Source organism: Melanotaenia boesemani, chromosome 6 (genome assembly GCF_017639745.1).
Source record: "Melanotaenia boesemani isolate fMelBoe1 chromosome 6, fMelBoe1.pri, whole genome shotgun sequence".
In the NCBI taxonomy this organism is placed as follows: domain Eukaryota; kingdom Metazoa; phylum Chordata; class Actinopteri; order Atheriniformes; family Melanotaeniidae; genus Melanotaenia; species Melanotaenia boesemani.
In genome coordinates this window covers 17,878,680-18,000,575 of record NC_055687.1, presented here as the reverse complement: position 1 = coordinate 18,000,575, position 121,896 = coordinate 17,878,680, and the positions used below count along the sequence as shown (strand labels likewise).

Sequence of the window (121,896 nt, the reverse complement as noted above, 5' to 3'; positions counted from 1 at the left end):
AATGGAAATAAAAGACAGCAAGAGCTACTGCTGGCTTTCCTGCAGCTGACTTTGTGTGTTTGTTTGGCAGGGAAAATTGCAAGATGAGCAGATCCACATGAATCGGTCTGGAATAACGAGGGCGTGTTGCACAGAGACGATTGACGTCGACAGAGGGAGGGATGGCAAGATAGAAAAACTGAGAAGGGAGCGAGAGATCCTGAAAGGGAGGGGACAAACAAGTTATTCTAGTTGCAGACAGCTGACAGAAATCCCAAAATAAGATGGAGCCATCTAATGCTTACACATTCTGCAGCTACACTCACAAACCATAAAACACAGGCACTGTTATAAATGCTTTTCTGCTCTTAATGGTTTTCAGCACAAGAGAGCCAAGAGTCGAAATCAAGCTGAGTTAATTACGTGGTTTAATGTTTTTCCCATAGAAAGTGTTATTTTCCTATGATCATATTTAATATAAAAGAGACACAATGTAAAAATCAAGTCTAGTGTAGTAATAAATATAAAATGACATCATGAGATAGAAAAAGTTGGTGGGCAGAGTTACAGAAACAGAGAGGTCATACGGACATGTCAAAACTGACCTGATACTGGAAGAGCTCATACGGTTTACACACCTACAAATATAGTCTCACACCTCATCTGCTGTCAAACAGCACTTGCACACACTCACACACACACACACACACACACACACACACACACACACACACACACACACACCCACACACATACAGACAACACAAATACGTGAGCTGTCATAGAGCAAATCAAGCTAACAACGCAACACGTACATTCATGTTTAAAACTCCAGCTGGTTAAGTTTGATGAGACAGATGGAAAACACAGGAGCTCAGACTATAGTGTATACATTACATGCTAGATACAATAACCACACTTATTACATGGTGAAGCTAACAGGGGAACTGGAATTAAACTATAGGTTGTTATCTCCCAGCATTGAGAAAGTAGTGTTGTGACAGACATGGTGATGCAGCAGAGGGAAGAGAAGCTGGGAGGATGAAACGTGAGAAGTGCTCTTGTTCATTGTCGTTCGTAGACCCTGGTACACACCACATCATCTGCTCTCATGGTCTGAAAAGAAAGAGAGGGGCATTTAATGTGGATACTCACATTGACAGGGCTAAAATATTCCTAAAAGTGCAACATTCCATACAACAGCAATTAATGCTGATCTATTTAAAAACTCTTTTTTAACTCCGACAACATAATTTCAACTACACCATGCTGTTTCAACCAAACTTTTTTGAGGGGGTGTTTAGAACCCAGAAATAAGCATCTGCCTCTCACACATGAACTTTAACTACTGCTGGCTTCTTAGTGCCAACCCTCAAGCAAGCATCTCGTAAATTCTTGTTCTATTTTACAGGTTACTCAATCAAAAAACCATTTACTGCAAGTAAGGCGGTGGTAGCTGCCTGTGTGCATCACCTTCAGTTTAATTAGTTCACAGGTAGATCTGCGCGTGTCAGGTAGTTATACTGACAGAAGTTAAAAATTCACTCCTTTTGCTTACATTATGATTTGCAAGTACACTGTGCATGCATCCACAGCGCCTTTTCTGTAGGAACCCATTTGTGATATTGCTTGTTTTGCAAGTAGACAAAGTTTTGGGGTCAATTTGCAACAGAGTCCCTGTAGATTAACTTACTGTAGATGTACAATAATGGGATGATTGACATCCATTTGTCTAGCTATATTTCCACTCCTCTTCCAGTCTCAAACAGACCAACTGTGGTTTGGTCAGTCACAGCATTATGAAGGCACACAAGATAATAAATAATATAATATAATATAATATAATATAATATAATATAATATAATATAATATAATATAATATAATATAATATAATATAATATAATATAATATAATATAATAGTGTTCTGAACTTTAATATCTCTGAACTTTACATTTATTTCAGAAGTGGTTAAAGAGTTAGTCAAGACACTAGGAGGGAGAACTCCATGACTTGGGGACAAATTGTTTTATGCTGCAATTAAGTGAAGCAAGAAAAGGAGATATTACTGTACCCCATCTCTTTATACAGTTGCTATTTATTTAAATATACTGGGTTGCAGTAATGTAGATACAGCTAAACGTAAAATAGCATACCCATCTGACAAACATGTTTATGCCTTAACCTGTGTGTAGTTGTGCTCAGTGTGTTACCACACCACACCATAACTATTTTCCCTGCCACAAACTACTGCAAAATACTTTAAGATTCAACAAGCACATTTTAACTGAAGGTCTGCAAATTTTTTACTCTGCATCTTCATCAGAAGAGTGTATGCTCAGCTGACAGCTGTTGGCATGTATATTAATGTGACCCAAACTTATTGAGCTGTAATAGTTCACATGAAATCCTAAAATCTATTAAACTTTATGATTCATTGTAGTCAAATTGTTTTGTACATACCATTTAGGTGTAGATACAGAAAAGTATTTGGGAAACCCAGTGCATGGGCTACAACACAGCTGCACTTTAATTAGTAATATGTAATCAACAATTAAGTGATTTTTAAACTAATTTTCTGCCTTTAGTGGAACGTCTGTGTAGATTTACCAGGATCAGTTTGCTATCACTGGTGATCTCTCGGGTCCAGGACGTCTTGGGTCCCTCTCCTTTCTGCAGAGTCTGCTCACAGCTGATCTTGCTGTCTGTCTCCCAATGTGGAAAACTCTGAGTTCATGAAGGAGAAAAAACATCAAACACCCTATCTGGATGCTTAGACGTATGGGTGAATGGATGCGCAGATTAATAAAATGTTATTCATGGGTAAATGGAATTAATGAGGGAGTGTCTAATGGAGAGGGAAAGCTCCAGCAGGGTGATCACTGAGAGGTGATAACTTGTGATGTGCTCATCGTAAGTAGAGTGAAGCCCTGGCTGGTTGCATGTGTTTGCTTTGGAGACGGCCAAACAGAGGCCATCAATGATAAAAGGGGGAAAGTAATGGGTAGAATTAGGGAGGGACGGAGGGCAAGAAAGGGCAAGAGCGGGGGACTGGAGAGTTGAAAGGGCTGTAAAGAGTGTGAAGGAGTGTCGTGTAGCATGATATGCCATCAGAAAGCAAGGGAGGGATAAAGCTGTGCTATTAGCTAATAAAGCTGTGCTATCAAGCCAAATTAAAACAGACTGATGTCATTTGGACAGCTCCCTACCCACACAAGCACATTTCTTCTGCTGATTTATAGGTTTGTGTGGGCATATAAAGTAGAACAGAAGTTCATTTAGGAAAAGTTTATGTCCATGTGTTGTGTACCGTGCAGGCACGTCCATCCACTGTGGTCTCGTTGAACTCTTGCCCCACGGTGAAGGTGATGTGGGTGGTGCGGACTGTGGTGGAAGTTTTGATAGAGAGGGTCTCTCCATCTTGCGTGATCTCCACCAGTGGCTTGGAGGCTGCTTTTACTGCAATCATGCGCAGCATAACATTCACACCTGAAAAACATGCACAACAAAAAAAGAAGTGGGAGAACAGAAAGTAAATATCACTTTTGCATTGCTGGTCTGAATATGAAGCGCTTCTATCAGAATAATTCATATCAAAACGCTGATCATCTTGGGACATTTGTAGAGTAGAGCTCAAGTTCTAAAGCTGTAAGGAACAGTGCAAACAAGACTTTAGGTCTTCTGCGTATTTTACACCCGGTGTTCTCCTGCACGTTTAGGGTATAGGAAGCAGACTTGCATTGCACAGCTCTGTCTAATAATGATGGCAGAGGAAACAATGAGGTCAGTAGACAAAGCATGTCTGCACATCTGCGTTCCCACCAGACTTAATCATCTTTGCACACACATAAACACACACACACTCAGACTCGAACACAAGAACTAATGTGGGGATTCCTTCTGCAATCTAGATTATTTTTATTCTTCTTTTTCCAGTTTCCAGCAACCACAAGAAGAGAAGACACTCATGAATCAAAATAAGGAGGATGATGCTAATTTTATATAAGCTTGGATAAAAGACATGTTTCTTTGAATGTGAGGTATTTGTGATTTATTGCTCACAAATATTTATATAAGCAAGCTTTTAACAATGTTTCTATCCTGTTCACACACACACAAACACAAACACACACACACACACAGATACATTTTTAAGCTACAATTCTGTTTTGTTTGTTTGTTTTTATATGAGTTGCTTGGTTATTAATTTCCCTGTACTTATTCTAAACTCTGAATAAAGGAGGAAAAGAATGGACGTGGAAGCTTTTACGGGAAAATGAAAGAGAAAGGAGGAAAACTGACGTTACAGAGTGGGAAGAGACGGGAGCGAGGTGCAGACCGCTGTTGAGGTGGAGTAGGGGTCGGGTGGGTGGGGTGGGGGTTCTCAGACGCTCGAGGGTCAGTGGTCTGTGTGTGGTGTGTGAAGATTTCAGTCCAAGTGTGAGGGGAAGTGTGTATGCACTGCTGCGTTAGGTTTCACACCTCTTACCTCACACACATCCCCACCTGTCACCAAGTGTAAATATATATGCAGAGAAATGCACAGTCATTGAGCATGCATCAAGATGTTCAGCCTATACACTGTATGACACTCAGTACTGCATGTGCATTGTCACTGTGTCACATGTCTATTACCTTGTGTGAACCTGGGTTTCCCTGTTATCATGTTATTAGGAAGGAAATACAGCAGCAGGTAACTACTGGTACTTTGTTGAAGACTCTTAATCTGATACTTATTATAAAGGGAAATCTTGTACTTTTTGATAGATGTATAGATGATGTATTTCTTACAATATTATAGCAACTTATATAACGCTTTAACTGCCAGAATCATTTAAATGATTGTAATCAAACATTCCTTATTGTCAATATGAGCCATGTATGTAGCTCATATGGTGTGTCCTCCGTCTCCACATGGACTTCGAAACAAGGGTTGTGTCTTCATTTGTAAACCATTTGGAACCCACAGAGGAGCCTCAAACTTCTTAGGCAACTGTAAGATCCTAAAAGTTTAAGATGACCCTCAAATTCACACGGTTCTGACCACTGGGGACACACACACAGTCGCAGCTAGACAGACAGTCAGGGTCACAGGTCAAAGAGCAGAGGAAGGATTTGGGGCAGGGAGACAAGAAAGCGGGAGGAGAGCAGGAGTGAGGAAAGAAAGAGAGGATGGATGGAGAGAGAAGGTAGTGGGTGCTGACAGGTTGTATCCAGCTGCAATGTGCCCCCAATGAAATGAGGGATCAGGGGCCACTCCTCTCTGTCAGTCATACCAATGCAATGGTATGTTATAGGAAACATGTGTGTGGTGTGCGTGTGTGTGTGTGTGTGTGGGGGGGGGGGCGTAGGTAATAGATAAATAAGGTAAAAACCTCAAATGAACAATACATGAAATATTATATTGTCTTCATTTAATAAAACTAATCTAAATACACCAATGTTTCAACAGCTTTTAGTCACATTTACCAACAATATCTTGAAGTAATAGTGGTATCAGGCTCTTGCATTGTTGCAGAGGAATTTTGTCTCACTTTTTGTTACTACATTGCTCAGTTCATTGAGGTTTGTGGGTATTTGATTATGCTCCTATTACAGCATTTTAATCAATTTTATGGACTTTAACAGGGTCATTGCAACACTTTTGCTGTGCTGTTTGTGTGTTTGGGATTATTGTTCTGCTGTATGACTATCAGACAGGTGGCCTCACATTTGACTCTAGAATATCCTGGTATACAATAGAGGTTAGGATCCACTCAATGACTGCATGGTGTCCAGGACCTGTTGGTGCAAAACAAACCCAAATTTTACCCCCTCCATCACCATGATTAACAGTTGATATGAGGAGCTTGTGTTGATATGATGTGTTTGACTTTCACCGGACATGGTGCTGACATCTCCACTTTGGTCTCTGCCATAAGAGCATTGTTCCAGAAGTCTTGTAATTTGTTCATATGCGGCTATGCTGCCATGTTCTTTTTAGAAAAAGAGTCTTTCTCTTGGCAGCTCTTCCAAACAAGCAAAACCTATATAGTATTTTCCTAATTGTGCTGTCATGAACTTTTGAACATTTACTTGAACATGAACATTTACTTACCTGTAGAGTCTGAGATGTGGCTTTTGTGTTTTTCTGTTATGTTTTTTGCAGATTCTCTAATTATAAAGCAATTTGGCCTTGGAGGCTACTTGCAGGGATGCCCAATACTGAGAAGATAGACAGTTGTCTTTTTTAATTTTCCCTTGTTAATAATCTTTCTCACTGTAGAGTGGTGGACTCTTGATTGTTTGGAAATGACATATAAGCCATCTGAGATGATGGGTAACTGCTGGTTTGAACATAGACATAAATGTTCCAGACCAGTAAACTGAGAAAACTGCTTTCATAGAGAGTGTGAGAGTTTGGTTGCGTTATCACATTGCCTTTTTTTTTTTTTTTTTTTTTTTTTTTTTTTTTTTAGAGTTTAACAAGCATTCCTTAATTATTACATAAGCCTCTAAAGCACCTCATGGAAACACACACACATATGTCGAAGGTACAAATTCATACAGAAACCCTGACCTCTCATTAATTTGCAGGGTGCCATCTAATCATATCGCCATCGTATCCTTTGTTATAATCGCCCTCCCTCCTCCCATTTTGCCGCCTCGAACACATACAGCTACAAAGAGGGATGGAGACAAATAGACGGGCTTACTGGACCGAAGTTGCACGCTAATTGGTACGTCAGGAATGGGCGCTTCCTCACTGTTGTGGTGTGTCTGCGCTCTGGACAGTAGCGCCATTTGTCACCTCTTTCATTGACCTCCGCATGCTGTGGACTAACTGAGTGTGTCCGAGAGAGAGCGAGATAAAGAGCAGCCTTGTTTGGCGCAATCATATCTCTCCCTGTGCGCTACGTGATGACATGAACTCCAGGTGTGCGCTGGAAACTCATAATGAGAAACGACTATGATAGACTGTTCATAATCTGTGCACGCGCGCCCATGCACGCTCTTACACTGCGACGCCTTGCAGACTCCAAGCTTAAAGTGATGAGGCAGAAAAAACTGTGAATGTCAGCAGCAGGTGTTTGTCCCTCTCCCTGTCTGACACTTCAGATAATAATGCTACTGTCCTGCACTGTATTGTGTCATAACGGTCCTCTTCAAAACCCACACACGCACACACACTCTGGGGTTGTGACACAGACAGATGTGCCGCCGTTTGTCTCTATTGTGTTAGTAGGACAGGCCAAAAGGGGAGATGAGAGAAAAAGGGTGAAGCTGGCTGGGGGCCAAGCACTGAGGTTTGGGTTCTGCAGAATGACAAAAGACCCCCCACCCACGCGGTACAGAGTGATCCAGGCATGGTGCACGGATGCAAGGGAAGATTTGACCTACAATGTGCTGAGAAAGCTTGGGCACAGTTTGAGCTGACACGTCTGATCTGTGTCATCAGGCAGAGATGTCAAAATCTCCATGCAACAGAAAAATCAAAGATAGAAGGCAATTATTTGAACCCTTTTCTATCACTTACCCAAAGCTTTTAAGAGTTCCTCGAAGTTTTCAGAGCTTTTCATCTCCCAAGTGCCAGAGAAATCAGGAATTTTGCGCTCCATGTTCAGCTGCAGGTAGGTAAACTGTCAGGTCCAAGTCTGGTGGGACAGTTTTGTCTGTGAGTCAAAACTGCTTCAATTATCACCCCTAAATCTCAACCAGACGGCGCTGGATCCTATTGGTTTAAGTCTTCCTGAGCAGTTGTTTCTGCACTCTTCCGGGGATGAGTGACCGACAATCAGAGGTCTTATCTTGCGCTGGTGCGCGTTATAAGCGGCTGCGCTTCAATAGAATGATTCGGAAAGAAATTATACTTGCATGAAGTTGCACACGCCTCTTTCTTTACGGGCACGCCCCAGAGGCCAACAGAGTACAGGCAAACGGTCCACGGTGCTCCATCTTGACCACGCCCCTGAGGGCAACATGTGCATTTCAGAGCTGCATTTGGAAACGCCTCTGATCCGCGCGCAACCCGGAGACAGCTAAATTGGCCGTGCGCTCTGCTGAAGCCTCAGTAAAATAATACAATAAAGCTAAATATCAAGATGTTATACGTTTTGTCTTTTGCCACACATCATAAAATCACATGATTGAATGAACTGCTTGGATTCAGTCAACGTTTTTTTTTTTGTTTTTTTTTTTTCTTTTTTAAGAAAAGGGAGGATATAGCCAGGCCAGTCTGTTGACAGAACATGTCGTCTTGGCAGGGCGGTGCGAAGGAAGAACTAGTCAACTGCCAGACTGGCAGACTGAGTGGATGGCAGAGCCGTTGTATGTGTGTGTGTTTGTTGAGGGAAGAGAGTGCGCGCGAGGGAAGAAAGTGTGTGTGTGAGAGAGAGAGGCCAAGTTTACCCCAGTCTCCTGTGCGCCGTGGCGCTGTGTCATAAAAATAAAAACGGTGGTAATGGGATACAGCTACTGGCTGCGACCTTTGGGCTCTCAATTTAACTGGGCCTGTGTCAGAGGAAAGAATACTCATGAGGGAAGGATACAGGGAGAGGCAGGGATTAAAATAAAAGGTGGGATTGGCGCAGGTCTCCCTTAAAGCTTGTTCCCCCCCGCTGTTAGGACGGAAGAAAGGGGCTAGAGGAGGAGGAGATTTGTCAGACGGGGCAGGGTCAGGGGCCCGCGGGGTCGGAGGTAGCCTAATAAAGAACACACTCACTCACAAACGCACACAATCTACGTATGCACACACAACCACGCATGCATGCATGAGCTGATGATGGATGGAAACTGCACAAAGCCGACGTTAACTATTGACTCTTGATGGATGATCCCATCAGCTACACTGCACGGCGAAATAGTGTGAGGTAACCCGGGCGATTACAGGGAGGGGGAGTATCATCAGGATTTGATCCCCTTGAGAATCATTTAGGTTGCATGCACACACCCGCATATACAACGACTCAGTGCCAGACTTATAACAATGGCCTACTGACTCACAAAGGTGAACAACTTCAGAGTGATATTTGGTAAAACGATATGCGCTTTTACGCACCGACCTGCGTTCAAATAAATCTACAGCTCTGTCTGATAAGCTTTCTCACATTCTCCTTTCGTACACAAGTCATTGGCCACACACCATGCTACAGTCACGGCATGTCCTCACATGAAGGCCATATCACAATCTCCAAAGTTCTTCTTTTCTTTTTGAGCTTTAACTCTTTGACTTGATAGAGAGGGTGTAGTTTACAAACAAGATGGGTTCAAATTAGTGTAAAAATAATATGTGAAAGTTTGACAGCAGTCTGCCACACTGCTGCCATGGTGGTCTGTTAAATAACGTTTGTTTAGAAAAGGTGGGAATCCATCATGTCACCAAATTCAAATTGGCAAAGGATACAAGAGAGTGCAGGGCGAATTCATCTTTACTCTAAGGGTTATTAGCATATTACCATGGCATAAGAGATGAATCAAAGGCCAGTGAATCCATGTAGTGCAGTGACAGCCTCACCCATCTTGTGTGTGAGCAGTTCAGAGAGGGGCTTGATAAAGAGCTCCAAAATGTGTGTGATGCTGCATGTCAGCACGTGATGACAAAGCAGGGCTCAGCATTCAGGTCCAATCAACCGTGCTCTGCTCCTCTCAAACTCATTCTCTCCACTCATTCCTTCCCTCAATTCCTCTTTCCTCCATGTCTCTCTTCTACCTCACCCAACTGTCTCCCCCTTTTCTCCTCTCTTTCTTTCTCCATGCTCCTACTGACAAGCTTTTGTTCTTTTGTGCAGCTTTGACACATTCCTCAAGCATGTTGAGGAGGAGAAGGGGTGAAGAGAAGGATGAAAAGCATAAGAAAGAGAAGAGAAGTTAGTGAGAAAGTTAGAGACTGGAGTGGAGGTAATTTTTTATCTCATTGTTGTGGAGAAAGGGATAGGGAGTGAGTCAGCAAAGATAGGCAGGGACAAAGAGACCTAGAAGATCAAAAGCTGACAAAGATGGAAAAGTTGAGAAGCAATGAAAGACGAGAGACTCCTCTGTCTATAGAGGTGTAAGAAGTATTAGTTTGCTCTTCTAGTGCCAGCTTTACTTCAATCACCTTTATTTCCTTATGCTGCCACTATTATCCTTCTGTAGCCTATATTGTTCACTTCATTTTTTCTTACTGTGTTCTTTCTCACACTGAGTTTATTGTTGTTAACTGATATCACCTGACATCACAGGGACTGACAGGCCATGGAAGATAAACAAAGTAGTGTGACTAATTTAAGATCAGCCTAAGTTCAAGACAGAATCGCACTCAGCATTACAAGAAAAAATATAAAACTGAAACAGTGTAACTAATATGGACAAAATGCCAAAAAGAAAAAAAAGAAAGAACAAAAGATACCTTAGGGTTTCTTTTATCAAAATCCTACTTTTCTTTCATGCAAAATTGTTTTAAAGTAAAAGCTTAGAATTGGATTCCCATCGAGTTACAAATATGGGCTATGCTTTTCCTTGAATTAGCTGTTTTTGTTTTATGGCATTTTACATTATATAACTAATCTGTATCAGTTAGAAAAAAGATATTTTTAATTACATAATACACCAAACAAAGAAGAAGATATTTAAAGGTGCAATATGTAATGTCTTTAGCTTATACAAACTCTTTAAAGCTTATAAAAAGGTAAGTCAAAAACAGCAGAAAGAAAGTGCATATTTATATCAGATATTTATTTATTTATTTATAAGTTGAACTGCTAACCAACTATGGCCTGTACACTCATGTGATGGATTAATCATGTTTATTTGTGACATAAACCAGCACCTGAGGGCCTGCAGTTTTCATGCTACAGTGTCACTACTGAGAAAATGATACAGTAACAGCAACACCCTCCTTCATTTTTTTTTCTTTTTCCATGTTTTATTTATGGTTTTTCAAATTTGAAATAATTTTAAATTCTTTACATTTCACACCCCACACATATCCTTACAGAGATGAACCAGCATGACTGGGTGTGCCACGCATTATTATGTCAATTGTGGTGCACATCACTGTTTGCAAGCTCATGGACTGCAAGCATCAACAATAGTTAATGTCACTTTGTCTGAGATGAGAAGGAGAATAAGCAGTGCAGCCCACAGAGGAAGAAGCTGTGCTGTGCAGTGTGTGGTTTCCTTTTGAAGATTTTAACAGTTTGTCAATCAATTTGAAAAAAAAGTCTAATACTGCTCTGAGATTGTGAGCTTTATTCACAATGAAAATAATTACCAGATTTGTGCAATTTAAACAGGTTGCTACAAGTTGATTCTTAAAGGAAAACAAAAACAAACTTGCGTGTGGCAGAGAGCAGAAACAAATCTCTGCTTCTCCGTTGGTTTATGGAATCTGTCTTTTATTCAAATCAGACTGAGCCCTGTATCAACACTCTCACCAGAATGACCTGTGCCATATCTCCATTCTTACTTCCTCTTACGCTGCTTATTGTTTCCTATTTCCGCTCCTCATTCAAATGACACAGATTTTAACCATATCAGTAGAACATCCAGACTATTTATTGTTCCAAAGAACCCTGACCAGGATGTAGGATTAAAAACTTGCTCAGAGTAATTATTCTTTGGAAATGGTGGTGTACTGTTTCAGATGTGGCTCTTATGCAAAATGTTGTTGCAATCACTACTTTTTAGTGGCAGCAACATGTCTGCACAAGTTACAGTTTGTGTGTGTGTGTGTGTGAATGTAAAAGTGATCAACCCACAGAAAAATTACACTTCAGTGCCTTTTTCCACTTTATCATCCAGCTGACTTCCAGTAAAAATTCTCACCCTGGTATCCTTAGTAATTCCAGATGTGAACTTGACCCTGGCCTTCCAAACCACCAAGTCCTGGCTGGAGTCATTATTACTGGCCTTTACCCTAGAAGGAAGCAACCGGGCAAGAAGTGCTTATGCAGCCACATAAAAGTCCCATGAATTACTGTATCTTTCTCACATTATTTATTCCTTCACCAACATGAGCATAAGACCTCCACATGGGGCTGTGAGATGATTAACAGAACAGGGAAGAAAACAAAACATTCATATGACACAAATTGGAGTTATTGTCCGCATCCTTACTTTTTAAGCATGAAATATTTGACAACTGAACCTCCCCCTGGCTCTAAACATTACATTCTGAGATGCAAAAGCCATTATTATTATTTTTTAGTTTAATGGGCCACAAACCAAGACATCTGTTAACCACTTCTCTGTTGCACAACAAACAGCAAGAGTGACACATTCATATTTACAGCCAAAAAGTGTGTGCACTGTAGGTTCCTGGCATGCTGACCCAGCAAACCACATGGGTTTGATTAGAGGGGTAAGGATGGCAGCATTTAATGTGGAAATGGGAGGCAGAGAACGTAGGAGGCTGACAAGCAGAGAGGAAGAGATAAGAACTCAGTGCCTGAAAACAAACTTCCACTCGTGTGTGTAAATCTGCTAAAATGCCAAAATCTTAATAACTGTGCTCAAAAGTTACTTATAAGGCAAGATAAGACCGGATTTATGTGGCTGTTGCTTATTTATAATTACTCTTATTACTAATTATTACTTGTCCTAGTTCAAGTCTATTTTATAGGAATGAAACCTATAAAGACAAAAGTATGACTTAATAACAAAACCACACACATAGCATCACCCTGACTTGGAATTTTTTTAGATATAAAGTCCTGGTGGACAGTGTATTGGTGAGTATGACTCAAGCTGAATCTTTGTGGACAAGAGACTGAATCTGGTTATTGATGCATTTGAACCCAGACGCCTGTATTACTCACACGCTGTTCCTTTTGGCCATCAGAGCCTCCTCCTTCCCCCTCCAACTCATAAAATCCCTCCTTCCTCCCCCTCATGCCTTTGTGGTTCTAATTATCGTGCTCCTTTGTTACGAGTTGTTCTGGTCTGGACAGCAGGAGAGCAAGAGCCAGAGAGTAATTAGTAAGGAGGAGAGGTGAAGGTGTATATTGAGACAGAAAGTTCATCCTGTCACAATGATCTTAAATCTAGACTTGTTCACACATGCAATTTTTATCAAAGTTAACCCCCTTTGTTTTTGTTTTGTTTTTATTGTCCATGTCACTGCCACCTACAGTTTTAATGAGCTCATGGGTCCCTCTGAGGTGCTACATGACCACAGCACTGTTAAACCACTTTGTATGGCCTGAATGACGCTGAATTACTCAACAGCAGGCAGGAAGCAAAGGACAACAGAAGGGAGGAGAAGAAGCAGGTCAACATACAAAGAAGGAAATGGAGGAGATAGAGGAAGGTTGAGTAAAGTACAGTGAGATGAAGTGGGTGAGAAAGCTGAGAAGAAAAACAAAAGCTTGTTCCCATACCTTCCCTGCTTTTCTCCTAACTTTATGTCAGTGGGGTTTTGTTCCTAAAAACCTAACAAGTTCAATAAAGTGCAGCCATCTTTGGGTTGTATCACCCCCCCTTCTACTTGCATCCTCGCCCTCCACCCTCATGCTGCCTCTCACTCTGCGCTCATTCTTTTATTCTCCTGCAGCCTTTCCTTCTCGACCCGAGTCAACGATTGTTGTGCGTTTTTGCTTTTTCCTCAGCCATGATTGTGTCAGCAGTCTGCGTGTGTTCAGAAACTCTGTGCATACAAGCATTCATCTCATTAGACTAGAAGCACAGCTGAGTGTGATGTCAGGGATCTGGAAATACTAAGGTTGAATAATTTGAATGGAGGTCAACCTCTGGTCATTGCTGTTAGATGTAGGCAGAATGTGTCCCTGAAGTCTGCAGCATTACCTGACAATGTGGTATCAAATTTATGTGTTCTATTGTTTTTCTTTAGCAGGAGGCTCTCATATGGTTCTGCTGTGCCTCAGGGAAGAAAGCAGAAATATGGCATTAAGTTTAAGTGGTCCTGTGATTTCTTCATGATCTTATGACTTTGCCTAAGGCCTATGAGAAACTGAAAGGATAACAGATACATTAGGGGGCTGAGTTATAAACTAAAAATCACTTGTATTCCTTTTCCTCCTCAACTAAATCATGGGGCAGGAAATTAAAAAAAGCTATGCTTAAGAGGGCTGAAGCTCAGGGATGCATGTTTCTATAAAGGTATGGTTTGGCTAACTAACAAGTGCTAAGGCTTGTTAATATTTTATTTTATTTTATTTTATTTTATTTTATTTTATTTTATTTTATTTTATTTTATTTTATTTTATTTTATTTTTCGTCTAGTTTTTGTCCATGTTTCAACTACCTACAAAGTTCCGATAATTTCTGCTTGGTCATTTTTGTCCAGATTCACTAAAAACCGTGTCTCTGCCACCTACAAGTGGAGACATCTGTTCTTCCATCTTGGTTTTCAGCAGCACCAACATCACTCAGATATTTAATCTGTGATCGGGACTGATCACACATACTCATCCCGACATTAACTCCATTATTCATTTCATAACCTAGAATTACAACAGCTGTTTTCACTTGATGTCAACATGTTCCCTGTTTATTCTTGCTTGTTTATTTTTTCCTTTATTTTGTTTTTTGTTTTATATGTTCTTGATTGTAACATGTTCCTTGTCTCTTCATCTTAATGTTGCCCTTGATTTTGGATTTTCATGCTTGTTTAATTTATTATGTAATAGGGTTTCCATGTAAAGCACTTTGTGGTGTAACACTTGATTTCTTGAGTATTCGATTCAGTTTAGTCAGCTATATTATTTATAATGTTCTGCTTATATGTTTCATCATATGACCCTTTTCCAGAAATCCAGGCTCTTTAGTTCTGTTTTCATCCTTGCATCATTGTATTAGTTTGAATATTTTCTGTTTTATTTCCAACCCTTTGCTATTTAGGTTGAATTTGAATGATCTTGAATTGAAATACCTTTCTTTTTTGTTAAGTTAATCAAAGTTCATAATGAAAGTTTTATTCTTCACCTCCCTACTGGTCCCAGATTTGGGTTTTTCACTGCAACCAACTGCAACAATTTTTAGGTTTTATGCTCAGATTTTTTTGGGCTTTGTCCGCATGATTTTGAGGTCTTAAAGATTTAGATACTTGGAATCCTGGTTTGATGCTTTAAAGATTGTATTAACATTCTTTTAAATTAAATAGTCCTGTCAGAACTTTTTTTTAAATATTCTGTTAAATTTCAGACTCAAGAGTCAGAGTTAAGCAAAATATTTTTTGTCAATTGTTTTTGTACATTTATCAAGAAATTATGATGATAATGTTCCTTTCACTGAAGCATTCAGACCTTGCTACACCCCTATGTCCTGGCAGAAACCTTCAAGCTTCTTCAGGCTGGATGATTTTCCAGAGGAACTCCACAATGCTCTGGTTAAGACCCTTTAGTTGCTCTGAAGTCCTTCTTGTGTTTTGATGATTCTTAGATTATTGTTAATCCTGGGATCTTGAGCATTCTGGGACAGGATCTCTAACAGGATAGCTGTAAATTGTTCTGCAATCACCGTTTCAGCTTTCGTGATTGGAAACCATCCCCACAGAACAAGGATGGTGCCTTCACTGTGTTTGTCTGCAGGGATGGCAGTAACATGGTGATGTTTAGTGCCTGGCTTCCTCCACACGTTGTTGGGAATTTCAGCTAAACAATTTAGTCTTTGTTTCATCAAAACAGATTATGTTGGTGTCAACAGTCTGAGAGTTGTATAGTGTCCTTTTAGCAAATTCTCAGTAGTCTGTCATGTGTCTTTTAGTGAAGGATAGCTTTTATCTGCCATAAAAACCTGACTGGTGTGTTGCTACACTGATTCTTCTGCAATGTCATCCGATTTCCACGAAGGAACTCCAGGTCTCATGGTGGCTTTTATGCCTGATTGCTCAGTTTGACTAGGTGGTTTAAACTTTAGGGGGCAAAATACTGTAAAATGGCTTATAAATTTTCTTTGCCAGATTCTTTTCCAGGTCTGTCAGTGCACCTACGAACATTTATTTTTTCCTCATGACTTAGTTTCACTATAACAAGAACTACCAACTATAAAATCTGACAGACAAGTATACCCGTCTTTGATTATAAGTCTTTTATTTAACATAGTATAAAGTGAACGATGCAGCATTTTTTAATGGAGGGTCTTAATAGTAATTTAAAAGTGATATTTGAATAATTTATTCCAAGGAATTCACACACATCGTGTAAAGATTATCAGGAAAAATAAATTTACAAATTATATTAAAATTTAAATAAATACACAGGACAATGGTGCAGTGCTGAAGCTTTGCTCTGGTCTGTGTTTACAAACAGCTCTTGTGCCATCTAGTGATGGCAGGCAGATGGTGCATGCCTCTCCTCTCCATCTCCTCTCCTCTCCTCTCCTCTCCTCTCCTCTCCATCTCCTCTCCTCTCCTCTCCTCTCCGCACATGCTTACTTCATATAAAACTGTTGTTAGTGTTTTCTTCTGTTTAGTGCACTCAGCTTTGTGTGACTGCAGGCCCGCTCAGATCCCTGCGGGGACAGGTGAGGTCAGAATATCTGGAAGTTTGTTCAAAAAAGTGTTTATGTTCGAGTCTCCACAAGAACCAGTTTTACTGTGAGACCTGCTGAGTGGCAGCAGTTTTCAGTGTTGTAATCTACACAAGACTAGATGGGCTTTTCTGGTAAACTGGCTTTCAAGTTTAGACATTTTTAAAGGTTATATTTCTGAGGTGTAGTCAGAAAGACTTCAGATTTACTAAGTGGCAAGTAGTTTGTCAGGATAGTGTTTGTTTATAAAACTACACATGAAGATACAAAGAGTATACCCTGTGAAATAAAGTGTAGCTTATACGTGTTACATTTTGTGATGCTTCTTAGTGGATAAATCTGTTTAAATAAGGGCTGCACACGTTAACACGTTGTCTTTTTTTTAAATAAGTTTTTGTTTACAAAGTTCTTGCTCACTGGCTCTGAACACACAGAAACCACATGCAGAAGCACCACTTACCAACAGTCAAATGTTTAGTTCCCCGAGTCCATGGGTCTGCAACCTGCAGCTCCGGAGCTGCAACAGCTCTCTGGACCTTCCACAATGGCTCTTAATACATGGCTAAAAATGCTAAAGAATTGACTAATATTTTTAAATAAAGGTATAATAACAAATGCAGGTTTTTGGAATTTTTTCAGTTTTTTTTCATGGAATAATTGCATTGACTTTCCACATGACGACACTGAAAGTACCAAGGAATTTTTTAAATCTATTTTTTTTTTTTTTGTTATTAGGTTTATATTTATAGGCTTTATTATTTATTTATTTTTGCATAATTTTCCACAAACATCTACATCCCATAGAAGAAAGTCTGTCTGTCTTTGCAAAAGTTTAATGTTTTACTTTATTCTTAAAAACTAAAAATAGAAATAAAAATGTGGTTCTTCAGAAACAACAAATTTCCTATAGCAGATATTTATCAAAAATTATAAGCAGTCTTTTTTTAAAAGGTCTTGTAACATTTGAAGCTCTAAATGAGTTTTATGTAGCTGGGCTGAGGGAAAAATGGCTCTTTGGATTTGTAAAGGTTTCGGACCCCTGCCCATGTCAGATAGGATTCTCCAAGGGTGATTTCATAAAAAATGCTCACGAGACAAAAAATCCCAAAACTGAAAAGAAAAAGATACCAACACTCACAAATTGTTTTAATTCCATATTTACAAAAAAAAAATGCTAAAAAACAGTTATGCAAAGCTTTGACCACTTTATAGATGAGTTGCTCAGAATATAAACACCTACAGAGTTGTTAGAGCAGTTCTGGTTACTTTGTGTGTTGTGTGTTCTGGTATATGGTGAGCTAAGACTTGTGTCCATATATAAGAGTGCCAGGAATGACAGGTAGTCAGTCACACTGATAACTACCTTTAAGATCACCATTTCAGTTGTCAGGGAGATGTGATGCCTCTCACATCCTTAGGCTTGTGTGTTATATCTTATGTGATATAAAACATAATGCTCAGTTGATTTAATTTTTAAAAATGGGAAAAAAAGATTGTAAAACAATTTGTGAGCATTGACTCTTTCAGTTGGTATTGTGAGCATTTGTCTGCACATACCAAGGGCCAACCTTAGACTCTCAGAGCAGTGGAGAGTTTGCAATGACAGTGGTCATTGCAAACTCTCCACAAAGAAAGAAAGAAGCTAATTCAGCTCAGTCTGTCCTCCTGTTGAGTTCCTGGTTGTCACGAGGCTGAAAATAAAAACAGATAACTTGGACAATAAGTCATCAAATTGAAGCTGTGTCCAGTTAAGCTAAACACTCGAGCTAAGAATGCAAAGTTAGAGAATTTATAAGCAAGAAATCTGGATCAAGTACCATTAAAGGTGCGTGGATGGAAGTTATTGTGTAATTTGTGAAGATTTATCTCACATCACCATCTAGAAGCTGTGAGATTCTAATCCTGCTTTCTGTTTGTTCACCTGATGGAAGGGAATTTTCTGATATGGTTCCCTCTGTGTTCAGAAGGAAGACAGTTTCACAGCTTTGAAATTCATTCTGATGAATTGTTACTGTTAAGTAGTAAATCCTAAAATTTCCATCCTTTTTCATAAATATTTGATTTTATTTCATTAACATTGTAGGCAAGGCAGTTTATTTGTGTAGCACATTTCATGTACAGGATAATTCAAAGTGCTTTACATAAAACAAAAGCATTACAGATATTAAGAAATACTAAAATGCAGCAACAAAAAGCAAGAATCACAATAAAATCATAAATTACGTTAAAATTATTAAAAGCAAGATAAATTAAAAAGTTACCGTGCAGAATTCATACATAGGCGCATGAGGAATATTTTTAGCCTGGATTTAAAAATGTCTACATTTGGTGAAAGTTTAATCTCCACTGGCAGTTTGTTCCATTTGTTTGCAGTATAACAGCTAAAAGCTGCTTCTCCATGTTTAGTCTGGACTCCGGTCTGGACTAGCTGACCAGAGTCTTTGGACCTAAGAGCTCTGCTAGGTTTATATTCTCTGAACATATCACAGATGTATTCTGGGCCTAAACCATTCTGGGATTTGTAAACGATCAGAAGGGTTTTAAAATCTATTCTTTGACTGACTGGAAGCCAGTGTAAAGATTTCAAAACTGGTGTGATGTGTTCAGATCTCTTAGTCCTGGTTAAAACTCTAGCAGCAGTGTTCTGGATGAGCTGAAGATGTTTAATGCTATTTTTAGGAAGTCCTGTTGAAAGACCATTACAGTAATCCAGCCTACTGGAGATGAATGCATGGATGAGTTTCTCTTGGTCTTTCTGGGACACTAAACTTTTAATTCTGTTGATGTTTCTGAGCTGGTAAAAAGCCGTCTTAGTGACAGCTTTGATGTGGCTCCACTCCAAGGTTACAAACTTGGTCAGTGATTTTAAGAGCCCGAGTCTCCAGGTGTTTACCAATGTTGACCCTCTTCTCTTTGCTACCAAACAAAATAATCTCAGTTCTGTTTTCATTTAATTGTAGTAAATTCTCTCTCATCCAGGTGTTTATTTGCTCCAGACACTGACACAATAAGTCTATTGGACTGCAGTCATCTGGTGACAGAGACACATAAAGTTGTGTATCATCTGCATAACTCAAGATACAATTTACAAGAACGGCTACTGTGTGAATAGAAAATTGCTGCTAAATGCTGTTTGTTTGTTTAATGTTTGAAAACCAAGTTACATTTTCTTTATATAGCAGTACTTTCTCCCACATATAATACACTGATAGAGCTTTTCTAGCAGATGGAGACAACATGTGAAGCAGCATGTGAAAGTAATTGTGATTTCAGGCTTGTTTTGAAATACAAACTTTTGCAATGCACATTAAAAGGGTCTGAAATGGCCATCGACCTCCCTGGTGCTAAAACCCAGCAGTTTACAACTTTGATTTCTGGCCTAGCACAACACAGTTTTGCTTTACAATAATCCATCAACACCAACAACTGGAATAAAATGTTTTTTACAACACAGTTGGGTCTATTACATTTTATCTGCACTGTTATTTTAAGGCAAAACAAACATGCAATAAGCAAAAACTAACTAATTAAACTAATTAAGTAGTGAAACATAAATCAGTGACTCTTTTCATGTTATGGATACTTGAATTCTTTGAGAAAGAAGTAGAGGAAATTTTCTGATTGGCCAGAAGGGTCTCATAAAAGTTTACACTGGATGCTTGTACAAAATATTAAGTCTTGTTTATTTTGCCAAAAACATTCTTTATGGTCAAACTTATCAAACCACTTATCTTGCAGAGATCTGTAACACTTTATAAAGTTTATATAAGAGGAAATTCAAGTCAAGTAAATTCCTTTTTGTATGAACACTGTACTTATTCAAATTTAAAAGTCGGCCACTCATCAAAAGATATGAATATTTCTGTAAACGACTGGTGCACATAAAAGCTGGAACTTCAGTAACAAAAATAAATCTTTTAAATACAGAATCTTCTTCAAGATGTGGCTGATATGTTGTGAATGAGATTCAGATTTAATACTGTTTTAAAAACAAATGAAATATCAGGAAAAAAAAAAGGGGTGTAAAACTGTCCTCAGATAAAAACTGTAGTCTCTTTTAGTTCCTCAAATAATGATTAAAAACAGTCAAAAGCTATAAACAACAATAAGAAGAAGAAACAACCAGATCCATGACATTTTGAAGCTGGGAGCATGACTTTTGCTTCTTGGGTCCTGGCACCCTCTGGCATTGTTGCTTGGCTTTATATCTGTCGGGTTTCCTTCAAAGTGGACTGGCAAGCACTGATTTTCCAACACTTCACAGGCCAAAATCAGATGTTTAGTCTCCCTGGTGACCCTTTTGATCCCACAGGTTCCTGGTTCACTCCTCACCGTGACAAAGGTAAAAGGCTGCTGGCTGATGCACAGGTTATCCTTATACACCTTGCCTCCTCCGCTTGTGCACACAGCTTTCACCTCGTCTAGGTCATCTGGATTGAGGAACGACTGAGTAGGTCTGCTGCAGCCTCCAGAATTCTTAATGAACTTCTCCCATTCGTTGTGATCCAGAGAATGTGGAGATCCAGAAGGGACATGGCGTCTGAGGAATGTTTTGTATCCATTGTTCCATGTGGAGGGCTTGCAGGGAGCATCGTTTTTAGCACATGTTTGTTGACCCAATAGGACACAGACGGCAAGAGAGAGAAAAGCTCTGTAAGTGGCCATTATCCAGAAGTCCTGCAGTGTAATAACAACTATAAAATCAAGACAATCTTAACAGGCAACACACTTGACAGCTTTTTAGTGCCCTGTACTCTAAGTTATATGAAACACAATCCAGTAACTAGTAGAGGTTGACAGAACAACAGCTGTGTTCATGTGCAGTTAAGCAGAAGAAATGCAAACAGCTGGGAGAACTTCCTTATCTTGTTTTGAGCACAGCAGCTGCTCCTCACAGCCACAATATGGACCACAAAGTTTCAGATGTACGTCCTTTCTCCTGCCCTTCAGTTGCAGTTCCACGTGTCACTTCCTCTGTGAAACATGGGAGTGGCCTGTGTACTGAATAACTACACATGGTTGTGCTCTAGAGCTGTATTCATGGTGTGACGGGATTCGTTTCTTTAAATATGTAGCCAATGGAAGTCCAGTCAGAAGTTTTTTTTTTATGACCACTGTATGTGTTCAAAGTCTCTAATAAGCCGACCGCGGAAACAGAACCTGTCCAACATGGACCCGGACCTATGTGTGCAGACCCTGAATTGGGACGCACCTATAGAGCCTGAGTGGGTCCTTTGGTTTTAACTGGCGCAAAGTTTCTTGTCTTTACGGTGGTGGTTAGGAAACACCCAGACCAATTAAACGTGAGTTTAGCTATCCCACGTGATACATACAGCCAATTAAGTGTGTGAGGCTCCCAGCAGTAAACTTTGAAGCACTTCAGTGCTGTAGAGAGAGAGAGGGAGAGACAACAGGGCAGTGCAGGGAGAAAGAAAGCCAGCTAGATAAAAAAGAAAGACAACAGTGTTGTAAAGTCCGCTTGTTATAAGCGGCTTTGGGCTTGTTTTCCCCGTAAAGTCGCTTGCAAATATCATCAGTGCGGGTTGCGGGTTTTTGTGCTTGTGCAGTTACTTTTTGGGGCTTGTCCTGCGCCTGTTATTAAACCCCCTGATTCTCTCACAGCTGTCCACCATAAACCAGTAACAACCCACTTGTTTTTTGTGATGAGTCATGTATGTGTTATTTTAATTAAAGTTTAAAAGTTAAGTTAAGTTATTCAAGGTCTTTACTGTACATGCAGTATACATATATATATATATATATATATATATACAATTTAATATTTAATTTATTTATTTTTGTTCTGTCCAGCATTGTAGCCAGCAGAATGATGATGGTTGCTGTGTTATTGTTATGCTGAACAAATTTGTTTTGCCAAGGGGAGCTTTATGGGTATAAGACTCCTCTTGATATTATTATTATTATTATTATTATAATTCTTGTTAATTTATTCATTTTTAATGACATAATATTGCTGGACCTGAATGGAGGGGACAGGAAGCAAATGAAAAGAGGGAAGAGAATTGAAAAAGAAAGTAAAGAAAAGCATAAGGGAAACAGATATACGACAGACAGAAGGCAACGACCCTTCAATCCAAGCAAACAACAGATAACCAACTGCTGCATCTGTACAGAAACACAACAGAGAATTTCCTACGGTTTTTCAAGAAAGCAAAGCTGACATTCATCCGGAGCAGCCGTAATGGACAAAAAGCTGAAATTGCAAATAAAAATAGATAAGATGGTGACAAAAGCAATAAAACAGGTGCTTGGTTCCCATATTAATAAACTTGACCAGCTACTAATCAGTATTGGGGTGGCCACAGGGGTTGCACTGTGGTGCTCCTGGTTTCAGTATTACAACATAACCTGGATGTTTCTTTTGTATAACTGCAAATCAAATATTAAGTGTTTCCTGGTTTTTGCTTTGCTGCAACAAAGGAGTGAAACTTTACAAATGACGACATTGGCTCTCAAGGAAAAGAGCTGAAGCAGCAGGTGTGAAAGGAAAAGAGGGAGAAAAGAGAGCAGAGGTTCCATGCTGCTTCATGGAGAAAAGTGATGAAGGAGTTGTTAAGTGGGAATTAAAGTATGAGTGATCTTGTGTACAATGATAGTTGGATACATTTCCTTGATGGAAGGAAGAAATCAAAACATGTTTGACATTCAAGTGCTTTAATGTGGTGCTTATGTTGAGAAGTTAGATACAAAATAATAATAATAAAATCAGATAAAGATTATATGTAGCACCCAAAAATCCTCTTTTCAACTAAATAAAAGGCATGTACATAAATATAGCTCATCCATTTACAACATAATCTGTTGATTTAAATTCAGATCCAAGAATTTGGACAGCATCTGTATATACAACTCAAACATGCTATACCTGTTGTGTGCTTTCATACCAAATTGTCTGTTTTCTTTCAATGTTCTTAGTGAATAATGAAATAAAAGTTACTCTAATTAATTCACAAATAAACATATTACATTTAATGTTGTGCAGTGTGCTTGTGCCTCAAAATACAGTGAAGACAATACCCAAATAAAAAACAACAAAAACAATCAGTTATATATTCCATTGAGTAATTACATGAATCCTTCATGTATCTGAGGCGTGTAGCAGCCATGCCTGAACATAAACCAGCAGAATGACATGTTTCACATGCAAAGAAGATGACATGTTTACGATGACTGATAACAGCACGGAATTTAGGTGGGAATTCACTTTTGACACAGTTTTCATACATTAGTGACTTCTTGTAAAATATTTTCTTTTATTTTTGCCTTTTGGAACAGATAGAGGGAAAACATGTTTGCTTTTTGTCCCATAAGGAGACATGAATCAGTAAAAACATCACTGACTAGAAAGTAGACAACGATGTTTGCCTGGCCTGAATTGAACAGTCAGCTAGGGCTCCGTCTGAGGGGACGGTGAAGACTCCTCCTTCCTTTCAGCCTCCGAGGTCGAGTTCAGAGCCAGGTCTTGTTTTTTCTCATTTGTTTTCTCTGGCTCATTTATCCTGGAACATAAAAGAGAAAAAGTTATCCCTACTAAGTCATGCTTTTTGCCGAAAACCTGCCTAGAGAGTAGTTGTTTGTATTGCAGTTCTCAAATAATCCAGAAGAGGTTCCCCTTTGTTCAACAAATAGATAAATAAATAAATAATAAGGACACAGCTTAGTCCCGTTTTAAGGACTTAAATTGACAAGCTGACATGTTAGTGATAATCTAAAGGTGTAATTAGTTCAATCAGGAAGGTTGATTTAAACTAGTACAGCAGGGAGAAGTGTGTTAACAGGGATGCCCTCTGCATTACTTCAGCTTTCTGAGTTCCAAAAAACATAACATTTTTACTTCAAGTAATGATAATTTGAAATCTGACATTTTACAGGCATATAAACATGTCAACAACATTTAGATGAGTTAACACTTGTTTTGTGCTGCATGTGTTGTGTGATCTGCAGTCTCTTCGGTTGCTCATGTCAGGTTCAGCAACATTATGTGCTCCTAGAAATGACCTGAATACACTAAATGAGCAGCTTTATTCATTAACAGATTTATTCTTCCCTGAACGCATGTGGTGTGATGAAAGATTTAATCAACTTAACGCTACAAGATCTTTGTCATAAGTTAACGAAACTTCACGTAAGTGAATCGTACACTACATGAACTTCTTAAAATAATGAAAATCATGACAACAAGGTTTCAGGTCATACTGTTTATCACCATTTTGCTTTATATAGAAACCCTTAATGGACATTATGGTGTTATTTGATTTAGTTTTGTCATGTGTCACTACCCTTCAAGTTCCCATCAACATTATTAATTCATATTATTCACCACTGATTTACTACTTAATGTCAGCTAAACGTCCTACCCCCAGCTGCTGCTTGTCTTTGGTCCAAATTAGTAAGCTTGCTGAAATGTAAAATAACAAAATACATGCTTGCCTGGAAAGGTTGATTGAAGTTTACACATTTTCAGTATTATGAACAAGGTGTTAAAGTCTAGCCAAAGAGATTACGTGACTGTGAAACAGTGGTTAAATCATAGAGATTTGGGCAGGAATTTAGGTTAGAGGTCATGATTTTGAACAGTAACCTTGGCATGGGAGCCGGTCGGTTGTTGTGCAGGATGTCCCAGCTAGAGGTAGAGCTGTTACGAGATCAAAAGACATAATCACATGACCAAAACAGAAAGAAAAATCTTGGATTTAACAATTCAAAAGGGAGACTTTGTGCAAATACTTCAAAACTTCACTCCTGCCACCTCCTCCTCTCTCATTAGACAGAGGGGCTGGAGATGACATTTTAAAATGAATGCACAGGAATGATTGATGTTATGAAAGCCATCAGTTCCCAAAGCATGATCAGTCACACTCAGAAAATGATCATAATTTAACTTACATTAACATAAAATTAGCAGTGTGAGAAAGCAGTGATGGCTGAGATCAAATGTCTTCATAATATTGATTCAGCTCGATGCAAAATTATGAGTCAAGACGAAGATAAGCGCGAAGGGGTTGAATCAAACACATATACACTGATCAGCCACAACATTAAAACCACTGACAGGTGGGTTGGATCTGAGTGACTCTGACAAAGGTCAAACCATGAAAGTTAGACGACTGGGTCAGAGAACCTTCTAAGTCAGCAAGCCTTGTGGAGTTTTTCTGTTATACTGTGGATTGTCCAAGGTAGCATAACAGGTGAGGACAACAAATCTATGAGCCACCAAAGCTCATTCTGTTTGCATCAAAAGCTAAACCATTTGGTCCAGTGCTACAGTAGGACATCTGCAGCGCAAATGGCTGTAAATCATATCAGTGGCAATGATAGTGTTTTGTATTTTTCTGAATATGTGGCTGTGTAGATGCAAACTGGTCAGTTACTCAAAGTTCATTGCCTACAAAAACAACAACCATCACATGACAGAAGTGGACCATGAAGGAATGCAAGGTGGCCGAATCATGGTGCCCTTTACATCATGCAGGTAACCAGATGAGTGTGCATCATTTACTTGGAGAAAAGTGGGAAGCAGAAAGCATCAGAGAATGAAAAAAAAGCCACTGGAGGCAGTTTGATGTTTGATAACCTACTGGAAAACCTTGGATTCTTGTTGATGTTTGTTCCACTTACCTAAACGATTTTGCAGACAACATTCACTTGTTAATGGCCTCTTTCAGCTGGATAATGCTACACAGCAAAAAAGAAGTCAAAATGCTGACTTGATCTACAAATTACTCCCATTTAAATCCAATTGCATATCAAAAGGTTGATTTAGGGGGGGAAACAGATTCATGGAGGCCACAACACACAGCTTACAGCATGCCTTCAGAGTTCATGCACCACTGGGTCAGAGTTGTTTTTGGGCAAAGGAGGGGGCTGTGCAATATAAAGTAAGTAGTTTTAATGTTGTGGTCAATTGTTGCATGAGATTATCTATGAAAACTTTGGGAACTGTTGACTGAATCAGAGGAAATGTAAAATCACTGAGGGGAAATGGGAGAAACCCACCACTTCCATTTATCAGTAAACATGAGAGAAACAACAAAAGCAAACTGGGAAACGGTGGTTAACGCAGAAGAGGCCAGAAGTCCAGATTATCCCCAGAGTTGATCTTTTAGCTTTTCAAAGTGAAAATAACAAAGAGGATTATGCTCTGAGTGTAATTTCTATTGGAGGCCAATCAGCAATGTTTCCAGACTTGTTTGGTGTTGTCACACGGTGTAGAAGGTGCAAGTGTTTTGTATCTAAGGTCAAAACCTGTTACTGTGCTTCATTTGAATGTCTGACTTCTGTGTGGAATATATTGACTAAAATAAATAGTGTTAACATGTTAACTCAGCAATTATATAATACAGCATGTGATACTTTACAAATTTACAAAAATACAGATGCAAGTAAATCAGAAATGCAGTTGAGTTTGAGTGCTGCTAAATTGGTCTGTATCACATTTAAAGGCATTTTCTAATATTTAACTCTTTCAGTGATACTAGATTGATAATAAAAACAAAGGTTTAATAGGCATAGCTGATGGACACTGTTTCATATCACCTCACATGTAAAAAAAAGTACACACCCTCAGACAAATATTACATTTTATGTATCAGGACCAAATTTAGAAAAAAAAAAATCTGATTCTTACTCAGTCCTAAATTAGTAAATACAACCTCAGATAAACCTCAGGTGCTGCTCATCAAATGCAACTGATTAATTGATTATCAGCAGGTGTGAGTACCTCTATACAAGCAGATGTTTGCTGGTCTGTAGCATGCAGGTGTGTGTTTGTTAACACAATGTCAAGGAGGAAAAACATTAGCAATGGTGTTTAGGCGAAATTGTTGCCTATGGATTTGAGAAGGGTTATAAGAGCATTTCCAAATAATTTGGATTCCATCATTCTAAAGCAGGGTCTTTGAGAGCTACTGGGCTGCAGTTTTTAGACGATTCCTACCATAATTAAATGGCTTTCCTCAACTATCTTTAAAGTTCTGCATGAGCTGATCTGCTGTGTGTTGCAGCAAAGCTTAACATGCAGGACAGTAGATTTGGAGATCCGTTTTCTATGGAGACAAAGATTATTCACATGGAAAACCCTCAACACAGCTGCCAGTCTTCTAAGGAAAAGACATCCCAGAGAGTTCACCTCAATATCAGGATGTCAAATGCTTAGAGGAACTGAAAGGTTTTTTATTTTCTAAGAGCTTCATCTCAGATCGTCAGATCTTCATTCAGGCCTTGGTTAGCATGTTAGAGTTTATGACGGTCTAATAAAAAGACAGAACCATGTTGTCTAGAAGGGTTGCAGAAACAAAACCTCTCTGAAAAAAACATGACAGCATAGCTTAAAATGGCAACGTTACAGGGGGAACAATTAGGGTTTGTTTGGGCTTGTTCAAAGCTACTGAATCATGGAGTGTACCTAGTTTTCTATACCATGCCTCTGCCTTAACTTCATTTTTTTTGTTGCTCATCTGAGGCTCTATTTGCCACATTATTTTTTTTTTTTATCATATCCTGATATATAGAACCTTAAAATTGAAAGAATGTGTACATTTTGTCACAACTATATTTACTTTTTCTGTTAAACTTTCCCAGATAAACTGTCTGCTTGACAGATAAGACAAAAAAATAAAAAATTAGTATAGCTGCGATCAGCCAATTTTACTAGCCAACAGTAGCATCAGTGCCATTGCATCAGTTGAGCTCTGATTTATTTTTCTTTAAACACCAAAGTCTGCAATTTAATGGTTCAGCATGGAATGACTGTACCTTTTATTCAGTGATTATTTGTTAATTGAGCGTTTAAGGATATCTGTCAAGTGCAAAAACTAAAAATTAAACAAACAAATGAAATCACACTCAGTGCCACTTCAACATCCTTGTCAGTAATAGGATCAGGTAAACCACCTGTTTACCACGACTGTTTCAAGGTGAAGGAGTTTAAAAAATCTGCCAAGAGAAAAGAGATGAGAGTGAACAAAGGTTGGCTTTGTCCCCATTGACAGCTTCCACAGCCAGACCAGAACAACAGCAGACTGTTTACCTGTATCTCCCTCTCAGAGGAACCAGACTTCTGAAATGTGACAAGACTTCTTACCGTATTGTCTTCACGATGAAGCGAATGATTACTGCCAGACCCACACAGCCACACATCACTCCTATCACTATAGCTGTGACTTCACCTGTAAACCATAGAGGCACAAAAAATTCGAATTAAAGTAGTTAAACGCTTTTAAGAAGTGATATTTTCAGCTTTATTGGTAAGATATTTATTTCTTTAAGCAAAAATTCAACTCATAATAATCCTTATTCTTACCAGAGGAGAGCTCCTTTCCTGATTCTGAAAAATACAGAAAACATTATTAGAAATCACAGATTTTACTTTCTTCCTCATAAAAAAAATGATTGATTAATCTCAGTAGAATCTGTTGCTCAGCTGTTAGCGTTGCTGCCTTTGAAAGCAGTGCTGATATTACAGGTCTTCCAGTTCAGTCACTCACCACAATGAGCACTTTACACAAATTCTTTCTCCTTTGTCTTTGTCTATCATTCTGTCTCCCTCTCTGTCTCTTTTTCCTCTTCTCTTTTGTCAGTTAGACTTGTATGATAACAATGGAGTCAGTGTTTACTTTTTGCAAATCCTTTTTCTCATCAGCTCGCAAACAAACACAGCTTTTCTGGCTTTTTCATTCCTTCCCCTTGTATTTCTCACTCTGCCTTCAATTGACTCTTTCTCTGTAAGTCACAATGAATTGTTGATAATGTTACGTTTCTGTCAACTCTCTGCATGTACTGTACTAATATCTAACTTAAGACTACATGGAACAGCAGCAGGTTTGTTTTAAAATACACCACTGTAGAAGCACTGTTGAGGTGCAAAAACTAATTTCAGAGAAGGCTGCATGTATTAGATTTCTTACATATGAAGGGATAATGACTGAGAATATACAGCTTTTACACTGAATCAACTGGTTCGCATGTCTTGGACACTGGGGTGAAGAGAGGGGCGGAGCTGTCAACTGATTACCACCCGGTGGTGAGTTGGCTCAGATGGTGGGGAGGATGCCGGTCAGACCTGGCAGGCCCAAACGTGTTGTGAGGGTCTGTTGGAAACATCTGGTGCAGTCCCCTGTCAGAAAGAGCTTAAACTCCCACCTCTGGCAGAGCTTCAGCCATGTCCCGAGTGGGGCAGGGGGCATTGAGTTCAGTTGGGCTGTGTTCTGTGCCTCTATTGTTGAGGCGACCAACTGGAGCTGTGGCCATAAGGTTGTTGGTGCTTGTCGTGGTGGTAATCCCCGAACTTGTTGGTGGACACCAGCAGTGAGGAATGCCGTCAAGCTGAAGAAAGAGTCCTATCAGGCCTTTGTGGCCTGTGGGACTCTGGAGGCAGCTGACGGGTAGGCTAAGCCGAACGTGGCTTCGGCTTCACTGAGGCAAAAGTTCAGGCACGGGAGGAGTTCACAGTGGCCATGGAGAATAACTTCTGGATGGCTTCAAGGAGATTCTGGTGCAGTGCACCATCAACACTGTGTACAGTGGGGTGTGAAGCGACTGGGATGACAATCAGCACCTCCAAATTTGAGATTATAGTCCTCAGCTGGAAAAGGGTGGAATGTCCTCTCCGAGTCTGGAATGAGGTCCAGGTATCTCACGGTCTTGAAGGATGAAACACAAGATTAACATGTAGATTGGTGTGGCATCTGAAGTGATGTGGACTCTGTATCGGTCTGTCATGATGAAGAAGGGGCCAAAAGGTGAAGTTCTTGATTTGGCAGTTGCTCTATGTTCCTACTCTCAGCTATGGTCACAAGCTGTGGGTAGTGAATGACTGAATGACATTGCCTGGGAATGCCTCAAGATCCTCCCGGATGAGCTGACAAATGTGGCTGGGGAGAAGGAAGTATGGGTTTCCCTGCTTAGGCAGCTGCCCTCACAACCTGACTCCAGATTAGCAGCAGGAAAATGGATGAATAGCTGGTTTCTTGAAACGCTAAAAATGGTCCCCCTTGTTGCTTTCTGACCTGCTGAGAATGAGGCAAAGACGACTCTGTGGTTGAGCGGCTGTGTTACACGATAGTTGTCCTGCAGCAGCATCTTCTCTGATTCTTCAGCGTTACTGGAGTAAAGTATTGTCTCCATCTTCATCAGCTGGAGTTAAGAGATAAAAAAAAACTCATTACAATTACTTATTCTTAAACACTTCAAAATACAAATTCACTCACTGGCTTGTGCCCAGGAGACACTGGTTAACGTGTAAACCTGCAACTAGTGATTTTTACAATCTGCACATTTTGGTTCTGTTGTTAACGAAGGGGATTTTCACTTAACTTCTCAATCATTTCAGAATTTCTGAGCTGCCAATTAGTTTTTCCCTTTCGTGAAAAACTAGTGTAACAAAAACATTACTGAAAATGCAGACCTAAAAGGTAAAAAGTCACTCCAGCAACAATGATTACACCTGTGTTTTCAGTTTGGCCAAGTTTTGTGGTTAAAAACCACACTCTGCACACTGAACACCAGAACTTTGTTTCCTTTTTATTCTTTAACAATTTTATAATCTGTATGTCTGTCTGTCTGTCTGCATTTGTATTTGTGAGGGAAAAAAACGAATGAAAAATCAGAAAAAACTAAACAGAAAACTGTTCATCAGGATGATGTCTGGTCCATATATGTCTAATGCATTTGTGTGTCTAGCTGAGGGGCAGGACTTGGTAGGTGCTAACCCAGGTAAAGGATATTTTTGATGCAATGGATGTTTGTTTAAAAACAAACTACTGACATTTTAGAGTATAGTTAAACTTGTCATGTTTGACAGTCGGGTATAGCTCCTCCACTGAAACCCTTCAAACCTCCAGATCAACCGGTAAATTATTCTTTAGCTCCATTTATCATTGTGACATTTAAATTCTTCCTGGTTTTTATTCCAGAGGTTACTTTAGTTTCCCTAAGGTTTTCTTTTTTTCTGCACCTTGCTGTAATGTTTTTATATTTTGTGTAAAGCACTTTGAATTGTCGTGTACATGAAATGTGCTATACAAATAAATTTGCCTTGCCTTTTGTGTTTTTTATTGATTTATTTTTTAGATATCTTGATTTTACTTATTTTAGTATTTATTATTTCTGCTATATTAGTGAATGGCGGAACACTGAGCACTTTTTAGTTTTGTTTAAGTTTTGTCCTGTAACTTGATCGAATACCTGTCTGTCAGGTTCAATGTGTGCTTTATTATGAAATGCCAAAGGCTGTCATTGTTACTGCAAAACAAACCTACCCACAAGGATAATGCTAATACTTAATACTGTAATAATACTGTAACCTTAAACCTTAAAATGTGATGCACTAGTTGTTTCAAGACTATTTCACATAGTGCAGACAATATGGTTTTGTGTGTAGATAAAATTACCTCCTGTAGAACAATAAAATTCGTTAAATCAAGAAAAATTATGATAAACACACACACACACACAGAGTGAGCATGAACCACTAAATCAATATTTCATTGCTGTTAATCTTATAATTTTTTGTGAAACTAAGTGTGGGTAGATGAACATCTGAGCCATTATGTAACTAATGAGAGCTGCTGTCACGATCCAAATTAAATCACGCTGCACACAATACACTACTTTCACACTAGCGCTGAACTAGAGACTGGTTGTGTAGATTTTGGACTACTAGAGTCGGTACAGTTGATATATAAGTTTCTGTGACAGTTCTGACAAGTGCAAAGGATTCTGTATGAGTACAATCCACAGCATAAAGCCAATTTCAGTCCATGACTGATGGATAGGGGGAAAAAAAGTTAATTTGGTCTTCATTTTACCACAATACAGCAAGGAAAAATGTCAAAGCCTTGATGATTATCGGAGACAGTCTTTCATCGTCAATGACTAAGAAAAATCTGTTCAGTAATACCATCAGAGCAAAGAGACAGAAAATCACTATTTACATCAAAATTTAAAATAATATAAATGTAAGTTAAATATTTTCCATCATATGTTTAAGAAGACATATACAAATACCAAATTTAGACAGTTTGTTTATTAAGTTCAGTGTCACAGGTATGACACAACTTCTGATTCATATTGACCTTGTCTTGATGAACATGGAGTGAATGCTTGGTGCTGTGTTTGAAACAGACCTGTGCTTTTGAGATTTGAACTCTTTCATGAAACACCGTCCACAAAACACTCTGGTAACAGGGGGGTGTTGTCAGGGAGCCATTGTATCGATAGTAGCGTCCCAGATTCTTGGGAAGCAGGGACTGGACATCAAATGCTGGGATGAGTACCTTCTGGTCTGATGGGAAATAAAGTAGTACAAGTACTCAGAAAACAGTTTTTTCATAGGCCATAGTTATTTTTTCTTTTTCCATCACATGAAGTTATCCTATTTATTCACCAAACTGTTGCAGAGCATAGTGGGAAATCCATTTAATTTCTTAAATTCCTTAGCAATTTAATAAATTACAATTACAGAATGAAACACAAGGAAATGTCAGCCAAACAGAAAGATGCATTTTTAAACATAAGAAGATTTACCTGCATGTCTGATGCGACTCAGGTAGTTAAGGATGTTGTTAAATGCTGGGTTTGTCTCTTCACCTGTCTAGAAAACCAAACTTCAAACTTGAACCACTCAGAACATGCAAACTAGAATGCAAAGCAATTACTGTTCTTCTGGTTTTCTAAATGTCAGCATTGCTGCTGCATTTTGTTTCATTACCACAATGAGAATTCCTAAAACAGCCAAGCCATCTTTCTGTGTCATCGCTGCAGAAATGTTGGGGTAGAGTTCAGAGTTGTAGTGCACCACATGAAGCTGAAGGGAGAAGGAGAAGCAGACTGATGAGTAAAAGAGACACAAGGAACAGCTTTCATTGCCCTCTCTTCCTCACAGCTAAATGTTAAAGGATTAAACATTGGAAACACTGCACTTGAAGTAATAAGTTATTCTGCTATTTAATCTAAACATTGCAAATTTACAGTTGTGAAAAGAAAATACACCGTTATGTAATTCTAGGATTTATTTAGAAGGACAGAATAATGATAAAAAAAAATCCTACCAGGTCATTAAATTAAGTAAGTTAGTTGTAAAAGTGGTTGTACAGGCAATTTTAAGACCTGGTGTGTACAGACCAAATGATTTTTTTAAATAATATCCTGACAGATAAAATCAAAGAACTGAAAGATGAACTTTAATTTTCACAACTATCTATCTTATTGGTATTAATTCAGTCTAAACTAAACTTAGCACAAAAAGTAAGGAAATTTGTGTTTGGTCGACTCTTTCTCTTCTAAATAACACCGATTGGTGTTGTATTATAAATCACTGGAAAGCCTGATTAGTACAACTTATTAGGATCATGCATTTGTGGAATGTGTGGGTAGTGCCACCAAAAATATCCCCAAATCCCCTGCAATATTCTCCTGTTGGTGTTCACTCTTGAACGGCAATTGATATACAGACATCAGAATGGGAATACAAAACCTGTGGTGATCCCATATCTCCAGAATCTGAGACCTAACTCCATCTTCTACAACAACACTCCCCCATAGAGCCAGGATCAATAGTGAGTATCTCTAGGATTTGGGAATGAGCACGGGTGTGCTACTGTATATGTGTTAGAGTGTCCAATGGTTGACCTTCAACAACGCTGGATGAAATAACAGGATGCCATCCTACAAGAAAATGTGATTTGGTTGGTTGACAGCTTGAGAAGGAAATTCCAAGTTGTTGTGGCTGTGTATGGATCTCCAACTGAGGTCCTTGACAGTGTAAAATAAATAAGGTGTAACTATGACCAATATGTTTTGTTTTTTCCTGATTGCTGCAGAAGAGTACAATCACCCATCCACCTAGCAAATCAAAACATGAGTGAAGACCAACAGGAGAATATTGCAGGGGGTTTTGGCACATTTAGGAGGAACATTACCCAAACATTGTGTTGTTCATTCCAAAGAAGCATGATCCGTACTACTTTGTAGTAAAGGTGACTTTGCAAATATCTATAGCGCATCACCAGTTGGTTTTATTAAAGGGGAGAAATAATCGACCAAACACAAGGTTTATGTTTAAAAACTAAATCATGTTCACTCCAGCCACTCATCCCTGAAGAAACCGGTTGTTGGCATGCCTGCACAGTGACAGATGGGCAGGAACTGAGGTGCTGAGGCGGCTTATCATCCCTATGCACTCCATTTCTAACCTATCTTATCCACTTTTTCCACACTTTGCTAGTGCTTCTTTACGTGTTCTTTTTATTTTAACTTTTCAATCACCAGTCTACCACAATGAATGATGGGACTTGAATTAGGATGTTTCCAGTCTTATTACATTATAAATCAGATCTAACTAATTTTGGGAAGAGAGATGGAAAGAAAAAAGGAATGAAGGAAAAGATATATAATAGCTGCAGAAAAAAGAGCAAGAAAGGAAAGATAGAAGAGAGAGACTCAGCCCATCCAGTGTGAATGATTATTTACTGGTCACATAACTCAGAACTGTTATGACAAATGTTTTATCAATTCATATTTTACTTAACCAATAGTATTTAAGGCAAAAGATTCACAGTCAGAAAGCCATTTTTTTCTAAACGCTACTAAATCAAGACTAAATAGTAAATTAGTAAATATGTTGGGAGATATTTTAAGCTATAATTTCATACATATATAGGTTATACCATGCTGTCACTTTGTATGATTTTCAGCCAGATGTGCTTATACCTCTGCATCTGCACTCTGTCCATTGATGGTGTGTTCGCTGCCCCCGTCACTGGGGCCGCCATTGCCCCAGTGAAGGTGCAGTTGAACGGCTGAAAAGAGCCATGGTAGCCCTCCAAGGCCCATCCACTCTGGCAGCTCAATGACCACTGATGAAGAGAAAATTAAATCAATCAGATGACTTGTATGCTGTAAGTTGGCATGTAATAAGATGATGATTTTTTTCTGAAAGTAGGCACAAAAAATCCTAAAATTTCAACTCATCTGTTAGCGAGTAATAAAAGCGTGCTGCCGGGTAACATCTGAGTGCTGTATAATATGCAGGCTGCCAGAACACACACAAGAGGGTCATAAAGGGAAGAGAAAATCAGCTGGCTGCCATAGTTACCTGTGTGTCCATCGTTGGACAGCGTGAAGGGCTGGTTGCCGTGCTGACTGTAGCCTCGTGGCACCACTGGAATCAAACTGGGGTCATATTTAGTCTGAGTGGTTATCACATCTACAGGTGACTGGGAAGTACCACCACAGTCAGGGAAGTGGTCCGACCACTCAGCCTGACCAAGCAAGCCTTTGACAGAGAAGAAACAGAAACAGCGATGTCACCCAATCACACACCCCACTGACTCCCGGTCGTTCAGTAAAAAGCCTCCATTGATTGGTCTCTAATTAAGCAGGACAATTATTCCATTATGTTCTGTTTACATTCACAGCCTCATGGTAGTAAAGTAAATTACGTTTATTATGAATACATTAAAAAATCATGCACATACTAAGTTAAAACTAATATTTCTTCTATAATAGAGTCGATCAGCATGCATGCATAATGTGGCAAGTTGGTATCCTTAAACTCCGACATCATCATCCTGTTTAGTTTCATAGTTGGATTTTTTGGTTGCAGTGGAGAAATTTTGGATCAGACTGCAGATTTACCCATATAAGTGTTTGTGTTCTGGGGAAGGTTTTTAGTATTTTCTATCCCAGATCTTCAGAGAACTTTGAAAAATGTTCACAATATGTCCTTTTTTTGGACATTAATTTTAAGCCTCTGCATATAGAGGAGAATGTTCCATTTTGGTCATTTTCTGGATGCATGGCAAAATGAGCAGGAAAAAGAAAACAAAGTCAAATGAGTCCAACTCAACCAATCATAATCCATTTCAACACAGTTCAATTTAAATATCCTTTCTCTATATGAGAATGTTTTATTAATGATGTGATCCAAAAGTCAAGTTGTGTGAATAACTCTGCAGCTACGGTGAGAATAAAGCATGGAAGATGTAGTAATGGTCTCATAAACATTCCCATTCTGAGTATCTTCTTCAAGGCTGTAAAATAATGCCTCCGTACAGTCTAAAACACTCCACATATTGCGGATGACTCCGGGAACATAAAATGCAACGTCACTAAAGGTTCTGCAAATTTTATATGAACATAAGAGACTAAATGGAAAAGTCCAATGGTAAATGGTCCGTATTTATATAGCGCTTTTCTGTACCAGGATACCCAAAGCGCTTTACAGTATACAGCACATTCACCCATTCACGCACACATTCACACACTGATGGCGGAAGCTGCCATGCAAGGCGCTCAACCACGACCCATCAGGAGCAACTAGGGGTTCGGTGTCTTGCCCAAGGACACCTCGACATGAACACGACTTGGCCGAGGATCGAACCGGCAACCCTCAGGTTACAGGACGACCGCTCTACCTTGCTGAGCCACGCCGCCCCAATAATAATGTTCCTTTAAAAATTCTCTGAATACCCTAAATGTCCCTTGAAAACCTATTAAATATTATCCATGTACCATTTAAAGAAGATTTTATGGCCTTCAGGTTCACCACAGGTTCTGAAAATATTTCAACAACCTGAAACGAACACCTAGAAGAAGTTGTCTTTAATAATAGTCCCCTAAAAGTCGCCCTTGTCTCGCTTTCACAAAGCCGATGAAGGAAAACATTTTGGGAACGCTAAAAGAAGATATCTGTTAAATAGATTTCTTCTGAAACTGTTCAGGGAATATAACATTTTTCACCAGAAAATATTTGAAACTGAAATTAACCTAAAGTACAAGCAATGTTCTTTCCATGAAACATATTAGTACAGACATCAGGGTTCCTCAATAAAAATCTCACCAAACATAACTAATACAGAATCTCACCAAACATAACTAATACAAAATGTCATTTGAAGTTTATACTACCTCTTTCTATTTTGATTGTACAGTTTTTCCCCTGACATATTTGGTTTCATTGCTGTTAAAGGAAATAAATTCATGTATTGTTGAAAAAAGACATCTAAAAGTGTAATTCATTAATATAAAGTCAAACAAAATATAAATGAACCCGATAACCTATTATTAATTAACAGGCTATGCTCTCTTGCATGTGGAGGATCTATTTCTTTTATTCTTTGTTTTTTTTTTTGCAAACATTCCTTTACACAAATATTAATGTAATGGAGGATCTATTTCTATATTGAAAGATTTATTATATTAAATTCTCACAGCTGTTTTAAATACAGATTAAATTATTGTAACCTGCAGTAGGATTGAAAGAATAGATTAGTTCAGTTTTAAATTCAATGTAATTATGTTTCATCTCTGATAACTAAAAACAAAGGCATCTATTTGTGTTAAAAAGTGATTTTATCAAAGGGATTAACCCCTTAAGCCTTGGCCATATATTAACAAAAGGAACATCTGAAAAGACATACCCCGAATAAAACAAGAACTGATCCACATAAACAAAGCTCATATGCATGTTTCTGGTGTTTGGAACATCTAGAAATGTAAGAGAATATATATTTCCAATGTCAAAAAGGTGCGTCTGTTACTATGACTGAGCAAATTGCAGTAAAACAGAGGGAAAATTAGGCATTTCTATCCTTGCCTGTTAGTTTATTTTTTAAAATGTTATGAAATTATTTCATACATACAGATGCTATGATTTCTTTCAGAAACAAAATCATATCTAAACATTAATGTTTAATGTTGTTAAAGACCCAGTTACCTCTAAAAACCTTATTTCATTCCCTAAAATATGACTAAATTGACCTGTAAACATGTTAAATATTTGAAAGATTTTGATTAAAAGATACATATAGAAATTGTGAAATAAGTAGAAAGTGACTGGGGCTGAACGAGGCTGGAGTTGGCTGAATGAAAAAGGACTGGCATGCCCAGTTGTGAGATAAAAGAAAGAAAAAAAGAGAGTAACATTGGAGTAAAAGAACTTGAATTTCAATGGCAAAGAGAGGAATGCTTTAGAAAAAAAATGCATGCTATTGATATATTTTACTTACAAAAATGTGTCACCTATTTGCATTTGGTTAGTTAAAGCACATCACAACACATTTACACAAAGTTTGTACACTAGGTTTGCCTTTAAATCATATATGCCCCTCATACACAAACTTGTGGAAAAGGTGTTTTATATCAACAATGTAAACACATGCCACATCGCCTCTCCTACTGTGCCCATAACCCCCACCTTCTCCTTATAATCTGCTCTCTTCCCGTTACCCCTCACTCTGCCCTGCATCACAACTCTGCTTCAAAACTGAGTCCCCCAGCTCTGCAATTGGTTGCCATGGATGTCACCATGGTGACCGGAGGCCGAAAATTCTGACCCTTTGCACCCGCTCTACAGCACCTCTCCTAGCATGCTGCCCCTACCCTGAATGTAGCTACAAAACAAAGACACACAAATGCAGATCCTCATGCTGAGCAGTATAATGAGGCATGTAATTCATCTCTTCCATGCAGAAAAAATGTGCACAAAAAAAAACGCCTATTCACCTCAGCTAATAGTGAGCATCACGCAGGGCAATATCACACACCATGCCTAACACACAAATGCACTCATTCAAACTGCTGTGAAAACTAATTCAACATATCAACTTGTTGCTGCACTGCACACATGCCGGTGCCTCCACCATAATAATGCCTAAACAGACATATATGGACACCAGCTGGCTCCAGGCACAGTCTCTAAATATTGCTGCACATTCTGTCTAAACTAAATGTCAGTTTTACCCTGCTGAATACATCTGTGAGCCTCATTCATGCCTGCACAGTCATTGTCCACCACACAGGCAGCCAGTGTGTGTCAACAACACAATAAACACATAGGTTATTGTGCGCTGCAACAATACAGTGTGCAATTTGGTATGCTTTTGCTTCATCCGTCCCATCTCCCTCACTCCATCCTTGTGCACCTGCCTGCCTCCGCCTGCCTCTCACTGTCTTTTTCTTGCTTCCCTCTTCTCTATCACCCTCCACCCCTTCATCATCTCTGTGTGACTGCTGTGCTCATGCCAGCCTGCTGAACTGTAACTAATACAGACAGAGAGGGAAGGAGCGGAAAACAGAGGGGCACGCGGTGGGTGAGATCTGAGGGGAAAGACAAAAATCCAACAAAAGTTACAAAAGCCTTACTGATAGAAGGGGTTAGGTTTAATATGTGCACTGGAGTAAAGATGAAAAACTGAATGCACCAGTTGCTTCATTCACGTATCTTCTCGGAAAGACTTGCCCATATTTTTGATTCCAAGTAATAATGTATGACATTAAAACAAAATAAGAAAGAAATTATTCTTTTGCACCAGTAGTAAAATTAGCTTCCTACTTACTTCAGGCCTGACTTAGGACTTTTGTCACTCCAGATTATAAATTATATCCAAATTATCAGCCACCCTCTTTGTTTGTTCATGTGAGGAATTTTTTCTAATTTAAACTATAAAACTTTCAGTTGTATTTGCCTAAGATTTTACTGGGGAAAAAAAGAAAGTAGTTAATGTTTACTTACCAGTATAGGTCCAGCTGGTTTCCTCTAAAAAGAAGAAAATGGAAAAATAAACAGAAAAAAATCCTAAAACTTCTGTTTTGATCCGTTCGTATTCTATACACTTAAAATTGATCTAAATTCAATTTTCTGAAAGCATCACATTTAATAGTAAAATTAAAAATAATAAAAGTAATAAATGTTCAATTAACAGTGGTGCAACACTTCTCAAACACTATTCTTAACTACAGTTGTTATGGAAGTTAATGAGAATCAATACTAGTCCACTGGCAAAGCCCACACTGAGAAATCCAAACAAAGCCAAAAGAAAAAATCCCAGCCAGCAAAATTTCACATGATCTCCATTATTATGCAAATTAAGACCTTACCAACAGAAGCAGCAGCTGTCCACTGGAAAAACTTAAGTGTTAGTAGGATAAAAATACCCAAAGAGTCCATGTTCGCCCTCTATGCCCCATACACAGAGATGAATTAAAGCAGACTGAGAGATGAGGAGCAAGTGGTGGAGAAACAGAGGTGGGGAGGGTGGGGGGCAGGGAGGGTGTGTTGGGGCAGCAATCCTACCTGCCTCCACTCTGTTCAGCACGTTAAATCCACTTTAGCATACGGGGCTCAAGAGCAGATGCACAGAAATTATGTTAAGAAAGAGAAAAACTGATCTGACAACAGGATGATACAAAGGACAAGTAAGTAAGAATCCATTTAGAGGGTACTGTTTGGTGAGATTGTAGTAAACCATTATTTATTTATTTATTTGAAGGTTAGCAAGTAAAAAGTTAGGAAAGAGTAGCTGCATGAATCAAAATGGAGAAACAACTGAAAAGGGCATGTTAGTTCAATCACCATGTAAAGTTTTTTTTTATTCTGTCTGGTTGAGAAAAGCCTTGTAATTTCTGGACATGGCAAAAAAAATAAATAAATAAAAAAATAGTGAGAAATTGTAGAAATTGTACCTCATCCAGTGTACAGATAAGTCATCATTAACTTAATCTTTGAGATGTATCATTTATGTGTTATTTTCCAGAAGTATTGTTTTTAAAAACTGTAATAAAGCTCCGTCATACAAAAGACAGATTCAAATTAAATGAACTGACTAAAATTCTGATGACATTATAAATTATAAGAATTTGAAGACTAGGATATTTAAGTGTTGTTCAAGTACAGGCTATGAGCATTACACAACTACATGGAAATGGGCAGAAACTTCAATATTACATATCCAGCAGCATCCTCAGCCTTTCATGGGGGTGATGGACAACCATTCTTGGAGACTATCAAACAGCCAGAATTACAGATATGAAATCTACACACACACACAATAAAAATAAACCTTCCTCTTCACATCATATTCCAACCTCATGATAACAGCTCAAATTCAGAACAAATGATTCATTTTCAATAACATTGCATTTAAAGTGACAGAAAATCTTTAGAACACCTGCACACGCCCTACATGCTTATACATTATGGGCATGTAGGGCATGAGTTGTAGGGCATGAGTTATTTTTGCAACTATTTCTGCATTAAAGGACATATTTTCCTTGTGTTCACTGATAAATCACTACAGTTAGACAAATGTTTATTTAAGCCACTAGGTGGAGTTAGTTTAGTAGAGAATGCCTTCACCAGTCTCACACTGTAGTGTACTTTATGGGTTATGAGCTGTTATCACAACACAATATGAAATGTCACAGTCTCCTTTTATAAGAGCATAACAAGGTTTGACAGGTTATAAGGATAAAGTGGTGGGTAACATGCCAGAAGTTTATTTTAATAACCGATAGTTAAAGACAAGGCAAGGTCAAACAAGTGTTTTCTGTGTCCTGATTGGATAACATTGTACCCCTTGATTTTGTTAATATTCTACAAATACTAGACTTGAAATCCTGGCTGGATTTGTAACCAACTTGGTCCATTTTGTAACAAAAGAAGATAGGAGTCCACACAGAGGGCTACACATGTTCAAATCCTTGTATGTAATGGCAATGGAACAACGTGGCGTGTGCAAATGTAGAAAGGAAGTGATGTACTTCCATAAGCGGAGGTATATAAATGTGTGTAAGAATGCTGCATAAAAATCCAAAATTAAACAAAGAGGTTACAATCTGCCACAGAAAGAGAGAGTGAGGGTGAAGTTGGCTTTTGTAGTCTCAACCACTTCCATCTGTCAGGTGTGTCATGATTCTGTCATGATCCACCAAGCCTAATGTACGGAAGACAACAAGGCAATAAGAAAACAAGATCTCTCTGGATTTAAAGATATTTTCAAAACCACCCACCTTATTTTTGAGCTTTGATTACTGTTTTATTGAGAATTGCGCAGCACAATTTTGATCTACAGATTTCATTTTTTCCGAACACTAATTTGTCCTTGAACTTCATTCATATCAGCAATTCTTTGTAGAGTCCTGCAAAAGATGCAGGATCGGTCAATGGCAGCAAGACATTGATTATACTCTTGACACAGAAGTAGTACTTATTTGAGGTATGCCTTTAAAAAAAAATAACAATAATAATAAAAAAAAAAAGTACCAGTACCAGTCAAAAGTTTGGATACACCTACCCACTTGATTTGAATGAGTTAGCGTGTCTAAACTTTTGACCGGTATGAATGAATGAATGAAATGAATGAATGAATGAATGAAAAATACTTTATTAATCCCAAAGGGAAATTCAATATTGTAGTAGTAGTAATTTTTTAGTAAAACAATCACATTAATTAATTAAGGGCTTTGTTCTTCAGCCTGATAGCTGCTGGAAGGAAGGATCTTCTGTATCTCTCTGTCTTGCATCGGACTTGAACAAGCCTCCCACTGAACACACTCTGTTGTTTCGTCACGGCGTTGTGTAGAGGGTGTGAAGGATCTTCCATTATCTTCGTCAGCTTGTACAGAATTCTTTTTTTGATGATCAACTCCAGCGGCTCCAGAGTTACTCCAAGCACAGAACCGGCTTTCTTGATCAGTTTGTTAATTCTTTTCAAGTCTCTGGTTCTGATGCCGCTGCCCCAGCAGATTGCTGCAAAGCTGATTGCACTTTCAACAACAGACCTGTAGAACATTTGCAACATTTTGGTGCAGACGTTAAAAGATCTCAGCTTCCTTAAGAAGTAGAGTCTGCTCTGACCTTTCTTGTAAATGTACTCAGTGTTGCTTTTCCACTCAAGTCTGTTGTCCAGCTGAACTCCAAGGTACTTGTATTCCTCCACCACCTCCACCTCCTCTCCCATGATGGAAACACTTCTATGTGTGTTCTTGTTCCTCCTGAAGTCAACAATCATCTCCTTTGTTTTCTTGGTATTCAAGATGAGATGATTGTCACCGCACCATTTCACAAACTGACCGACCAGTTCTCTGTACTCTGCTTCTTGTCCATCACTGATACACCCAACAACTGCTGAGTCATCAGAGTATTTCTGCAGATGACAGAACTCAGAGTTGTACTGGAAGTCTGAGGTGTACAGCGTGAATAGAAATGGTGAAAGTACAGTCCCTTGTGGTGTTCCAGTGCAGCTGACCACCATCTCAGACACACAACCTTTCAGTCTCACAAACTGTGGTCTGTTTGTGAGGTAGTCGTAAATCCAGGTGGTTGTGTATGTTATCTAAAATACTTTGTGTAGGATATGACGATTCAACACGATTATCATTCAATATCTCATTTTTATATTAATTATATTTAAGCCCAAAAATAATAATACTGATATTTAAATACAACTCACAGTAATTACTATAAGACAACAGAACAAAATGATTGATTCCTTAGTTGATCAAATTCTAGCAGTGTAATTTCATTAAAGTACATTTGCTCTGAGTATAGTTGTGAGAAACTGGCTCTCTACTTGCATGTATCAATCTGATATCAATCTTTAAACTTCATGTTCACCTACCTAATGCTAATAAGGTCCTTGCCCTGCAGCCAAAAAAGCACTGACCAGTCAGGGCGTGGACAAAAAACATCTGACGGTGTCCTAGAGTGCCTGGTACTGGGACTTTATAAATAGATCCTTTAGGTCCTGTGGTTTGTGGGGTGGAGCCTTTATGGCTTGGGCTTGCTAGCCATAGTTGTTATCACATCCTTTTAGATTGATATCTCAGTAGTCTGTGAACATCGCAGGCTCTTTGTCTTTAACCTAAATTTCTAAATCAGTTTGGCCTTTGCATGCCTATCCTGCAAGGGAAGGCAGAAACTTTAGGTAAGTGGCAAGTGTAAATGCCACAAGAAAGCCAGGATGCAGGTTTCACCAGCATTATAACAAGATCAGCTGTGTTACTCACTTGTTAGAGGCTTTAACTGTATGGCTTGTCAGTGTGTTTTACATATTTTACCTATATTACCTAGTGTATGTTTTACCTGTTTTTATGTTGGTCTCCTTTTACTCTTCTTATGTCAGTTTTAGTTTTCCTGCATCCCCTGGGTAGAGATCACCTCCCTAGACCTGAAAGGTAAATATTAAAACCCTAAAAGTCACTTCAACAGTAAAGTGCTGTGCAGAAAATGTTGCATCTGTATTCAAAATGTGATAACACAAAGTATTCATTCTGCAATACTTTTGGTAAGATACTGTTTTGTAAATAGTTTTAAAATCAAAATATTTTACTATATATTTTTATTTAAGTAATGAATCTGAATTCCTCTATCACTGGTGACTTCTCTGTTAAATAATTCCCCTTTTTTGGACCATAATAAAAAATACAAAAACAAACAAAAAAGGGTCCAGTGTTACTTTGGTGTCAAATTTCTTGTTTAAGCTAATCAGAACAAGCACAATAATAAGCTTATTACTCATATTACTGTTTTAAATCACATTATAATACAAGGGATGCTCAGATATATCAGATATATGAGTTAATCATCAGCTTGTTGACTGCCCCCTTTACAAACTGAATAACATCAGCTAATTATGTTTCATTTTGGAGGGAAAAGCAGAAAATAAAGAAAAGAAAATAGTGGGGTCATGCAGGCACTAATAATACATTGATGTGGCAGTGCTTTAACATTTTTCTACAGTTTAAAAAATTATGTGAAAAGTTATGAGAGGGGTTTTATTGATTGAACTGTTTGAAAATGCTTATTCAAAGACAATATGATAAGCTATTTTTATATAATGCATATATCACTGTTGTCTTGTCATAAAAGTGAAAAGAAATTACAAAACAATGGATGTTGTCATTTAGCTAAATTTTCTTTAACATTACAATAGTTGCATCATTAAGTAATACACACCTAAAAAAAGATGAAACCAAAGAATATGACTGAAATTATTAATTATCAGAATGCAGATTAATTGCTGATGATCAGCCAATCAATATACGGATAATACTGATCAGATTATACTAGGAAAGCAAAGATGTAAATAATATTAATTCTTCTGGCTGCTATAGTTGCAGGGTTCTGGCTCAGTGCCAATCATTGTGGAGAAAACTGCAACTGTTAAAAATAAAAAAGTAGAACATGTGCTGTGAAAATCAATTCATGCTGGGATTACCATCCTCAGCTCTCCTCAGATCTCCAAATTGAAATGCTGTATTTTCAGCGGGAACATTCAGCTTTATCTTTCTCTGTTAGGATTACTCAAACTTGCATCATTCTGTAAGGGAATGTTTGTATGAAGATTTTTTGCAGTCTGAACAAAGTCACCCTGTGAATGATCTTTTTATTTATTTATTTATTTATTTTCTTTGTTTTAAATTTAGAGTTTGTCTCTGTTGAAAGGTTACATAAACTCAAAGTACAGTAAAGAACTTTCAAACAAGACTGTGAACACTAGGAGGAGCCCTCTCCACGTGACATATTTTGGGTTGCTTCAGACAGAAGACAGAAAATACACCCTAAAACAAAACATTCATTTGAATGTTTTCTGTAACGGTGGAAAGATCTAGTACAGTCCTGAACCTGACCCATAGAGCATAAATATAAGAACATCTGATAGAAGATGGTGCTTTACAGTCACAGAAGTTGTGTCTGACGTCGTCGACAAAACGGTCACCAAACTGCTTCTTAGTCCTTTTTGCTTAAATAGCTGTATGAATGAAACACATTTCAAAGTGGGCTCGCTAACATAGCCTGTTCGGATGTATTTCCACTTACAATCCCAGACAGGCTCCGGCCAAATCTTTTGATGTGAATTACATCACATTGTGGAGTCAATGATAAACAAAACTTTAAAATACAACTGCAGAGGTTACATAATTTACTGCATAATATAGTGTACCCTACTATGTAAAAAAATCCTTAGTCTTTACAGGTTGCTCGCAAATTTGTTTTGCGGGTTACGAGTAACCACAACTCTGGGCCAGATTCCAATTTAATTTGCTTTCCACCTTCTTGTCTGTCTGTCTGTCCGCTCCATTTCTGTCTTACCGTGTAGCGGACCGCACCAACGTGAAGCATCCACACAAATTATGCAACAGCAGTAACCTACATTGGTCTCCAATTGGCTGCTAAGCATCCCAATGAGGGCGTGGTTACAATTACTTTAGGCTCAATTGGCTGCGTCTCGGTAGGGGGGCGTGTCGTTTTATTTCATTCATAAATCCAGCGGCGGAGCGTTTCTCCGACATGTGAAGAGCCCTGTTTCTGGTGGTGTACACATGGCTCTGCTTTGAAAATGCTAGATAAAGATAAACTATGCAGCCTTGAAAGATGATGAAGCTCGACTAGATTTAAATAAAACATTAATGTTTGTTTGGCATCTTTTCAGCTAATGCATAAATAAAGAGCTTTCATTCTCGATATAAGGTTGGCCCACAGGATAATGGTGTTTTTCTTTTCATGTCAATACAGATTTCCTCAGTGGACAATACTTATCTATAAGATACCTATAGAAAGATGTTTGTAACTGTTAAATATATAATGATCAATACTTTGAACTAAAACATGTTTTAAAATGGAAAAACAATTCAAATGTGAATTTTCTTCTTGTGATATACCCAGTCATTGAAGCTGTAGCAAAATACAGAAACAGAAAGAAAACAGACTGTATGCTATATCTTGTTTCTTTCTGAAAACTATAATGAAACTATGTCAAATATTTGTGTGAGTGTGTATGTACATTTCCTGTGGTTAAAATAGGATAAATAAGAAGCTTGGAATACATTTACAGAGAAGAGAGCAAAGTAGTAGTTAGTAAGTGTTTAAAGCCGCCCTGGTGTTTAAAGGACATGTGATATGTTGGACAGACTTTACTCTTTTGTCATTCTTAAAGCTGTTTCTTCCCACAAACAGATAACATTTCTGTTGTGGTGTCTTGCTCTCTTAACACGTGCCTAGGCATTTGACCTTCTGCATGCTTTCACTTGCTGAGCAGCTTGCATGCTGTCAAAGGGGGCAACATTTAAGGTAAATACCTTATATGTAAAGCCATTAAAAATAACAGAATATACTCCTATTTAAGCTCCAACACCAGCAAATCCTTTGAGCTGCACTGTAACTTCAGAGCAGAATATTTGTCATCTATGTCTAATTTTGATTTTCATCACCATTCAAATTAGGAGTGCTCTAATTACCACACTGGAAATAATTTTACACATTTTACTTTGATCCAATTCATCGACAAATGCCTCATTCATAGGTTTAAGCTTGCCATGACCACTCTCATTGGTGTTTCAAGCATGTCAATACAGAGAATGATAATGAGAAAAAGGACGAAGCAAGGAAAAAAAAAACCATGGAAACAGGTGGGGGATGGGAACCAGTGGAAAGGGAGATGGAAGGATGGAAGTGATGGGGGTTGTCTTCAACACACATGAACTCAAAGTAGGTTCACTAGGTTCATGTGTTGTAGAGGAATGCTGTGGGGGGGATGGTAAGCTTTTCAAACCTATACTATATATACAAGCAAAACCCTTTCCCCTGGTTTCCTGTCTCCAAAGGTTAACCTTTATTGTGCTTTCTTACTTAGAAGGGGTTGGTGTTGAATACTTAGAATTCTCAAAGAAATGTATTGTCAATCAAACAAGGACATCGCCTGCTATGTGTATGTTGAGAAGGGGTCAGTGAGTTAATGTATATGTTGTATGTATAGAGGGGGGTGGGCAGGCTCCTCATCCCTCACTGCAACCTACAAGGCATTTCACATCTAAAAATACAGTTTAAGCCAGCAAAACATGTGACCTTTAATTTAAGTCTTATGTGGGGAGAAAATACCATTATATGTGATGAGAATAGAAGATGTGGTTGATGATGTGTACGTGAGCTCTACATGGTGGTGCCTACTGCAGTGCCTGATTCAAAAGGCGGTCACTGAGTTCACCTGCTTTTAAGCTATAGGCAAGTGGCTGCATTATTATTTGTCACCATGAACCTAGAAAAGTGACTACATTTGGATTTATTCTTAGGTGAAATTGACAACCAATGCAAATCAGTTTAAATTATAATAAAATAAAATAATAAAATATTTAACTTACCACAAAATAGAGCCTTTACACATATTAAAACAGAAAACCAATAATAATAAACAAAATCAAGAAACACTTGCAATGGCAGGAGTATGGTCCAATATGTTTCAGATAGAATTAGAGACATATACTGGAATAAGAACTAGAATTCTCAAAGAATTGTATTATGAACCAAACAAGGACAAAGCCTGCAATGTGTATGTGGAGGAGAGGGTGTCAGTGAGTTCATATGTATGTTGTATGTATGGGGGAAGGGTGGGCTCTTATCCCTCACAGCAACATACGAAGCATTTCACATCTAAAAATGCTTCTTAAAGCCAACATAACTACAAAACATCAATCTAATCCTCATGTGGAGGGAGGATACAAATGTATTTGATGAATGTTGAAAAGAATACATGTGTGTTGGTGTGTATGTATATCAACATGGGCTATACAGAATAGTGCCTACTGCAGTGCATGCTTTAAGAGGTGGTCATTGAGTTCACTCTCTAGCAAGCTGAAGGCACAATGCTGTATTATTTCTGTTTAACATTAACCTAGAAAACTGATCATTTGACTTGATTTCAAAGTATTAGTTTAAATGAATTAACATTTTAATTTATATCCCATTTTGAATATAATAAACTGAAGATTGAACAGAAAGAAAGTTCAATTAAATATATTGATATTAAACTGGTAGAAAAACAACAGCAAAAGGATAATCAAACACTTGTAGTGACAATAATATAAACAAATATATCTTAATTGGTATGAGATAATTGAAAATAGTGGTTGATCTCCTTGCCATTCTGTTTAAAAGCAGTCATACATTATTTCTGCCTGTTGAATGTTACCAAAAATATCATATATTATGGATGTATAATCCAACATATTCATAAATACGTCAGCATCTATTGGTGGTTTACTTTACACTTGAGTAGCTTCATAAACAGTATTCAAGTATTGGGGGAGTGTATAAAAGCCTTGTTTGCTGTGAAAATTGAATCCTGCTTGAATCAAACAGGAGAGTTTTTGAAGTTGCCTGGAGATGGGTTGTGATCTATTTTCAATGAAAACACATGAAGATAATGACCTGATTTAAATGCTGCAGTATGGCTAAAAAATGGCAGCAGCTTTAAATGATATTTTCTCAGAACATACATTTGATTATAAAGTCTAGTGCAGGGGTAGCCAACGTCGGTCCTCGAGGGCACCAATCCGGCAGGTTTTCCAGATTTCCGTGCTCCAACACACCTGACTTAAACTAACAAGTCATTGTGGAGATCCTTATAGGCTGTTGGATCCATTTAATTTGAGTCAGGTATGCTGGAGCAGGGAAAACTGGAAAACCTGCCGGATTGGTGCCCTCGAGGACCGACGTTGGCTACCCCTGGTCTAGTGTAATCTGAGGTAAGATCACAGGAGAGAAAGATGTGTTTTGTGCCTGCATGAAGTTTACATTCTAACCATTATCACAAGTTTATTCTATTAATTTTCCCACTTGAATTAGCCTATACTGATGGAGGAAAATAAACATTTTTTATCACTTTTTATTCAACTAAACCAGTGATAGGTGCGTTTGGTTGCATAAGGAATGTCGTTTTCCGAGGCGTCCACAATATGGTCGGGGTTCCTATGTCTACTATGTGTGGGGGCGGAGTTACAATTTCTGTGTACACCAGACGCATATTGTGCATCTTTCCGTCCGTAGGGTGTGCGTGTGTTTACACTCCCTGTAGTAGAGCAGCCTTTCCCGACACCATGCACACTGGCGACACATGAGTAGGCAGGGCCCTAAGAGCTTGGGTTGACATCCAATCAAAAGCTAGTATTGCAATCACTGGCTGGAAGCTTTAGCCAATGGCGTGCACCACTGCCGAGACGACAGCCAATAGAATATGCGCAAGACCTGGCACGTGGATCCACGCACATGTTGACGCTCGTAAACTGCCGAGAGAAAGAGCTAGATCAGGCAAAGAGCGATGAACGGTCGGGTGGTGACCGTGTGTGAGAACTGAGGCTGGGCGCTCCGATGCTGCTCCAGCCACGGAGTGTGTATTGACGGATTTATTTAATTCAACCAGGAGATAAAGAATCTCAATATATTACTTTTTTATTTTTTAGATTTATTTAATTTTTTGGCAGCTGCTATTTTAAACAACTGAAGGTGAGTGTTTAACCGTTTTTTGGTAGCTAACGTTTCCCGAAGTTGCCTGACTAGCCTAAAGGAATTTCCTGCCCCGTTACATCCTGTATGTGCTCCAGGACTATTCGTATATGGACAAAAACTTCTTTTTTTTTCTCAACCTATTGTATGTATTAAAACAGTTTTTCTTTATTGAATTAATAAGTTAACAGAGCTTTTATATTGGCTCAACTTAACTATTATAAATTATGTAATACTTATGCTTCATTGTTTTGTGACCCGTGTTCATTTTATATGCATGTAAATTATGTCAGCTGTTACAAACGTGCTTTGAACTTTGTAGTAAAATGTATGGTCTATCATTCCTCTTGTGGACATCGTGATGCGCATACACAGACAGGCAGCCAACACCTGCCTTTGCCTAAGCTCACATACACCATCCCATCCTACCACAGCTCCATCCAGCACAGCCTTAGCCAAATCTGAAAAAGTCTCGAAATTATCATTAATAAGAATATAAATATGTCCTCATTAAAAGAGAGGAGAAAAGGCGTGACATTGTTTTTTTCTATCCACCAGACATACAAATAATGTGGATGACAAATCATCCTGTCTGTTGTAAAAGCTAAAAACTTATCTTATAAGTGAAATATTAGTGAAAACCATCTCTTCTGTTTTATCTGTGTGGGCCAAAAATTCTATCACTATCCAGTATGTGTTTGTGAGTTTTGACTGACATTGATATGAATTGATATGGTGCATTTTTAACAGCTGCATGCATTTCTACCCCCCTGTCATTTTCCCACATGCGTTTGTTGGATCAGAGAGCAGCAGACACTCAGAGATTGCATAGACTAAGAGATGGGAAAGGCTCATAGCCAGAGATACAGAATCCAAAATGTGAGAGGAGGAGGAGGAGAGCTGGTTTAGAAAGGAAAGGAAGAGAGAGGCACCAAGCTTGTGTGCATAACGAACAGGATGAGCTGAGGGCAGCATAGGGAGAGATGAGAGGCATAGAGAAATGCAGCCGGAGAGGAAAGAGGGTGGTTTGTGTGTGTCTGTGTGAATCCAAGGGGGGATGGAGAGCAAGCCCGAGACATAGAAGAGGAGGGGCTATAGAGAATACTGGAGGCTGTGGTAGAGAGGCAGAGAACCTATTCTGATTTCACCAGTCTACAAGCTCCCATCCCCCTCACATTTTACTCTCTTCCAGTCTCCAGCTTCCTCAATGGGAGTCAAACATGTAACCATCATTGTGTGCCTTCTGCCTTCCCCCAGTCCCACTCTGCACCATGTTAAACTAGGACACTGGTTTACCCACCATTTTGATTGTATGTGTTGTTATTTTTGGTAGAGAAAAATAGAAATGGAGTATTGCCAAAACAGAAGGTATATCTTTGCTATAAACTTATGGATGTGCACTATTTGAGCTGCCTCTTACTTGATTGTTTATCAAAGCCTTCTTTGTTTTTGCTTCTCTTTAAGCTGAATTTACCCTTGTAATAATCCTAACCCTCTGCTTGCAGCCCCAACAAGAGATGCAGTCTCAAGGTAGCACTTCCACTCCACCCTCCTTCGATTCCCTGAGCTCCAGCAACAGCTCCTTGTTCAGTGACTCGGAGCAGGCGGAGGATGACACAGACGTCTTTTTGACAGACAGCTCTCCCTCTGTCATTATCGGTGAGGAGAGCAGGCCTACGACCAAAAAAGATGTTGAATCAGAGAGCCCCAGGTCCCAGTGGACTTGTGACGGCTTTACAGATAAAGAGGAAGAAGAGGAGTTGTACAGGTCAGAGAGTGGCAGCAAAGCCACACACATCAACCGGGTTGAGAGGGATGCTACAAGCCAGACACCAAAATCAGAGGGAGATCTGCTGTTTGCTCAGAAGGTAAGGGGGTTCTACTCGGCTGTGTGGAGGTCCAAAAGCAAGACAGTGATGAGAAGTGGGATGACATAGCAAGATATTGTATGAGTTGAGAGGAAAGTTCAGTACACTGCTTCAGAAAGGAAGAGCTGACCAAAACCTTAATCTATCTTCTCTCCCTTTTTCTTTGTCAGTGTGCTGAGCTGCAGGGTTTTGTACGGCCCCTGCTCGAGCTGCTGAATGGACTGAAGAGGGGCCGATTCGACCATGGTAAGCATCCTTACATCATTGTCTCCAGCATGCATGTGTGCAGAGGTAAAGTTGTTGAGGCTAAATGCAGGCTGGGATCGAATGAACCATTCCACTGTGCTAGTGAAGTTTCCACTGTGCAGCAGTCTGTATTGATGCTGTACAAAGTGCAGCATGTGTGAGGTGACAGTCTCTTGGCTGACTCAATAACTCAGCTGGTTTACCAATATCCTGAGTAAAAGTGTTGTCTGTGCATATGTCTGAAACAGAAATAGTTTGTGTCTACATATGCATTAATTCAGTGTAAATGCTGACTGGGTGGGGGTTATGTTTTTGATTGGCAGGTTTAAGTAGTTTCCAGCAGAGTGTTGCCATGGATCGCATCCAGAGGATTGTTGGGGTTTTACAGAGACCTAATTGTGGGTAAGATGACATCCACATTGTTTCACCCTCATTGTTTTATATCTACCACTCAGTCTGATCTTGCAGCAGCATCACTGATCATCACATTTTGATTTGAGAATATAAATTATTGTAAAACAAGAGCCCAGTGTGGTAGTGTAATATTTCAAGCCTTATCTACTGTTATATAATGAACTGTCCTGGGGTAGATATAATTACAGTATTCATCAACAGTGCAGGAAAAAACACACAATTTCCATAGAAACATAGACTAGATGTAAAAACAGAGTCCTAAAAGTGCAGACATCTGTTCCAAGCCAAAAATGTATATCTCCTTTTCCTCTTGCAGAGAGAAATACTTGAACACTTTGCTCCAGGTGGAGGTGATGTTAAAGCTTTGGTTTCCCCAAGTCTCCACTCAGCCTGTGTCTACAGCCTCAAGAGATGCCACATCCCCTACTAGTTACCTCCAGGACACTTTTAACTCCACCCCACCACACAAACACAGGGATCAGTTACATATTCCTGTCAAGGTGAGAACACTTACATTCTTTGGAGTCCAAGAACCTGCTTGCACAAATAAGACATTCTACCCCCACCAGCTACACCTCCATCAATATAACTTCACATTCACTCGCAAATTACATTTCTGTTCATTTTCCAGAAGCGCAGACTCAGCTGGACTGGTGCAGATTCCCCCACACATTCTCCCGTACCTATCAAGTGCCCTCACAGCATAGAGGAAAGGAGGCAAGATCAGGATGTAAGGGACTGCCCTCCTTCTTCTCCACTGCTGGCTTCTGATGCAAACCAACATTCACCAGATGCTGTCAATAATAGCCAGCTAAATGATGTTGTGAGGGGAAAAGACAGTGAAGGCAAAGAACCAAGTAAGCGGTCAAAGTACAATGTAGGGCAAAGCTCTGAGCCAAGCCTGACATGGGTACATGTCGCTCCCATCCTGTCCCCACGAAAAACCCACATCTCAAATGAGGGAACAGTTGTGGTGGGTAACAATGACAACATCCTCACAACAAACATGAGGGGCAATCCAGCAATGCAAGACAGCTCTATCTCCTCCACCACAATCTCCAAGCACCCCAATAATCAAATGATGCCAATCAGGTGCCAAAGCCGGCCTATTGTTGGACTACAGAATGAAAATGAGACCACTGAAACATGTCAGGGTCAAAGCCAGCTTTCACTTGCCACTCTTCAGCCTTTGCCCACAGCCTCAGAAACCTGAGGTACCTAACAATCAAGATCGCAGCCTTGCTTTTGCTATACCATCAAGCTTAAAAGCTGCTGTGACAGGAAGAAGGAAAAAGGCTGACGGTCTGTAATTGAGAATACTTTTAAAGGAGAAATAGATGAGGAAAGTTTGTGAAGTTTTGTGGAGTCTGTGATAGTTATAATAGATCAAACCTGTCCCTTCTTGGAGACCACAATGAAAACAGTTATTTCAAACAGGACATAATGTTTTTCAGTTAATCAAATCTAACAATAAGCAAGAATCAGTTTTTTAATTATCCAAAAATCTTAACGAAAGTGTTTGTTGTTAAAGGGGAAAAGAGTTTTAAAAAACACTTAAAATCAGGGTTATAAAGATAATGATTATTGGAGAGATTGAAGGTTCTGTATTCACAGCATGAAAGCAATCAGTTAATTCAGAAATGGCTGTTTTAGCACAACTTTAAGGCCAAAAATACACTTGCATGTTAACATCATGCTCATGTAAGCAACCAACTCCAATGTCCGCTTGTCCACATACCTACCTGTTTACTACGTTTACAGGAAGATCCCAAAAGGGGGCATACCAACAGTTAGATCGTACGAACTTCCAATTTTGCAGAATGTAAACAACGAAAATGAATATGATAAAGGAGGTTCATTGATGCGAAGACTACAGCAGAAAAAAGGGGACAGATAGTATTGAAGCCCTATAAATCAAATGCATCCCTACACTGCCTCTTCCAGTCACTTCCGTATTGCATCTTGGACACATCTAGTGAGGACGCACACATCTGATGCTCCACACAAACATGTGATATGTGTTATTAAAAGCAAGTTTATTTTTTGGTGTAATTTGAAGAACAAAGATGTTGGGGAATTGAAATTTTGATGTCAGTATTGACAATGATTGCTTCCAATAATATGATTCAGTCTAGAGTGAGTCATAAAAAGTAAGCTGATTCTTGTCTTATGGCAGAATCCATGCTTTATTTTACATTCACTTGTAGATAAAACTGAGGCATCAGGTGTGCAGTGATCACATTGAAGTCAAGGAAAAAAAATCCTATAGCTTAGTGATCTAAGAATTACAAAAACACAGCATGTATTATGTGAGGTGTATTTGTTGTTGGCGAAAGTGGAAAAATGATGTCACAATCCCCGAATGTAATCCAAGATGTTTGGGCACTTGGCTGGCAGATCAGCAACATCCCGCCGACCAGAAGTCACATAACTTTACCCATCATGCTGCAGATCAGATGTTCCAGACTGCAAGCTGACCGGCAATCAGGGTCAAGAAAAGAGGAAAAAAATAAGGACCATGCAAAGACATATGACTCTCAAGTCACTACAAATTACAGTTAATTTATTCATGTGTTGATCTCACTCTGCAGCTATTTATTGTTGTATTTATTTATTGGGCAGCTGTATAGCCTGCTGTGCACTTGCATAGTTTGGCTTACATTAGTTTTTTTGTTTTTGTTTATTAGGAAGATGCTGTTGACACTTCATTGTGTTTATTATCATGAGGAGAAAAACAAAACAAGAAGATGAAATGTTACGACTGGACAATTGGACTACTGTGCCTTTTACCAAATAGGATGTGCTCAGAAAAATGTTTGGTGCTTTCAGTACATTCATGCTGCATTTTGATTGTTTGCATTTTACGAAACTAGTACACATTCGGCCTTGAAAGCCTACAAATATTCTCCATCATCTTCCTTTCAAAGATACACAACATCAAAATTGACCGTATCATCAACTGCTTAGAAACCAGTGTTTATCTGTTGTATCTTGGCATCTACAGTTAACCCACACTACCTACATCTCCAGCTAATACACACACCAACAGCACACCAACACCAGTGGCTTCTATTTTGTCAAAAGTACTGAGTATAACCTTCCTTTTGGGCTTTTCTTTTGGCTCTAATCAGTGGAGGAACAGACTGAAATGCACTTGAAGCTGGTGCTCTTGAAAACTTGAAAAAAGGAAAAAAAAAAAGAAAAATATAAATGTTAAGGAGGACATCTTTATGTGCACCACCCTCCACTGCTGCTACTGTTATTTTGATTTTAGCTCTAATGTAGAAGATTCATATAAAGCTCTCCCTTTATTTGGAAATTTTATCACAGCATTCTTACAAATATTCAATGGGGTTTTTATTAATGTGATTGAATCTACCTATATAGCAAAATGTATTTTAAATATTAAAATAATTTTTGAATTGGTATTAGTAGTTCATCCTCTACTTATGTATCTAGAGAGGATGGATGTCCACATACCAGACTCCCTCTAAAAAACACACCACGTGTGAACACAGAGCCACAGGCAGCCATCATGTTTCTGCCTGCTTTTTTTTTTTTTTTGTTTGTTTGTTTTGGGAGTAAGGAGTGTACAAACCCTCAGTCACAGATCTAGATGCTAACAGATCAGAGGTTGGGGGTGTCTTCCACCTCCTGTTTTTATACTGTATGATTAAAGTATGACAGAGGAACCAATTGCACTTATTTTTCATTGTTTATCCGTTTTATCCTGTGAATGTTTTCTACTGCAGCGACCACTGCTGATTGGTCAGAAATAACAATGTCTTGTTTATTTTAGCTGCCTTCTCCTTACTCCTTTCTCCTTACATAGTAGAAGTTGGCTACAAAATCTCCCCCCTCGCCTCCCCTCCCCCACTCTGCTGCACTTGTCTGCCCTTGCCCTCTCTCCTTCATCTTACTCAATCCAGTTAGTATGTTTTCTTTCCTAACAGGACTCCATCTTTCTTTCAGCCCAACCTAATGTGATATTAATCTCCCGGTTCTGTCTTTTTCAATAATGACATGACAAGAAAAAAAATCTTTTAATAAATCACACATTTTGAAAGTCACCCTGCCTCCTTGTATTTTATGCTTGTTCTGTGAGACATTTGCCCACCTGTGTTTACATATTTTTATACATCCGTTATTTTTTTTGATGATTTGATGATGCGAGTCAGATTCCCATTTTTATTAAAGCTGCTCATACTAAACAGATGTGTGACTCAATGGGGTGCAGATTTAGAAACTACATTTTGAAGTGTGTGTGAGTGTGGGTGGAGGGGGTATGAAGGGAGGAAGGAGGGGCTGTGGGGTGTGAGACTACAGTCTCTAATCTGACTGAAAGTAGTGGGGGTGCTGGCTGATCCTCCAACCAGCTGCTACTGCAGAGCCCAAACATTGCTGTAGTTTGTGAGTTCATATGAGTTGTTTATTTCGAGAGATTTCTCAAAAGCATTTCTGATATTGGGTACAAAAAAATGCATGTTGGCACAAGACTGATCTCTGTATGGTGGTATGCTGAAAAAAAAAATCACAAGATAAAGAGTTGAAAGAAGTGCTAGTGAAGAAAATACAAAAGAAGCTGTTTTTATGTTAAATCAGCAAAACATTTGAAGAAAAATACACAATTCTGACAAGATGAACAAATTTGGAGTTTGCTGTTATATATATTGTGTTTTCTTACGCTATTGTAAAATGAAAGTTTGATAATCAGTCAGGTTACTAACAACAAAAACCAGGTGAATATATAGTACTGTAAGCATTAATGAAAGAGAGTTATTAAAACTTTGTAACTTAATGAGACATTTGAGCTAAATTAATTTAAGTAAATCTTTTTTTAAAACACCATAATATAAAATCAAATAATCATTTATATAAAATAAACATGTTGGATGGGCATTAAATAGAGTAACAAATTCTAAAGAGCTCCTAATACAATTAGGATTATTTATGTTTAATTTTAGGAGGTAAATAGATAAGTTAGATAATGATTTTAGAGTACAAAAAGTAGCTTATCGTATCCAGCTTTAGAGATTTAATTAAGAGACCAAGAAATGCAATAACTGGTTTCTTTGAGATGACAAGGCAATCACAAACTATACCAAGAACTTTAACCATCTAACCACTGCTTAGTCTCTTGGTTGGTGCATATTTTGGAAAAACATCTTGCAACACATATGAAGATCTTCAAATTGTAGCGGAAGCAAACTGGAATGGTGCTTTCATCAAACACTGCATACTGAAACAGGTGGGGTTCTACAGATGAAGATAAAGGAAGGAACCACTATCGAAAGAAATCTACAAAAAGATGAGACAAGAGTTTTACTAGATATACTCACAGTCCTATGATAGTGTTCAACAGAAAGAGGAAACTAAAGAAGAGGCATATAGGGATCATTTTCAACCAGTATGCAATATGGTTTTAGTCTTGGGTCTTTCAGCAGGACAATGATCTGACACATCCAACGGCACATAGTAAACAGGAAAGTCCTGACCTAAATCTCACAGACAACCTTTAAAGAGAGTCAAAGTTTGGAGCACAAGTTCCCATTGTCATTGTGACTAATGAATCTACAACCAAATATTAAAAGGGAGCCAGGTATGCCATTTGTCATCAATTGTGTTCATAATCTTTATCAAATAAATGCCTTGGCACGGCCAAAGGCTAGAGGGATTCCACTCTGGTGTGCTGAAGAATGTATCTCTGCTTTTTGCAGATGATGTGAAATAATGTGTTTTTGTTGGCCTCATCAAGTGAAGGCTTCCAGCAGGAATTGGGGAAATTTAGAGCCGGAATGAGATGTAGCTGCTCCATGTCTGAGGTCACGGTCCTCAACTGAAAAAAGTTGTATTACCCACTTCAAGTAAGGTTGCAGTGGGAGATAGACAGGATTGGAGTAGTGTCTGCAGTGATGCTGTAAGTACTGATACCAAGGTGAAGCGAGAACTCATCTGAGAGATCAAGTTGTGGATTTTCCAGTGGATCCCTCACCTAAGCTTATTAGCTGTAAGCAGAGACAGAATGAGATTATAAATCAAATACAAGGAGAGAAAATAATTTTCCTCTAAAGGATGGCTGGGTTCACGGAACTCGGAGTAAACTACTGCTCTTCCTCATCGAAAGGGGCCACTGGAAATGTTACAGGCATCCTGTTAAGGTGCCTTCCAGACATGCAAGGAAGGTGTTTTACATGTTCTTCTAAAAGTATTAGGAGGCCTTGGGGTCGACCCTAAACTCGCTAGAGAGATTATATCTCTCAGGTGGCTTGGGAACACCTTGGTTTCCCTCCAGAAGAGCTAGAGAAGGTTGCTGGGGAGAGACAGGTTTGGGGATCACTATTTAAGACTGCTGCCCCCGCAACACAGCTGCAGATAAGTACTAGAAAATGTATGGATAGATTAAATCTGTCCACTCAAAAGATTTCCATTTACAGTATTTTTTCAGTACATTTGCATTTCTGTACTTTTCATGTAGTTGTATTTATTTTTGTGGCTCTATTGTAAAATTGGACAGTTGGAGTATTTTAGATTGATTCCATAGATTGATTTAAGTTATTTCAGAAGACAGTCTGAATTGTGGACCTGAAATTCAGTAGTGCCAATAAATCTGGCAAGAACTGTAGACTAAATGACTTATTAAACAATCAGAACAAAATAATAATCCTTATTTGGTCTTAAAAATAATTCTTAGTGCTAGTCATTTATAATATCAGTTGACACTTTCCTGAGAGAAAAACACTGATACTCATCATTTTATCCTCATTCCAGTATCTTATACACGGATACTGCATGCACATTGGCATAAAAAGTGGTAAATTTTAGGAGGGTGTGGTTTGATTCCTTCCTGCTCAGACTGGATGAAATCAGCCATGCTGCACATATACACACACACGTACCGGGAGTCACAGGCTCAGATGCACACGCGTGCGCCACTCCCCGTCACACAGTCTGACACACTGACTGGCTGATTTTTTCTGATGGGCCTGTCTCTGACACACTGACTGTGCTACGTTACAATAACAGAGACGGCCCACCCTCCCTCCTCCTTGTCCTCCTCTCAACCCCCCCTTGTATCCATGCAGTTTTTAGCAGACAGGCCCTTGCCCTGCTTCTCCCCCTCGTTTTCTCCTCTGGAGGATGGAAGCGAGGGGCAAGAAGAGAAGGACGGGAAGGGGATGTGTGGGGGGTTAAAGGGAAGAGCTCTGACTTTGCTGCAGTTTTGGGGAATGTAGAGGACATGGATTGTTCTTCTTCACTTAAATTTAAAAATAACTACTATTTTTCTTTTTGCACCAGATCCGACCACTAGTTTGTGCTTGTTTGGTAACTGGCCGAGTGGTATTTAATGTTTTGTAGTCAGTAGTAGTTTTACCAAAGTATAAATATTATAGCCATGAATGATTTTCACTGTTTTCACTTCTCTGAGAATCTAACAAGCATGTGTTGGATTATTTGAGCATGTGTGTTCGTGCATCAATAGGATTGCACATAATGAACTTACTGTGCCTCTTATCCCCTGTTGTGTGGGTTTTAATTGTGTGTCTGCATGCTGTTATTGGGCTTAACAACTTCAAGGGTGTCTCCTGCTCCATGCGCTGAGCACGTAAGGACGGAAATGACACAATAAAGTGTTTATTCACTTATACCAAATTCCCCTCCCCCAATATTCAGTCACTGCACTCCAGTGAAACTCACGTGAGGTGAAACCACACTATGATTTTTACAACTCCACACACACACACTCTTACTCACCCTGAGCCCACAGAGGGTTGTAGTGCAAGATTGTCCCAAAACAGCGCCAACGCTCATTAAAATTGCACAGTGGCCAGCCCTACGATGGAAATCAGAGCAGCTTTGAAGTAATGTCTGCCATCCTGGAGATCACAGCGGTGACAGACCTTGCTGTGTTGAAGAGATGGCTTTGCCCGCCATCTGTGGTTCCCATTGCTGTGATGTCACAAACTCTGTAAAGACAGAGATATCAGGACTCCACTTTCAAGGACTCACGTGTATCTCATGACATTGTTCGTGATATTTGGGGCATGGCCGGGCTACAGGCAAATAACATCCTCATCAGTTTCGTTGGCCTGGATGTGTTCTCGGGAGTCTGCTTAGGATGATGCCATCTTACACACCTGCTTAATTATTCACATAGACAGTGTAAGGGAATCACCAAGTTGGAATTACTGATGTTAGAAAAAAAATGTGCAAAAACAAGACAGTGTTTGCAAACAAAGAGTATTATGAATGAGAAAAAAAGCAGGGGATAAAAGCTTCCAGTGTGTGAGTACAGCAGATGTAAAAGCACACACTCTCAGGTCCAAGCAACCCACGTGTGGAGTTCAGACAGCAGAGTCCCGTGGGACTGTATCTTCTGAGATGATTTACAGCCCCTGTCAGAAACAATAAAATAAAACTGGGCCAACATGATGAAATATTCCAGGACAGTACACTTGATGTATCAAAGTTTTCTAAAGCTACATGGGAAAAATATTTTAGAAAAGCCATATGCAAATATATTACATATGAATAAAACACATTGATAACTCACTATAATATTGTCATTGAAGATTGTTGAGAGCGAACACTCATCCAACTCAGCAATTCATACTTTTCACATACTGGACATAACTGCTGACTAAAGACATTCCAGTAATAAAATGGATTAATTCATACAGCTCTCATCACATATCTCTATGATGACTCCCTGAGCTGGCCAGGCAAGCTGAAATCACTTTTCCCCAGAGTGAATAAAAATGTGTGTGTACATGTGCGCCTCTGTACGTTTTGTTTTTCTGCTGTATAGAAATGTCTGTGGTATTGTCACATTATGTGCTGAGGTGTCATTACATAATAGAGTTGACTGTAGAGAGAGAGGGGTCAGACGGCACATGTGAGGTGCCACTGAGGAATTCAGGTTCATCATTGGTGGCAGCGAGTGTGAGTGGTGTTTACTGACTTGCTAATCATTTGATTATAGTAAAATTATGGCATCACTCTTGCAAATGGCCTTTACCTAAACAGGCAGGTGGGATTCAGTCACCTTCACAACAAGCAGCACGATTGTTCTTCTGACCAGAGCACCAACTATCCCCTCCAATATTCCCTCTTGTTTTGAGGTTCAGGTGTGTGCCCTACATTACTGGCACCTGACTGCCTGATTGATAGACAGGCAAATTGTAATGAGATGCTGGAGCCAGTGGTGATCCCATGTCTCCACTGTTTGGGATCTAACTCCATCCTCCAGGACGCCAACACTTTCCCCTACTGAGCCGGGATCATCACATCCTATATTTAGGAGTAGAAAAGGTGGAATAGACTGTTGTGAATCCAGCCCTAAACTCAAATGAACACTTGTGGGATTTATTTATTTTACCAAGCAAAACATTGAGAACAATTTCTTATTAACAATGTGGATCTGGCAAGTGCCAGAAGACACTTGTGGAGCAGGGAAGAGGTGGAGACCAAAAAATAAATAAAAAAACAAAAACACCCATTAAAACCATATTTCACATTGTACATGCTAGAGTGACCAACATAACCACACGGGTTAACCTTAAACAACTCCTGGTTGAGGAATGGGATGCCACCCCACAGCAACATGAGATATGGTGACCAGGATGAGGAAGAGGTGCCAGGCTGCATATGGATCTTCCACACTACTGAGGTCCCTGACTGTAAAATGAATAAAGCGTAAAGATTATCAATATGTGTTTCTTTTCCCTTTTTAACAAGAGTTAATAGCAACATGAGAATTTTGTAACAAACCACCCTCATTTTAAGAAGAGATCTTAATTCAAGTGATTCGGTACGACATCATTAGAAAGCAAAAAAAAACAGAAGAAATTCTCTCTAAGCACACGTGTGCTTACTGATGATCTGAACAAAGACAAAAGATGAATACTGAGGTATGCACAAATATTCTGTCTGCTCACATTCACTCAAATCAAGGAGTACAGTTCTTTGCAATACTGATGGAGAATTACCCCCAAAATAAGTGAAAGTAAACCAGTAGTTTTTGAAATAACAAAACGGATCAAGCTGTACAGATAAAAAAATAATAATAGAATTTGTCAGGACATACTCAATTTTTAGTTAATCGTAATTTAAACTGATAACCAGAACTATAAGCAAAAAACTGTTGGCATATTTTTTTTAATTGTGTGATTTTATTTTTCTAACGCTAACAGTGCATATCCTAATGTAGTTACAAAGTGTTTACAAAGTGATTTTGACATTTAAACTGGTATGGTCACAAAGCAGATTCCAAACCTGTGATTTAAACACAAAGTACTTAGTGGTGGTAAATGTGTCTCAAATTCACTTTATTTTATTTTATTACATGGTTGTCAAAAGAGGTTTCTCTTGAGCTTTCAGATAACCCTCCAAGAAAGAAACTGGAGTACTGCAAATAATAGTCATTCCTTCACTCTGTGCTGCACGGTGGTGAGAAGAAGATCGCTGGTTCAAGCCTTGCCTGGGGAGGGGTTTGAACAGTGGCTTTTCTGTGTGGCATTTGCATGTTCTCCCCATGTATGTGTTGGTCCTTTCCGGGTACTCCGGCTTCCTCCCACCATCCAACGACATGCTTCTCCCTAGGAGTGAATGTGAGACTGAATGGTTGTTTGTCTCTCTGTGTTGGCCCTGCGATAGACAGCCAACCTGTCCAAGGTGTACCCTGCCTCTCACTTGCTAATTGCTGGAATTTGCCGCGACCCTGAATTGGAATAAGCAATATAGAAAATGAATGAGTGAACATACTCAGTGTGCTTGTAAACATAGATGAGAATCAGAGAGATAAGCCCTGTGTGATGTAGCCTAACTCTGTCTATAAAAGGTGTGACGATGCTGATAATGGGGATGATGATGATAATGAGGGACTGCTGTTTGAAGAGGGGAAGTTAATGCAGCAATAATAAATGACATTTTGATGATATAGAAAATGAATGACTATAAGATGCATGCTTACACAGTTTTTTCCTGACAGTTAGAGCATTAGCACTGTGAACGCATGGATATGGCTTTTTGTAGAGGGAGGGAGCAGACTGGTGTAGCCTCAGGCTCCCTACAACTGATTCATGCTCAGCTACGACAAACACACTCTGTTGACCCACATTAGGCATGGAGAGCAAAAGGGAAGGGGCGGGTCTTTGGTGCAGGGAAACAGAGATCACCTGATAATCCCATGGTTTTACTAGCAAGTTGACTGGGTTCATGACAAGCCAGTGGTTAACAGGGCAGTCCTTAGGCAATGTTTAACTTTACTTAAGCAAACTGAGTATATGAATTACTATTTATGGAAAGTTAGATTTTCTCCTAATGAATATAGATCTGAACCTGCCAGGTAATAACTGCTTGATTGAAAGAAGTAAATCTCCATTTTGTTGCTGGTTTTAATAAAGGGACTTGCCAAGTATGTTTTATGATAATTTATGGATAATGCAGGTTTTATTGCCTTCTATTCACAATAAAATTGGAAGACTGGCATCTTGAGGCTTTTCAACGAAAACAACGGAAACAAAATCAAAATTAAAAGAAAGAGTTTCCCATATATTGTAGCATACACAAACATTACCTTGAGAAAAGCTGATGCCGGTAGTGGATAGTTCCTCATGTTATAGATAGGTGGTGAAAACAAAAAATATTCAAAGGGAACGACTATGCAAAAAAGGTCCCGAAGAAGAAACAGTCCACGTTTCCGGTTCCGGGTCTTAAGACAGAAACGTCGTGCGAACGGCGCGGCTAAACAGAAAGTTTCAGATAAAACCTGGCAATTTGAATGTTTTGCAGCTCTAAGATTTGATCGAGTTCGTTTGGGTTTTATAGGAAACGCGGACTAAAAATACGTGAAGACATACTTGAGAGGTTGGTGAGCTTAATTGAATTGTTTATCTCTCATGTTGGCATCTTGCTCACAGCAATGTGCTAACGTTAGTTAGCAAGTAAACCAGGGAGTTTTGGCGGATGTAATTGATTTGAACTTATGTGTTGCTCTGGCTTAACACAGCCATATACACATTCATATATATTACCCATTAAGCAACTTAGAGCAATAAACTTGTCATAGTTGTGCTTTAAATTAGTCAGTAGCAACGATTAAGGTAGTACAGCTATAGCTAAATGGATAATCGAGATTGTGTTTGAGCTTATGTAACCTCTGGGGTCAATCACATATAAAAACGTATTCTGGTAGGTAGTCTGGTATTCATAAAGACAGCTAATTCATACGGTGGGCCAGTAATTGTGCTATATCCTGTATTTTGCAGGATTGGAGGATGTCTCTACCAAAGCGGGAGGTGGAGGAGTTAAGACCATGGGTGGAGCGCACTGTGAAGAAGGTGCTGGGTTTCTCAGAGCCCACTGTGGTCACTGCTGCCTTACACTGTGTGGGGAAGGGATTGGATAAAAGGAAGACCACAGGTAACTGATCAGATGAGATCAGTGCATTAATTTATAAACCTACAGCTTAAGAAAAGTTGCTTCTGTTCCCCGTTTCTCTGCTCACTTAAATAAGGTTATTTACCAGTTACATATAATAAGTGATAGTAACTGGCAGATAATGTTTATTTGAGACCACACAAAAAGGAACTAGAATTGTTTTGCTAATACATACGTGTTTGAAACAACTGTTCATTGCATAAATAATTAAAATAGTACTCATCTACCATAAACATATTTTTCTTCCAGTGAGTAGAAAATGTTGTTCATTTAACAAAGTGCCTTCATATGGTCTGTGAAAGAAAATGTAAGGACAAACATAGCTACCCTTTTTTTCCATCTTAATATACACCACCCACAAAGTGTTAAACTGTATTCTTATGCACAAATCTACTGACTTCAAAAATTACCTGGCTATGCTAATCATATCTTAGGGGTTTGTGTGAATGCGGGTAAATGCTTTAACCAGTTTTGGTATAAGTGAAGGAATTCTATGATGTTGCTATACAATGACAATGATCAAAGTATTCTTGGATTTGTGTTCATTATTTCCACGTTCATTTGACCTCAGATCAGCTGCGTCCTTTCCTCGATGACTCTGCTGGAGGTTTTGTGGAGCGTCTTTTTGAAGCTCTTGAGGAGAGCCGCAGTGCCCGCGGCAACAAAGGCGCAGGAGACAAGAACCGCAAGAGAGAGCTAAAGGTTACCACCTGTTCTGTCATCATTATATAACTAAATAAAAATACTGATCTATTTACCAAAACGTTACACTGACTACATTACAATGCACACATGAAAAGACATCACTGAAGACTGAGAAATAAATCTAAGTTTCCATGTTTGTGTTTGACAATCAGATCTCTTTGCTCTTGGTTAAAAATATTATAGTTTTGTTTTGGTTAATCTCTGAGTTTGTACATGAAATAAAAACTTGATGTTTGGGAATTGCTCTTTGGTCTTAGGAGGTCTTTGGAGATGAAGCTGACACAGGAGCAGTGCGAGAAGCCCCTGAGACTGGAGATGGAACAACAGCAAAGCGTAAACGCGTCCCTCGCTTTGTGGAGGTGGAGGAGCCCGAGGTGATACCTGGGCCTCCATCCGAAAGCCCTGGCATGCTTACCAAAATGCAGGTACAGGAATGGTGGTGCACCTGACGAGCAATGTATGATAATCATTTAGCTTTTGTTTACCTGTTTTTTAAGTTGTTTTTTTTTTTCTTCTGTGCACCAACAGATAAAACAAATGATGGAAGCAGCCACAAAGCAGATAGAAGAAAGGAAGAAACAGCTGAGTTTTGGCTCATCAGTCTCTTCTGCAACAGTAACCAGATAATTTTTTGTTTTTGTTTGTTTTATCAAAGTTTATCAGTTGCGAGCGAGCATCGTTATGTTTGTGTTCTGTGATGAGATTATCTGAGCACATCACAAACAGTATAATTAAAACTGTTAAATGCCTGACTTTTCTCCTCATGTGTTTTGTGTATACCAGGCCTTAGACACTACTAAGTCAAACAGACATTTTTATTATGACAGTGTTTGTATTTCATACCAACACCAGGGCTTTCTTTTCCACTCCACAGTCTCAGCTAGATGGCCAATCGATGTCACGGCTTCTTGGCGCTTCTGCCGCTGGAGGTGCTGGTGGTTCTTCATCCATCGCCCCCTCCCAGGCTGCTAGCTTTATGAACGATGCAATTGAGAAGGCTCGTAAGGCAGCTGAGCTCCAAGCCCGCATCCAGTCTCAGTTAGCCATGAAGCCTGGTATCCTTGGAACCTTAGGGAGCACTGGGCCCCACAATCTAGTTGCACTTGCAAATCTACATGCCATGGGAATTGCTCCACCGTAAGCAACATCACAGCTTGAAATTTTTTTCAATATACATAGAGCAAGAAATGGGGGTTGATTTTGTTGCTGTTTGTTCAAATGTAGGAAAGTAGAAGTTAAAGAGGTGAATAAGCCCACACCTCTTATTCTGGATGAGAAGGGAAGAACTGTAGATGCTACTGGCAAAGAGGTTGAACTCACACATCGTATGCCCACACTCAAAGGTACGTATACAGTAGCATTACATCTGCAAACATAATTAACTTCTTACTTTTTGCATCTAACATTTCCCTCTCCTTGTGCAGCTAACATACGAGCAGTAAAGAGGGAGCAGTTCCGTCAGCAGTTAAAGGAAAAGCCTGGGGATGACTTGGAGTCCACATCCTATTTTGACCAACGTGTGCCTATTGCTCCAGCTCAGCGCGCTCGAAGGAGCTTTAGATTCCATGAGCAGGGGCGTTTTGAAAAGATCGCTCAGAGAGTTAGAACTAAGGTTAGAGAAAACTCAAATGTGATTGTTTGAAATGGAATGTGTATTTACTGTTGACATGTGGCTCATGGCTTTTATCCCTCTTGAATGAATGTCTACTCAGGCCCAGCTGGAACGACTGCAGAATGAGATTGCTCAGGCAGCAAAGAAGACAGGAATCCAGGCATCCACTAAGTTAGCATTGATAGCTCCTAAAAAAGAGATTGGAGAAGGGGAGGTGCCCAGTATTGAATGGTGGGATTCTTACGTCTGGCCTTCAAATATAGCTATGTAAGTTTAAACATTTTTAAATGTTTTGCTAAATGTTAGCATTATCATGAAGATGTAGAAATCTAGCATGATCTCCATGATCCATTTAATAGTAAACCTTGTACAAATGACTTAGTTTAAGTTAACAGACACCTCTCATTTTGTCTCATGAAGAGCTCCAGATTCAACATTTGACAACATGGATTTTTTTGGCATAACCAGCCTGGTAGAGCATCCTGCCCAAATGAGACCTCCTGGTAAGTTTATGGATGGTAGGATAAAATGTGTTTTAGAAGACAACATGATTTTCCTATCTACAAGCCACACCTCTTAAAAGTCTTAACAGTACTTATTCCATTACTAGTGGTTATATTTTATACACATTTCATTTTTTTTTCCATAGTTGACACAGACAAACCAGTAACGCTGGGCGTATACTTGACAAAGAAAGAACAGAAGAAGCTGAGAAGACAAACACGGAGGGAGGGACAAAAAGAAGTGCAGGAGAAGGTCCGTCTGGGACTGATGCCTCCACCAGAACCTAAAGGTAGACGTATACAAATGGCTGTTACCAGAAAGCCTTGAACTGCTGCATTAAACAGATTGTAGCTGATTTTTATTATTTTCATAGTCCGCATCTCCAACCTGATGAGAGTCTTGGGGACGGAGGCTGTTCAGGATCCCACAAAAGTAGAGGCCCATGTGAGAGCACAAATGGCCAAAAGACAAAAGTTAGTACAACATTCATTTGTTTCTTGTCACCTTTTTATTTGTTGAAAATATTTTTTGACTAAAAGATTTTCTTGCTTTTAATTTCATCGCCTGCTTGCAGAGCTCATGAGGAGGCCAATGCAGCTCGCAAACTCACAGCAGAGCAGAGAAAAGAAAAGAAGGTCAAGAAATTAAAAGAAGACCTCACGAATGGCGTTCACGTTGCAGTGTACAGGTGTGTATTTGTAAGAGGGAGCACATAATGTAGTGCAGTTAATATGCGGCAACTGTCATACCTTGGAAATGTGTCTAATTTAAACATCTTACCTTCCCTGTACAGGATCCGTAACCTGCAAAATCCTGCAAAGAAGTTTAAAGTGGAGGCCAATGCCAGCCAGCTGTACCTGACGGGCACAGTAGTTCTGCACAAAGATGTCAATCTTGTTGTTGTAGAAGGAGGTAAAGGATTTAATATCAGACCTGCAGTTTTAATGAAATGGCATTTAGGAATGAGCTGTTTGTTTATTAGAGTCTCTTCTTGACTTCGGATATTGTTCACTAGCAAGGGTTTGTCATGGTTTTATTTATATTTTTTCCCCTGAACGCCATCATTTTTTACATTTCATCCAAAGTATTTTTTCAGTGTGCTCTGCCCTTCTTTTGTGTGGCCACTCTAAAAAATGCTGCTTGTAGAAAACTGCAACTTTTTAGGTAAAAAGAAAGGTACCATGACGGCCCTGGTTTTACCTGGTGAGATCAGAGTACTAATTTGTTATTTGTTCATAGGTTGGCATGTAAAGTGCGTGGCTCCTCTTCATTAGAGCGCTTGGCCTTCGTTCATATGGGCTATAAAAGCCCCAGTCTTCAGTCTCTCTTACTTTCTCTGTCTGTCTCCTCCTGCTTGCAGCTTGGTTTGTTCACTACGCTGACTTGCTAACACACCACTGAACCATCTACCTTAGCACAATGCACATACATTATCATTTTATAGCTATTTTCTCAAGAAAATATTTTTTGCCAGTACTTTGTGTGTCCTTACTCCATTTTTGTTTTTTGTCATGACTTACCACACAGGTTGTGACAAACTGGGGGCTTGTCTGGGATTTGGGCTGGGCGATTTATTGAGATTTTCAAATATATCAAGACTTTATCACACACTACATAGAATGAGGGAATTGTTTATATTGAGATAGCTTGTTTGAGTTAAAAGTGTACCTTTTTGCAAAACTGTATTTTTGTTATGGTCATTGAAAAGTGTTTTTCATTCATTTTGTTTTAAAGCCATAGAAGTGGTTATAAGGCCGAAGTCCCCGCAACTCATCAATAGCTCATCAACTATGTTTTCTCATGTAAATTAATGCTTTACTGGAAGAACCGCATGCCCTTCACATCTAACTTTCAGCTCAGGTCTCTGTTTTTTACAGAGTTCACTGAAGGAAATTGTTATGAATCTTGAACGTTTTCACATCTCTGATAACAAAAACCGGTTTAAGCTGTCTTTCTTCCAGTGCACTTCTGGATGATGTGGACATTTGTCCCTACAATAGCAAAAAAAAAAAAAAAAAAAAAAAAAAGATACAGTATGGATCCATCTCTGGGGTGCCCAAAGTCGGTCCTCGAGGGCCGCTGTCCTGCAGATTTTCCAGTGTTTCCTGCTTCAACACACCTGACTCAAATGAAATAGATCCAACAGCCTATTAAGTTTTACACAATGAGTCATCAGTTTGAGTCAGGAGGTTTTGGAGCAGGGACACATCAAAAACCTGCAGGATTGTGGCCCTTGAAGACCGGAGCTGGACACTCCTGCTGTTTACCATCCTTTACAGAATACTTCCACATTATCAGATCCAGAACGACGGGAGTCTAAAAACAGAACATCACAAAATCCTGTGCGGTCAAAATAACCACCTGTTGCAGAAATGGGTAGAAATTATCATATTTCCTCTGTTCTTTATATATTAAATATTAAAACTAGTTTTAATAAAAATTCACACTTTCAGGAAAAGTCAGGGACCAGCAAGGCTAATTTTAAGAAAATTATTGAATATGCAAATTTTAAAATGGTCAAAATGACCTTCTTGGCCTTTCTAGTGTTAAATGTGTCTAATTTATACAAGATTTAGCACAGAGTATGTTGAGTACTGTCTGATATTTGGGTACAAAAACTTGCTTAATTACCTGATTTGACAAACAATAGGTCAGTAAGTGTGGTGATTATGTGTGGTAGAATGAGGGGGGACTGTAGGAGAAACTGAAAATCCTGGTATTTCTAGTGTTAATTTAATATACAGCTACTTTAATTTCAGTCAACTGTTTTGCACTTGTGCTGCTGATCCTTAATAAAAATGTATTTAACACTTAAGGCTGTAAATTAGAACTGTCTCTTTGGTTACTTGACAAAAAATTATATTGAGATTTATACATCGGATGTTGTGATTCAGGTAAAAAAAAAAATATAGAGAGAGATTAAATTTGGTTCATATCGCCCAGCCCTAACTGTCACAAACACAGGCTGTGAAAAGCCAATCCAATAGAGAGTAGTCCTATTTTGTTTAAAATATGCTACTCTTTTAAACCAGGCTTTGAGTTCTTGCTTAGATTGCTGAGGTAATATGTGTTATCTAATTCAGTATTTTCAAACTCTTTTTGATGAAAGTTCTCCACTTTTTTAAGAAAAACAAAAAAAAAACAAACCATGGACAATTTAATTTGCAGTTTGAGTCGCTGTCAAATTCTGCACTTCATTTTGCAAGTAAAGGGCATTTTTGTCGTGCATGTTGTTTTAAAAACCCCACAAGAAGAACTTCCATAAAGTACAAACCAATGCCCCTCACTGTGTAACAGCATTGCTCTACCCGCATACAGGCTTTTTATAATCTAATATGTTTACAACTCTGGAGGGAAGTTATCACGCTCCCCATGATTTGGAACAACTGATCTAACATGTTGCTTAGAAAAAAAAAAGTATTTTGTATTATAATGACGTTGTGGCTTTTGTATTTAGTTTTTAATTTCTCAATGTGAATGTTTCACTGTATTTTAGGTCCTAAATCCCAGAAAAAGTTCAAGAGACTGATGATGCACAGAATCAAATGGGAGGAGCACAACAGTAAAAGAGATGGTAAGACAGGGTTCTGACACTTTGCATTGCAGCCACTGGTGCACTAAACCTTTTAATTTGGGTGCAGCAGCAAAAAACATGTAGTTGCACCCAAATACGTACAGCATTGCTCAGAGCAGATCATTTTAGGATTGTCTTTTGATTATTACACATTCAGTAAGGTTTACAAAAATGTTCCTATTTTTAACGTGTGAAAAAGTAGAAAAAATAAACGTGGAAAAATAAACTGAACATGCTAGTTTTAGTGAACTGAGTTAAACTAAACATTTCAAACTTTGAAATGGCTCATGAGCTTGTGCTGCTTCATGTGGTCAAAACGTGTTCAACTCTCATCCAGCTTATCTGGTTCATTTTGTTTAGGTACTGCAGAAAAACTCTTAAATTAGTGAGGATAATGGATAACAACCACATATGAGCAAATTCCACCATATTCCATGTTTTACAATTGATTCCAGTTTCCACAATTCTTGTCTGTCATGCTTCATTGTACCGGATGTGTTATGTGCGTTGGTCTTTATGTCAAACTAACACACAATATAATGTTGAACTGTGGATCGGAGCCAATCAGATATGAAGATCCACCCCTTATCTCAGCTTTTATTTTGTCATTCTTCTCTGCGCTCAGGTAAGGAGGGAATAAATACAGAATACACAGACAGATATTCAGGGTCCTACACTTAGACCTGACAGGTGTTGAGACACACTGGTGCAGACACAAAAATGTTAGTTGCACTCAACAAGTTTTTGGTTGTATGTCACCTGTGAGAGTGGTTTTACTTGTGCGACTACTAGATTGTGTGTGTACATTTGATAAAAGTATTATTAAACTCTGGCTTTCCCATTTTGTATTAAATAGATCCAGATGGTGATGACGATACAAAGAGGAACAACAAGTGTTGGTTGATTTGGGATGTGAGTACACATTTTGCTCTATGCTGCTTCCTCATTTTGGATTATTTTGCTTGGTTTGTATTTAAATCACATTTCTCTTGACTCCTCAGGGAACTGCGAAGGAGCGTAGTTTTGGGGAGATTAAGTTCAAGCAGTGCCCCACAGAGAGCATGGCTCGAGAACACTTCAAAAAACATGGGACAGAACACTACTGGGACCTTGCTCTTAGCCAGAGTGTGTTGGACGGCACAGATGACTGAAGCCTTCCTGTGGAACACCTTTTCAGTTTGACTTCTACCTTCAAGCCTGCAGATCCACTGCCTCACAACCAGCCGCCCCTTATTACTGACTGCTGGGAAAGGGGTGGGGGTCTCTGGCTTAATTAAGACACTTGACAATAGAAATGGAGGAACAGCCTGTGTGGCTGGTTCAATGAGAAGTGTGTGTATAGGGCAGCATGTGCTTTTATGTCTGCATCAGTGTTAATTTCTTTGGTGATAGGCTATTCTGTCTTAATTTTTTGTAGACAGATTGAACTGTGTGACATATATCACTCACCCAAAGCAGATGTCAAGATAATAAAATGTTAGATTATCCTATGACTGACGTTTTGTTATTAAAATCCCTATCTTCACACATAGTCCTGCTCAAGTTAAACAGTGAATAAACTGCACAGCCACTGTGCTACACATTTAGAGAAAATCTAGATGGATACCTGATAATGTGGACTCTAGATGCATTTAAGTCCAAGTCCCCAAATGCGTTCAGAAGAAAACACAGTTTTGGACTCGGTTGTAGCTATCTTTCACTGTAACGGTACAGTCACCGCCTTAAATAAACTAAATCTAACCAATTTGCTGTCTGTTGCTTTTCCTTTCTTTGTAAGACTTTTAGTTAATTCACGAGATACGTTTGTCAAAGGTTCGCTTTCGTGCAGTTTTGTCAACGACTTACAGTTAAGTCCTCATAAGAAAGTAAAACACGGGGGCGTGTCCCCCACCCCCGAGTCTTCATCGTTACGCCAGCTCCTTCATCCCCATCATCTGCAAACAGAGCTGGAAAGATGGCGGCCGGTTCAGGGGCTGCAAGTGGACAGGGAGCTCGAAGCTCTACCGCTGGTCTGGAAGCGTCGTTGGACCGGCGGCTTCAAGGAGTATCCAACACTATGGAGTCAATACAAGGACTCTCATCTTGGTGCATTGAAAACAAGAAACACCACGGCCTTGTCGTTCGCCATTGGATGAAGTGGCTCAAGAAATGTGAGTAGCTTGCCATCGAGGCTAAGCCGCTAGCTAGCATACTAAATGCTAATGCTAAACAGCTAATTCAAATGCAGTTCTCCCATTACTGCGATCAGCATGCAGAGTTCAGCTGTAGCTTTTTTCCACAACTTTGCGGGGAGCACAAAGCTGGAAATTGCACCGCTTAAATATTATTGAAAGTTTTAAATTCCTTAACATATGTTAAAGCAAACGCAGGACGTTGTTGCGACTTCTTAAAATTAGCCGCTAACGCTAGCTAGGCTAACGTTTCGCTGATAGCACTGTTTACAGTTAGGCCTGTTGGGGTGCATGGTCTGGATTAGCCCATCCATCCATGCGCTGCACTACTTATTTCCAGAACTTACAAAGAAACGGGATCTGCGTTGACTTAGAATTTGGTTGCTGGAAATTATTTCTTGTTGTTTGAGATGTCTTAAAGCCGAGTTCCCTTCAAGAATTAACCGTTTAATGCGTACGCTTAATTTTGTGATGCACTAGTTAATAATTTTATGGACACACCTGACTTGACATTCCACGTTAACAAAATAATGCAAGTCCGTGCATTTATTTATTTAGCCAGCCTTTCAAAGTGTTTCAGGAGTAAGACGGCGTGTGAAAATATAACCGTTGTAAATAATATATGCCCTTTACAGTAAAACCCTGTAGCTTTCTGAATTGAACTATATCCTCTGAGCACTACAGTCTGCATTTATAAACTCACAAATGTGATTTTTAATAAGCATCTGTTGCTGAACCAGTCAGGTTTCCATGGTCATTCATTAAACGTCCTTGTTAATTTATTTCCATTAGTTGATATTTCCATACCACATCACCTGAGTCTGTCAGATGTTAGACGTGTGTTTTATTTAGGGGATCTGACATGCCTGACCCCCTCCTCAGATAAATAAAAAATGTGCAGGGAATTGACCTGCTTCTCTTAATATCAGTCATTTGCAACCACATTTAGGATGTTTTGATCTACTGGTTTGACCCTAACTATGATATGATAAAAGTTATGCTGTCTTGATAAAACCAATATTATTATTATAAGTTATTTAATTTCAGTCTGTTATTTTATTGATGTTATGACTGAAAGCTTAAACTGAAATTTTTAAAATCCCTTTCACTAGGTTTTCTTTAAACTATCTATTGATGTCTTGATTGATATTGATGTATGTCTTGTTTTGGTTTCTGACTCACCACATGCTTGCATTTAAATTTTGAGTTAAGTAAAGGGACTAAACGATACAATTCCTAGTGGTATTTTGCTCCACAAGTAGTCATTTCAGAGGGTTTTTGGAGATGGCCATCAGGTGACATTTCCACCACGAGAACACATAATTTCTGTTCCTTCACATTGTTCATATGACTAGACATCCTATGCTGAGGCAGGCCCACAGCAGGCTGGTCAGACCTGGGTGTATCTTATGGGCTGCCGGTCATTTCCCCTTCCATAGCCAGTTAGCAAAGTCTTAAGTTGCCCTTCCAAGAGCTTTTCCTTTGGTGCCTTCTTCAGTGAGGAGCTTTATGGTTGAAGCCTTTATATTCCACTTCTGTTATCTGTTTCAGCCGCTAAATTGAAGTAATGGAGGTTTTTATGATTATAAGCTGCAAGTAAAATTCAGTCATAAAGTCGACAGAAAAATTAAGTAAAGCTCAAATAGATGTAAGATTTAATTTGTCTATCCATTTTTATCATTTAAACATTGTATTAACAATTCTAAATTATATGAACTGTTTTCTTCAGGTTGCGAGAAACTGATATTAACACCGTTCAAATATTGTTTACATTGATTGATGTCGATTTAGTTTGTGCCTTTTAACAGTCTAACATAGTTTATTACCTGTGTTCAAAAGATCTGTATGTCTTCTGAACACAGGTTTAATTTATTTCAGTTATAGCTCCTGGGGATCCTTCGTGAATTATTATTTTTATCGACACATTGGATCTCTCCTCGGTTACCTGTGAGGCTTTAGGTCCAGTAAATGCAGGTTTTTAAAGGTTATTTTGGCAACATTTCTCTTTTAGCTTGAGTACAACACACTGAATGTTTACATCTGCCTGGGTGTCACATTTCTGCCACTGCCAACCAAAACTTAAAAGATTGGCTCAGGAGTATATACTGATTGTACCTCTTCTAGTTTAGGACAGAAAACAAGTGTTCGAGGATGATGGCAGGATTTTATTTATTTATTTATTTGTTTGTTTATTTATTTATTTATTTGGTCTTCTTGGAAAAGGACTTTAGACAAGTTTAATCTTTATTGTTTTAACAAAACAATTTTTTTTGGGTTTTAATCAGCATCCATCTAAGAATCTGACTTGGCAATGTGATGTTTTAGTATTGGGATTCACTTGTGATGTTTTACTTTTGAAATAATGGAAACTGGGTTCACATTTTTGTAGGAAGCAAGAAATAAAATCATTGGAATTTATGAGTTGCATCATACAGGGTGCTTTTCTGTCATAAGTGGGTGATGCTCACTTTACAACTGATTGTGACTTGATCACTGATCTTTGTGAATGCAAAGATGAATGTCATGGCTGTTGGAAGTTCTTGATGCTGGAGACAAGCTCTCACTGCTGGAAAAATGAGGGAGAGGGTTCAGGGGATTGTCTGTCTAGAGTATACACGAGAGAGGATGTGATGCAGAAATTGCATGTTGGGAATCATGATTTTATTCCAAGTTGAGAATAGTTGAGGCTACTTATGTTTATCAGTTGTCTCTGCACATTTCATTGGTATAAATTCTCAGTTATTCAGGTCTTGTTTATCATAAAAGCTTGAATAAAGGAAATTGGACTTCATTTCTTGGTTTTTAAAGACGTTTCACCTCTAACCAGTTGGTTAAGCAGAAACTTCCCACAAACTGATCAGAACTCAAAAATCTCTGCATATCAAAGATGAAACATCAAGAACCAAAAAATAGAAGATTATTTGCTTCTATTTAAGCTCCTTTGATTCTGCACATATCCACAGTAGTAAGAAACGAGTGGAGGGCAGCCTATAGATCAGCAAAACACAGGATGAAACAGTGGTTCTCACCAGCACACACACTTTCACTCACACACAGGCATTAAATACTCGGTTGAAAATGTCCATAAGAAATTTTCGAGCAAAGGCTTTGGACATTTGTGTTTAGGGCTGCAACGATTAGTCGACGTTGAAAAGTCGACAGTGAATTTAACCGTCAACTATTGTCGGTAAAAAAAAAAAAAAAAAGAGTGAGACTGTCTTTTTCCCTGTCTCTGCTGAGAGTTGCAAATGCCCAATAAAGTCTGCCAGGGGAAAAATATGGCGGCCAACCAGGGAACAAAACGGCAGCAGAAGACGGCAAAAGTCTGGGACTACTTCTCATTACACTTACAAAATAAATTAAATACATGTGAGATTTGTAAAGCGGACCTTGCTTACGTAGTGAAATATGTGCCATTTAATAATTGAGATACATAATCCGATTAGTCGACTAGTTGTTTTAACAGTTGGTGACAAATCAACTATCAGAATAGACATTAGTTGCAGCCCTATTTGTGTTGACACATACCACCACTCTAGAAATTCTCAAACATTTCCAGTCCAGTAATGAGTAAAAAGGAAAAGACTTGAGTTTATAATTGGGACAAAAAGTACACACACACACACACACATATATATATATATATATATATATATATATATATATATATATATATATATATATATATATATATATATATATATATAGGGGGAGGGGTCTGCGTAGCACCCACTCCGCATGGAGAAGAGTAACCTACGTTCATTCACGTCAGTCTCCAAAAGTCTCCAATAATACCAGAAAAAGTCGCTAGATTTGTTGTTAGTCGCTTAAAAAAAAGCCACTCGAGGGGTCTGAAAACTTGCTAAATATAGAGACAAAGTCGCTAAGTTGGCAACACTGAGGAATATTAAATTCCCCCAAGCCCCGCCTCTTTCCACACATAAGCCAATCACAGTGGTTGTTTGTCCCTGCTCACGCACATTGGCTGTTATCTTCTTTGTTGGTGTTCGTCTCCTTTTCTTGTATTGAAGTTGGTTTAAATCGGCAAACCAGCAGCTAATTTGCTCATTACTGTGATCTACTGGGCAGAAGAGGGGAGCAGACGTTTGTTGGCAACAAAATGAATTAATTTATAACTACTACAAGAAAAAGACCGTTAAATGTATTGGTCGCCATTGCGCGAGTAGATGAAACATTCACTCGCACTGTCTCACATTTTAGTTGCAAAATGCGACCATTTGGTCGCAGTCTGGAATCCTGAGTGGCAGTGGAGTTGTGCAAATGTGATGTATACATTTTTGTATTTTCTCAGTGCCTCAATCAGCTGTTAGTTAAGTGTAATAAGACCAGCTCTCCCTCACAGTTTAAAACATCCTAGAGGAAACCTTGGTGTTACGTTAACGTACCGGACATATATTTAGCCTTTTGTTTCGTGGGCTATTGTGTAGTTAAATACCATGTCTTTTCGGAAAATAGGGTACCTCTTTCTGTCACCTCTTCGCCAGGTCGTCATTGTAAAATGAGAATAGATTCTCAATTGACTCTCCTGGTTATAAATAAAGGTTACTACTACTACTATACCAAACTGAAAATGGCAAATGGTCTCTGTTGGTTTATAAAGTGCCTTTTAATGTTAGTAGTTTTGCCGAGAGAACTGTTGACTACTATTCACTTAAACACTAATACATTGGTGTAACAGAGCTGCTATGCAAGTTGCTGCCTGGCAACAGAAGAGACTTTGGGTTTGCTTTTGTTTTCTTACTACATCTTGAAATTATTATTATGATTTGCACATCCGTATCCTGAGATTTACATCTGTTTATTAAACATAAATGTAAGTTATGTTGATAAAACTCCAAAACAAACCAATTAAGGAACTCTTCTATACAGTATTCTCTATATTACCGCTAAGATATAGATATTAATACCCCCCACCCACCCACTCACCTCTTGAAAACCTAGCAAATCTTTGGTTGCTTTTTATAGATCAAAATCCTGAACTCTAGTGGGAGGTTTGTTTTTGTTATATGGTCATAGTCTTTCAGTCAGTTAAAAAAAAAAATTCTTTATCTTGCATCACTGCTCCCAGAACAATGCATAATAAAAGCTAATGCAGATGAAGCACGCTAAACTGCTGTGCTCTGCTTGAACCTTTGTATCCCGGTGTAGAGCTGTGCCAGTACAAGGTTGTTGCAATGTGTAGATCATCATTTATTTCTGGCTGCTGGCATTATTCAATTTGGTTAAAATGGTCTGTCCAAAACAGCTAAAAGTTAAAAAAATTTATTTAGTCTGTGCTTGTCCCCAGGTCAATGCAAAGACATTACTTTGCAGTGTGTTTAAAAAGGCAATTTCATCTTATACTTTATGTCAGAATTGTGCTCATATTTGACTGAAGCAATGTGATGAAAAAGCTCTTCAGGTATTTATGGTGGCATTTTTGCCACCATAAACAACAAAAACAGTGACTTGTTTTTCTCTTGAATGGCTTTGCTCACCGCTATTAACTTGCAATTATTTTCTAGTGAGTTGTTTACACCGTAGGTCTTAGCTGTGTTTCTAGAATCGGTGCACGTTTAATATTCTAAATATAAAAAGAAAAAAATGTTCCAGTCCAACAAAGCAGGGCATTAAAATGTTGGATGTGCCTTTTTTTTTTATTAGGAGGCAATATGTGTAATAAGAACAAATTTTATAAAAGAAAAAAAAAATCAATGTGCTGTGTGATGCATTATTGTTATTGTGGCTAAATAAGTTTAGGTGAACTTTACCCCAGAGAAACTCACTATTTTCAAAAAGGAAAAAAAAAAAGAAAAATAAATGAAGTCGATAACATTCACTTTGCACACGTGGCGAAGATGGGTGAAGATTTAAGACACATTTTCACAGCTGAATTACTTCATAGTGGTACCTTGGTCAGTTATGCAGAGAGCATTAAAGTTATGCTGCTAAAATCTTTAGTTTACATCATGTAGGCTAATCTGGGAAAACACCAGAAGTAGGGCTGTGCATCTTTGCTGGTCTCAGGATTCAGTTACAATTATCTTGTAGGGCTCCAGACTAACTTTTTTTACTAGGAGCATAGTGGCCCCTAACTTAAATTTTTAGGAGCACAAGCAGAAAATTTAGGGGCGCACACTATTCACATTTCCTCTCATTTTCACTGTATTGGTGATAAATACTTGAACTATAAATTCAGAAAATACAATGTTTACTATTTACATTTTTTTGTGTAGCAGTTGAAAACCACATGAAAAAAACATCTTACTGGCTGCATTAATACGAACCAAGTAGACAAGGCAAAAATTGATTTAAAAAAAAAAGACAACCTAAAAATATTTAGAACAGCAAAAATAAATAAAAAACGAATTCTGTTAATATTTTCCTTATTTTTTAGTTCAGTTTTTTTTAAGTGTATTTTGTCTTTTTTTTAATTAGGAGTCTGGAACATGTCACACCACTTTTTAAATATTTTTGTCCACACCTTTCATTAATAGATATTACTCTGGCGGTAAACCAACGCAGGATCCTCCAGCAGCAGCTTTGTACATTTAATTTTCAGCCTGGACATGAAACAGAGGAGAACGTCGTCTGCTCTGAATGCAGCTGTGTGCTGCTGCGAGAAGACCAAGCCTCGTATGAGTGCTTTTAGACGGGGGAGGGGTCTGCGTAGCACCCACTCCTCATTGGGAAGAGTAAACTACTTTCATTCACGTCAGTCTCTAAAAATGTCTCCAACAATACCAGAAAAAGTCGCTAGATTTGTCTCTAGTTGCTTTCTTTTAAAAAGTCGCTAGAAGGGTCTTACAAAGTCGCTAAGTTGGCAACACTGAGGAATGATAAATTCCCCCAAGACCCGTCTCTTTCCACACATAAGCCAGTCAGACACAGTTTTCGTTCGTCCCCGCTCACACGCACATTGGCTGTTGTCTTCTTCGTTGATGTAAGTCTCGTTTTCTCGTATTGAATTTAGAGTCGGCAAACCAGCAGCTAATTTGCACACTACTGTGAACTGCTGGGCTGAAGAGGGGAGCAAAAGTTTGTTAGCGACAAAATAAATTAAATTATAACTACTACAAGAAGAAGACCGGTAAATGTATTGGTCGCCATTGCGCGAGTACATTAAAAAATTCACTCGCACTGTCTCACATTTTAGTCGCAAAATGCGACCATTTGGTCGCAGTCTGGAGCCCTGTCTTGTCTACGATTAGATTTTAACGATGCACCACTAGGGTGTCGTCACATCACTAGGGTGTTTGATTCACAACAGCCTATTTCGATTCAATTTTGATTTAATTCAATATCAATTGATTTACAGCCAATTGTGTAACACCACCTATTTTTCTTGAATGTTAAATATTAACTGATTTTGATTGTCAAGTAAATTTTCTCAGTTATTTGAGCTTAATCGGGTTACTGTAATAGTCTGATCTGACACATCTACATGCATTTCTGAAATACCATAACCATACAGTGTTTCCCCAGATTTAGAGCCAGAAAAGCTGTGATACTCGAGACAGAAAAAAATCAGTTTTTAAATGTCCTGATGAAACCATTTTTGGAGTTACTCTAAATATTCTTGAAGTTCAGAAATTGTTAATAATGATAGCTTGTTGAGTTAATAAAACGACGTAAATTCAGCTTGTTCAGCTGTGCGCTTTTCCGTGACGACCGTGATGACGACTATGATGCTATTGATGTAACACCGGACCAGGAGAAATACTCCTTCTGCTCCTCACTGGAGCAAGACTGCTTCCATCTTCACCTTCACCGTCATCAATTTAGAAAACGCTCATGTTTTTGTCTGATTTTCAGCTGGTTGACTTGTTTTCCGACGCATGCATTCTGTCATCTGATGGAAACCTGTGTGCGCGCACATGTCTGTGTGTGTGTGCTCACTGCTGTGGACACAGAGAGCAGCCATAACATGCTGTCATGTAAATCTGATAAATAGCATCAGACTGTTTACTTTTTGATAAAAGGACTAAGTGTAAACCTGTTTGAGAAGAAATGTGACTTTAAATGACCATCTCAGATGTATTTTAAAGTACCGGCGTGGTGACATCACTTCCTGTTGTTGAACATGGCAGTGCCCACAGTCTTAGCGTTAGCTGTTAATGTGAGTGGGAATACACTGCAAAATACTTTCCGGGTTAATTTAATCCACAGTGGTGAATGAAAACATCTAAATTTGACATTATCTCGGCAAGAGAAGCAGGTTTTGGATGGAGGCAACACAGGAAACTATTGGTGTGTATATATATGCTAAGACCTCGCCGAGCCTCTGTAAGTCACACAAGAGAAGGTCATATTACCTGAAAAGGGGACGTATAAAAAAAAATCGATGTCCCAAGTTTTATGAGTCGATATGGATTTATTTCATTTTAATCGATTCAAAACAATTAATCAACATTTTCTTTAAACCAGCCCTGTGTATCACGGTGCATCACTATGTCCTCAATTTTCTTTTTTACTGCACATTGCTGCTTTCTTTATCAGTGAATACAAGCAGTCAGATAATAACGATCACTCTGTTTATTTATTATTTCAGAAGTCAATCTGAATGTCCTGATATGGAAAAGCATCTTAAACGTGTAAATGATATTATATAACCTAATTATTGAGCTCTATTTTTCAATTGCCAGAAAGTCAAGAAACATCATTATAATATGAAATTGTTATCAAAATTTCTTGCTGTAAAGCAGTGTGTTTTATCCTTTCAGTCTTTCCATAGTCATTTCAGACAGAATATGGAAGTTAAGATGTTTTTCATGGCTTTTTAAACAGCAGTGGAAAACTCTAATTGTGGTTTAAAAAAAAAAAAAGTGAACGCACAGATGATGGACGTTTACTTCATGCAGATTGTTGCTGTCTGTGGGACACTGTGGGGCCAGTGGTTGGGGTTAATTAGTTCTTTTGATTGACAGGTATCCAATATACGTGGCAAGAAGGGAGAGTGCAGCACAACCACCTTTATTAGCTGACTAACATAGCGCCTTAGTTTTAGCCCGCCTACCTCTGTTAGCTGGTTAGCTACCGTTAGCTCCAGGTTGACTCAGCTGTGATCATGGTGTTGTGATAATAATTGTGAGCTGTGACACAGTCTCCGATAAGGCATCCTGTAGGTTGTTGTCATAAATCAACTGCAGCAGAGACCAAATCTGCAGATTCATTTGCGATTTCACATTTACTTCAGAGTTTTAGGCATGTGATAATTCTCCCAAGCACGTACCTGTTTACTTCAGTTTGTTGATTGTGTAGTTCAGTGATACGTTTCTGGGTAGATTTATTTGTGCTGCTATGTTAGCCCTGCCAAGCAAACCCAGTTTTAAGAGCATTCTCGACATGCGAGCCACCGCTGTCATGTTTAGCCAGATGTTCCAAAAGATGTTTGAAATCTTTGAGTCCTGGTGTAGTCCATGTAGTGTCCTCCAGAGAGCAGGTAAGGGAAAGTAGAACAGCAATTTTCTGGCCACACTTGCAGTTAGCCATGTTTTCCTCATGAATCATTCTGGGTTGAAGCGAGTTTTGTTTTTCCCAGCTTTAATGATGTTAAAATTCATTGGCTGGTAAGGTCCAAAACATTTAACCTCCAATTTAGCAAAGTGCTAAATTTAGCTTTTATCAAAATATATACTTCATTTTTAGTCGCTAGCAAGGATAACCAACGCTAGCTTGCTGTGTACTTCCATATGCCAAAACTGTAAACATTTATCACGTCCTGACTCATGTCATTTTGACGTTTTATATTACACATTTCACGTTTCTACAATAAAACTATCACATTATGACGTGATATGTTTCACTTTTTTACAATAAAACTATTGCGTTATAACTTGACGATGTCCCTTTTTTTTTAATTTGTGACAGCTCCACACTTCCGTAGTTATGCTAGTCAATGCTAAAGGACTACAAGACATGGAGCTGCGGGTTTGCTAAGAGTTAATGTTAAATTTTGGAAATATTGTGAAATGCAACATTATGATGTGAGCAGGAAAAAAAAAAATCATTCAGTCAGTAACACAAACAGACCATGTATATCAGTGTCCCGCAGCCTAAACAGGTTAAAACAAAACTATGCCAAATATCTGACAAAATGGGAAACTAACAGCCTTTGCAAAAGTTTGAAGCAATTTCTTTACCAACTTTTGATAACTTATTATAATAAGATTAGTGTTTTATATTCCAGTGTGGAGTATCAGTTATTAAAAGCAATGTCTAACTAATATGAAAAATTCAAAATGAAAGAATTACTGAGGTCTCAAGATAAGATTCCAATAACCGTAGACCGTTGTCTAATGTCCATCCAGATAGCAATGCTGTTGTCCATGTTGGCAGATACAAGGTACTCAGGTCTTACCACTTGAGTAATGGCGGTACTGCAAGATGGCGCAACACACAAACAGGTCACTGGATTAGTCTATAAGATAGTGGGTTATCAGCTTATCTGTAATGGTGACTGTTTTTGCATAGATGTCAGTATAATGTGTGTTTGGATGTTTCAACAACATCAGTGAGAGATAAAGTCATACTGACAGTGACTTTTAGGGCTCTATGAATGAAGTCTAGAACATGTCAAGCTGCATTTCATGTGTAAAATGTATTTCATGTGTTTTAATTAAAGCATTTTAAACTATATGTTTAAAGTGCACATAAATAAATGTTGCACTGAAAATTACTGTTGGACTGCCAACTAATCAGAAGCAGTCTTCTACAGTAGTACTCTGTCATTTTGTGGAAACTTAACTAATAGTCGGGCTGAAATTCAGATACTTTTCTTTTTGTGCTTGTGTCGTATTGTGCTTGTAATGACATTTTAAAGGTTTCTCAAGTGACTTTTTGCAAAGTCAGCTTCAGTGTGCGAATAGTGCAATTCACAGAAAATGTTTTTTTCTGTGAATGGTAGGGGTGTGCATCTTCACTGATCTCACTATTTGATTAGATTTTCTTGTAAATGATTTGATTCAGCGATGACTCACTGTGTGTTGCATCCTCAGGTTTCTTTGTTCCCGCACATTGTAACTTTCTTTATCAACGAATTCAAGCGGTGGGATAATTATGACTTCCCTCTTTATTTACAAATATTTGAGAAGTCAGTCTGAATGTCTTGATATTGACAAACATCACAATTATGTTATTTTCAACTTAATGAACTTTAATTTTCCATTGCTGGAAAATAAAGATACATTATTATAATGTGACATAAAAAATGTTGTGCTTTTGAACAGTGTGTTTTGTCTCTTCGGTTTTCTGTCAGTTCAGACAAGTTATGATGTTTTTCATGTTCTCCTTTTTAGCCAGAAAACATTTACCTGTATGTATTCTAGTCAATTTTTAATTGAACCCAGAAAATATTGTTGAGGTAAACATTTGCTTATGGACAATGTTGTTTTAATTACTTTAGTCCGTTAGCGCATGCTAAAAACTAGCTTCTCAGTGGTATTTTCCTTTGACGTTAGCCTTAAGGTAACTTATCGGTTTTTGTACATTTTCATGTGTGGTCTTACACGATTTCCCTGAGACAATGAATGTATTTTCAGTGAGATGCTTATGTTTTTTTTGTGCATGTTTGCTTAGTTTTACAATTTTCCTAAGTTTCAGGACGATTCAGCCTCGGCTCTTCCGAGCTGTTGTAGCAGCTAGATCACTTCACACATGCAAGCGGTGGCAGAATATATACATTAAATTATTATAATCGATTATATGTTCTGTTAATGCAGAATCACCCATGTCCACTTCACAATGCATCTTAGAAAACGATGAATTAAATCAACACCCATAGTGAATGATCTCTTCATGGTTGTGACAGGAGTTTAATATTTATAGTTCTTTGAAAAACAATTGGAACATGCTCCACTGGCCCTCTGATCCAGCAACAGAGGCCGTCACAGTTGAGTTAGCATGCATGTGTAGGGGCGAAGCTAGCGCATTAAGATGCACCGCTCTTAACAACTGTTTCCACAACGCTGACTTGCTGTGTATAAGCTTTCACTAAGGTGACTCTCTTTCCTCTGTGTGCATCTAAAAGGGAACGGTTGTGTGGTAGCAGGTTGTCTTATTTGTGCTGATGTGGCTTAACAGCTGTGTGATTTGGGCTTTTGAGTCTTTGAAATGAATGAAAGTGAGTTAATGAAGAGCTGATTATATCAGTTGAACAGTGATCCAAACAATTTTAACAAGTGTTCACTTTTGCTGTTTCAGTTAATAAAACACCAGTTAAAAAAACAACCTAAATATTACAAAATTGCCTTTTCTTCAGTTTTATTTTATTTTTTTGTTTTATTATTCCTTTATTTGCGAGACTGGTTAAAATCTATTATTACTCTGTGCAAGAACAGTTTATTTAAAATATACAATACTTCTTGCTGCCTGGCACAGACATCTTGTTTGTGTATTTTACATGCCACCTCAGAGAGATGGAGAGGTGTAGCGGATGCAAAGGCAAAAAGGTTGTGGCTAAGTGAGGACGGGTGTACGTTGTTCTCTGTTGCTAAAGCAGCAGATGAGGTATGAAAGTGGCTGATTCCTCTAAAAGCCCATTTTTTTGTGATAAAGTCAATAACATTAAACGATTAGCCAAACCAAGAATAGTTAAATATATTTGCTTTCTTACACACACACACAAAACAGCTCAACAATTATTTCCAAGTAGAGCGTTGCTGTTTTAAAATAAATGTTCTGCTAAAATCAGAGAAAAGGAAGATAACGACAGAATGATCAATACACTGATCAGCTTGAAGAGAATAAATAAAATTTAGCCAAATGAAATTAAACCCTGGAAGATTTAAAGAGATGGTGCTAATGTGGAGCCTTTGGTTCTAAGAATTGTTTGATAAACAGGAAAGTTTCACTGTTGAAAAGTCAGTCTGTGGTTCCTGTTGGGACTAACCTCAAACTCTATTATCCCTAGAATCTCTTACTTATGCTCCTTTTTTTTCTAGCTGACAACAACCATCGCTTGAACCTTTTCTATCTTGCCAATGATGTGATACAAAACTGCAAAAGAAAGAATGCCGTTGTGTTTCGTTCAGCCTTCTCGGAGGTCCTTCCTAATGCTGCTCAGCTCATCAAGTGAGTACAAATAATTTTCAGCTGTACAATGTGATCCAGTGTTGCACTTGTTTTTTTTCCTCTTATGAAAACTTCTCTGCCAGCACTGATGTGTCCATACTGTGCTGTCATTTTGCTTTTTTAGGGATGGGAAAGTTCGAAAGTCTGTGGAAAGGATCTTTACAATTTGGGAGGAGAGGAGTATCTATCCTGAGGAGGTCATTGCCCAGTTCAAAGCCAACTTGAACAAAAAGGAAAAGGAGCGGGAGAAACAAAAGGAAAAGGAAAAGGAAAAGGAGAAACTAAAGGAAACTCCCCCTGCAAATGGTCAGTTTGTTAGCTTTTGAGTTTATTTTTATCAAATCCAAAAGTACCATCCTTAAGGTTCAGGTACAGCTACACATGGGTGCTTTAAAGATTTCCCTTCAGTTTCCTCCATGATGTCTGCACTAAAAACCCTAATTTTGTGGTCTTTGATGTATCATAAAACACCACACACATAAGGTCCAATTGTAAGAGAAGACATTGGGAGTGTGTATTAAGAAGGAAAGAGGTCTTTATCAAAGATCAGGTTAATGCATTATCAATATTTGTCATTTATTCGGTGTGAAAAATGATCTAGTATTGTATATAGTATTGTCTGTGAGTGGTGGAAGTAAAAGGACCCGTAGAGATGGCAGGGCTGCAAGGAGAAAACCTTTTCAGACCAAAAAAGAAACACTGTTAGATGTTTGCTAAAGACCCTGTGGACAAGTCAGGTGGCTGTTGAAAGCAGTTTTGTGGAAAGATTAATAAAAACTTTAAGAGCTTTTTTTTTTTTTTATTATTCAAGCAGTATTTTGTTCAGAGAAAGAGAAACTACCGTATGCTGGATTCCAGCATGAGAAGCTTGTCCTTCTGTAAAAGTTGTGTATGATTTGGTACAACTGTACTTCATTTGTTTTCGATGGAACAATGAATTCATAGTTATGGCATCAAATTTTGAAGGACAATGTGAGGATATCTGGTGGACTGAGTATCATCAGAAGACGATAGGTTTAAGAAGGTTCATGTGAGGAAAACCCATCATCCCAGAGTTGTAGCAGTTCTGCACAAATGGATTCTGTAAAATTCCTCCAGGTTGATGTACAAGACTGCTCATCACTTACCAGGCATTTTCGTCTGCAATTATTACTATATAAAGAGATTGGCTTCAGATGTGCACTATGCTTATTCAGTCATATGTCTAAAAAAATTATAACCAAGTAAAATTTTGTCTTTTTCATTTTAATTTTTCCGCCTTTAGAGCTTCTGCAAAAGTCTATTTAAGTCACATATATGAAGAAACATGGACAACAGGATAAACGTCACGAATTTGATCACACCTCTGTACATTAAAAATGTATTTCTTGATGCATTAAATATTGGTTTTGATTTTTTTGTTGTTGTTGTTCTCTAGCCACCACCAGTACCAAAGCTGACCTGAAGTCCAAGATCGTTGCAGAGTTCACAGTAAGTTTTTTTTTTTTTATCTGAGCTCCCTTTAAGTAGTACTTGTCTGTAACACAGCCAAGGATTATGTTACATATTCTTTTTCATTTGCCTTTTATTCTCTTTTCTAGCCCCAGTCCCTCATTGAACAGTTGTCAAAATATAAGCGAGCTGTTGCCGAAGAAGAGTTCAGGGAGAAGCAGCTTGCAGCTCTCAGAGTGGACGTCTGCAGTACTGAGGCCCTCAAAAGACTTAAAGGTCAGAACACATGCAGGTTGATTCTGCATCATCACACATCTGTTTTCCTCTGAAGCTTCAAATTGTAATATTTGATTTAACTACCCATCAAAACACAAATTCTCACACATAATTTGTGAAGTTGTAAAAGTCATTTGAAAGTGTTGAATTGTTTTGCACACCCATTAAATTTACAGGAGTAAAAAGATGAACTATGTAGCCATTTATCTTTTTTCTGCAGATGTCTGTGTGATGTTTCGATTGTTCTTCAGCAGAAAGTTGTTTCAGTAAAAACAGCTTCTGTAAATAACCCTGAATAAGCAGAATATTATTCTTGAAATGAGACGTTGCTTCTGTTTTTATTTTTTGTAATGTCTTGAGCTCAGCAACTTAACCTAAAGCTGTTGGTTTAATATGTGTCTCATGATTTAAATAGAAAAAACCTCAAAGCTTACATTGACATAGTCTTATAATATTAAAATCCCAAGGAATCTTTTTTTTTTTTTGTTTAACTTCTTACTTGTTTGTTTTGTCTGTCAGACAAGGCAGGAGGGAACAAGTTTGCCAAGGACTTTGAGGATGGCAGTCTGAAGTTGCAGGAGTTTGTCAGCTTCCTGGAGAAGGAGTTGAAAACGGGGCCGCCCCTGATGGACGTTCTGGGAAATGCAGACATTTTCTATGAGACGCAGTACAAAGAGGTCAAGATCGTGGCTAATGTGAGTGATGTGTTCAAGGTCACCATGGAAAAATATAAAAGCAAAGAAATATTTTTATTTTTGGTTTATATAAAATTGTTGGACAGTTGAGCTGTTTTTGGTGATGCTGTGGTGTCATTTCCATTTCCATCTACAATACTGTCTCTCCCCTCAGGCGTACAATGCCTTTGCCAACCGGGTGACCAGTCTTAAAAGAAAACTGGATTCTCTCAAGTCAACACTACCAGGACCTGAAGACTCTCCTCTCCCTTCTCCATCTGAAGATGCCCCCTCCCCCACCGGCTCTGACTCACCCTTTCTGGGATTAGACGTTGGAAGAGCTCAGGTGGATCCAGAGCTGGATGGCAAGGCAATGGATGAGGGAGAAACACAAAGTGACAACAGAGACATGGAGGACATGGACATGTCTGATGAAGAGGCAAACAATGCTGCAGTAGAAGGTTTGTTGCTGTAGATTTATAGTTGCACTGTGATACAATATCTCCTTACATAAATCTGTAAGAAGCTGCAGACTGATTTGTTGTCATTTGTAAACATATCTCATTATTGGATTTTATTTTTTAATTACAGATAACAAGAAAGACAAGCCATCTTCTGCTGTTGCCAAGATTTCAAAGTCAGAGGCACCAGCAAAGCTTCCAAACACACCTACTTCTAAGACCAGTGCTTCTGCCACAGTTGCCCCAATGACTCCCACATCTGCTAAAGCTACAACTGCTCCAACCAACCCTCTGGGAGTCAATCTGGCCAAGGTGGACCTGGGAAAGATTAGCTCTATTCTCAGTTCACTGACATCTGCCATGAAGAATACAGGTGTGTTTGGGGTTGGGAGAAGACTTGATGTCAAAATGCATTTCAGTATTTCTACAGGTGTATTAAGCCTGGTACATACGTCACGAGAGGCGAGAACGTTTTTCTTGCTGTCGAGGCCACGAGAACAAAATGACGTCATTTTGTTCCCGCTCATGTGTTGTGGCTTGTTCTTGACGCATCCTCCGAACAGAACTTTCTACTTGTGGGGCTCTGAGAAGTATTGTGTGATTGGTCGGACTTTTAAAGTGGGCGTGGTTATCGCAGAAAAGCACAAAGTAGAAAGTTGTCACTTTCAAACGGAGGGTTATGAAAAATTTCCCGTTCTATATGAGAAAGCAAGTGTTTCTACGTACATCGCGCTTTCTTGAGGTGCAGGGTAACGCACACAAAAAAGCCACTATCTTACTTTACCATAGACTGTGTATGACAACAGGTTTCACTGTGGAGTAGCTCGACCGCATTACTTTTGGGCCGGTATCAAAAAGACGCAGCGTTGCAGCAGCGCGGTTCATCACTGCTCATAGATCAGTCTGACAGTGATGAGGGGAGAAATCTCAGCTTCACAAACAGCAACAATGCGCAGTATATTTTTCCAAGTTTTTTTTTATACAACTGCCAGTTTTGTCGGTTTTCCGTGTCTGAGACCCATGTTTAATATTTTTTTATATATATTTTTTTGAAAGCCAATTTTGTTTATAGAACAGAGACTTTATTTTCTATCATACTTGTTTTTGGTTGTGTTTGCTTTTCATTCACTGTTAAAGCGATTGAGAGTCCATTCTATTTATTGTTTTTGTTTTGTTATTTAAAATTTCTTCCAGTTCCAGTGCAAAATGTTCTTTAGTGACTACTGATGACGTATGTGATTGTTGAAGGGGTGTCCCAATTCGAAGGGGTTGACTTTCAGCCCTACCCCTTCTAGCTCCATTTTTAAGGGGCAAGGGAAAGAGGTAACAAAGAGAAATGGGATTGGGCCTTTTTGGCAAATCAGTATTTCAGCCATTCACCTTATTTAAAAAACTATATATTTACCACTTTTTTGTGTTTAATGAGTTACAGATGGGATATTTTAATATTTTGGTTTAAAGTCTAACTAATAGGTCATGCCCAGATTACATTTCCTTTTGCCACAGATTTTTTAAAAACCCAGCAAAAGCCTTTATATAGTTTTTTTTCATAACATGGAGCATTACTCTGGTTTCTCTTTAGCTCCAACAAGTGTGCCCTGACCTTCTGCTGAACTTGGTGTTGCCAGATCTTGTGAAAAATCAGTGACAGTTACCTTGTGAATAAAAGGAAATAAAAACAAAGAAAGGCCAAAAGTTTCTTAGACAGACTAAACAACTTTAAAGATTAAGGCATGATCAGCAGTGTGTATTAGCAGATCCAATAGAATACCGTAGTATGGTTAGGGTGTGTACTAACGCTAGAGAAGATTGGAATACGTCACGTGGCTCAGTTAGCTTTTTGCTTACTCTAGAAATGAGCTTATTGGGATTAAAGTGATAAACTGATATTTAGATGCCAATGCCTTTTCATTTTTTTCAATAAGGTTTGACTTAATATCAGTTAATTGTGTTGATTTAACTATTAAAATGCAAAAAAGTCAACACATTTAAAGTGATAAATAATTTTAAGCAGGAATGTACAAGGCTTCGAGCTTTTGCTGCTGTTGCAGCATCTCTTAGTATCTGTTTTGTTTCTTCTTTGTTTGATACACACAGTGTAATTCTCACTGCCAGGCAATGTGTAGGCCTATGCCTGGTAAGCATGAACTTTCTGTCTTCCTAAAGTAAAAAGTGAATAAAGATGCACTAGACTGGTCATTGTAAGCATCAAGTTGGAACTTGGCCATGTTGTGGCTGAAAAGGGAACATGGTGGGGCTAGCTGAGGTAGAGGACATGGTTCATTCCTGTTGCAGTAGATATGACATGCTGCTGCTTTTTCCAGAAGGTCAGACTTTTATATTTATAACATGTCTTTCTGAGCATATCTTTCTAAGTGTGTGAAATGGTCTTAATTTATCTTAAATTGGGACTCCCTTCTGTTGCAACAGATGAATGAAAATGTAAACTACAATTAAATAATATAAATGATAAAAAAAATAAATAGCTAAAAGCTTAAACTAGTTCCAGTTAACTGAAGTGAAGCCATTGTTTTACTTATGATTTCTGATTACTCCTTTTTTCCTCTTTTACCATCAAACTTTAATCGTCACCTATTGCACTATACTTTAAAACAATCATGACTGATTTCTCTGTTGTGACGTGGAACGTTAATGGGTTGAAAAAGCCATTCATGGAACATATGCTGCCCCTTGTGAAGGGTTTCATGTCAATCAACTGCTGTCCATATTTGCAGTGTTTGCTGAATACCTCCTGTTGCCTTTTGTCTGTATGATCGCTAATCTGTGGTCTTGTGCTGTACACAGTATTCTCTGCTTGAAGCTGCCATTCCCGTAGCCCTGGATATTTGTTGGGTGGTGGTTTTGGTTTTGGTTTGTGTGGTTGAAATGGAGTTCTCTACTGGATTGGGTGAGGCTGGGGAGCCTGCTTTAGGATGTGGGAGTAAGGAGCTTTGAGACCAGTGGCAATCTCCTGTATAGTGTGTTTCTGGGTTGTGTGTAATGGAAAGATGTCTGTTATTTTTTTTCTGTTAATGTTTGGTTTTATCTGTGCTGCTCTTCTTTATTTAAAAAAAAAATGTTGCAGAATATTGTGTATCTTGCCCGTACAATATATAACAACATCCTGTTCTTGCCCTTTTTTTTCCAAGTCATTCTCCTCAGATTGGTGACAAAGATTTGTAAATATTTCAAAGGTTTGTTGTTGAGAGCTAAGAGGATATCATACCAGCATATGCACACATGCATAACACACTCCTCTGCCCAAAAATGTGTGTCACCCACTTCAACCGGGTGGTGGTAACCTGGACTTGTTTTTCAGTTGTACAAATTTTACTACGACAAAATTGATCTCTGGGAAAATTGCATACAAACAAGGCTTTAGACATACAGCTCTTACTTGTTAGCTGGATAAATTAATTATTTTGATAAGATTTTTTTTTTAGACCATAATGAAATTAAAGGTAGCTGGTTCTCTTTTAGGTAAAACTGTAAAATATTGCCCTTTTTCAGTGGCCTTGAGCTTATTTTCTGTTTTTGCTTGCCTCTTGACAGCCAATCCGTCACCTCGGCCATCTCCTGGGACACCCACTACGCCCACTGGCCAATCGGCAGCCTCCAAAGCTACTCCACCAAGCCCTGCATTGGCCAGCATCCTGTCACGTGTTGACATCACCCCTGAGGGGATCCTCAGTGCGCTGTCTAAAACCAGTACACCAGGTAAGACATAAATGGCATTTTGTATATGATTTACAATTTGTTTAAATGGGGGAAAAATTTTGAATGCATTTCCTAATTTCTCACTTTTTTTTTTTTTTTTTTTTTGTCTTGGAACAGCTTTTTCTTCTCTCCTACAGAATGTGACTAACACCTCATCTGCCCCCTCCACCCGAACCTCTCCAGAATCAGCAAGTGGCAAAACTCTGGTATCCCCAACCACCCCAAAAACAAAACCTGCTCTGGGGAACAGCCTCAAACGAGAGACACCTGGAAGAACCAGAGACTGGGAGGAGATTCGACAATCTCCTCCTCCACCTCCTCCTCGTCCTGTAGCGCCTTCTGTTTCTCCTCCCAGTTTAGAATCCAAGATCAACAGTTTCTTGCAGGGTAATCCAGGTTTTAGTCTCGCTTTAGGTGATGTCAGTCCAGATGGGGTGGATGGGACCCCGGTGAGAGATGAGGCAGCTGGCACTCCGACACAGGATGAGATCATGGACACACCTGGAAGCATGCCAGAATCTTTAGGCTCATCTGGAGGGCATAACCTCTCACCCACAGCCTATCGCAGTGACCCCTGGGATGCTGCGATCACCCCATCAGGAAGCGACAACGATGGAAACTTTTTAGGCTCCTCTTCATCCAGATATGGAGCTGGGAAAAAGAGCAGCACAAAGTTAAAGGATAATGAAGCCATGAGGAAGCAGATCTCCTCTTCTACAGGTAATGATATGAAGGGTAAGAAAGATGAACGCCACAGCCAGCCAAGGATTATGGGAAACAGCAGAGTGATGGGAGAGAGAAAACTCTCGGCCGGCTCTCGTAAGGCAAGCTCTGGCTCTGATGATGGAAATCTGAGTGGAAAAAAAGTGGACAAGGGAAAAGTGTCGACAGGTGGAGAAGGGGAGGAGGGCCAGTACCATCGTATTGAAACACTTGTATCACCCCACACTGAAGGGGCACCCATCCAGACTCTTGGGTACTCTAACCGACCACTTGCTGGGGAACGCATCAAGACAGTAGAAAGCATCCGTGTGATTGGTCGAGGCTCTCGACGAGGGGGGGGCGCTGGCAGTCGGCCAGGGGTATCTGTGTGGTACGAAGAGGAAGAATACCGGGAAGCTCAGCCTCCCACACCCCAAATCATTCCCCCTCCTCTTAACATTAGCCAGGGAGGTGCTGAGGACATGAACCCACCCATGCCACCCCCTCTTCCCCGTCTCCCTCCTCCCCCACATCTCCTCATCCCACATCTTCACCCTCCTCCACCCCTTTCTCTCCCACCTCCTCTTCCTCAGCCTCCGTTCCAAATGCCGTACCACGCCGAGAACATCCAGACTCCTCCTCCACTACACCTCCAGCATCCTCCTACATCCCCTTTCTTCAGCACTCCTCCACCAATCCCTCGACCCCCTCCACCTCCTGCACCACAGCGCCTTTCACCTCCACCTACTCACCCTTCTGTGCCCTCTGCAGTCATGGTGGGGGGAGTGTTGGTCCCTGTCGATCGTCCCTTAACTCTTCCTCCCCCAATCAGAGGCGAAGTTGGAGATCATTGCGGAATGGGGCCCAGAGGAAGCAAAGTGACCCCCCCACCACTCATGTCATCGCTGCTAGGCGAGCCCCCTAAGCTTCCTCGCCCTGGCACAGTTAAAGAGCCTTTTGTCCCTCGCCATACACCCCCCCTTCATCGCCCAGGTACCCCAGGTGTCCCTCCACCTTTACTAGGTAGAGTGAAGGAGCCTCTGAATCTACCTCTCCCCTCCCCTTCCCCTTCTCCCACATCATCCACTCCCTCTCCCTCCACACCCAATTCCCCTGCAGTCGACTCACATCTTCCCCAGAAACCCCCTGCTAGTCCTCCAGCTCAGCCCCGCAATCAGACCTCCAACCCCGTTCCCCTCCTCAACTTGCCCAGTCCTCGACCCCCAATCCTCTCCACCCCTGTCTCACAGAGACCCCTGCAGCGAGGCCGAACCCCATCTCAAGATCTCTCCAGAGTTGGGTTTCGTGGGGGGAAGCGAGCCGGCCCTCCATTCCCAGGCAGTCCCTTCAATGCACAGAAGAGGCCTTTCCTACCCCCACGCTACTGAAGTGGTCGTCTATGGCAAGCTGAATGAGAAGTGCAAGCCACACATCTAACAGTGCAGTGTGTGTTAGCCCTGCTGGTATGAGCTCAGATATATCTTTACTCTGTCATTTAGCTTGAATTAAAGATACCTTAGGCTGTGTGTAAATAGCTGATTAAATCTTCTTGCTTCAGCGTGGTGACCAGTCATCATCACATTGTACTCCAAGGTTATCACTTACATAGTTCAGAGTGTTGTGTAACAACCCACTATCTTCCACTTTTCACTAATCCATACACAGTAGATAAATGTTTCTTTGCAAGAAAGTCATGATCATTCAAATAAAACTCCAGTTAACTCAGTTACGAGGTAAAAATTATTATACCTGTGTGATTCAGGGGTTACTTTACCTCAGGTAACCAGTGAAACAGGTTTGGGTCTCAGAAAAAAACTCAAGGCAGCTGTTTGGCATTTTGGGAAATGTTTACCAGCTTTCTGGCTGAGATTTGAAGTAAAACTGTTGCCACTCATGTCAGGCTGCTGTTTATAAAGCTTAAAACCTAGGACAGAAAAAAAAAAACGATTTTTTTCAGTACAAAATCTAGTTTTATAAGAGATTGTATGCTAGGCAGTTATGTGGCCAGGCAGCCTCACTGCTGGTTGAATAGTGCAAACAGAGTAGACTGTTTAACTTAACCCACATTTCAAATCTATATGCTCACCTAAGTAAATGCTGTGCTGTTACTTGCTTCATATTAAAGATGAATACGTCCTGTAGCTCTCAGCAAAACGTATCACATTTCTCAAAATGTCAAACAAATTCAAAAATGTGTGACTGAAGTGATGACGTTGGTGTATGAAAGTGTCCTGCGCACCTCAAACTAGTATTTCTCATTTTGAAGTGATAAGATTTGTTGATGCAGCTGAAGTTAACACTTGTTCTTATTTCCAAAAAATCTATTTGTAAATATTCTCCTCTTGCTCAACCTTCTTCACCCATCTATCCCTCCCACTGTACATTACTAAGCTTGTAAATATAAAGAGTGAGTTGATACGACTTTTTCTTTTTCAAACTTTATTTCTGTAAATGAGAACAATGATGATTACTCACCCTGTTTCTTTACTGTGTTTGAGGCCTTGGAAAAGCTTTAACCCTGAAGAATTTCTCTGCAGTGTCTTGACACACCTTTTTGTCCTTTTGAAACCACAGAAGAGGAGGCTTGAGATAATTTGTTTTTTTTTTTGTTTTTTTTTTCGTTTGTTTATTTTTTCTTTTCTTTTTTTTATCGCCGACATAATTGTCTGGCTGTGCGCGTTTCAGAATAGAGTAATGAAGATAGTAGTGGAGTGAGGTATTTCCTTTTGAACCACACTTGCTAAGCTTCAACATGTATTGCCTTGAATAAAATCCAGAGTTTCAATTGAACTGGGGGAGGGGGTACTTTATTTGGTTACTATTTATCTCTTGAATTGCGCTGATATAATTTTTTTCCGCTACTTACTTTCATATATTTACACAGCTGCTGCCAATTTGACATTACATCAGCATTCAGTAGCTTTTATTTTATTTTTTATTTTTTAATAAGATTGAATTGTCAATTATCCCCTTGCAGGCAACCACTGACTGAAAAAATTTGAGCTTGCAGGGACATTTTTAAATGATTTACTGAAACAATCCAGCTGTTTTTGGGGCTCTTTATACTTTTTTCTTTGCTAATTTCATGCTTCCACCTTCAAGTCCCTGTGCTTAATTCCAGCAACACTTCTGCTCCTCTCAACCCAATTTAGGGTAAAAAAAAAAAGAAAAAGGTAGTTTATCTCCCTTTTTGTGAGTATTGTTGCTACAATGCTGCTCTGTTACGCAGTAGTTTACTCATTCAGTTAGAGGTGCAGACTGTGTTGCAGTCAATGCTTCATGTCTCCTGTGTTTGATCCAGAAGTGTGTTTTCTTCTGTGCTTATTTATAAGCCAGCTTATCAAGACTCTACAGATTTTTACTCAAAGTTTGTGAATAGGTACGTTGTAAAAATGTAATAAGATTCGTTACACTGTTTTCACTACTTTGTCTGTTACTAGCCACTGTTAACGCTGCAGTCACACCTCGGAGCAGCTAATCATCAGCACTAGTTTGCAGGGATGACACTGCATGAAGAGAAAACAAGAAGAGTTGTCAAACATCGTCATGCAAACACTACTTTTAACATTTTATTTGTCCCTGTAAATAACCACTCTTTTGACTTCAGAAGAACTTGGTTTGACAAATTGAGTTTGGAAATGATTGAACATGTGACGAAGCTGATGGTCTGTGTATTTGATTAGTTTCACTGCTGTTCTCATCAAGGATGCTACATCACTGGTCTTTGAGTGTCCAATCCTTTCTGGTGTTATGAACATGCACACATTCTGCAGCAATTATATTTCACAGTGATTATACACCCAGCATACTCGCAGAGGAAAATGGCTCTTTACTATGTAGCAGAATGATGGTCATAGGGAGTCTTTTGAAATGCTTTCATCTTTCTCACATAGTTAGAGCATTTGTAACGTAGTTGTTGGCTGCACTCCTGACTAATCAGGTAGTTCTCATAATCTAACACTCAATTGTTTGCTTTGTTTTTTTGTTTTTTTTTTCTCTTCTCTAAATATCTGATTTTTGTTTTGAATTTTTTCACATTTGATTCTTAACAATGAACACTGCAATACACTTTGCTTTTGGAAAGCAATTTAAAAAATTGTGGCACTAGTTACACATTTTCTGAACTTGCATAAACCTTTGTAATTGTTGGATGACCCCATTTAAGTGGACCTGCCATTTACATTACCTAAATGACAGCTTTTACTTCAATTAATTCAAAGCCTTCATGTTGCAGAACTTTTCAGCAACATATTTACACCTGTGTGTCATTATCTTCCAGTTACAAAGGAAACAAATTCTTTTTTTAATTATAGACGAAAGTCTTTAGTTATTTGACATAGAACAAAGCTTTGACAGGTAAACATGCAGTTTTGCTCTTTTTAGGTTTTCTACACAGTACATTTCAGCATAGGCATGATGGAGGAGAACACAGTGATCAGCTGTAAAGAAAAGTCATGTGTGTTTAGCCAATTAAAGGGAGGACACAAACGGTGGTGAGAGAAAATGTTTTCTCAATTATTAATGCACAGATTATCCTTTTGAAATGTTTAATCTAGGTAGCGTTATTGTATTCTTTCATATGGTACTACAGCGCCCTCAAGTGGCTGATTGGCGGTACATCAAGTAAAAGCCAGTCTGGAAAGTTGACCAGTTTAGTTTTGGAACCACTTGACCTCAGTTCGTTATTTTTAATGTAAACAGTGAAGTCCATAATATAGCCAGTATCTAAATTTAGGATACTGAACCATAGAGTTGTAAGTGAAATCTTATCGTTTAATTGGGTAACAGTTGTGGACATTTTTTTTAAGATAAAAGAATAGATTTATATTATTTTATCCTCAGTTTCTCCGTTTAATCAGTTTTGAGGAAAAATGTCGATTTCTGGTACAAAAAAAACAGAATATTATTGAGTAAAAGCAGGAGATCACCGGGAAACCTGCAGGTCTATGGAGCAAAGCAACTCTGTTGCTCAGCCTTCCTGCAGCAGGTTGACGTTTTTTGTATGTGGAAGTGTTGGGTTTGTGACTCCCGGCGCATGCGCTGTGTGGTTAAAAATTTCGGCAGTTTAAAATGTCTAACCCTAACATTTGATCTTTTCATGGTAGCTTATACTTTGTATTAGAATTTCAAACCTGATATGTTATGGTCTTTATTCACATGCGCAGCTCCTGTGTGAAAGCGCGCTCAGATGTCCAAACTTGGAGCGCGCACGCTGCTTCGTAGCAGCGTCACAAGCATACACTGACGACGTCGCAGCTCCTTAATCCGAGCTTCCGGTGTTATGGCAGCTTGCAGAGAAGGAGAGTAATGTGGCATTTTTGGAAATGAACGTGTGACAGGCGTGTTTGGATGGCGGTGACACAGCTGTTTCGGCTGGTTGCCAGTAGGTCGGCAGTTCGTACAACTTTCCGTGTGCACAGGAGGTACAGCAAGGTGCGCTAGCTCTTATGAAGTGCAGTAATAGATGCTAACGTTAGCCACAAGGAGTGTGTGTGTGTGTGGTCTGTTGTTGTGAGCTGTAGCTGATGTGAGTGTTGGTTGCAAAATGTTGGCGTGGAAAATGTGCTGTTGAGCAGTTTGTACTTTGAAAGCCTGCATAGCTTTTAATTTTTTATTTATTTTTTACTTAGCTTTTGGACAAAGTTGACTAGGGATGACATTTATGTAAATTATATTGTATAAGAGCAACCCCCCCCCCCCCCCCCTCCCCCTCCCGTGTGTGTATAAAAACTGTTTCCTCTCCCAACCTCCCATCTTCCCTGGGTGGGATGGGTGGCTGTTTATTTCAAGCTTGGGTCCTCCAGAGTCCTGGGAGCTTGACTATCTTAGCTTTTCCTAGGACTGCAGTCTTCTGGATGGAGATACCTGATGTTTCCTAAGGTATCTGCTGGAGCCACTTCTCCAGTGTGGGGGACATGGCCCCCAGTACTCCAATGACCACTGGTAATACTGTTGCCTTCTCCTTCCAGGCTTTCTCCAGGTCTTCCCTGAGTGCTTGGTATTTCTCCAGTTTCTTGAGTTCCTTTCTCCTTAGGGATGGCTACATTGATCACTGTGGCTTTTCTTTGCTGCTTATCCATTAACTGTCTGGTTGTCCCACAGGATCTTAGCCCTCTCTTTCTCCACCACCTTGGGAGGCGTTTCCCATTGTGACCTAGGGGTCTCCAGTCCATAGTCTACACAGGTCTTTCTGTACACTATTTCGGGTACTTGGTTATGGCGTTCCATGTATTCTTTGTCTGCCAGTATCTTGCACCCTGTTGTGTGGTGCTGGATTGTTTCAGGGGCTTCTTTGCACAGCTTGTACCAGGGGTCCTGCTTGGGCCTCATTTGCCCTGATACCCAAGGCTTCTCCTCTGCTGCCACGATTAGCGACTCTGTCCTGTCCTTCAGTCCAGCCCTCTCTAGCCATTGGTAGGACTTGTTCATATCTGCTATTTTGGCTATGTGTCAGTGGTACATCCCATGCATCCAGGTTCCATTGCCTGAGACATTCAGTGCTTCATCCCTTGGGGCCATCTTCCTGATGTTTTCATGGAGCTTGGACGTTTAATCTTCGATAGTGGCCCTGATTCTCACTAGTCCTCAGCCTCCCTCTTTGTACTTAGTGTATAGCCTCTGGACAAAGGATTTGGGGTGGAACCCTCCATGCATGGTGAACAGCTTCTGTGTTTTAACATCTATGGTCTGAACTTATCCTAACAGGATATATATATATATATATATATATATATATATATATATATATATATATATGTATGTGTGTGTGTGTGTGTGTGTAATATAATATTTAGTGCTTTGATAAAAATGGAAAGCCCATTATGCCACGGCCTACAGTCTTGGTTTTGAAATGTTCAAATTTAAAGGCATTATCTAAGTTGAAGTTACTAGTGTTGCTAAAAACATGTATTTCTTTATAGATAGTACATCTCTGACTCATCAATGAAAGTAGCATAATTTGTAAATTTATATTCAGTTAATACATATGTGAACTGAGAGAGAGAAGGGGGGGGGTGTAAATGATATTTATTGTTAGAATTTTATCATTTCAGAGCATGAGATGCTTCAATAAGCCTTTTGAAAGAAAAGCAACAGTGTTGAAAGTTCTGATGAGTATTTTTGTCACATTAATACATTTTATGCCACTCTGTTGACTCTTACCTTACAATGCATCTTTACTTGCGTCACCCTTTGCACAGTTTCACTCCATTTTGAACCTTATCTCCTTTTTTTTTCTCTAGTTGCAGGTGTCTCCAGCTTTATCTGAGCGACTTCGAGTCTTTGAGTCTCTCAGGGAAAAACTATCCAATAAGAAGAGATTTGAAGCTGCAGAAAAGCCCCTTAGTATCCGTCTGACTGATGGCCGGACAGTAAAGGGAACAGCTGGTGTCACCACTCCTCTCTTCATTGCACAGAGTGTGCGGTAAATGTACTATAAATGCAGAAATGTTTCAGTGTGCATGTTGTTTTTTCCTGCTTTAGCTGTGTTAATGTGTTATACCAGGTTGAAAGGAGCGCTGGTGAGTAAGGTGAGCGGAGAGCTGTGGGAGCTTGGACGACCTCTAGAGGCAGACTGTGAACTGCATCTTCTGGGGTTTGACACAGTCGAGGGAAAACAGGTATTTGGTTTTGTTGGGTTCTCATATCTCATTGGACATTTAGTGACCTGTGTTGCCTGTCCCATGTGACCGATACACAGAATTCCTCTGTTTTTAGTAGTGTTGTCTTTTTTTTTTTTTTTTTTTTTTTGCCTAACCACTTGGTTATCCTAAAAATGGGTTTGAAATATGAGACCAGTACACTTTATGACCCAAGTGAGACCACACTTGATTTATTAATATGAAATTGCTGTTCATGAGTAGGTCCAAACACAACATGTAAAACTGAGATCCTCACAGTTGGATTCATAAAAATAAATTAGCAAACATGTAACCACAGCATGTTCAATGTCAGACACATTGAAATAAAAAGGAAAATCAAAAAAAGGAGGCAGCTCATTGATCCATTGATCAAAATTATTTTTTTGTCCTCTTTTGATTGACAGTCCAGTAAAACATTTTGTCCTCTAAAACAGTTTCTTCTACATATTCCCAGTGATTGCTTTTGCATCATCATGAGCCAGGAGTTGTGGCCAATTTAAAAAAAAAAAAAAACTGCTTTTGTTATGTTGACACATCTGTAACTCAGTCCCACTAACACTGAGACTGATTCTCAGAGTTGTAGCAGAGGAGAAAATAATTAATGTGTCAACTTTCTGCAGAGGCCAAAATCAAGCATTTACACCTAAGTGTTTCTAGAATGGGATCCTTTAATCGACTTTCATAAATTTACATGATGTTAACCATGGTGCTACTTGATCTCCATCACTCTAACATTGCCCTCTCGATCTCTTACTAATCCACTCTGCACCATCTTTAATTTCCTAGGCAGCATGGAGGACCGGAGCATGTGTCCTGGGCAGTGTGTTGGAGGGGGCATTTAATGCTCAAGTTTGCAGAGAAGGAACATCAGAACTCGGACTTTTCTGTGATCTTGTATTGGACAACAGGTGAAGTGTTCATATGATCTTTTCTGAAAGATGGATACAGATTCCCAACTGCACTCTTGATGTAATGCCAGCTTACTAAATTTATAGTTAAGATGATCCATACCATCTCTCTGACTTTTTTCCTTTCTCATTATCATTACAAGCTTTGCAATTAAGTCATACACTCTAAATCCTCACTACCACAACTTTTTAACAGTTTGGATGTTTTACCTGTATTTGACCCCACCACAGTACCTTATCTCTGAGTGATGTTGATGCAAGGTGTAAGGAGGCGGCAGCGCTCAAACTTCCTTTGTTCAGCCTGGAGCTGAATGCAGAAGAAGTCAGAGAACTTTTTCAGGTCAGCAGCACTAGCTACATTTAACATAACATCCATAAATAGGATTGTAATAATATTATTGATGGGTCAGTTTGCCTCCATGTGGACCCAGCATGCACCACTCCAGGTGCTTCACTCTACTAAAAAAAAAAAAAAAAAAAAAACTACTGCAAGCTGAGGTGACCGAGACCCTAAACATTTTACATGTTATAGCATGAAATGCACAGGTGCATTAATGATTTTTCCTGCTTTTTCGTGCTGGTTTACTGGTGTAGAAAAAGAACAAATAGATTTGGGTGATTAGTCTCATCTTTGTTCTAAAGCCAAGTCAATCTGCCTGTCAATGAAGTGCAGCCATTATTCCCAAAGTGTGTTTCACGTGTGCTCATTGTGTTTTTGTGTTCTTTTTTTTTCATTGTTAGTTGTAAAGATCTTTTGTGCAGCATTTTTAACTAAATCAAAGGAACTCATTTAGTAAAAGTTAAATGAGAAGGCCTTGGATTCATATTAAGGAAATCCTAAAGACGAGATAAAGATGTTTTCTGTAACCAATTTTAAATAGAAACTTAAATAGAATTGAACTAAAAGGCACAACTCTTCCTGCAGCTGACCTCAGGTCCCTCGTATTGTAGCTGCTCGTATGATTAATCTATTTTCTGGATGTTTTTTTTTATAGGACAGTCAGCTGAGGCTGCAGCTGGTTGAAGAGCAGATGAGTGGCTCCACAGTCAGAGTGTACAGGCATGTAGAAATATTCACATATCTGATTAAGACTTTCTTTGCAGTCTTTAAAAACTCAACAAAAACAATGAACCTGTTCCTCTTTTCTGTGCGAGTCAGGTGTGGAGACAGTATAGGAGTGTGCAGTGGGCCCCTCCTCCCACACACTGGCCTCCTCAAGGTCTTCAAGATGCTCCAGGTGTGTGGTTGTTTGTGTGGCTGCTGCTGCCTCTAAGTGGCTCGTTTGTAGTTTGATGTACCCTTTCTGTTCTCTTGTTTCCTTGAATTTGTTTTGCCCAAAGGCTTCTTTGTGTATTAGCTTGTTTAGTGAAATTTAGCTCAAGGATTGATGGCTGATCCCTTTGAAAGCTAAACACTGTTAGATTTGTTACGGTTCTGTCCCTGTTCTTCCAGCTTCAAACAAGATAATCAAGGATTTATGACGCATGCTACAATCAACCGCTCCAAGTTAACCTAATCCCATCAGTAAAAATCACTTTTATATGACCTTTTCTGCCTAGTGGGACACATTCAGCGTAAATGGAATTTTCCTTGTCTTTATTGATCCAGCGAGCTGTTTCCACACTGGGCTGTCGCTGGGCAGACTGGGATTCCACAACAGCCAGTGACTGGAAATATCAGCGGCAGGATGTTGTTTGTCAGAGGCCATTTTCCTGTTCTGGGCGCCTGCTAACACAGTGGCAGACATCAGATGCGATATCACTCTCATCTGTACATTTTTCCTCTTTTTAGGTAGCCTTCACTTTCCTCCTTTGCCCTCTCTTTGTTCACCTTTTTTCTCCCTCTTCTCACCATGTTCTCCACACTCCATCTTTACACCATCCCAGCTGTCCTCCGTGACCCTGGCCAATCAGACAGAGTCCTTGGGTTTAACACGTTTGTTAGGTGTGGTGTTCCCGGGAGAAAAGGACAAGGAGGAGTGGGAGAGCGAGCAGGCAGAGGCGAGGAGGAGGGACCACAGGCGTATTGGGACGGTAAGATGAAATATTTAAGGAGAGGTACCTAAATGATATCGGCTAAAAAGAGTGAAGTCAAGCACTTCATGTCAGTAATCCTGTTTACATGTTTTTGTACAGGACCAGGAGCTGTTTTTCTTCAATGAAGTCAGTCCAGGCAGCTGCTTCTTTCTGCCTAAAGGAGCCCACATATACAACACCCTCACTGACTTTATAAAGGTGCACTTGAATTTTTATATTTTAAGCTGCTTTGTAAAATTGCAAAAGATGCTTTAATCTCATCAAGTTAGAGACTCGTGTGTTGTCATAGGCAACCTGTCTGATGATGTTTAGTCTCTGCCATCCTACTGTTGTTTTGCCATCAGTTATTTTTGTAAAACACCAAGGATGATTCTCACTCAAACAGCAGCTGCTCTGCTCATGTCCAGCGGTCATGAACATCCACCTCATTCACATGGTGGATGCAAACACAAAATGGTTGTTTTAGTGTCAACAACAAGTTATACATAAAGTGATTAATTCTGCTAAATGCATTTAATTTAAAACTATACTTTAAACCAGGGAGTGATCTTTTTTTCTCAGTGAGAGATTCATCTAAAATGATGGACACAACCATCATGAATAGCTCTCCCAGAACACAGTTGTTTTGAAGTGAAGCCTCTCTGTTCCAGCCCACATTCTTCCTTTCTATTTAGATAGAAGCTCCTCCCTCCTTTCACTCATCATCAATCCTGCCTAGTCCATGTGCCAGCAAAGGGAAAAAGAGCACATCTCTGTTTAGCAGTGGGTAATCACTCAGTTCTGTGCACTTAGGTTTATATGGAGCACATCAGTGTGGAACTCAAACCTAAATGTTTCATTGTCATCATGCTGCTCTGGTCTTCAGGCGCAGGTTAGTTATTAAATCATGCCTGTATTGTGGGCAGTATTTATCTCATCAGGTTGATTCAGGTTCGACTCCCAGCCTGGCACCCTAGCTGCATGCCACCCCCCTTTTTTCCTGATCGTTTTCCGTCTCGCCACGGTTTAAAAAAAAAAGGTGACTGGAGCCCAAAACATCCCTGAAGAAAAAAATAAACATCCCCTCAAAAAGAGGCATGAGTAATCTGTACCGCGTCTGTTTGAATATGTATTTTCAACTTTCATTTTTAAAAAAAAAATAGATTTCTTTGTTTTTCATGTTTTTTTTCTTAATTTTCATAACAAAATTATACAGCATATTTTTTCCACTTTACACGAACAAAATAACCTTTCACAGCTACTTATGTACCTAAATCCAAAATACCACATGTACCTTAATTCGATTATGCAAACTCTGACCTGATTTGGGTTTATATAATCTTAAAGTGCTGCTTATCCTAAGATTTATTTATTCCTTGTTTGCTTGATTTGCTTAACAATGAATGTGTGTCATTAATTAAATTCTCACACAAACTTGAACCTACGTGTACACATATGGTCCAGGTTGTAATCCTGAGGATATTATTCTTGGTTTCATAATGACACTGTTGTGACAGCTTGACCTACTCCTGCACTCATTGTTATTTGTTACACACATCCTTCCTTCCCGACCTCTCATAGAGTGAATACCGAAGGCGAGGTTTCACCGAGGTTGTGACCCCTACCCTATACAGCACTGCATTATGGGAACGCTCGGGTCATTGGGAGCACTACAGCGAGAACATGTTCACCGTGACATCAGAAGGCTCTCAGACCTACGCTCTCAAACCCATGAATTGTCCTGCGCACTGGTAAGCACACACACACATTTCTGCACTCTAATGTCTTAACAAAAACTGACTCTGCTTTCTTGTGTTTAGTCTCATGTTTGAGCAGCGAGTTCGCTCGTGGCGGGAGCTTCCTCTGCGGTGGGCCGACTTCGGGGCGCTGCATCGTAATGAGATCTCTGGAGCTCTGGGAGGTCTGACACGTGTCCGCAGGTTCTGCCAGGATGATGCTCACATCTTTTGCACACCTCAGCAGGTAATCATGCTTAAAATAATAAAAAAAAAAAACTTGTTTTTGTTTTCATTTTTTAATCATCTTTAACCAGATAGAAGCTGTAAATTGAGCACACGTGAAGCCATATAATAGTGATTAGATGGGCTGTACAAATAACTCCTGAGACATTCCAGGAGGCCTCAGCCTGGATGAATGAAGGTCTTTGTCCTGTTAAAACATGACACCTCCACATGTCTGTCGCTGTAGTTGAGCAGTTTTCCTGATCTCTCACATAGTCCTGGATTGTTCCCATGATGCCTTCTCTCCAGGTCTTAAGTTTGCACCCCAGTAATTCCGAGATCCCAGGCACATGATAATCGTTAACCTGTGAAATACTAATTCAATCTTAGGAGCACTTTTCCTGCCTTGCTTAGAATTTAACCCTTTAAACTCCTCCATCTTGACTCCCTGTTGATTATTAGATTTTTTTTTCTGTCCGTGTGTTGACGTGTTTTCCTTTTTCTCCCCAGCTAGAAGAAGAGATTGTGGCTTGTTTGGACTTTGTCCGGAGCGTCTATCAAGTGTTTGGGTTTTCCTTTCACTGCTTGCTCTCCACACGTCCTACGCCGTGCCTGGGGGAGCCTGAACAGTGGGACAATGCTGAGCAGGTAAACACACACATTCCCACACTCTATCATCTTCAATGCCAAAAGCAGTCCTGGACAGCTGCTCACAGTGTGTGTACATACTGTAAGTGGGAGCCATTTAATCACAGCTGCTAAAGAAATCTTTATACACACTGATATGGTGTAATGATATCCACTTAACCAGTTATGTGAGTGGTACTTTCCAGTTGATAGCTGCTCTGTGGTGAGCTCCTGAGTAGATGTATATCTATAAATCCCCATAGATTCCTTTTAAATGGGCACAGTGGCAATTTTAGCTGACTCAATTGAGTCTAATTGAACATTATGGTTCTGAGCTCCCACAGCTCTTTAACACTAAACGCAGCAGTCGTAATGTGTGTTAATGTTTTTATGTTCTCTCCTTGCCTTTCTCACTGTGCTCTATGGTGTGTGTGTGTGTGTGCGCGCGTGTGTGTGTGAGAGCAGCAGCTGGAGAGGAGTCTTCAGCAGTTTGGTGAACGTTGGGAGTTGAACCCTGGAGACGGAGCCTTTTACGGACCTAAGGTCAGTATGAGGGGTGACGTAGTTGGAAAATGGGAGTTTCACATTCAAGTGTAAACTGTGAGATGCTCTGATTTTTTTCTTGGGTGAATCTGATGAAGAGCTGTAACAGACATTTCTGCAAAAAAACACTAAAAAAACACGTTTTGTATTCTAACTAAATGTTTTGAAGGTTTAGTTTTACTTTCAAACAAACTAAAATAAATGACACTTTAAACACGTTGAACAGTGATAATTGTCCAGTTTGGAGGATGGCTCGTATGTTAATGAAAATTAAATTATTAGTTCATCTCCTAAAAGTCTTGATTAAAAAGTCTGGGCCCGACACACGAGAGGCGACGTCGCTCCTTCTCCATCATTTCCTATGGAACCTGCATATTGAGGCGAAAATCGCTGTCCTCCTCCAGCCAAGCGACAGGCGACATTCGTGCATGTGAAATGTTGCGCTCGTTCATGTAGACGTGCACATGGGGCTTGCGACGCAACACAAGAAAATAGGAAAATGTTAAATTTTTGTCGCTGTCGCCTGGCACTACAGCAAACCAGCAAGGGGCTTCATGGACTGACCAATGAGAGCAGGCTAGACAGCGCAGTCTGCAAACACTTTGAACATGGAAGAATAGATCATTTTAGCTGAATAAAAGGCAGTCGCGTGGCGCCAGAGTGAATTAGTCCAAACGTAGATTCTGGATTTATCTCGATCAGCCATGACGTCCATCAAATGATCACATGCTGTTTCCTATTTTGTAAACTCGGATGAACCCAAGATTGTCTTTCTTTTACACAGTAAACAGCAAGATTTCTGTCAATTCCTGCAAAATCTTCTGACTCTCTATCTGTCATACTTTGTCACGTCAGGGACTGGTTTGAAAATGTCAAAATCCCCACCAATATCATAACCAATCAAATTTCTTGGAGAAAAGCGATCTTATAGCGCGATGCACGGTGCTGCTGCCGTCGCTGTCGTTGGTTGCCTCCCGTGTGTCGAGCCCATTAGTTTGGTTTAGAGTTGTTGCTGTGTACAGGCGGTCTGAGGTTTCTGGTTTTTGCTCAAGAATAAACAAGATATCAAATTTATCAATAAGCTTTACATGTGCTTCTTGTGACTTTTCAAAGTCACAGGAGGAGAACACATAATTTAATTTCCTAAACTGTGAAATTATTTAAATTAGTGTGTAGATTAAATGGTATAATCCAATTCTTGGAAGGACAGATTATTGGTGTGGTGTTGCAGATTACAGTGCATTGTTTTGTTTCCTGCTGTACAGGGAAAAATACTGAGCACCACATAATGTTTTTCACATAAGTAAAAACTGAAATAGAACAGTTATTGCTCCCTGAGCTTTTGTATAAACTGGAAATAGCAAAACTTGAGAATGAGCTCTGTTTTACTTTCAATTTTATGTTTAACCAACATCAAGAGGATGTCAGCCTCAGGTAGACATGATCAGACTCATGTGGAAGCACAGAGTAGGAGGAGGTCAAGTCAGGTTGGAGGGGCAGATGCATACCAACACACTCACTGAAACAAACATTCCTCACCACCATGCAGCTGGGGTGTGTTGGCCACAATTAGCAAGTTCATCTTCTCCCGGAAACCTATTTGCAACCAGTTCTGTCCACAAAAATGTACTTGGGACTCCAGCAGCATCTGAGCTCAGCCTTGGAGATTTGTAAAGTCTGATACTAACAAATGTTGACGTGTGTCATCTTAGATCGACATCCTCATCAAGGATGCAATCGGCCGACAGCACCAGTGTGCCACAATACAACTGGACTTCCAGCTGCCAATCAGATTCGACCTTCAGTACGTCGGGTGAGTCGGTTAACAAGTTCAGCGTTTGGCATTCAGGCTCTGAAACATTCCTGCATCTGTGCCGGTTTAGAAACGCACTCTTGCCCTGCTTGGGTTAACTCCCATGCTTGTGAACAAAGTACTGTAAATGCTCAGGTGAAAGTGGCTCAAGTCAAACTTAACAGAAATTTAATTTAATCATGAAAGATTAGTCCTTTATTGAATTTATTAGCTCAAGTGAGCATGCTCCCTATTTATGCCTCATAATCTCTTTTTGCCTCGTGAATCTGCTTTCCTTACGGTCTGCTTCTGTCAACGTGTTTTTGATCACCCAGTTAAGGAGACGAATCTTACTGAGATGTGGATTTATGTCTTGAAGTTGTTAATTTTCTGGAAACGGAACGGAGGAGGAGAGAAATCTGAAGGATGTTCGGTTTTGCTTAATTCAGCAGATAGTTATCAATGTGTTTAAAAAAATAATTAAAATGGCTCTATCTATTGATTTGCACCATGACCTAATCCATTTCTAACTCTTCTGTCAGACGAGACGGGCAGGTGCACAGACCAGTGATGGTCCACAGAGCAGTGCTGGGTTCACTGGAGAGAATGATCGCTATATTGGCCGAAAACTTTGGAGGGAGATGGTAAGATGACGATGATAACCACATTGTTTCACAAGACCGTAGTGTGGGGTGAAACTGTATCTATGCTTTAACACATCAGCAGTCTCTTTTCACCCTAACTAGGCCACTGTGGTTGTCTCCGGCTCAGGTCATGGTTATTCCTGTGGGGGGCAACAGTGAGTCATACAGCAGGCAGGTCAGTCTCAGACGGAGGTCTTCAACAGTTTGCTTTCCGTTCAACAGCTTTTTCTCTTTCTGTCATAATGTGAAGCATTTAATAGATAAAATCTCAAAAGAGGCACTTTTCTCTCCTCTTAAGGTGGTTCAACAGTTCTATGAAGCTGGCTTCATGGTTCATTTGAACGATGATCAAGGCGCAACCTTAAATAAGAAGATTCGCTCTGCTCAGCTGGCCCAGTACAACTACATATTTGGTAAGAAGAATGACAGCAGCTATTTAACACACTAAAGTTTTTTTTTTTTAATTAAAGTCAGTTTGTTTTTTCTCATTAATGCAGCATTCCCAAACTTCCTCCTCACTAATATCAATGTATATATATTTAAACAACTTTTTTTCTGTTTTTTTTTTGTAGTGGTTGGAGATAAGGAACTTGAGACTCGAACAGTGAATGTCAGGAGCAGAGCGGGTAAACAGCTGGGCAGGAGGCCAGTGGAGGAGGTGCTGAGGTCCCTCACACAGCTAAGAGACACAAGAAGCAACCTTGATGAGTTTTCATGAGGGTTTCCTAGAAATAATGAGTCACTGATGTAATGTTGGTTTTGCATGCTCAAGCTGCTACACTCCAGCTTTTTCTGTAGATGTGGCTGCTACAAACTGTAAGAAAAGTACATTAAAAAATGACATAAAACATGTGCTTCGCTCATTGTTGATTTGTCCTTCGTTGGAATTCACTTATAAATCTCTTCCCTTAAAAGTACAAAGAAGAGATTTTAAGCTGTTTAAAGATCCCTGTCAGTTTGACATTAGCATTACTCAGATGCAATATGATCACTAAAAGCCATTAAATATGCAAACCTGCTTACATAAGGCTGGTATGACAGGAGTAGAAAACCAGGCATACCTTTAAAAGACTGGAAGAAAGGAAGCACATGGAGAGGATTTGACTAAAATAGGAGAGGGAGCAGCTGTGTCAGGGCTGTGTGTTTTCATGTGTGTTTAGTGGTAACAGCAAAGCCAAGGTAAAGGTCAAAAAGGTTGGAAGGTTTTTCTTTTTTTAATTGAGAAATGGCAGCAGGATGGAAAAGACATAAGTCACAACAGTGACACAGACAGGCAGAGAGGCGTCCGGATCTGCTAGAATAAAGCAGGTCATCTAGACATAATAATGCTGCTTGTAAAACAGGTAGTTGGATCATTTCCTTATGAAATCATTTAATGGGGCAGAGAGATGAGCTGAAACTTGTTTGTGAAGCTGTTTGTAATTTGTGGTTTTAAAGGATTAAACCAGTTTTAAATAGGTTGCCAACAGACTTCTATAATAAAACAAATATTTTCACGCTGAACTCAATTTGTATCTCACTTTTCAAACTCAAGTGTAACCTTAAAGCTATATTTATCCTTACATTGCACCAAGCTAAGGAAGTGGAAGTGAAGGGAATCTTTCTGTTTCACCAGCACAGACAAATGACTTGTGGCTAAAATCCACAGCAGCATCTTAATTTAGTTTGTCAACTTAAATAATAATGATTAATTTAGTATATATATTGGTTTTTAAGATCTAGACCTGGGCAACCACAGATGGAAAAATGGCCTGTTGGCTAATTCAGGCATTTGTAAGTCGTGTATGTCATGTGTTTAATGAATTTGCATATTTTAAAAGTAATCTGGATTATGAAGGCGGAGCACGTAGCATCGTTCAACAGGCACAGGAGACATGTTGTTTCCATTGGCAACGAGCTGTTGCATGCTTCTTTAATTTATTCTCTTTTGAGCTAAAAATACAAAACCAACCAACATGGAGCATTACATACTCTGAAAGAAAAGGCCAGTCATCTTGTGTTTTATTACGTTACCTCTAAACTCACTGAGGCAGAGAACAGGAGCCGTGCAATAAAACTGATGGAATTTAACTGAAATTTGTTTGCCAGATGGCAAAATGTTGTTTATTAGAAGAGGGTAATTTGTGGAGATTCTGATTTTTAACAGTAGACATTTATTGGCTGATAAGACATGAGCATGATTTTAGAAAGTGTTTTAAAGCAAAGCATGAAACAAAGATTCAATTCACTTTGTTCATCATGCATTAGAAATCTCGGGTCCTAGAACATCAGCCAATAAAGCATCTCCATGTCTTAGAAACCAAAAGGAGACATTTTTCTATCTGGAACTTCAGCGGACTGATACTTTGAAATTAAAGGTAGGTGGACTTGGGTCTGGAGAACCTGTGTTCAAGTCCCTGGGCTGGCAACTTAGGTAAAACACTTAACCCCCAACTGCTCCCCTCACACCTGCATCTGGCCTGGCAGCTCACTGCTCCTAGTAACTATGAGGGCTTAAATGCAGAGAAGGAGTTTCCCAGCTGAGATTAATAAAGTATAATAATAAAAAAGTGCATTGAAAAAACTAAGCTGAACAGTTTTTAAGGAAGTCAGAAAACTGATTCATAAAAGTAATTGTTAGTTTCAGCTCTAGGTTTTATGGGATATTCATCATGTTGTTTATAGTTCTGTTCTAAGTCTGTGATTTCATTCTGCTGCGACATTGTCCAAAAGCGTCAAGATAAAGTACGACCCAGACAGCGCAGCCACCGGCCAACATTGCACAGTAGTTGCGTAGTGATGACATAGTCCATTTACTCCAGTAAACACTCCTCAAATCTTTACTGTAGATAACAATATCAGGCTCCCTTCGCCCTCATTAAGTTCCCACTCTTCACCGTTATCATCTCTGAGCCTGTAACACACACACACACAGTTTGATTGAAGTCGTGAGTCACACAAAGTTTATAGAAAATTATTTTTAGCTGAAGGGACTTGCCACAAAATAAAGCTGCTGTGGAGTCGGTCCATTACAGTGATGACTCGCACAGATATCCACAAAGTTTGTTTTTTTAAATAATAGTCCTAAAAGAAAACCATAAAGCAGTGTGCAGTTTATTAAAGACCTTTAAAAGTTACCCGCTTCAATAGTGAATGATGGGTTTATTTCACATTAGACTTCAGACTTTTGTTTTTCTAGTCATTTAATCAAAGATATTGGATTTATTGTCCTTTAGAAAAGCATCAAATCATCATGTCTAAAAGACTGGATCCAACACATATGGTAAGTTTTTCTTTAAACTATTATGGGTCAGAACAATAAAGGCATGAATGTTGCTTTTTGATTGTTAATTAGGTCAAAATGTTGAAAACAAGCACTAAAATAATTTTTCTAGTGACATTTGCTTAAAAGCCTTAATTTACATTATAAGCCAGTGGTTTCAGCTACTCTGTGGTTTTTATTTTTATGTTTTGGTCTGTGTCAAAAGTCAATTTAAAAAGAAAGGTTTAAATAAGTGTTGACAAGTCTGAGTTTCCTAGGAACATTTCCACCATTCAATTATTTTCTTTAGCTCCAGTTGTCAAAGGAGCACTATATGAAATATTTGAGTAAAAACCAAAACGTTCATTTGTACATTAGGACTTGACTGATTGTTACAGCTCTGACCCAAAAGTATCTCTCTTTACATTTACAGTATCAGTCTGTTCCTAACTCCTTAATGTTGATCGTTAAAAACTGAGGAATCTCTTGAATTTGAACAGATCTGAATCTCAAATGCCTTTTGTTTAATATTTAGAATCATTGTCAATGTTCAACCCACAAAAAACCCATCTGAGTGAGTTAAGTGTTTCCTGTTTGAAACAACGCAGAAGCTCGGGAAACATGGTTAGTGGACTAATTTAATACTGGAAAATTATTCTGTGGTTTGTTTGGGATCACTGTTGTCCTGGAAGTCCTGTTTTCCTGGCGGGAGGCAGGGTGACTGTGACCCAGGCTGGGCAGAGTCTAACAGGCTGGCCGGAGGAAGATAAACAGGCTGCTCTGTATTGTTCTGCTGGTATCACAGAGAAGCTGTCAGCCTGAGTGATTGAAGGCTCAAGCTCCTAAAATAGGGCCTTCAAGGCCTGACTGCCTCTCCCTTCCACCCTGTTATAAATAATCTGTGTGTGTGTGTGGGTGGGTGGGTGTGTTCGTGCATTTTATGGCTGTGTGTTTTCTATCTGAGGAGCAAGAAAGAAAGAGTGTGTGAGCAAAAGGAGAGAGAGGTGATCACTGCCAGGGTGGCCTTAGAAAGTGAAGCCACTGAAAACAATAACAGGAGGTTTGTGAGACTGCAAGCCAAACAGTGATAGATGCCCACCACACACAACCCTTCACTGACCTCTCAGCGCTCACACACACTCATGCTGGAGTCTTGAACATGCTTTCAGTAACAGTATACTCACTCTTTTTTGATTACTTTTTATTCCAAGTCATGTGTGTGTTCATGCCTGTTTGGACCACGGCTTGTAAATTTCCACCTGAGGGAATACCCCTCGATAATTTGGACTCCAACAGGTGTACCAGGGATAATGCTCTGTATGCATATAAGACAAGAACAAACCACTAGCACACACACATGAAAACACAAATTCAAGCAGCTGAGTGAGGATTCATTTTTGTGGATAATGCTGAAAAAACAATCAAGCAAAAAGAAAAACATTCTTTTAAAAGTAAGTTGGCATTGGAATAAAGCTCTCAGGCAGCTCAGCCCACCCACATTGCTTCTGCTCCCAGTCTTCTCCCTTTACAGTAACTGGTCTGGGTCCAGTAACCTCATTCAGCTCGACCCAACTCTCATCTTCTGCTGAGAGAGCTTCTGGATGTGTTGCACCTCGAACCATCAGCCAGGCTCCACTTTTTTCCACTTCACTCCTTTCATGCTTGAACTTGGTTTTAGGTTTATTTCAAAGCAATGGAGGTGCGCAGTCATCCTGGGCTGATGCAGTCGCACTCACAAAGACACACAGACAAGTCCCAGCTCAGCACAGTGGCGTACAGTCTCAAACTGGCCTCAGTCTGCTCCAAAGTATGCCTGCTATGCTCAACACATTGCTGACCTGATTTCCTATCCTGCTCTCATCGGAGCGGGATACCTAGAGGGTGCAGACTCAGATGAAGAGCCTCTGTGTGAAAAAGGCATTTGGTTTATTGTTCTTTCAAACCTGTTGAATCGCTCTCAGGAGGGAGGAGTTTATGGTTTCAGAGGGAGGTCAGAGGTCATGTTGACTCTTAGACCAGTTAAGAAAGCGAAAAGAATAAATCATCCCCTCTGCAAATCCACAAATATTTACTGTGGTTATTCTCTGGCTGCATATCACTGTCAGGTAAACTTTATATGAGAAGGAGCGAGGAAAAGGAAAGGCTCCAGCCTCATCCATTAAAATCTTTTGCAGGACTTTTGGCGTGCTGCTGCTTGTGTTGGTCAATCCGTAAGAAATCAAGATGGAGTAAAAGAAAAGCTGTCAGGAAAAACTGTGGGTGGATCATAAATTTCCACAGAAACTCTTCCAAGATAGAAAGTTAGCCCCTCAAAACTGAGCTTATTTAATATTGCTTTACATTTTTGGATGTTAAGGAAATCAAAACAATCATCTTTATTCATCATTATTCTATTTTACAAAGCACGTAGAGATAACATTTACTTTAAAGAGCAGATGACTGGAAACACTGCCCTGAAATATTATAATCCACTGTGCATCTCGGGTAATTTTCCCAGTTGGCTGTGCAGAAACCAGCAAAGCCTTAGAAAGAGTGAGAGGAGGAAAAGCTGAACTCAGACTTTGACCTTCGTGGGTTTTCAGAATTCCTGCTTTTCAGGCCAAATGTAAACCTGAAGAGGGAGAGACGAACCAGGCGCTTCAAACAAGGACACAGAACGAGAGGCCAAACCTTTAATGTTGATGTGGTTCTGAGCATCCTTGATATGTTGCAAGGTGTTACATAAAACCTGTTTCACAACTCTTTTTGACAGTGATATATGTAGGATTACTTGTGTATGTTAGACTATTATAGTTAAACAAGGTTGGTGCTTGTATTTGCTTCGAGAATTGACTAAGAAGAGTAGTAGCTTCATATTTCATGACTGATATTAGCTCTTAAGAATTTGGCAAACTGTGATGTAAATGTGAATTAAGGGAGGATCTGGGTTTATGTCTGTGTGTGTAATACAGTATAAAGCTCAGAATATAAGTCTTCAGGTTACAACCTTAAACTGTAAAAAAATTAACATGTAAAAACTAAAGCATCGACCTGACTGGATGCATAAAAAGTACTATTCTTAAAATGTCTGCTCACTGGATGTAAATTCTCCTATGTCTCATCCTAAATCTACCAGAATCTACCCCATGAAACGAGCTTCACATCTTGTTCAGACTTTATTTTAATGAGAGTTTTGTCAAACAGAGCTGTCAGCTGCCTCTGGGCCCCAAATTCCAAAATTCGCCTCCTGTCATTTGTTACATTGTAATTCAATTTAATGCTCATTTGTGTGAGAATATACATTATTCAGTGGGCAGCATCATGACAGGGGCCCCTCTCACAGTCCAACAATATTAACCAGGCTTGAGTCTCTGTTGTGTGGAGGTCTGGGCCCCTTGACTCAACGGTTGGTTGGGATTCATGGTGCTTCATGTTATTTTTCTGTCTGTTGTAGCAGCAGCAGAATAAGCTGCCAGCTTACATCACATTTTAGATTAAATGGGCTTTTTAAAATATGTTTTTTGACTCTTTAATTCTTAATTTTTTCTAAAGCCTATAACTATATATCTAAAAAGAAATTAAGCAGTGTTTCTAAATATTTTTCAAGTATTTAACAGGTACACTTCATCTCTCTGTTACTGTCTTGGATTTTATAAACCTAGAAATTGAGTGCAAGACCGCACCATATGATTGCAAAATAAATAAAAAAAACACAAGTTCAGCACAACTTCAAACCTTATACTATCACGTCTGCTTTCATACACCAGTGACTGGAGGCAGTTAGGGATGCTGTATCTAGCCCAAGGTCTATAGACAAAAGAAGCCAGTGATCAAACCACTGACTCCTGTTTGGTCCAAACTGTGAGCATGTTTGCTTTACACTAAATGTGGGGATTTTAACGTTGGGGTCTGTGGAGGCTGACTTGTTTTTAAGGCAAGCTACAAGGGGCCGTTCAAGGGCAAATGTTTAAAAACATTTGCATTGACTGAGTTTTACAAACTCAAAGATCTGATTTATTTATGTTTAGATCTTTATTGCAGATGCAAACCACAATTTTTTATGTTTATTTATTTATTTATTTAAAAGGGACAATGCATACTGATGTACATATTGAATGTAAATATGCCAGAATTAGCCAAAAGGCTATTTTACATCAGTAGTTCTTGGCAGGTCAAAAAGATAGAGCATCACTCTGGCATCATTACAGAGAAAGAAGTCATTCTTACTTAGCATGCATTGTGATCAGACTCAAGTGGTAGCTGTGTTGTGGCAGCTGGTCTGACCATGCTTCTATGTTAGTGCATGTGAGTTCTTGCTGTGCAGTACGGGGCAGGCCAATTTACAGATTCTTCCTCCACTAAAAATAACAGATTCTTCTATTAAACAGACTTCCATAAACAGAGTGATTGGACACTTTTTTCTGAGATCAGATTAGATAAAGATGCTTGGTTATGGAGATTTGCTGTTTATAAACGCACCTGCTCAGTGTCTTCAGATTTTCAGATCTCAATCCAGTCAAGCATTTGTGGGAAACTCTATGGGATCCATAGAGGCCCCATTTCACAACTTACTGATACCACAGCTTACCTAAAAATGGGGAAACCAGGGATCTATATCCGATCGACCGTAAACATGACCTGTTACACCTCTTAGTTCTGTCAATGTCCCGTAACAAACGTGGCTGAGCTGTGCTATGCCATACCATATGTGCTCATTCAAACAAATGTCAGCTCTGTTGTTTGTTGTTGTTATGAGTATATACGTGACCCAGTAGCTTCTCTGAATGGACAATTGCTCTTTATGTGAATAATTGGAACAAGGTTTCCTCAGCCAATTAGGACCCAACTGAGCCGACCCCTCTCATGTTCTTGTCTCGCCAGTGATGTCCTCATTAGGGCGTTCCACCTATTGACCCTTTTATTTCAGCTCGTTTTCACTCCGACGGCGTCACATACCACAATTTTGTTAGGAACTTTTGGCTTAGAAATCGATGCAGAAGGAACTTTCGCTGTTAGTTTTCAAACGCCAGGTGAACGTAGTGAATATGGTTTATAGGTAATCTGACTTTTTTAACTATCAACTAAAAGTTTGTCAGAATATTACTTAATCATTTATGCAACTTTCTTGCTGTCTATTAAAAATCTTTAAAAAGTTTAAAAATGTCAATGCAGTTTAGGCAAATACTGAAAAAAGCCAAAGTTTTGCACACTTCTGGAAACTGTGGGGATTCACATAGGAATGGATAGACTGCTAGTTGACTTGCATACAGTCTACGCATATATAGAAATGAGGCATTAAACCAAACTATGATTGCTTTTGAAACCTAGCCAACAAGTTTAAGTGCCTAAACCTAACCAAAGGGAAAGGAAAGAGCAAACAACAACTTGCAAATCATTACTGTTCAAACACTCACATCGTTTGACTTTCAGCCATATCCCGTCTGAAGTATTTAAGATTGTTTATAAATGTCTCTGCAAAATAATGCAGCCATTTCAGGCCACCAACACAGAGGGGCACTTTGCCTGAGAGACTCTACAGAGTTCTGACAAAACCTCAGTGTTTGATGTCCTGAGATAACAGGTTACTCATCTCCCACTTTTACCCTTTTCAAATCCTCATTTTCCTTTACATTTTTATTTCCTTGAAATAATCTTTCCACTCACTGAGGACCTGTACATCCAGTTTCATAGAAATTATGTTCAAGCTGAAACACTGTTAGTGAAATTGTATCACTCTTGGCGCTGTCAGTCATTTCCATTCCAGACTGTAAAGATGCTGGACTGTTTCTTCTCCAGCTCTCTGTGGTTGATCCAGAGCACACATACCCTGCTTTGATCCGCACCCTGGCACAGGACTGGTGGAATGGAGCAAATATTGACTCCATCTGAGCCAGACAAATCACTCCCCCCGTCCTGCACTCCTTCTCTTTCACTCTCCTTTACACTTGCTCTGCCCCCCTCTAATCTGCCATTACCTCTTTCTCTCACATCCCCTTTTATCCCCTTTCTGCAGTTGCCTTTCTTTTCACCCCCTTTGTGTCCATGTCTGTCACTCTCACTCTCTTTCTGCTCGAAGCTTCTCAGGCTTTCAGTGCTTTTAGGTCAGGCCTCTCCTCCTCTCAGCTGCCCTCCCAGAGTTGAATCCACAAACTAATTTGTCTCAAGCTAGTATAGGTTTCACATGCATGAATATCTCTCACCTGAGTGCACTGTATGTTCAGCCACACGCTGCCACCATGAGCCCAGAACATACTTTTTCCATTGTTTGGCCTGAAAGGATGCACAGGCAAAGTGTGAAGGCGCTCATGTTGGTGTGTGCCAACATGCTTTTTGTGATGTTCATATGTGCAGCAGCTGGCTACTGTAGAGTGTAGAGATGAGGAAATTATCCAAAACTGATTTTTTTGTTTTTTTTTATGCTTTGATCTGTTATTTTCCCATTTTTTCCCTAAATATCTGCAGATTATGTTAAACTGTTTTTTATGCACTACCTTCACTTTAATGCAGTGGGTCCCATTTTTTTCTGCAGGGCCCCCTTTTCATCAACAACATCAATGTCAAGGCCCCCCCACTACCACATGCACCCCGATGCTTTCAAAGAAATGTACAAAGAAATGTGCCACGAAATAGTCTTTAGTTTATTGGCTGCTACTTAATACCACGTCAGTGGCAGAAGGAATGTTCAATTCCTCTGCTATGAACCAGGAAACTATGTAAACTACGTCAGGTGAGTTGATCTTTCAATGAGATGGATGCTGCTTTAGCAAAAAGATAAATAAATAAAAAATAAAACCTCTGTTATGACAGTTGAGTAGTTAATTTCTAAAGGAATCAACAGGCTTTTCTTTGTGTTCAGGAGGAGGTTTCTAAGTAGCGTTGTAACTTGTTTGGCTTTACACAGTCAGATGCTGATATTTTGAGACATACAACACACTGTGGTCTTTCTTCATTACCTCATTTTTGTTTGGTGTGAGGCAGTGCCATGTTTCATTTGAAGAGCAGACATCTAATATAAGTTAATATTCACATTTTTCTGAAAGTCAGATCAATACAAGACCAATGTGGGCAAAGAGAGGACACAAAAAAAAAATCTGTCTTACTCAGCCCAGGAGTGATCCGCTGTCAAATCACTTGAAGAGCGAAACTTAAGTTATACTATCAACATCTTTTGTGGTAAATACTGATCTCAGTCTTTTAAAATGGATAATCTGTAGATATCATATCTCAGTCTGGGTCTTGCATTTTCCTGCACTTCACAGCTTCCAACTAAACATGATTACAGGTATGAAAATCATGGCCAAGTGTATGCTTGACACCTCTGGGGTTCATTCAGCAAACTCAGGCTAAGCCTTAGCCTGAGTTTGCTAAATGAACTCGTTGTTTTCAAAAGTATTCACGTGTTCAACTTTAAGTGTCAAATTACATTGGCAGTATTAAATGACGCTCTCCACCACCTCACGAAAAGATTGAATTGCAGACGTCGTGAAGGACTGTTCAACTGCTCTTGTTTTTCTCTTTATTATATGCAGCAGACGTCGGCAGTCTCCTGCCACAACCCTCGACAGCCCCTGTATTACAGTGTGGCTAAATAATTCAGAGGTGTCAATTAGAAAAGGACTGTTATCCTTAAGATTATCCATCTTTTTTTCTATAGCCACAAATTTCAATTCAGGGTCTTGAGGAGGCTGGAGCCTATCCCAGTGGCTACTAAGTGAGGGGAGGGTACACCCTGGACAGGTTGCCAGTCCATTGCAGACCTTAAGATCAGACTGGACTTATTCTATTTGTAATTAAAGGCCTGTCTCTCATAATGTTGGTGTTCATGTCCACCAGCAGGAAAACACTGGACAACAAAGATGAGACTAACAGGACTGCAAAGAGGAAGGGCCTGGTCTCCAGCATGAACATTGCAGCTGGCCTGCAGTTTGCTAATAATCACTGGGATGTGAATTCTGTGGATACATGAGAATAAAAAGGGAACTTTTAAAATGGGAAGCTTTATGTTCTGAAATAAGACAAAAAGAAGCATTGCAGCATAGATGTGCTTCTGTGCGATGTCACCAGAGAGATGCAGACACAACTAAGGGACAGAAAGCAATGCTCAGCCTAGTTTGTAAATGAAGTGACAGGGCATTTAACTTTACCAGTTACGTTACAAATGATCAATGGAAATTTTGC

The 121,896-nt window shown here is 39.2% G+C and overlaps 6 protein-coding genes and 1 long non-coding RNA gene across 13 annotated transcripts; 4 read left to right on the top strand and 3 right to left on the bottom strand.

The window, feature by feature from the left end:
• Positions 1-390: 390 nt before the first annotated feature.
• On the bottom strand, positions 391-7,826 carry crabp2a (cellular retinoic acid binding protein 2, a). The gene is made up of 4 exons (XM_041986805.1): positions 7,496-7,826; positions 3,290-3,468; positions 2,590-2,706; positions 391-1,095 (listed from the first exon to the last, which is right to left on the bottom strand). The coding sequence occupies exons 1-4, from the start codon at positions 7,575-7,577 to the stop codon at positions 1,045-1,047; spliced, it is 429 nt and encodes a 142-aa protein (XP_041842739.1). The 5' UTR covers positions 7,578-7,826; the 3' UTR covers positions 391-1,044.
• Positions 7,827-23,083: 15,257 nt separating this feature from the next.
• Positions 23,084-40,414, bottom strand: ca14 (carbonic anhydrase XIV). 4 transcript variants are annotated; one of them, XM_041989136.1, is made up of 13 exons: positions 40,324-40,414; positions 39,959-39,982; positions 35,540-35,719; positions 35,155-35,300; positions 33,155-33,250; positions 32,971-33,037; positions 32,571-32,728; positions 30,453-30,579; positions 28,748-28,771; positions 28,529-28,613; positions 28,339-28,380; positions 25,028-25,081; positions 23,084-23,945 (listed from the first exon to the last, which is right to left on the bottom strand). In XM_041989136.1, exons 1-13 carry the CDS (start codon positions 40,391-40,393, stop codon positions 23,834-23,836), a joined length of 1,185 nt encoding a protein of 394 aa, XP_041845070.1. In that variant the 5' UTR covers positions 40,394-40,414; the 3' UTR covers positions 23,084-23,833. The 4 variants fall into 4 exon arrangements, with proteins under 4 accessions (XP_041845070.1, XP_041845072.1, XP_041845073.1 ...); XM_041989138.1 differs by lacking the exon at positions 28,339-28,380; XM_041989140.1 differs by lacking the exon at positions 23,084-23,945 and having other exon boundaries at positions 28,289-28,380.
• A 9,901-nt stretch (positions 40,415-50,315) lies between these two features.
• Positions 50,316-57,101, top strand: LOC121642225. The gene is made up of 6 exons (XM_041988826.1): positions 50,316-50,503; positions 52,009-52,371; positions 52,542-52,617; positions 52,941-53,019; positions 53,348-53,531; positions 53,663-57,101. Exons 2-6 carry the CDS (start codon positions 52,021-52,023, stop codon positions 54,242-54,244), a joined length of 1,272 nt encoding a protein of 423 aa, XP_041844760.1. The 5' UTR covers positions 50,316-50,503; positions 52,009-52,020; the 3' UTR covers positions 54,245-57,101.
• Positions 57,102-57,746: 645 nt separating this feature from the next.
• LOC121642039 lies at positions 57,747-62,622 on the bottom strand. The gene is made up of 3 exons (XR_006010823.1): positions 62,587-62,622; positions 60,784-62,319; positions 57,747-58,329 (listed from the first exon to the last, which is right to left on the bottom strand). It is a non-coding gene; the product is annotated as an uncharacterized LOC121642039 (long non-coding RNA).
• Positions 62,623-64,720: 2,098 nt separating this feature from the next.
• prpf3 (PRP3 pre-mRNA processing factor 3 homolog (yeast)) lies at positions 64,721-73,608 on the top strand. 2 transcript variants are annotated; one of them, XM_041988507.1, is made up of 17 exons: positions 64,721-64,801; positions 65,298-65,451; positions 66,041-66,171; positions 66,432-66,599; positions 66,703-66,789; positions 67,049-67,311; positions 67,399-67,517; positions 67,599-67,786; positions 67,887-68,053; positions 68,207-68,289; positions 68,436-68,579; positions 68,664-68,763; positions 68,865-68,978; positions 69,084-69,202; positions 71,787-71,864; positions 72,721-72,776; positions 72,866-73,608. In XM_041988507.1, the coding sequence occupies exons 2-17, from the start codon at positions 65,307-65,309 to the stop codon at positions 73,013-73,015; spliced, it is 2,112 nt and encodes a 703-aa protein (XP_041844441.1). In that variant the 5' UTR covers positions 64,721-64,801; positions 65,298-65,306; the 3' UTR covers positions 73,016-73,608. The 2 variants fall into 2 exon arrangements, with proteins under 2 accessions (XP_041844441.1, XP_041844440.1); XM_041988506.1 differs by having other exon boundaries at positions 64,727-64,896.
• Positions 73,609-73,809: 201 nt separating this feature from the next.
• rprd2b (regulation of nuclear pre-mRNA domain containing 2b) lies at positions 73,810-101,744 on the top strand. Of its 2 annotated transcripts, XR_006010681.1 has the most exons (11): positions 73,812-74,014; positions 86,977-87,106; positions 87,231-87,412; positions 88,524-88,576; positions 88,687-88,813; positions 89,333-89,508; positions 89,663-89,948; positions 90,079-90,321; positions 93,501-93,665; positions 93,783-95,830; positions 101,609-101,744. XR_006010681.1 is itself a non-coding variant. In XM_041987349.1 (10 exons), exons 1-10 carry the CDS (start codon positions 73,819-73,821, stop codon positions 95,753-95,755), a joined length of 3,531 nt encoding a protein of 1,176 aa, XP_041843283.1. In that variant the 5' UTR covers positions 73,810-73,818; the 3' UTR covers positions 95,756-98,084. The 2 variants fall into 2 exon arrangements, 1 of the variants encoding a protein (XP_041843283.1); XM_041987349.1 differs by lacking the exon at positions 101,609-101,744 and having other exon boundaries at positions 73,810-74,014; positions 93,783-98,084.
• tars2 (threonyl-tRNA synthetase 2, mitochondrial) lies at positions 99,597-111,350 on the top strand. 2 transcript variants are annotated; one of them, XM_041987351.1, is made up of 18 exons: positions 99,597-99,800; positions 101,615-101,790; positions 101,872-101,986; positions 102,794-102,915; positions 103,147-103,255; positions 103,911-103,975; positions 104,075-104,153; positions 104,803-104,949; positions 105,052-105,150; positions 106,513-106,682; positions 106,752-106,914; positions 107,403-107,540; positions 107,985-108,062; positions 109,775-109,875; positions 110,397-110,498; positions 110,601-110,673; positions 110,797-110,911; positions 111,071-111,350. In XM_041987351.1, the coding sequence occupies exons 1-18, from the start codon at positions 99,717-99,719 to the stop codon at positions 111,214-111,216; spliced, it is 2,082 nt and encodes a 693-aa protein (XP_041843285.1). In that variant the 5' UTR covers positions 99,597-99,716; the 3' UTR covers positions 111,217-111,350. The 2 variants fall into 2 exon arrangements, with proteins under 2 accessions (XP_041843285.1, XP_041843284.1); XM_041987350.1 differs by having other exon boundaries at positions 101,609-101,790.
• Positions 111,351-121,896: the final 10,546 nt, after the last annotated feature.

What these genes read in the sequence shown, in the direction of transcription:
- prpf3 (XM_041988507.1), top strand. Translation starts at nt 65,307, where the DNA reads ATGTCTCTACCAAAGCGGGAGGTGGAGGAGTTAAGACCATGGGTGGAG. An exon ending in TCGTATGCCCACACTCAAAG is followed by an intron (nt 67,518 to 67,598) that starts GTACGTATACAG and finishes CTCCTTGTGCAG; the next exon opens with CTAACATACGAGCAGTAAAG. An exon ending in TGGCCTTCAAATATAGCTAT is followed by an intron (nt 68,054 to 68,206) that starts GTAAGTTTAAAC and finishes TGTCTCATGAAG; the next exon opens with AGCTCCAGATTCAACATTTG.
- crabp2a (XM_041986805.1), bottom strand. Translation starts at nt 7,577, where the DNA reads ATGGAGCGCAAAATTCCTGATTTCTCTGGCACTTGGGAGATGAAAAGC. An exon ending in GGAACTCTTAAAAGCTTTGG is followed by an intron (nt 3,469 to 7,495) that starts GTAAGTGATAGA and finishes CATGTTTTTCAG; the next exon opens with GTGTGAATGTTATGCTGCGC. An exon ending in GTGATAGCAAACTGATCCTG is followed by an intron (nt 1,096 to 2,589) that starts GTAAATCTACAC and finishes CTTTCTTTTCAG; the next exon opens with ACCATGAGAGCAGATGATGT.
- LOC121642225 (XM_041988826.1), top strand. Translation starts at nt 52,021, where the DNA reads ATGCAGTCTCAAGGTAGCACTTCCACTCCACCCTCCTTCGATTCCCTG. An exon ending in GAGGGGCCGATTCGACCATG is followed by an intron (nt 52,618 to 52,940) that starts GTAAGCATCCTT and finishes TTTGATTGGCAG; the next exon opens with GTTTAAGTAGTTTCCAGCAG. An exon ending in TTACAGAGACCTAATTGTGG is followed by an intron (nt 53,020 to 53,347) that starts GTAAGATGACAT and finishes TTCCTCTTGCAG; the next exon opens with AGAGAAATACTTGAACACTT.
- tars2 (XM_041987350.1), top strand. Translation starts at nt 99,717, where the DNA reads ATGGCGGTGACACAGCTGTTTCGGCTGGTTGCCAGTAGGTCGGCAGTT. An exon ending in CCCTCACTGACTTTATAAAG is followed by an intron (nt 105,151 to 106,512) that starts GTGCACTTGAAT and finishes GACCTCTCATAG; the next exon opens with AGTGAATACCGAAGGCGAGG. An exon ending in TTCGACCTTCAGTACGTCGG is followed by an intron (nt 109,876 to 110,396) that starts GTGAGTCGGTTA and finishes CTCTTCTGTCAG; the next exon opens with ACGAGACGGGCAGGTGCACA.
- rprd2b (XM_041987349.1), top strand. Translation starts at nt 73,819, where the DNA reads ATGGCGGCCGGTTCAGGGGCTGCAAGTGGACAGGGAGCTCGAAGCTCT. An exon ending in GGCCCTCAAAAGACTTAAAG is followed by an intron (nt 88,814 to 89,332) that starts GTCAGAACACAT and finishes TTTGTCTGTCAG; the next exon opens with ACAAGGCAGGAGGGAACAAG. An exon ending in ATCTGCCATGAAGAATACAG is followed by an intron (nt 90,322 to 93,500) that starts GTGTGTTTGGGG and finishes GCCTCTTGACAG; the next exon opens with CCAATCCGTCACCTCGGCCA.
- ca14 (XM_041989136.1), bottom strand. Translation starts at nt 40,393, where the DNA reads ATGGACTCTTTGGGTATTTTTATCCTACTAACACTTAAGTTTTTCCAG. An exon ending in TTTTAGGAATTCTCATTGTG is followed by an intron (nt 33,038 to 33,154) that starts GTAATGAAACAA and finishes TTGGTTTTCTAG; the next exon opens with ACAGGTGAAGAGACAAACCC. An exon ending in TTCATCGTGAAGACAATACG is followed by an intron (nt 28,381 to 28,528) that starts GTAAGAAGTCTT and finishes TTCTCTTGGCAG; the next exon opens with ATTTTTTAAACTCCTTCACC.